At 41.4% G+C, this 137,236-nt stretch overlaps 1 protein-coding gene across 1 annotated transcript; it reads right to left on the minus strand.

The window, feature by feature from the left end:
• Positions 1-17,458: 17,458 nt before the first annotated feature.
• Positions 17,459-73,535, minus strand: GTPBP1 (GTP binding protein 1). The gene is made up of 12 exons (XM_053689437.1): positions 73,345-73,535; positions 67,094-67,205; positions 46,106-46,286; positions 44,252-44,600; positions 43,874-43,997; positions 25,735-25,849; positions 25,446-25,590; positions 19,261-19,443; positions 18,949-19,084; positions 18,413-18,591; positions 17,777-17,953; positions 17,459-17,575 (listed from the first exon to the last, which is right to left on the minus strand). The coding sequence occupies exons 1-12, from the start codon at positions 73,501-73,503 to the stop codon at positions 17,459-17,461; spliced, it is 1,977 nt and encodes a 658-aa protein (XP_053545412.1). The 5' UTR covers positions 73,504-73,535.
• Between the last annotated feature and the right edge of the window lie 63,701 nt (positions 73,536-137,236).

Genomic DNA, 137,236 nt, shown 5'->3' on the forward strand with positions numbered 1-137,236 from the left:
TGCTGTCTTGGTAGCAGTGGCAGGTTTCTTGGCCTGCTTTCCCTTGTTCCAGCCTTGCATTGGTCTCCAGGCTGGCTTGGCTTGAGAAGTATTACCCTCTTGCTTAGAGGACGTAGCACTTGGGGCTGGTCCGTTTCTACGAAAGGGACGAAAATTAGGTTTATTTTTGGCCTTGAAAGACCTATCCTGAGGAAGGGCGTGGCCCTTACCCCCAGTGATATCAGAGATAATCTCTTTCAAGTCAGGGCCAAACAGCGTTTTTCCCTTGAAAGGAATGTTAAGTAGTTTGTTCTTGGAAGACGCATCCGCTGACCAAGATTTCAACCAAAGCGCTCTGCGCGCCACAATAGCAAACCCAGAATTTTTCGCCGCTAACCTAGCCAATTGCAAAGTGGCGTCTAGGGTGAAAGAATTGGCCAATTTGAGAGCACGGATTCTGTCCATAATCTCCTCATAAGGAGGAGAATCACTATCGATCGCCTTTACTAGCTCATCGAACCAGAAACACGCGGCTGTAGTGACAGGGACAATGCATGAAATTGGTTGTAGAAGGTAACCTTGCTGAACAAACATCTTTTTAAGCAAACCTTCTAATTTTTTATCCATAGGATCTTTGAAAGCACAACTATCTTCTATGGGTATAGTGGTGCGTTTGTTTAAAGTAGAAACCGCTCCCTCGACCTTGGGGACTGTCTGCCATAAGTCCTTTCTGGGGTCGACCATAGGAAACAATTTTTTAAATATGGGGGGAGGGACGAAAGGTATACCGGGCCTTTCCCATTCTTTATTTACAATGTCCGCCACCCGCTTGGGTATAGGAAAAGCTTCTGGGAGCCCCGGGACCTCTAGGAACTTGTCCATTTTACATAGTTTCTCTGGGATGATCAAATTCTCACAATCATCCAGAGTGGATAATACCTCCTTAAGCAGAGCGCGGAGATGTTCCAACTTAAATTTAAATGTAATCACATCGGGTTCAGCTTGTTGAGAAATTTTCCCTGAATCTGAAATTTCTCCCTCAGACAAAACCTCCCTGGCCCCCTCAGACTGGTGTAGGGGCATTTCAGAACCATTATCATCAGCGTCCCCATGCTCTTCAGTATCTAAAACAGAGCAGTCGCGCTTGCGCTGATAAGTGGGCATTTTGGCTAAAATGTTTTTGATAGAATTATCCATTACAGCCGTTAATTGTTGCATAGTAAGGAGTATTGGCGCGCTAGATGTACTAGGGGCCTCCTGAGTGGGCAAGACTGGTGTAGACGAAGGAGGGAATGATGCAGTACCATGCTTACTCCCCTCACTTGAGGAATCATCTTGGGCATCATTTTCAGTGTCACATAAATCACATCTATTTAAATGAGAAGGAACCTTGGCTTCCCCACATTCAGAACACAGTCTATCTGGTAGTTCAGACATGTTAAACAGGCATAAACTTGATAACAAAGTACAAAAAACGTTTTAAAATAAAACCGTTACTGTCACTTTAAATTTTAAACTGAACACACTTTATTACTGCAATTGCGAAAAAGTATGAAGGAATTGTTCAAAATTCACCAAAATTTCACAACAGTGTCTTAAAGCCTTAAAAGTATTGCACACCAAATTTGGAAGCTTTAACCCTTAAAATAACGGAACCGGAGCCGTTTTTATCTTTAACCCCTTTACAGTCCCTGGTATCTGCTTTGCTGAGACCCAACCAAGCCCAAAGGGGAATACGATACCAAATGACGCCTTCAGAAAGTCTTTTCTATGTATCAGAGCTCCTCACACATGCGACTGCATGTCATGCTTCTCAAAAACAAGTGCGCAATACCGGCGCGAAAATGAGGCTCTGCCTATGATTAGGGAAAGCCCCTAGAGAATAAGGTGTCTAAAACAGTGCCTGCCGATATTATTTTACAAAAATACCCAGATTAAATGATTCCTCAAGGCTAAATATGTGTATATATGAATCGATTTAGCCCAGAAAATGTCTACAGTCTTAATAAGCCCTTGTGAAGCCCTTATTTACTGTCTGAATAAAAATGGCTTACCGGATCCCATAGGGAAAATGACAGCTTCCAGCATTACATCGTCTTGTTAGAATGTGTCATACCTCAAGCAGCAAAAGAGTGCTCACTGTTCCCCCAACTGAAGTTAATTCCTCTCAACAGTCCTGTGTGGAACAGCCATGGATCTTAGTAACGGTTGCTAAAATCATTTTCCTCTTACAAACAGAAATCTTCATCTCTTTTCTGTTTCAGAGTAAATAGTACATACCAGCACTATTTTAAAATAACAAACTCTTGATTGAATAAAAAAACTACAGTTAAACACTAAAAAACTCTAAGCCATCTCCGTGGAGATGTTGCCTGTACAACGGCAAAGAGAATGACTGGGGTAGGCGGAGCCTAGGAGGGATCATGTGACCAGCTTTGCTGGGCTCTTTGCCATTTCCTGTTGGGGAAGAGAATATCCCACAAGTAAGGATGACGCCGTGGACCGGACACACCTATGTTGGAGAAATCGAATTCGATTTTTATCCACCCTGCATGAAGCGAACCTTAATTAGCAAATTAGTTCCCAATTTTGTGAGAATCTTCAGGTGGTCAAATTTACTGAAAAAAAATAGGGGGGTTGAGAGGGCACAAAAATAAGTGGGGAAAACTTGGGCTCTATTCTCAAGGTAACAAATACCTAGGTATGTACCTGCATCACTTCATATTAGCACTTTAAGTGTGACCAGCGTCTGACATTACATAACTATAGTTAGCATCAGTATGTGACTGGGGCATTTGTACATTTGCGCTGCACACACACAAAAGGTGTTGCTGACACTGATTGATTTTACAAAATTCATAATTTCGAAAAAGGAAATTTATGCTTACCTGATAAATTTGTTTCTTTTTAGATCCGATGAGTCCAGAGACTTCATCCTTACTTGTGGGATATCGCCTCCTGGTCAGCAGGAGGAGGCTAAGAGCACCACAGCAGAGCTGTATATATAGCTCCTCCCTTCCCTCCCACTCCAGTCATTCGACCGAAGTAAGGAAGAGAAAGGAAAAGCCAAGGTGTAGAGGTGACTGAAGTTTAACAAAAATAAAGACCTGTCTCAAAACAGGGTGGGCCGTGGAATCATCGTATCTAAAAAGAAACAAATTTATCAGGTAAGCATAAAATTCCTTTTCTTTTTAAAGATATGATGCGTCCACGGATTTCATCCTTACCTGTGGGATACAATACCAAAGCTACAGTACACGGATGAAACGGGAGGGACAAGGCAGGGAACCTAAACGGAAGGCACCACTGCTTGAAGAACCTTTCTCCCAAAAACAGCCTCAGCCGAGGCAAAAGAACCAAATTTGAAAATTTTTGAAAAAGTGTGAAGAGAAGACCAAGTTGCAGCTTAGCAAATCTGTTCAACAGAAGCATCAGTTTTGAAGGCCCATGAGGAAGCAACGGCCTTAGTGGAATGAGCCGTAATTCCTGCAGGAGGTTGCTGTCCAGCAGTCACATATGCAAAATGGATGATACTCTTCAGCCACAAAAAAAAAAAGAGGTAGCCGTAGCTTTATGACCCCTACGTTTCCCAGAAAAAAACCACAAACAAAGAAGATGATTGACGAAAATCCTTAGAAGCTCTCAAGTAGAACTGTAAAGTACGGACTACATAAAAATTATGTAGCCGACGTTCCTTCTGAGAAGAAGGATTAGGACACAAGGATGGAACAATAATTTCCCGATTAATGTTCCTGTCCGAAACAACCTTAGGAAGAAAACCAGGTTTAGTACGCAACACCACCTTATCCGCATGGAAAATAAGATAAGGAGAATTATATGGTAATGCTGAAGCTCTGATATACTCTGCGAGCAGAAGAAATAGCAACCAGAAAAAAAACTTTCCAAGATAACTTAATATCTATGGAATGCATAGGTTCAAACAGAACCCCTGGAAGAACTCTAAGAACTAAATTTAAACTCCAAGCAGGAGCAATTGGTCTAAATACAGGCCTGATTCTAGTCAGAGCCTGACAAAAAGATTGAACATCTGCCAGACGCTTGTGTAACAAAATAGATAAAGCAGAAATCTGTCCCTTTAAGGAACTTGCTGATAATCCCTTCTCCAATCCTTCTTGGAGAAAAGACAATCCAGGGAATCCTAACCCTACTCCATGAGTAGCCCATGGATACACACCAAGATAGATATTTACACCAGATCTTATGGTAAAATTTCCTAGTAACAGGCTTACGTGCCTAAATTAAAATACCTATGACCAAATGAGAAAAACCTCGATAAAATTAAGCGTTCAATCTCCAAGCAGTCAGCTGCAGAGAAACTAGATTCGTATGATGGAAGGAACCCTGAATGAGAAGGTCTCTCCTCAATGGGAGCTTCCACTGTGGCTGAGACGACATGTCCACCAGATCGGCATACCAAATCCTGTGAGGCCACGCAGGGGGATCCCTGGACCCGTATCTCGGAAGCTTGGCAATCTGACGAGATGCCATGAGATCCAACTCCGGCCTGCCCCAATCTGAGAATCAGGTCGGAAAATACTTCCAAATGGAGATCCCATTGTCCTGGAAGAAATGTCTGTCTGCTCAGAAAGTTTGCTTCCCAGTGTTCCACCTCTGGGATGTAGATCGCCGACAGATGGCAAGAGTGAGACTCCGTCCACTGTATTATCTTGGCTACTACTATCATCGCTAAGGAACTCCTCGTTCCTCCCTGATTGATGTAAGCTACTGTCGTTATGTTGTCCAACTGGAATCTGATAAATTGGGCCGAAGCCAACTGAAGCCAAGCCCGGAGCGCATTGAATATAGCTCTCAACTCTAGCATATTGATGGGAAGGAGAGACTCTGCCTGAGTCCATACACCCTGAGCCAAAAAATTCCAGACTGCTCCCCATCCCAACAGGCTGGCATCTGTTGTCACTATCACCCATGAGGGTCTGCGGAATGAGGTCCCCTGGGATAGATGATCCAGCGACAACCACCAGAGAAGAGTCCCTTGTCGCCTGATCTAAATTTATTAGAGGAGACAAATCTGAATAATTTCCATTCCACTGCCTGAGCATACTTAGTTGCAGAAGTCTGAGGTGAAACCGAGCAAATGGTATGATAACCATAGCACCATAGCCGCCACCAACAATTCAAGCACCTCCATGCAGGGAGCCACTGACGGCTGAAGAGTTGAGTGAAGGCTCGATATGTATTCTAGAATCTTCAATTTTCTGGCCTTTGCCAGAAAATTCTCATGGATATAGATTTGATGAGTTCCCAAGAATCATACCCTTGCCTTCGGAATTAAAGAAGTCGTTTCCATAACTACCTTCCACCCGTGAGTCCTCAGGAAGGATAGAACAATTCGGTATGGAATATGGATTGCAGACAAAAATGACGCCTAGATTAGATATCGTCCAGATAAGGCGCCACCGCAATGCCCCGCGGTCTCAGAACCGCTAGCAGAGACCCCAGAACCTTTTTGATCGGGGACATGTTCCTCATGCTGTCCTTGCTTCAACAGCAGGCTAAGTGGATCCCATTTTTTTCTTTTTTTTTCTCTTTTTGTTTAAATCAAGATAGCATCTCCATCAAGCCAGGTTCCGACAAGGCCTCCTTGCAAAGAAGTGTTACACTTAGAACCTACATCTGAATCGAAAGTCTTCAACCATAAGGCTCAAAGAGCTGAAACAGAAAAACCTGAAACCTACGCTCTCAGCGTAAGAACTTCAAGGTAAGAACTTGAAAGAAAGGAACTTAGCCAATTGGCAGCCTTAATCCTATCCTGGATTTTATACAGGAGAGTGTATGACTTAAAAGTATCAGACAACGCATCAAACCAAAATGCCGCCCACTAAGGACGGAGGAAAATACACAGTTGTATGCCACTAAACCTTGGTGTACATCCGTTTCCCAATCTTTGTGATAATCCTTGAGATCTAACTAGTCTCAAACAAAGGACAGTAGTTCTCTTAGCTAGATACGGAACTACTCCTTACACCCTAGGTAATGTCTGCTCCTTTAGCTAAATCTGTTATGGGAAACATCACTATTATAGGGAATACGGACTTTCCATTCCGTATAACTCACAGGACATATTAGGATAGATTACTCCTTTGCTAAGGTGAAAACATAATTTATGCTTACCTGATAAATTCCTTTCTTCTGTAGTGTGATCAGTCCACGGGTCATCATTACTTCTGGGATATTACTCCTCCCCAACAGGAAGTGCAAGAGGATTCACCCAGCAGAGCTGCATATAGCTCCTCCCCTCTACGTCACTCCCAGTCATTCGACCAAGGACCAACGAGAAAGGAAAAGCCAAGGGTGAAGTGGTGACTGGAGTATAAATTAAACAATATTTACCTGCCTTAAAAACAGGGCGGGCCGTGGACTGATCACACTACAGAAGAAAGGAATTTATCAGGTAAGCATAAATTATGTTTTCTTCTGTTAAGTGTGATCAGTCCACGGGTCATCATTACTTCTGGGATACCAATACCAAAGCAAAAGTACACGGATGACGGGAGGGATAGGCAGGCTCTTTATACAGAAGGAACCACTGCCTGAAGAACCTTTCTCCCAAAAATAGCCTACGATGAAGCAAAAGTGTCAAATTTGTAAAATTTGTAAAAAGTATGAAGCGAAGACCAAGTTGCAGCCTTGCAAATCTGTTCAACAGAGGCCTCATTCTTGAAGGCCCAAGTGGAAGCCACAGCTCTAGTAGAATGAGCTGTAATTCTTTCAGGAGGCTGCTGTCCAGCAGTCTCATAAGCTAAACGAATTATGCTACGAAGCCAAAAAGAAAGAGAGGTAGCGGAAGCTTTTTGACCTCTCCTCTGCCCAGAGTAAATGACAAACAGAGAAGACGTTTGTCGAAATTCCTTAGTTGCCTGTAAGTAAAATTTTAGAGCACGGACTACATCCAGGTTGTGCAGTAGACGTTCCTTCTTTGAAGAAGGATTTGGGCATAAAGAAGGAACAACAATCTCTTGATTGATATTCCTGTTAGTAACTACCTTAGGTAAGAACCCAGGTTTAGTACGCAGGACTACCTTATCCGAATGAAAAATCAAATAAGGAGAATCACAATGTAAGGCTGATAATTCAGAGACTCTTCGAGCCGAGGAAATAGCCATTAAAAATAGAACTTTCCAAGATAACAACTTTATATCAATGGAATGAAGGGGTTCAAACGGAACGCCCTGTAAAACATTAAGAACAAGGTTTAAACTCCATGGTGGAGCAACAGTTTTAAACACAGGCTTAATCCTGGCCAAAGCCTGACAAAAAGCCTGGACGTCAGGAACTTCTGACAGACGTTTGTGTAACAGAATGGACAGAGCTGAGATCTGTCCCTTTAATGAACTAGCAGATAAACCCTTTTCTAAACCTTCTTGTAGAAAAGACAATATCCTAGGAATCCTAACCTTACTCCAAGAGTAACCTTTGGATTCACACCAATATAGGTATTTACGCCATATCTTATGGTAAATCTTTCTGGTAACAGGTTTCCTAGCCTGTATTAAGGTATCAATAACTGACTCAGAAAACCCACGTCTTGATAAAATCAAGCGTTCAATTTCCAAGCAGTCAGCTTCAGAGAAGTTAGATTTTGATGTTTGAAGGGACCCTGTATCAGAAGGTCCTGTTTCAGAGGTAGAGACCAAGGTGGACAGGATGACATGTCCACCAGGTCTGCATACCAAGTCCTGCGTGGCCACGCAGGTGCTATTAGAATCACTGATGCTCTCTCTTGTTTGATTCTGGCAATCAATCGAGGAAGCAACGGGAAGGGTGGAAACACGTAAGCCATCCTGAAGTCCCAAGGTGCTGTCAGAGCATCTATCAGGACTGCTCCTGGATCCCTGGATCTGGACCCGTAACGAGGAAGCTTGGCGTTCTGTCGAGACGCCATGAGATCTATCTCTGGTTTGCCCCAACGTCGAAGTATTTGGGCAAAGACCTCCGGATGAAGTTCCCACTCCCCCGGATGAAAAGTCTGACGACTTAAGAAATCCGCCTCCCAGTTCTCCACTCCCGGGATGTGGATTGCTGACAGGTGGCAAGAGTGAGACTCTGCCCAGCAAATTATCTTTGATACTTCCATCATAGCTAGGGAGCTTCTTGTCCCTCCCTGATGGTTGATGTAAGCTACAGTCGTGATGTTGTCCGACTGAAACCTGATGAACCCCCGAGTTGTCAACTGGGGCCAAGCCAGGAGGGCATTGAGAACTGCTCTCAATTCCAGAATGTTTATTGGCAGGAGACTCTCCTCCTGACTCCATTGTCCCTGAGCCTTCAGAGAATTCCAGACGGCACCCCAACCTAGAAGGCTGGCGTCTGTTGTTACAATTGTCCAGTCTGGTCTGCTGAATGGCATCCCCCTGGACAGATGTGGCCGAGAAAGCCACCATAGAAGAGAATTTCTGGTCTCTTGATCCAGATTCAGAGAAGGGGATAAGTCTGAGTAATCCCCATTCCACTGACTTAGCATGCACAGTTGCAGTGGTCTGAGGTGTAAGCGTGCAAAGGGTACTATGTCCATTGCCGCTACCATTAAGCCGATTACCTCCATGCATTGAGCCACTGACGGGTGTTGAATGGAATGAAGGGTGCGGCAAGCACTTTGAAGTCTTGTTAGCCTGTCCTCTGTCAGGTAAATCTTCATTTCTACAGAATCTATAAGAGTCCCCAGGAAGGGAACTCTTGTGAGTGGAACGAGTGAACTTTTCTTTTCGTTCACCTTCCATCCATGTGACCTTAGAAATGCCAGCACTAACTCTGTATGAGACTTGGCAGTTTGAAAGCTTGAAGCTTGTATCAGAATGTCGTCTAGGTATGGAGCTACCGAGATTCCCCGCGGTCTTAGTACCGCCAGAAGAGCACCCAGAACCTTTGTGAAGATTCTTGGAGCTGTAGCCAATCCGAATGGAAGAGCCACAAACTGGTAATGCCTGTCTAGGAAGGCAAACCTTAGGTACCGATAATGATCTTTGTGAATCGGTATGTGAAGGTAAGCATCTTTTAAATCTACAGTGGTCATGTACTGACCCTCTTGGATCATAGGTAAAATTGTCCGAATAGTCTCCATCTTGAACGATGGAACTCTTAGGAATTTGTTTAGGATCTTTAAGTCCAGGATTGGTCTGAAAGTTCCCTCTTTTTTGGGAACCACAAACAGATTTGAGTAAAACCCCTGTCCCTGTTCCGATCGTGGAACTGGATGGATTACTCCCATTAACAAGAGCTCTTGTACGCAGCGTAGAAACGCCTCTTTCTTTGTCTGGATTGTTGACAATCTTGACAGATGAAATCTCTCTCTTGGAGGAGAGTATTTGAAGTCCAGAAGGTATCCCTGAGATATTATCTCTAGCGCCCAGGGATCCTGAACATCTCTTGCCCAAGCCTGGGCGAAGAGAGAAAGTCTGCCCCCCACTAGATCCGATCCCGGATCGGGGGCCCTCAATTCATGCTGTTTTAGGGGCAGCAGCAGGTTTCCTAGTCTGCTTGCCCTTGTTCCAGGACTGGTTAGGTTTCCAGCCTTGTCTGTAGCGAGCAACAGCTCCTTCCTGTTTTGGTGCAGAGGAAGTTGATGCTGCTCCTGCTTTGAAATTACGAAAGGAACGAAAATTAGACTGTCTAGTCTTGGCTTTGTCCTGAGGCAGGGCATGGCCTTTACCTCCTGTAATGTCAGCGATAATCTCTTTCAACCCGGGCCCGAATAAGGTCTGCCCTTTGAAAGGTATATTAAGCAATTTAGACTTAGAAGTAACATCAGCTGACCAGGATTTTAGCCACAGCGCCCTGCGTGCCTGAATGGCGAATCCTGAATTCTTCGCCGTAAGTTTAGTAAGATGTACTACGGCCTCCGAAATGAATGAATTAGCTAGTTTAAGGACTCTAAGCCTGTCCGTAATGTCGTCCAGAGTAGCTGAACCAATGTTCTCTTCCAGAGACTCAATCCAGAATGCCGCTGCAGCCGTGATCGGCGCAATGCATGCAAGGGGTTGCAATATAAAACCTTGTTGAACAAACATTTTCTTAAGGTAACCCTCTAATTTTTTATCCATTGGATCTGAAAAAGCACAGCTATCCTCCACCGGGATAGTGGTACGCTTAGCTAAGGTAGAAACTGCTCCCTCCACCTTAGGGACCGTTTGCCATAAGTCCCTTGTGGTGGCGTCTATTGGAAACATTTTTCTAAATATCAGAGGGGGTGAGAACGGCACACCGGGTCTATCCCACTGCTTAGTAACAATTTCAGTAAGTCTCTTAGGTATAGGAAAAACCTCAGTACTCGTCGGTACCGCAAAATATTTATCCAACCTAGACATTTTCTCTGGTATTGCAACTGTGTTACAATCATTCAGAGCCGCTAACACCTCCCCTAGTAATACACGGAGGTTTTCCAGTTTAAATTTAAAATTTGAAATATCTGAATCCAGTCTGTTTGGATCAGAACCGTCACCCACAGAATGAAGTTCTCCGTCCTCATGTTCTGCCACCTGTGACGCAGTGTCTGACATGGCCCTAATATTATCAGCGCACTCTGTTCTCACCCCAGAGTGATCACGCTTACCTCTTAGTTCTGGTAATTTAGCCAAAACCTCAGTCATAACAGTAGCCATATCCTGTAATGTGATTTGTAATGGCCGCCCAGATGTACTCGGCGCTACAATATCACGCACCTCCCTCTGAGCGGGAGATGTAGGTACTGACACGTGAGGCGAGTTAGTCGGCATAACTCTCCCCTCGTTGTTTGGTGAAATTTGTTCAATTTGTACAGATTGACTTTTATTTAAAGTAGCATCAATACAGTTAGTACATAAATTTCTATTGGGCTCCACTTTGGCATTGCAACAAATGACACAGGTATCATCCTCTGAATCAGACATGTTTAACACACTAGCAAATAAACTTGTAACTTGGAAATACAATTCAATTAGAATATTAAAACGTACTGTGCCTTTAAGAAGCACAGAAGATCTATGACAGTTGAAAATTAATAAATTGAAACAGTTATAGCCTCAATCCTTGTAAATAACACAACTTTAGCAAAGGTTTAATCCCATTAGCAAAGATAACAAATTCTGAAAGCAGGAAACAAATTACAGAATAAACGTTTTTTATCTCAGTCAAACTATAATTCTCACAGCTCTGCTGAGAGAAATTACCTCCCTCAAAATAAGTTTTGAAGACCCCTGAGCTCTGTAGAGATGAACCGGATCATGCAGGGAATACAATGAGTTGCTGACTGAAATATTTGATGCGTAGTAAAAGCGCCAAAAAACGTCCCCTCCCCCTCACACACAGCAGTGAGGGAGAACAGAAACTGTCAGAAAACAGATTAAGCAACTGCCAAGTGGAAAAATAGTGCCCAAACATTTATTCACTCAGTACCTCAGTAAATGAAAACGATTTTACATTCCAGCAAAAACGTTAAACATAATCTCTAGTTATTAAACAGCTTTATGTATTTCTTACAGTGTAATTCTAGTGAAGTACCATTCCCCAGAATACTGAAGTGTAAAGTATACATACATGACATGATATCGGTATGGCAGGATTTTCTCATCAATTCCATTGTCAGAAAATAAAAACTGCTACATACCTCTATGCAGATTCATCTGCCCGCTGTCCCCTGATCTGAAGTTTACCTCTCCTCAGATGGCCGAGAAACAGCAATATGATCTTAACTACTCCGGCTAAAATCATAACAAAAACTCTGGTAGATTCTTCTTCAAACTCTGCCAGAGAGATAATAACACACTCCGGTGCTATTTTAAAATAACAAACTTTTGATTGAAGATATAAAACTAAGTATAATCACCATAGTCCTCTCACACATCCTATCTAGTCGTTGGGTGCAAGAGAATGACTGGGAGTGACGTAGAGGGGAGGAGCTATATGCAGCTCTGCTGGGTGAATCCTCTTGCACTTCCTGTTGGGGAGGAGTAATATCCCAGAAGTAATGATGACCCGTGGACTGATCACACTTAACAGAAGAAAATAATTCCTCTAGCAAGGTTAGTTTCCACATGGGAAACCCTAGAATGCATGATATGCAAAGCAAGACTCCGGACGGAGTAAAAGCGGAAACGCAGGGCATTGCATGTGTGCCCAGACATTTTGTGAACACTATAGGTTTGTGCATAAGGTGATCATTGTCAACATACTCCCAAACAGCAAACGCCATAAAAGAAGTCCAGAAAAAAATTTTAAAAAAAATTTGTGTAACGTTTTAATAAAAAATTAATACAAAAACGTTACTGTCACTTTAAATCCACTTATTTCGGTTTCAGAAATTATCCAAGTATCATGTTAACCTTGCTGATAATAGACGTTGCCCTATACATTAAAGCAATCCTGTCTTGTGTACACAGTCCCTATGCAAATTGCAAGGAACCGCAGAGCACTGCATGTGGGTAAAAAAAAATAAAATAATTATTTTATGTGTGCACTTGTTCCATCTTAAGTACAAAGCTGCATTATACTGTAACCAGAACCCCACAAAAAACGGTAGTGTCTCTTTAAATTAAAAAAGAACATTTTTATGCACCTTTGATCCATTCAAATTCATAATGGATAAAGCAACACAGACCTCTGAAACACCCAGAACCAAATTATCAAATAAAACGCTACTGTCTCTTAAAATGTGTAGAGATACCTCACATTTGTACTAATAATAGTAGATAGGTCAACAGATGGTGTAGGGCCTCTTACAACACATATTGTTTAATTAAAGCCCGGGTGGTACTGTGCCTTTAAATATTAAACAGTGCTTTATCGTTACAACATGAATGCAACAGTTGTCCCTTTTTGTCAGCCAACGTAAGACTGACCAACAAACAGCAGGCAACGCACCCCCCAAACTTTTATTCACATTTGACTGAAACTGTCATAACATCATGAATAGACTCGTCCCAGAGAGCACATTGGAATTCACAACATTTGCCGGAACTAAACAAAAAAGATGCGCAAACAGTCTTTAGAGTGACGTAGCCTAGCCTAGCTCCGCCCATCGTGGGCGTATCAACCTGGTACTCCCGGGCAGCAAATTTAAGAAATAATTGAGCCATCTGCATAGCATTACACTCCATAGCTCCGCCCCTCGTGGGCGTATCAAGTAGTAACTCCCGGGCGGCTAAATAATAAGATGGAACCGTTGGACAGAAAATCCCCACCATAGTCCCACAAAAAACATAGCTCCCGATCGACTAAAAGTAAAACAGTTATCGGGTAGAAGTAAAACAGTTCTCGGGAGTGGAGAGTAAACACGACCAAGATTCAGGGAATAATGAGTGCCCCTCTTACAGTTGTTTTTCAGAAAACAAAAGCTGTCTCCCAGTCTGCCTATTTGTATGATACAATTGACGGGAGTAAAATAACACTGCTTGCTCTCCAGTGTATGTATATCCCATCACAATAAGAGCCCTTCATTGTCTCAGCCCTTCACATATGAGAATGTATGTAATGTAGTGCTCACTTTCTTCTGAGAGAATGTGTCCCCAGAAATAATAAAGTTAGCACTTACCTTGAACGCTGTGCGACAGCATGGCAGTCCAGCAGGTTTTGAGAGGTCCTCTCCCTCTCATGGCCCTGTGGACTAAGATCAGACTGAGTTAAAAGTGCTTAGGCTATCTGGATTAGGGCAGCAAATATGTATAGGAGGCGCAGTGAGAATTATGTCCCACCAGTTCCTATTGCTTTAAAGCCACCAAATGCTCTACTGTAGAGACTAATCAGGTCTAGGCTACACCCTAGAACAAAGTAGCACTCACTGGCACTAGTTTAAAAATAATAAACTCTTGATTGAAGAATCTAATCTAACACCTCACTTTACTTCTTCCTATCACTAACACAGGCAAAGAGAATGACTGGGGTGGGAGGGAAGGGAGGAGCTATATATACAGCTCTGCTGTGGTGCTCTTTGCCTCCTCCTGCTGACCAGGAGGCGATATCCCACAAGTAAGGAAGAAATCCGTGGACTCATCGTATCTTTAAAAAGAAATGGTTCAATTCCCAGTGATATAACCGTATTCATCCAGGTTTCTTACAGAAAGTGAATGCACAGAACACCTATGCGCTTAAATCATTCTACCTCTGACACACTGACAGAGGGTTCTATCCTACAGCGCGCGCATAGTCACACACACTGCCAGTGGGATATATCCTACAGCGCAGTCTCACACACTGCCAGTGGGATATATCCTACAGCGCAGTCTCACACACTGCCAGTGGGATATATCCTACAGCGCTCTCTCACACACTGCCAGTGGGATATATCCTACAGCGCTCTCTCACACTGCCAGTGGGATATATCCTACAGTGCAGTCTCTCACACTGCCAATTAAACACAGAGGGATATATCCTACAGCGGCAGTCTCACACTTCCAGTGGATATCCTACAGTGCAGTCTCTCACACTGCCAGTTACACAGATGGATATATCCTACAGCGCAGTCGCTCACACTGCCAGTTACACACAGAGGGATATATCCTACAGCGGCAGTCTCACACTTCCAGTGGGATATATCCTACAGTGCAGTCTCTCACACTGCCAGTTACACACAGAGGGATATATCCTACAGCGCACACAGTCACACACACACACTGGCAACGGGATATATCTTACAGAGCAGTCTCTCACACTGCCAGTTACACACAGAGGGATATATCCTACAGTGCAGTCTCTCACACTGCCAGTTACACACAGAGGGATAGATCCTGCAGTGCACACAGGTACACACACACACACACACTGGCAACAGGATATATCTTACAGAGCAGTCTCTCACACTGCCAGTTACACACAGTCAGAGGGATATATCCTACAGTGCAATCTCTCACACTGCCAGTTACACACAGAGGGATATATCCTACAGTGCAGTCTCTCACACTGCCAGTTACACACCGAGGGATATATCCTACAGTGCAGTCTCTCACACTGCCAGTTACACACCGAGGGATATATCCTACAGTGCAGTCTCTCACACTGCCAGTTACACACCGAGGGATATATCCTACAGTGCAGTCTCTCACACTGCCAGTTACACACCGAGGGATATATCCTACAGTGCAGTCTCTCACACTGCCAGTTACACACCGAGGGATATATCCTACAGTGCAGTCTCTCACACTGCCAGTTACACACCGAGGGATATATCCTACAGTGCAGTCTCTCACACTGCCAGTTACACAGCGAGGGATATATCCTACAGTGCAGTCTCTCACACTGCCAGTTACACACCGAGGGATATATCCTACAGTGCAGTCTCTCACACTGCCAGTTACACACCGAGGGATATATCCTACAGTGCAGTCTCTCACACTGCCAGTTACACACCGAGGGATATATCCTACAGTGCAGTCTCTCACACTGCCAGTTACACACCGAGGGATATATACAACAGTGCAGTCTCTCACACTGCCAGTTACACACCGAGGGATATATCCTACAGTGCAGTCTCTCACACTGCCAGTTACACACAGAGGGATATATCCTACAGTGCAGTCTCTCACACTGCCAGTTACACACAGAGGGATATATCCTACAGTGCAGTCTCTCACACTGCCAGTTACACACAGAGGGATATATCCTACAGTGCAGTCTCTCACACTGCCAGTTACACACCGAGGGATATATACACAACAGTGCAGTCTCTCACACTGCCAGTTACACACCGAGGGACATATCCCACAGTGCAGTCTCTCACACTACCAGTTACACACAGAGGGATATATACTACAGCGCACCGTATATCCTACAGAATACAGTTGCACAGTACCTTTAATGGTTAAAATAAGGCCGACAGATGGCCGGAAAAAATAAGAGTGTCATTGAGTGTAAATGAGACTATCGCCTGAGACAGTATTTGTAGTGATCAACAAAAATAGAAAACTAAGGAATATGTAAATCTTTATTACAAACTCAACATTGAAAAACTCAACATTGAAAAGTATGAATAAACTTTCTCAATAAGGATTTATACAGGCTCATCATGTACACTACAAGCAACACCCACAAAAGATACACCCCACCCTCTGTTGTACCCACACTGGCTATATCATTGCTCCCCCACAGAGCCCTTTGATTGCTTTCATGTGAGAGGGACAGTTGACATCCTCAAACTTGGCCCTCCAGAGGTTTTGGAACTACATTTCCCATGATGCTCAGGCAGCATATCAGCTGGCTGAGCATCATGGGAAATGTGGTTCCAAAACCTCTGGAAGGCCAAGTTTGAGGATATCTGGTTTAAAGGTTGACTAGAGTGGATTTAAAGGGACAGTAAACACCAGAATTTTTGTTTTTTAACAAGTTAGATAATCCCTTTATTACCCATTCCCCAGATTTGCATAACCAATACAGTTATAATAATACTTGTTTTACCTCTGTAATTACCTCATATCTAAGCCTCTGCAAACTGCCCCCTTATATCAGTTCTTTTGACCGACTTGCATTTTTAGCCAATCAGTGCTGACTCCTAGGAGCTTTACATGCCTGAGCTCAATGTTATCTATATGAAACACATGAACTAACGCCCTCTAGTGGTGAAAAACTGTCAAAATGCTTTCAAATTAGAAGCGGCCTTCAAGGTCTAAGAAATTAGCTTATGAACCTCCTAGGATTAGCTTTCAACTAAGAATACCAAGAGAACAAAGCAAATTTGGTAATAAAAGTAAATTGGAAAAGTGTTTAAAATTACATGCTCTATTTGAATCATGAAAGTTTTTTTTACTTGACTGTCCCTTTAAACTACAGCTTGTTAACCCTTTCTTATCTAAATTATGTAGAACAGTGGTCAGCAGCAGAGGCGCATAGAGATATGCCATTAATTCACCTGCTTGCCAACTTCATGTTAAACTGATTATACTCTCAAGCATCAAGCACATGGGTCTGTGCTGTGTTTAATTACAGGAAACCTAACTTCATATTTCCCATATTCAGTTCCGTTAATGTAAGGACTACCTTACAATCTGCATATTGTCACAACAGAGCATGTGGAAGTTGACCGATTTGATGCCACAAGGGTCTCTGAAGGATCAGTATCCATTTAGATGAGGACCTAGTTAGTGGCTGAGATCATGTGTTGTCACTATGGGACAGGACGGCTCAGTCTTGAGTGGCATCTACACATTTCACACCATTCTCTCTACACATTTGTATCACACACACATCTAGGAACACTGCAGGATTGTGCACCAGATAAAGGGGCAGTGTACTGTAAAATGGGTTTCTCCTTAATGTGTTTCCAAAGACTTGTTATACCAGCTGCAGAGTTAGTATAGGAAATTGTTCATCTATGTTTATTTTTGTATATGAAATAGCGGTTTCTAATAACCACAACGGCTGAGCTTGTATCTATCTTATCTGTCTATTTACATAAAGTCCTCTTTATCTTTATTACTCTTTACTCACAGGCCAACACTTAGAGAGGACAATGGAAAATTAAAATGTTAGTACCTCTCTGTCACAAATTATCATTGGAAGTGCAATTTTTATCTAAACCTTCACGTCTAGGTGGTTTTTTGTAAACAGCACTATGTACAGAAATTTTCATTGCAGGTGGGGATACAAAAAGCAAAACCTGCCATTTCAAATGATAAAATAAAAGTAAATGAGCAATTTGTTAACAATTTACTACAACTCAGCAGGTAAAATGGATTATTGATAACACATTAAAAGGGGAGAAACAAATGACCGTACAAAACCCAGCAGCTGAGAACCAGCCTAAAACACAAAATGACAGCTCTCACTAGTATTACTCCTTTTACAACTGGCCACTCACCTGTGGTTGCAAAATGCTTGTCCCTGGTGTTACTCCTGCAGCCGCTGTGGGTGAAGCATCATCCATTGGTGTTGCACTATGCTCATCCTTCTTGGTAAGTGGGCCTTTTTTTGTTGACTGCATCTTTACTTGCTGCGGCTTGGAGTTCATGGGCAAGTTGTTTGTGCTTTGTAACAACTGGAAACAAACACAAAACATCTTAATTCAGCACACACTATATATAACAAAAAGATCCCTTGTACTCACATCAATGCATTTATGTTGTCACCTAAGATGGCCACACACAGGAAACCTGGATATGGGTAGAGTTCAATGCATTTCAAACCAACATTAATGAGAATAATGATCTGGTTGATCATTTTGCATGTGTCCTGTTCATTCTGAAGATGACATTGCAGATCGCAGCATGTTCTGCCTTGGGGATACCAACTACAAGTAGACCGCACATTCGCTGTCCGTGTCATTTAGACTGGCTAGTTTACCCTTGCTTAGGAAAATACATATGTGCCACACTTAGTCTGTTTCAGGTACTTCCACTAAATGGGTATCTGAGCTATGTACCCTGCGGGCCAATACATTGCTTTCTCCAGGCTTCTGTCCTTGAGCACACTGACAGCGATTGGCTTCCCAGCTCACCTTAGTGATGGTTCCCACAGCTTTAGTGCGACCCTCTCGGAAGACCAGCCTCTGGTCAATGTGCAGGTACTCTGGTGTTTTGATGAAACGAAAGTGAACAGTGGCCTTGTCCCCAGTGCGCAGACAGTCTTTGCTCATGCTCAGAATGGTGGCAGTCTGCCGGATGCTGCCGCAGTGCACTGCAAGAGGAAACAGAATGATAGTTGCGCAGGGCAAGAAAAACAAGGCTGAAACCAGAACCCAAGTTGCAGTCCCAAAGCTGTGCAAACTAAAAATAAGAGGCACAGAACAAAAATAATCTATACAGAGATAACCGATCCAAGATTTTTTTTTTAAATTATTATTATTTAAAACAAACACTAATTATTATTAATGTACAATTAGACACCTTTAATGACTTCAACTAATCTTTAAATTAGATTAACATTAAAAAAAAAATTTGGTTTAAAGTGGAAGAATTGTTTCTCCACCAACAAGACCACATTACTTCTAGGTTTACTAAAAAAACAGAAAAGATGAGCGGATGAGATTCGTACCCATGGCCTGGTATCTAGGGCTGATAGTTGTCGGATGATGCAGCACCAGAATCTCTGCCTCAAACTCCCAGGACGCCTGCGGATTGAGGCGCGGGGACACCATCACCATACCCTTCCTGATCGAGGAACGTTTAATCTTGGAGACATAAGAATACAGAATCAGGGAATTGTGGAAACAAACTGAAGTAAACAGACACATACAAAGCCTAATCAAGCCTAAAGATATGTCACAAGGGAGAGTTACTGGGATAGAATAATAAAATCCTTAAATTTGCTTTGACAGAAAAGGTAAATCTAGTACAGCCGTCTTACCTTCTTCAGTGCAAAGGAAGCAGTCTGGCCACCGCGCACCTCCTTGACTGGCATTCGCTTGCGGTGAATGGATTTGACTGCAATGGAAGTAAAGCTGCCCAGCGGATCTGGCCCCAGGAGGAGTAAGTCATTTAGCTTTATCAGCCCTCGCAGGGTTGTACCAGAGACTACAGTACCCACACCCTGCAGAAATTGAACAATGAGGACTGTGGAGATGAGCAAATCTGAAGTGTGGGAGATGTTAAAAAACAGAATTTATGTTTACCTGATAAATTTCTTTCTCCAACGGTGTGTCCGGTCCACGGCGTCATCCTTACTTGTGGGATATTCTCTTCCCCAACAGGAAATGGCAAAGAGCCCAGCAAAGCTGGTCACATGATCCCTCCTAGGCTCCGCCTACCCCAGTCATTCGACCGACGTTAAGGAGGAATATTTGCATAGGAGAAACCATATGGTACCGTGGTGACTGTAGTTAAAGAAAATAAAATATCAGACCTGATTAAAAAAACCAGGGCGGGCCGTGGACCGGACACACCGTTGGAGAAAGAAATTTATCAGGTAAACATAAATTCTGTTTTCTCCAACATAGGTGTGTCCGGTCCACGGCGTCATCCTTACTTGTGGGAACCAATACCAAAGCTTTAGGACACGGATGAAGGGAGGGCGCAAATCAGGTCACCTAAATGGAAGGCACCACGGCTTGCAAAACCTTTCTCCCAAAAATAGCCTCAGAAGAAGCAAAAGTATCAAACTTGTAAAATTTGGTAAAAGTGTGCAGTGAAGACCAAGTCGCTGCCCTACATATCTGATCAACAGAAGCCTCGTTCTTGAAGGCCCATGTGGAAGCCACAGCCCTAGTGGAATGAGCTGTGATTCTTTCGGGAGGCTGCCGTCCGGCAGTCTCGTAAGCCAATCTGATGATGCTTTTAATCCAAAAAGAGAGAGAGGTAGAAGTTGCTTTTTGACCTCTCCTTTTACCTGAATAAACAACAAACAAGGAAGATGTTTGTCTAAAATCCTTTGTAGCATCTAAATAGAATTTTAGAGCGCGAACAACATCCAAATTGTGCAACAAACGTTCCTTCTTTGAAACTGGTTTTGGACACAGAGAAGGTACGATAATCTCCTGGTTAATGTTTTTGTTAGAAACAACTTTTGGAAGAAAACCAGGTTTAGTACGTAAAACCACCTTATCTGCATGGAACACCAGATAAGGAGGAGAACACTGCAGAGCAGATAATTCTGAGACTCTTCTAGCAGAAGAAATCGCAACTAAAAACAAAACTTTCCAAGATAATAACTTAATATCAACGGAATGTAAGGGTTCAAACGGAACCCCCTGAAGAACTGAAAGAACTAAATTGAGACTCCAAGGAGGAGTCAAAGGTTTGTAAACAGGCTTGATTCTAACCAGAGCCTGAACAAAGGCTTGAACATCTGGCACAGCTGCCAGCTTTTTGTGAAGTAATACCGACAAGGCAGAAATCTGTCCCTTCAGGGAACTTGCAGATAATCCTTTTTCCAATCCTTCTTGAAGGAAGGATAGAATCCTAGGAATCTTAACCTTGTCCCAAGGGAATCCTTTAGATTCACACCAACAGATATATTTTTTCCAAATTTTGTGGTAAATCTTTCTAGTCACAGGCTTTCTGGCCTGAACAAGAGTATCGATAACAGAATCTGAGAATCCTCGCTTCGATAAAATCAAGCGTTCAATCTCCAAGCAGTCAGCTGGAGTGAAACCAGATTCGGATGTTCGAACGGACCCTGAACAAGAAGGTCTCGTCTCAAAGGTAGCTTCCAAGGTGGAGCCGATGACATATTCACCAGATCTGCATACCAAGTCCTGCGTGGCCACGCAGGAGCTATCAAGATCACCGACGCCCTCTCCTGCTTGATCCTGGCTATCAGCCTGGGGATGAGAGGAAATGGCGGGAACACATAAGCTAGTTTGAAGGTCCAAGGTGCTACTAGTGCATCCACTAGAGCCGCCTTGGGATCCCTGGATCTGGCCCCATAGCAAGGAACTTTGAAGTTCTGACGAGAGGCCATCAGATCCATGTCTGGAATGCCCCACAGGTGAGTGACTTGGGCAAAGATTTCCGGATGGAGTTCCCACTCCCCCGGATGCAATGTCTGCCGACTCAGAAAATCCGCTTCCCAATTTTCCACTCCTGGGATGTGGATAGCAGACAGGTGGCAGGAGTGAGACTCCGCCCAAAGAATAATTTTGGTTACTTCTTCCATCGCTAGGGAACTCCTTGTTCCCCCCTGATGGTTGATGTACGCAACAGTCGTCATGTTGTCTGATTGAAACCGTATGAACCTGGTCCTCGCAAGCTGGGGCCAGGCCTGGAGAGCATTGAATATCGCTCTCAGTTCCAGAATATTTATCGGTAGAAGAGATTCTTCCCGAGACCAAAGACCCTGAGCTTTCAGGGATCCCCAGACCGCGCCCCAGCCTATCAGACTGGCGTCGGTCGTGACAATGACCCACTCTGGTCTGTGGAACATCATCCCTTGAGACAGATTGTCCAGGGACAGCCACCAACGGAGTGAGTCTCTGGTCCTCTGATTTACTTGTATCTTCGGAGACAAGTCTGTATAGTCCCCATTCCACTGACTGAGCATGCACAGTTGTAATGGTCTTAGATGAATGCGCGCAAAAGGAACTATGTCCATCGCCGCCACCATCAACCCGATCACTTCCATGCACTGAGCTATGGAAGGAAGAGGAACGGAATGAAGTATCCGACAAGAGTCCAGAAGCTTTGTTTTTCTGGCCTCTGTTAGAAAGATCCTCATTTCTAAGGAGTCTATAATTGTTCCCAAGAAGGGAACCCTTGTTGACGGGGATAGAGAACTCTTTTCCACGTTCACTTTCCAGCCGTGAGATCTGAGAAAGGCCAGGACAATGTCCGTGTGAGCCTTTGCTTGAGGAAGGGACGACGCTTGAATCAGAATGTCGTCCAGGTAAGGTACTACTGCAATGCCCCTTGGTCTTAGCACCGCTAGAAGGGACCCTAGTACCTTCGTGAAAATCCTTGGAGCAGTGGCTAATCCGAAAGGAAGCGCCACGAACTGGTAATGTTTGTCCAGGAATGCAAACCTTAGGAACCGATGATGTTCCTTGTGGATAGGAATATGTAGATACGCATCCTTTAAATCCACCGTGGTCATGAATTGACCTTCCTGGATGGAAGGAAGGATAGTTCGAATGGTTTCCATCTTGAACGATGGGACCTTGAGAAATTTGTTTAAGATCTTGAGATCTAGGATTGGTCTGAACGTTCCCTCTTTTTTGGGAACTATGAACAGATTGGAGTAGAACCCCATCCCTTGTTCTCTTAATGGAACAGGATGAATCACTCCCATTTTTAACAGGTCTTCTACACAATGTAAGAACGCCTGTCTTTTTAAGTGGTCTGAAGACAACTGCGACCTGTGGAACCTCCCCCTTGGGGGAAGTCCCTTGAATTCCAGAAGATAACCCTGGGAGACTATTTCTAGCGCCCAAGGATCCAGAACATCTCTTGCCCAAGCCTGAGCGAAGAGAGAGAGTCTGCCCCCCACCAGATCCGGTCCCGGATCGGGGGCCAATATTTCATGCTGTCTTGGTAGCAGTGGCAGGTTTCTTGGCCTGCTTTCCCTTGTTCCAGCCTTGCATTGGTCTCCAAGCTGGCTTGGCCTGAGAAGTATTACCCTCTTGCTTAGAGGACGTAGCACCTTGGGCTGGTCCGTTTTTACGAAAGGGACGAAAATTAGGTCTATTTTTTGCCTTGAAAGGCCGATCCTGAGGAAGGGCGTGGCCCTTACCCCCAGTGATATCAGAGATAATCTCTTTCAAGTCAGGACCAAACAACGTTTTCCCCTTGAAAGGAATGTTTAGTAGCTTGTTCTTGGAAGACGCATCAGCCGACCAAGATTTCAACCAAAGCGCTCTGCGCGCCACAATAGCAAACCCAGAGTTCTTAGCCGCTAACTTAGCCAATTGCAAAGAGGCGTCTAGAGTGAAAGAATTAGCCAATTTGAGAGCATTGATTCTGTCCATAATCTCCTCATAAGGAGGAGAGTCACTATCGAGCACCTTAAGCAGTTCATCAAACCAGAAATATGCGGCAGTAGTGACAGGGACAATGCATGAAATGGGTTGTAGAAGGTAACCCTGCTGAACAAACATCTTTTTAAGCAAACCTTCTAATTTTTTATCCATAGGATCTTTGAAAGCACAACTATCCTCTATGGGAATAGTGGTGCGTTTGTTTAAAGTAGAAACCGCTCCCTCGACCTTGGGGACTGACTGCCATAAGTCCTTTCTGGGGTCGACCATAGGAAACAATTTTTTAAATATGGGGGGAGGGACGAAAGGAATACCGGGCCTTTCCCATTCTTTATTAACAATGTCCGCCACCCGCTTGGGTATAGGAAAAGCTTCTGGGAGCCCCGGCACCTCTAGGAACTTGTCCATTTTACATAGTTTCTCTGGGATGACTAAATTTTCACAATCATCCAGAGTGGATAATACCTCCTTAAGCAAAATGCGGAGATGTTCCAATTTAAATTTAAATGTAATCACATCAGATTCAGCCTGCTGAGAAATGTTCCCTAAATCAGTAATTTCTCCCTCAGACAAAACCTCCCTGGCCCCCTCAGATTGGGTTAGGGGCCCTTCAGAGATATTAATATCAGCGTCGTCATGCTCTTCAGTAACTAAAACAGAGCAGCCACGCTTACGCTGACAAGGGTTCATTTTGGCTAAAATGTTTTTGACAGAATTATCCATTACAGCCGTTAATTGTTGCATAGTAAGGAGTATTGGCGCGCTAGATGTACTAGGGGCCTCCTGAGTGGGCAAGACTCGTGTAGACGAAGGAGGGAATGATGCAGTACCATGCTTACTCCCCTCACTTGAGGAATCATCTTGGGCATCATTGTCATTATCACATAAATCACATTTATTTAAATGAATAGGAATTCTGGCTTCCCCACATTCAGAACACAGTCTATCTGGTAGTTCAGACATGTTAAACAGGCATAAACTTGATCAGAAAGTACAAAAAACGTTTTAAAATAAAACCGTTACTGTCACTTTAAATTTTAAACTGAACACACTTTATTACTGCAATTGCGAAAAAACATGAAGGAATTGTTCAAAATTCACCAAATTTTCACCACAGCGTCTTAAAGCCTTGAAAATATTGCACACCAATTTTGGAAGCTTTAACCCTTAAAATAACGGAACCGGAGCCGTTTTAAGCTTTAAACCCCTTTACAGTCCCTGGTATCTGCTTTGCTGAGACCCAACCAAACCCAAAGGGGAATACGATACCAAATGACGCCTTCAGAAGTCTTTTATAAGTATCAGAGCTCCTCTCACATGCGACTGCATGCCATGCCTCTCAAAAACAAGTGCGCAACACCGGCGCGAAAATGAGACTCTGCCTATGCTTTGGGAAAGCCCCTAAAGAATAAGGTGTCTAAAACAGTGCCTGCCGATATTATTATATCAAAATACCCAGATAAAATGATTCCTCAAGGCTAAATATGTGTTAATAATCAATCGATTTAGCCCAGAAAAAGTCTACAGTTTAAATAAGCCCTTGTGAAGCCCTTATTTACAATCGTAATAAACATGGCTTACCGGATCCCATGGGGAAAATGACAGCTTCCAGCATTACATCGTCTTGTTAGAATGTGTCATACCTCAAGCAGCAAGGGACTGCAAACTGTTCCCCCAACTGAAGTTAATTGCTCTCAACAGTCCTGTGTGGAACAGCCATGGATTTTAGTTACGGTTGCTAAAATCATTTTCCTCATACAAACAGAATTCTTCATCTCTTTTCTGTTTCTGAGTAAATAGTACGTACCAGCACTATTTGAAAATAACAAACTCTTGATTGAATAATGAAAAACTACAGTTAAACACTAAAAAACTCTAAGCCATCTCCGTGGAGATGTTGCCTGTACAACGGCAAAGAGAATGACTGGGGTAGGCGGAGCCTAGGAGGGATCATGTGACCAGCTTTGCTGGGCTCTTTGCCATTTCCTGTTGGGGAAGAGAATATCCCACAAGTAAGGATGACGCCGTGGACCGGACACACCTATGTTGGAGAAATGAGGATGGCATGACCCGCCCCCCCCCCCCCCAGTATTAAAATACCCATATCCGAAAACCAATTACTTACCGGTACAGAGTAAGTGTCATCTATCTGAAACTCTGCTGGTTCCTCCTCCCGAGAGCTGCTGCGCGGGGACAGAAGATTCAGGAACATCTTAAGAAGCTCCAGATTATCTCCTGTTACATTTGAGATCTGGAAGATGGGACACATCCTATGAGAAAAGCAGTGATATTAGCAAGGGTCATACAGAACAGCTGCACACATGGTTTAGCACTCACATAGGACAACAGTATGTTTTGTTTGTAAAAAGTATCAATAGATAAAATATCCAGTTGTGATCAAGACGGATTTCTACCTCTCAGAACTGAAGTTGGAAGCAGTGACAATGACATCGTCCTTGTTCTGGACCAAGACTGGGATCTTTCTACAGCCCGGGGACTTGAGAAGCCTTTGGAGCAGTTTCAGCGTCTCTGCAGAGGACAATGTGAGTTTTACAGTTAGAGCCCAAACCCTGAGCATGTGCTTATATAACGAAAACAAAATGACTAAAGGGACATTAAATAGTAAATAAATGCTAGATATGATGTATTACAGCAAAGATTAGCCTGAGAATTTTATGGAGATGTATTTAAACAAATCAGATTATTCATTTAAAGTGAAAGTAAATCCTAGCGTTTTACAAACGATAGGATTTACCGTACTTCATGTAGAAAACAGAATTTATGCTTACCTGATAAATTACTTTCTCCAACGGTGTGTCCGGTCCACGGCGTCATCCTTACTTGTGGGAATATCTCTTCCCCAACAGGAAATGGCAGAGTCCCAGCAAAGCTGGCCATATAGTCCCACCTAGGCTCCGCCCACCCCAGTCATTCGACCGACGGACAGGAGGAAAAATATAGGAGAAACCATATGGTACCGTGGTGACTGTAGTTAGAGAAAATAATTCATCAGACCTGATTAAAAAACCAGGGCGGGCCGTGGACCGGACACACCGTTGGAGAAAGTAATTTATCAGGTAAGCATGAATTCTGTTTTCTCCAACATTGGTGTGTCCGGTCCACGGCGTCATCCTTACTTGTGGGAACCAATACCAAAGCTTTAGGACACGGATGAAGGGAGGGAGCAAATCAGGTTACCTAAACGGAAGGCACCACGGCTTGCAAAACCTTTCTCCCAAAAATAGCCTCCGAAGAAGCAAAAGTATCAAATTTGTAAAATTTGGCAAAAGTGTGCAGTGAAGACCAAGTCGCTGCCTTACATATCTGATCAACAGAAGCCTCGTTCTTGAAGGCCCATGTGGAAGCCACAGCCCTAGTGGAGCGAGCTGTGATTCTTTCAGGAGGCTGCCGTCCGGCAGTCTCGTAAGCCAATCGGATGATGCTTTTAAGCCAAAAGGAAAGAGAGGTAGAAGTCGCTTTTTGACCTCTCCTTTTACCAGAATAAACAACAAACAAGGAAGAAGTTTGTCTGAAATCTTTTGTAGCCTCTAAATAGAATTTTAGAGCACGGACTACGTCCAAATTGTGTAACAAACGTTCCTTCTTTGAAACTGGATTCGGACACAAAGAAGGTACAACTATCTCCTGGTTAATATTTTTGTTAGAAACAACCTTTGGAAGAAACATAGAAACATAGATATTGACGGCAGATAAGAGCCATAGGCCCAGCAAGTCTGCCCCACCTTACCTAACAGTATAAACTTATCTAGTTCGTAGGATAGCCCTATGCTTGTCCCATGCATTTTTAAAGTCCCCCACAGTGTTTGTTGCTACTACCTCTTGAGGAAGTTTATTCCATAAATCAATCACTCTTTCTGTAAAGAAGTGCTTCCTCAAATTACTCCTGAATCTACTACCCTTTAGCTTGAGCTCATGACCCCTTGTTCTTGAATTTTCCATTTTATGTAAAATACCCACAGCCTCAGTTTTACTAAACCCTTTAATGTACTTGAAAGTTGCTATCATATCACCTCTTTCCCTTCTCTCCTCTAAGCTATACATATTTAGGTCATTGAGCCTATCCTGGTAAGTTTTATTTTTTAGACCATGTACCATTTTGGTAGCCCTCCTTTGCACAGATTCAAGTTTGTTAATATCCTTCTGAAGATATGGCCTCCAGAACTGCACACAATACTCAAGATGAGGCCTAACTAATGATCTATAAAGTGGCATAAGAACCTTACTATTTCTGCTGCAAATACCTCTACCAATACATCCAAGCATTCTGCTAGCCTTACTCGCTGCCTTACTACATTGTTTACTAAGTTTTAAATCATCTGAAATAATAATTCCCAAGTCCTGTTCCTCGTCTGTAACAGTCAGTAAAGTGTCATTGAGTCTGTAATTAACATTTGGATTTTTCTTCCCTAAATGCATTATTTTACACTTTGCTGTGTTAAACTTTAGATCCCAGTCGTTTGTCCAATCCTCCAATTGTTGTATATCACTTCTCATTTTGTCTACCCCCCCTGGAACATCCACTCTGTTGCAAATTTTTGTATCATCTGCAAAGAGACATACTTTCCCCTGTAGCCCTTTGCTGATATCGCAGATAAATATGTTAAACAAAACAGGCCCCAGAACTGACCCCTGAGGAACACCACTAGTAACAGCCCCCTCTGCTGAATGAACTCCATTTACTAAGACACTTTGTTTTCTGTCCTTAAGCCAGCATTCCACCCAGTTCACAATTTTTGAATCTAGACCAAGGAGATATAGTTTGTGAATAAGTTTATTGTGTGGGACGGTGTCAAATGCTTTGCTGAAATCTAGATATGCTACATCAACTGCTCCTCCCTTGTCTAATACTTTTGTTACATAATCAAAGAAGTCAATTAGATTAGTCTGACATGATCTCCCTGAAGTAAAACCATGCTGATTTTGGTCCTCTAAATTGTTTGTCTTTATGTAAGTCATAATTCTTTCCTTTAAGAGGCTTTCCATTAATTTCCCTACTACTGAAGTTAAACTAACTGGCCTGTAGTTGCCAGATTCTTCTCTACTGCCCTTTTTATGAAGAGGTATTACATTTGCTATTCTCCAATCATCTGGGACAGCTCCTGTTAATAGTGACTGATTAAACAGATCAGTTAATGGGACAGTTAGCACTGAACGAAGTTCTTTTAAAACCCTTGGATGAATATTATCAGGACCCACTGCCTTTGTAACATTTATTTTTGATAATGCTAACAAAACCTCATCCTCTGTAAAAAAAGATTACTGTTAAGCTTGTTTCTATTTTGCATAGCATCCCTTAATGTAGACATTGTATCTTCACAATCTTTAGTGAAAACAGAACAGAAGTAATCATTGAGACAGTCTGCAATCTGCTTATCTCCTTCTATTATTCTACCATCAACTGATTTCAATTTTACTATTCCTACCTTTTTTTTTTTTTTTTTTTTTCTCTTCTTTCACTGATATATCTAAAGAATGTTTTGTCCCCATGTTTTACTGACTGTGCTATCTTCTCTTCTGCATCAGCTTTAACCTTCCTAATTAACTGCTTAGCGAGCTGTGATTCTTTCAGGAGGCTGCCGTCCGGCAGTCTCGTAAGCCAATCGGATGATGCTTTTAAGCCAAAAGGAAAGAGAGGTAGAAGTCGCTTTTTGACCTCTCCTTTTACCAGAATAAACAACAAACAAGGAAGAAGTTTGTCTGAAATCTTTTGTAGCCTCTAAATAGAATTTTAGAGCACGGACTACGTCCAAATTGTGTAACAAACGTTCCTTCTTTGAAACTGGATTCGGACACAAAGAAGGTACAACTATCTCCTGGTTAATATTTTTGTTAGAAACAACCTTTGGAAGAAAACCAGGCTTAGTACGCAAAACCACCATATCTGCATGGAACACCAGATAGGGCGGAGAACACTGCAGAGCAGATAACTCTGAAACTCTTCTAGCAGAAGAAATAGCAACCAAAAACAAAACTTTCCAAGATAACAACTTAATATCTATGGAATGTAGAGGTTCAAACAGAACCCCTTGAAGAACTGAAAGAACTAGATTTAAACTCCAGGGAGGAGTCAAAGGTCTGTAAACAGGCTTGATCCTAACCAGAGCCTGAACAAATGCTTGAACATCTGGCATAGCTGCCAGTCGTTTGTGTAGTAAGACAGATAAAGCAGAAATCTGTCCCTTTAGAGAACTCGCAGATAATCCTTTATCCAAACCTTCTTGCAGAAAGGAAAGAATCTTAGGAATTTTTACCTTATTCCAAGGGAATCCCTTGGATTCACACCAGCAGATATATTTTTTCCATATTTTATGGTAAATCTTTCTAGTTACCGGTTTTCTGGCCTGAACCAGAGTATCAATCACCGAATCTGAAAACCCACGCTTTGATAGAATCAAGCGTTCAATCTCCAAGCCGTCAGCTGGAGGGAGACCAGATTTGGATGTTCGAATGGACCCTGAACAAGAAGGTCCTGTCTCAAAGGTAGCTTCCATGGTGGAACCGATGACATATTCACCAGGTCTGCATACCAAGTCCTGCGTGGCCACGCAGGAGCTATCAAGATCACCGAGACCCTCTCCTGTTTGATCCTGGCTACCAGCCTGGGAATGAGAGGAAACGGTGGAAACACATAAGCTAGGTTGAAGGTCCAAGGTGCTACTAGTGCATCCACTAGAGTCGCCTTGGGATCCCTGGATCTGGACCCGTAGCAGGGAACCTTGAAGTTCTGACGAGACGCCATCAGATCCATGTCTGGAATGCCCCATAATTGAGTCAACTGGGCAAAAATCTCCGGGTGGAGTTCCCACTCCCCCGGATGGAATGTCTGACGACTCAAATAATCCGCTTCCCAGTTTTCCACACCTGGGATGTGGATCGCAGATAGATGGCAGGAGTGATTCTCTGCCCATTGTATTATTTTGGTTACTGCTTTCATCGCCAGGGAACTCCTTGTTCCCCCCTGATGATTGATATACGCAACAGTCGTCATGTTGTCCGATTGGAATCTTATGAATCTGGCCTTTGCAAGCTGAGGCCAAGCCCTGAGAGCATTGAATATCGCTCTTAGTTCCAGAATGTTTATCGGGAGAAGAGACTCTTCCCGAGACCATAGTCCCTGAGCTTTCAGGGATTCCCAGACCGCACCCCAGCCCACTAGACTGGCGTCGGTCGTGACAATGACCCACTCTGGTCTGCGGAAGCTCAATCCCTGGGATAGGTGGTCCAGGGATATCCACCAACGGAGTGAATCTCTGGTCTTCTGATCTACTTGAATCACTGGAGACAAGTCTGTATAGTCCCCATTCCACTGTTTCAGCATGCACAGTTGTAATGGTCTTAGATGAATTCGCGCAAAAGGAACTATGTCCATTGCTGCAACCATCAACCCTACTACTTCCATACACTGAGCTATGGAAGGACGTGGAACAGAATGAAGAACTTGACAAGCGCTTAGAAGTTTTGACTTTCTGACATCTGTCAGAAAGATCCTCATTTCTAAGGAATCTATTATTGTTCCCAGGAAAGGAACTCTTGTTGACGGAGACAGAGAACTTTTTTCTATGTTCACCTTCCATCCGTGAGATCTGAGAAAGGCCAGAACGATGTCTGTATGAGCCTTTGCTTTTGAAAGGGACGACGCTTGTATTAGTATGTCGTCCAAGTATGGTACTACTGCAATGCCCCTCGGTCTTAGAACCGCTAGAAGGGACCCGAGTACCTTTGTGAAAATCCTTGGAGCAGTGGCTAATCCGAATGGGAGGGCCACAAACTGGTAATGTTTGTCCAGAAAGGCGAACCTTAGGAACTGATGATGTTCTTTGTGGATAGGAATATGTAGGTACGCATCCTTTAGATCCACGGTAGTCATAAATTGACCTTCCTGGATAGTGGGTAGAATCGTTCGAATGGTTTCCATTTTGAATGATGGTACCCTGAGAAATTTGTTTAGGATCTTTAAATCCAGAATTGGTCTGAAGGTTCCCTCCTTTTTTGGGAACTACGAACAGATTTGAGTAAAATCCCATTCCTTGTTCCGTCATTGGAACTGGGTGTATCACTCCCATCTTTAGCAGGTCTTCTACACAATGTAAGAACGCCTGTCTCTTTATTTGGTTTGAGGATAAGTGAGACATGTGGAACCTTCCCCTTGGGGGTAGTTCCTTGAATTCCAGAAGATAACCCTGAGAAACTATTTCTAGCGTCCAGGGATCCTGAACATCTCTTGCCCAAGCCTGAGCAAAGAGAGAGAGTCTGCCCCCCACTAGATCCGGTCCCGGATCGGGGGCTACTCCTTCATGCTGTTTTGTTAGCGGTAGCAGGCTTCTTGGTCTGCTTACCCTTGTTCCAGCCTTGCATCGGTTTCCAGGCTGGTTTGGACTGAGGCATTACCCTCTTGCTTAGAGGATGCAGAATTAGAGGCCGGTCCGTTCCTGAAATTACGAAAGGAACGAAAATTAGACTTATTCTTGGCCTTGAAAGGCCTATCTTGTGGGAGGGCGTGGCCCTTTCCCCCAGTGATGTCTGAGATAATCTCTTTCAATTCTGGTCCAAAGAGAGTTTTACCCTTGAAGGGGATGTTAAGCAATTTTGTCTTGGATGAAACATCCGCTGACCAAGACTTTAGCCAAAGCGCTCTGCGCGCCACAATTGCAAACCCTGAATTTTTCGCCGCTAATCTAGCTAATTGCAAAGCGGCATCTAAAATAAAAGAGTTAGCCAACTTAAGTGCGTGAACTCTGTCCATAACCTCCTCATATGGAGTCTCTACTGAGCGACTTTTCTAGTTCCTCGAACCAGAACCACGCTGCTGTAGTGACAGGAACAATGCACAAAATGGGTTGTAGAAGGTAACCTTGCTGTACAAAAATCTTTTTAAGCAAACCTTCCAATTTTTTATCCATAGGATCTTGGAAAGTACAACTATCTTCGATAGGAATAGTAGTGCGCTTGTTTAGAGTAGAAACTGCCCCCACGACCTTAGGGACTGTCTGCCATAAGTCCTTTCTGGGGTCGACCATAGGAAATAATTTCTTAAATATAGGGGGGGGGAACAAAAGGTATGCCGGGCTTCTCCCACTCCTTATTCACTATGTCCGCCACCCACTTGGGTATAGGAAAAGCGTCGGGGTGCACTGGAACCTCTAGGAACTTGTCCATCTTGCATAATTTTTCTGGAATGACCAAGTTGTCACAATCATGCAGAGTAGATAACACCTCCTTAAGCAGTGCGCGGAGATGTTCTAATTTAAATTTAAAAGTCACAACATCAGGTTCAGCCTGTTGAGAAATTTTTCCTGAATCTGAAATTTCCCCATCTGACAAAACCTCCCTCATGGCCCCTTCAGATTGGTGTGAGGGTATGACAGAACAATTATCATCAGCGCCCTCCTGCTCTTCAGTGTTTAAAACAGAGCAATCGCGCTTTCTCTGATATGGAGTTATCCATTACAGCCGTCAATTGTTGCATGGTAATAAGCATTGGCACGCTAGAAGTACTAGGGGCCTCCTGCGTGGGCAAAACTGGCGTAGACACAGAAGGAGATGATGTAGAACCATGTCTACTCCCTTCATCTGAGGAATCATCTTGGGCAATTTCATTATTTGTGGCAGTACTGTCCTGTTTGTTTGGACGCTATGGCACAATTATCACACAATTTTGAAGGGGGAGACACATTGGCTTTCATACATATAGAACATAGCTTATCTGAAGGCACAGACATGTTAAACAGGCTTAAACTGGTCAATAAAGCACAAAAACCGTTTTAAAACAAAACCGTTACTGTCTCTTTAAATTTTAAACAGAGCACACTTTATTACTGAATATGTGAAAAACATAATTTATGCTTACCTGATAAATTCCTTTCTCCTGTAGTGTAGTCAGTCCACGGGTCATCCATTACTTATGGAATATATCTCTTCCTAACAGGAAACTGCAAGAGAATTACCCAGCAGAGCTGCTATATAGCTCCTCCCCTCACATATCATACTCAGTCATTCGACCAAAGCAGACGAGAAAGGAGGAACCATAGGGTACAGTGGTGACTGGAGTTTAATTAAAATTTAGACCTGCCGTAAAAACAGGGCGGGCCGTGGACTGACTACACTACAGGAGAAAGGAATTTATCAGGTAAGCATAAATTATGTTTTCTCCTGTTAAGTGTAGTCAGTCCACGGGTCATCCATTACTTATGGAATACCAATACCAAAGCTAAAGTACACGGATGAAGGGAGGGACAAGGCAGGAACATTAAACAGAAGGAACCACTGCCTGAAGTACCTTTCTCCCAAAAATAGCCTCAGACGAAGCAAGTGTGTCAAATTTGTAAAATTTTGAAAAAGTGTGAAGCGAAGACCAAGTCGCAGCCTTGCAAATCTGTTCAACAGAGGCCTCATTTTTAAAGGCCCAGGTGGAAGCCACAGCTCTAGTAGAATGAGCTGTAATCCTTTCAGGAGGCTGCTGTCCAGCAGTCTCATAGGCTAAGCGTATTATGCTACGAAGCCAAAAAGAGAGAGAGGTAGCCGAAGCCTTTTTGACCTCTCCTCTGTCCAGAGTAAACGACAAACAGGGAAGAAGTTTGACGAAAATCCTTAGTTGCCTGCAAATAGAATTTCAGGGCACGGACTACGTCCAGATTATGCAAAAGTTGTTCCTTCTTTGAAGAAGGGTTAGGACACAGAGATGGAACAACAATCTCTTGATTGATATTCCTGTTAATAACTACCTTAGGTAAGAACCCAGGCTTAATACGCAGGACTACCTTGTCTGAATGAAAAATCAGATAAGGAGAATCACAATGTAAGGCAGATAACTCAGAGACTCTTCGAGCCGAGGAAATAGCCATCAAAAACAGAACTTTCCAAGATAACAGCTTGATATCAATGGAATGAAGGGGTTCAAATGGAACGCCTTGAAGAACATTAAGAACTAAGTTTAAGCTCCACGGCGGAGCAACAGACTTAAACACAGGCTTAATCCTAGTTAAAGCCTGACAGAAAGCCTGAACGTCTGGAACTTCAGCCAGACGTTTGTGTAGAAGAATAGACAGAGCAGAAATCTGTCCCTTTAACGAACTAATAGATAAGCCCTTTTCTAAACCCTCTTGTAGAAAGGACAATATCCTAGGAATCCTAACCTTACTCCATGAGTAACTCTTGGATTCGCACCAATGTAAATATTTACGCCATATCTTATGGTAAATTTTTCTGGTAACAGGCTTCCTAGCCTGTATTAAGGTATCAATAACCGACTCCGAGAAGCCACGCTTTGATAGAATCAAGCGTTCAATCTCCATGCAGTCAGCCTCAGAGAAATTAGATTTGGATGTTTGAAAGGACCCTGAATTAGAAGGTCCTGTCTCAGAGGCAGAGACCACGGTGGACAGGACGACATGTCCACTAGGTCTGCATACCAGGTCCTGCGTGGCCACGCAGGCGCTATCAGAATCACCGAAGCTCTCTCCTGTTTGATCTTGGCAATCAAACGAGGAAGCATCGGGAATGGTGGAAACACATAAGCCATGTTGAAGACCCAAGGTGCTGTCAGAGCATCTATCAGCACCGCTCCCGGGTCCCTGGATCCGTAACAAGGAAGCTTGGCGTTCTGACGAGACGCCATGAGATCCAGATCTGGTTTGCCCCAACGACGAATCAGTTGAGCAAAGACCTCCGGATGAAGCTCCCACTCCCCCGGATGAAAAGTCTGGCGACTTAGAAAATCCGCCTCCCAGTTCTCCACGCCTGGGATGTAGATCGCTGACAGGTGGCAAGAGTGAGACTCTGCCCAGCGAATTATCTTTGAGACTTCCAACATCGCTAGGGAACTTCTGGTTCCCCCTTGATGGTTGATGTAAGCCACAGTCGTGATGTTGTCCGACTGAAATCTGATGAACCTCAGAGTTGCTAACTGAGGCCAAGCTAGGAGAGCATTGAATATTGCTCTTAACTCCAGAATATTTATTGGGAGGAGTTTCTCCTCCTGAGTCCATAATCCCTGAGTTTTCAGGGAATTCCAGACTGCTCCCCAGCCTAGAAGGCTGGAGTCTGTTGTTACAATCGTCCAATCTGGCCTGCGAAAGGTCATCCCCTTGGACAGATGTGGCCGAGAAAGCCACCATAGAAGAGAATCTCTGGTCTCTTGATCCAGATTTAGTAGGGGGGACAAATCTGAGTAATCCCCGTTCCACTGACTTAGCATGCACAATTGCAGCGGTCTGAGATGCAGGCGCGCAAATGGTACTATGTCCATTGCCGCTACCATTAAGCCGATTACTTCCATGCACTGAGCTACTGACGGGTGTGGAATGGAGTGAAGGACACGGCAAGCATTTAGAAGTTTTAATAACCTGGTCTCTGTCAGGTAAATTTTCATCTCTACAGAATCTATAAGAGTCCCTAGAAAGGGAACTCTTGTAAGTGGTAATAGAGAACTCTTTTCCACGTTCACCTTCCACCCATGCGACCTCAGAAATGCCAGAACTATCTCTGTATGAGACTTGGCAGTTTGAAAACTTGACGCTTGTATCAGAATGTCGTCTAGGTACGGAGTCACCGCTATGCCTCGCGGTCTTAGTACCGCCAGAAGTGATCCTAGAATTTTTGTAAAGATTCTTGGAGCCGTACCTAATCCGAAGGGAAGAGCTACAAACTGGTAATGCCTGTCTAGGAAGGCAAATCTCAGATACCGGTAATGGTCCTTGTGAATCGGTATGTGAAGGTAGGCATCCTTTAGATCCACTGTGGTCATGTACTGACCCTCTTGGATTATGGGAAGGATGGTTCGAATAGTTTCCATTTTGAATAATGGAACTCTTAGAAATTTGTTTAGGATTTTTAAGTCCAAGATTGGCCTGAAGGTTCCCTCTTTCTTGGGAACCACAAATAGGTTTGAATAGAATCCCTGCCCGTGTTCCGTCCGCGGAACTGGGTGGATTACCCCCATTAGTAAGAGGTCTTGTACACAGCGTAGAAACGCCTCTTTCTTTATTTGGTTTGCTGATAACCTTGAAAGATGAAATCTCCCCCGTGGAGGAGAAGTTTTGAAGTCCAGGAGATATCCCTGAGATATGATCTCCAACGCCCAGGGATCCTGGACATCTCTTGCCCAAGCCTGGGCTAAGAGAGAAAGTCTGCCCCCCACTAGATCCGTTTCCGGATAGGGGGCCCTCTCTTCATGCTGTTTTGGGGGCAGCAGCAGGTTTCTTGGCCTGCTTGCCCCTGTTCCAGGACTGGTTAACTTTCCAGCCCTGTCTGTAACGAGCAACAGCTCCTTCCTGTTTTGGAGCGGAGGAAGTTGATGCTGCTCCTGCCTTGAAGTTACTTAAGGCACGAAAATTAGACTGTTTGGCCTTTGATTTGGCCCTGTCCTGAGGTAGAGCATGGCCCTTACCTCCCGTAATGTCAGCAATAATTTCTTCCAAGCCGGGCCCGAATAAGGTCTGCCCTTTGAAAGGAATATTAAGCAATTTAGATTTAGAAGTCACGTCAGATGACCAGGATTTAAGCCATAGCGCTCTGCGCGCTTGGATGGCGAATCCGGAGTTCTTAGCCGTAAGTTTGGTTAAATGCACAACGGCATCAGAAACAAATGCGTTAGCTAGCTTAAGTGTCTTAAGCTTGTTGATTATTTCATCCAATGGAGCTGAGCGAATGGCCTCTTCCAGAGACTCAAACCAGAATGCTGCCGCAGCAGTGACAGGCGCAATGCATGCGAGGGGCTGTAAAATAAAACCTTGTTGAACAAACATTTTCTTAAGGTAACCCTCTAATTTTTTATCCATTGGATCTGAAAAGGCACAACTATCCTCCACCGGGATAGTGGTACGCTTAGCTAAAGTAGAAACTGCTCCCTCCACCTTAGGGACCGTCTGCCATAAGTCTCGTGTGGTGGCGTCAATAGGAAACATTTTCCTAAATATGGGAGGAGGGGTAAAAGGCACACCCGGTCTATCCCACTCCTTGCTAATAATCTCTGTAAGCCTTTTTGGTATAGGAAATACGTCAGTACACACCGGTACCGCATAGTATCTATCCAACCTACATAATTTCTCTGGAATTGCAACCGTGTTACAATCATTCAGAGCCGCTAATACCTCCCCTAGCAATGTGCGGAGGTTCTCAAGCTTAAATTTAAAATTGGAAATCTCTGAATCCAGTCTCCCTGGATCAGATCCGTCACCCACAGAATGAAGCTCTCCGTCCTCACGTTCTGCAAACTGTGACGCAGTATCTGACATGGCTCTCATCTCATCCGCGCGCTCTATCCTTAACCCAGAGCTATCGCGCTTGCCTCTTAATTCTGGCAACTTAGATAATACTTCTGTCATAACAGTAGCCATGTCTTGCTAAGTGATTTGTAAGGGCCTCCCTGATGTACTTGGTGCCACAAAATCACGCACCTCCTGAGCGGGAGGCGAAGGTACTGACACGTGAGGAGAGTTAGTCGGCATAACTTCCCCCTCGTCGTCTGGTGATAATTTCTTTACATGTAAAGATTGACTTTTATTTAAAGTAGCATCAATGCAATTAGTACACAAATTTCTATTGGGCTCCACATTGGCCTTTAAACATAGTGAACAAAGAGATTCATCTGAGTCAGACATGTTTAAACAAACTAGCAATGAGACTAGCAAACTTGGAAATACTTTTCAAAATTAATTTACAAGCAATATAAAAAAACGTTACTGTGCCTTTAAGAAGCACAGAAAAACTGACACAGTTGAAATAACAATGACCAAAATAGTTATAGCAACCAAATTTTCACAGTAAATGTATTAAGTTAGCAAAGGATTGCACCCACCAGCAAATGGATGATTAACCCCTTAGTACCCAAAAACGGATAACAATTATATAATTAACGTTTTTCTCACAGTCAAATACACTGTCACAGGACTGCTGTGCCTGATTACCTCCCTCAAAATGGATTTTGAGGACCCCTGAGCTCTCTAGAGACGATCTGGATCATGGAGGATGAAGTAGACAGATTGTGACTGAATTTTTACTGCGCAAAAAAGCGCTAAAATAGGCCCCTCCCACTCATATTACAACAGTGGGGAAGCTCAGAAACTGTTTCTATGCAGAAAACAAAAATGGCCATGTGGTAAAAATCATGCCCTAATAAGTTTTATCACCAAGTACCTCACAAAAACGATTAACAAGCCAGTAAACGTTTTAAACATACATTTGAAAGTTATGTATTATTATTAATAAGCCTGCTACCAGTCGTTTTTACTGCAGTTAAGGCTCATACATTATTTCAGTATTAACAGTATTTTTAGAGTCAATTCCATTCCTTAGAAAAATACATTCAGTGTACACACACATCAGCCTGATACCAGTCGCTATCACTGCATTTAAGGCTGAACTTACTTTACAATGGTATCAGCAGTATTTTCTCAGTCAATTCCATTCCTCAGAAAATAAATTACTGCACATACCTCATTTGTTGCAGGGGAGCCCTGCATGCTATTCCCCTTCTCTGAAGTTACCTCACTCCTCAGATGAGAAACAGCCAGTGGATCTTAGTTACGTCTGCTAAGACCATAGAAAAAAACCCAGGCAGATTCTTCTTCTAATGCTGCCTGAATATAAACAGCACACTCCGGTGCCATTTAAAAATAACAAACTTTTGATTGTAGAAATAAACTAAGTTAAAAAACACCACAGATCTCTCACAGCTTCCTTTTTAGTTAGGCTGCAAGAGAATGACTGAGTATGATATGTGATGGGAGGAGCTATATAGCAGCTCTGCTGGGTAATTCTCTTGCAGTTTCCTGTTAGGAAGAGATATATTCCATAAGTAATGGATGACCCGTGGACTGACTACACTTAACAGGAGAAATATATGAAGGAATTGTTCAAAATTTACCAAAATTTCACCACAGTGTCTTAAAGCATTAAAAGTATTGCACACCAATTCAGAGCTTTAACCCTTAAAATAACGAAACCGGAGCCAGTTACAGATTTAACCCCTATACAGTCCCAGCTACAGCCTTTGCTGTGACTTTACCAAGCCCAGAGGGGAATACGATACCAAATGACGTCTTCTAGGAACTTTTCCAACTACTTTCAGGTCCTCACACATGCATCTGCATGTCTTGCACTCAAAAACAACTGCGCAGTAATGGCGCGAAAATGAGGCTCAGCCTACAACTGGGAAGGCCCTTCCTGACTGGAAAAGGTGTCTAACATAGTGCCTGACGTTAAAAAACGTTCCCCAAGTTTATAAGTGTGAATTATCAGCATAAACATGTATAAAATGTCCAAATAAAGCAATCGATTTAGCCCATAAAAGTGTCTACCAGTTTTATAGCCCATATTAAGCCCTTTATTCTGTTTGAGACTAAGAAAATGGCTTACCGGTCCCCATGAGGGGAAATGACAGCCTTCTAGCATTACACAGTCTTGTTAGAAATATGGCTAGTCATACCTTAAGCAGAAAAGTCTGCTAACTGTTTCCCCCAACTGAAGTTACTTCATCTCAACAGTCCTATGTGGAAACAGCAATCGATTTTAGTTACTGTCTGCTAAAATCATCTTCCTCTCACAAACAGAACTCTTCATCTTTTTCTGTTTCAGAGTAAATAGTACATACCAGCACTATTTTAAAATAAACTCTTGATAGTAGAATAAAAAAAAACTACAACTAAACACCACATACTCTTAACCATCTCCGTGGAGATGTTGCCTGTGCAACGGCAAAGAGAATGACTGGGGTGGGCGGAGCCTAGGAGGGACTATATGGCCAGCTTTGCTGGGACTCTTTGCCATTTCCTGTTGGGGAAGAGATATTCCCACAAGTAAGGATGACGCCGTGGACCGGACACACCAATGTTGGAGAAAGCTCCTTTATTTGATTCAATCGATCACCGTTTTTACCTTGTACAGTAGCCCACGGCAAAAAAAAAAAAAAAAATTGGCTAAGAGGTTAAAGGACCAGTCAACACAGATTTGCATAATCAACAAATGCAAGATAACAAGACAATGCAATAGCACTTAGTCTAACTTCAAATGAGTAGTAGATTTTTTTATAACAGATTTCAAAGTTATGAATATTTCCACTCCCCTTGTACCATGTGATAGCAATCAGCCAATCACAAATGCATATACGTATAGTCTGTGAATTCTTGCACATGCTCAGTAGGATCTGGTGACTCAAAAACTGTAAATATAAAAGACTGTGCACATTTTTTTAATGGAAGTAAATTGGAAAGTTGTTTAAAATTACATGCTGTATCTGAATCATAAAAATGTAATTTAACCAGAGTGTCCCTTTAACATTTTCCCCTCTTAGCCCATAGCCGTGCGGTAAATCCGGCTTGGCACCCATGGGTGCCAAGCCGGATTTACCGCACGGCTATGGGCTAAGAGGTGAAAACGTCACCTAAGCTAAAAAAAATTTTTGCCGTGGGTTCCTGTACAAGGTAAAAACGGCGATCGATTGAATCAAATAAAGGAGCTTTCTACATGAAGTATCATACTTCATGAATGAAAGTCCCCTTTATTTGTTTCAATAGTAAATCCTAGCATTTGTAAAACGCTAGGATTTACTTTCACTTTAAATATTTAAAAAAAAAAAAAAAAGTCACGTTGAAATCAGGTTTTCCTAATCTAATCTGCTGAGAACAATCAGGGATAGAACAATCGGGGATAGGAAGTGGAAAGTTATACGCAAAATAACCCTAGACAATGCTGCTTTTTATGAGTGTGCATAATAGTATGGTAGCGGGCACAGGAGTGTGCATAATAGTCTGGTAGCAGGCACAGAAGCGTGCATAATAGTCTGGTAGCAGGCACAGAAGCGTGCATAATAGTCTGGTAGCAGGCACAGAAGCGTGCATAATAGTCTGGTAGCAGGCACAGAAGCGTGCATAATAGTCTGGTAGCAGGCACAGGAGCGTGCTCAGTCACAAAATACTTTGTCAAGGTAAAATGCAGTTTCTTTGAAACGTGCACCATATATTTTCATCCTGCTCACATGTATAGTAGCTAGCTGCTAGCCATGTTTGTAACACAGTATATGAGTACTAAGTACAATGCATTTTCAGCAGAAGTTATGTGAGTAAAACTGCAAATGGTGAGGTAAGAATGGTATATATGACAGACTACATTTTAAGAATAAATCTGCTGTCAGACAACAAAAAGAAGAGGTGCCTCGGTGCAGTAACTTCAATGAACAGTCTAATGTGAGGTCAGAAGATTCTACTCACTTGTGAGAAAGTACTCATATCAGTGTTAACAGACAGGACCCTCAGAGCTGCCCTGCAAGCTCACCACCAGCCACAGATACTCCACCGCAAGAAGACGTGTATTAAAGTGATTTTTAGAATTGAAGCCCAGCATCTAAAAATACTATTAAAAACAGTAGCACTTTAATTCATTAAACTTTACAAACACGCTTTTTTTTTTATATTTACCTTTTTTGTTAGGGTAAACAGACCACCGATCCTCCTCCTGTATTTTGCAGATCAACGACGAATCTGGGCTTACCCCAATCATTACGTGCCCCCATTGGTGTCCAGCACTTGGGGCACGCAACAATTGGAGAAAGACTGATTAGTCATTAATATGCAAAATACAGTCGGAGAAGCAGCGGGCAGTCTGTTTACCCTAACAAACCGGTATTAAAATAAAAATAAAAAGCGAGTTTGTAAAGTTTAATGAATTAAAGTGCCCTTGTTTTGTTTTTTAAATATAGGGCTTTAATTCTTTAAACTTTATAATCACTTTAAACACCTGATACCTATGTCCAAACTGCCACCAATACTCAGCCTGCTGAAACAGTGTGTAACTGAGAAACACTTTGCTTTGAAGATTTTATGAATGAATTTTTAACTTTTTTATACACTCCTATGGTTTTGTTGTTACCACCTACAGTGCTTTGGCCACTTTAATATTTTACTCTTGAGTAGTGGTGGCAGTTTGGACATAGGTATCCGGTGATGTACAGTTAATCCACGTCTTCTTGCAGTGAAGTATCTGTGGCTAGTGGTGAGCTTGCAGGGCAGCGCTGACGTCCTGTCTCTTAACACAAAGCTAAGTACTTTCTCACAAGTGAGTAGAATCTTTTGACCTCACATTAGACTCTTAATTTAAAGGGACATGAAACCCAATTTTTTCCTTTCATGATTTAGAAAGAGCATGCCATTTTAAACAACTTTCTAATTGACTTCTATTATCTGATTTGATTCATTCTCTTGATATCCTTTGCAGAAAAGCATATCTAGATAGGCCCAGTAGTTGCTGCACATAGATTCCCCATGTAATTGGCTCACCCTTGTGCATAGCTATTTCTTCATCATCGGATTTCTAAAGAATTAAGCAAATTAGATAATAGAAGTAAATTGGAATGTTGCTTAAAATTGTATTCTCTATCTGAATCATGAAAGAAAAATCTTGGGTTTAGTGTCCCTTTAAGTTACTGCACCATGAGGCGCCTCCTCTTTTTTGTTGTCTTGTAGATGTCTGCAGTCACCTATTGTCTAGGAGAGCAGCCTTTGATGGAGTGAAACTATTCTCCAGAAGCTCTATTATCCATTCTGGGGCTTTTTGATCTATACATATATTTTTATTTTCTATTAGAGTGCAATTCATTGACTATAGGTTATGGACCTGACTGTTGATTTGTAGTTGGCGCCCCCTTGTGTTTTGTTTGATAATCTGTTGTCAGATTGTTAGAGGGAACTGGAGAAGAAGAATTGGCTTTTATTCAGCTCAGCTCTGTGTTCACTGTGATGTCACTCAAAATCCCTGCACAGGCGCAGGGACTGATCAAGGGAGCGAGACAAAGCTATTCTCTACGGGGTAAGCTTGAAGTGCTCATAGAAAAACTTACATGGGGTAGTGGAAAGTATAAAAACGCTGGCAATAAAAAAAAAATTGTGAAGGTTAAACACATAAGGAAGCTCAATTACAATCTTAAAGCCACACTTGTATTAACAAAAGATTATTTTTTTTCCCCCAATCAAAATATTTGAGTAAACTGCCCCTTTAACTTTAAAATTGCTACACTCAACACAACAAATTGTTTGCTCACTTTAGCTGTCCCTGATTGTACACAGCAGAATAGGTTGGATAGGGGAAACCCAGGTTTTAACACAGAGTGCATTACTTTATAGAGTTAGAAGTTAAAAACAGAAAAGGGGACAAAATGAAAGAGTATATTGCAGGCTTTATTATGCTACATATTAACACTTTATATTACAAGGACATGTATAATACAATATAACCAGTTTGTTTAATTTGCAGGAAACAAGATATTTCTGTAGAAGACCCAGACAGAATGTATGAAATTAAGGTTATGATGATGGTTATGCATTTGCTTTCTGCTTTACATGAATAGGATTAATACATTTATATATGGAAAAATCTCACTGTAGTTTACTAGTCAGGGGTTGACAGACACTAGCCCAGAGTCAAAGAGTGTTGTGTGTATATGACTTGATATTTAGAACAGAAGATTTCATACAGTATCGGGTCTTAAATTTTAGCCACTTTCAAAAAAAGGGGAAGAAGAGAAAAAATGCTGATGCTAGTCACCTTGTAATATGTTAGCCGGGCACATGTCTATCTTTGTCACTACCACAAAAACTGGGACATTGAGAGCCAGCGCCAACCCCAGGTGTTCCTTTGTCATGCCCACTATACCAGCGTTACTGCCCACCTGCAAGGGAAGGGTAGAAGTTGATACAAGAGCAGATACCAGTTTATCTTCCAGTTAGGTTAGAGATATTTATATAGATACAATTTGCTCTATCTGTAGGACACCGGTATCTACCCACTTCAATAACTATATTAATTCGATACAATCAATAACCACAATCTAAGTGAGAAGTTCCCTAAAGATTTTCAAAACTTTCTTTGGTCTACGACTAATGTGAGGAATGTTTATCTTGCAGGTAGAATGTACAGCCTCACCATGAGCATACAGAAGTCGGGTAAGTGGCCCGTCATTCCAAACACTGTGGTTTTCAGGTACTTCTCGTGTCCAGCCAGGTCGATAAAGGTGATTATCTTTGAGGACTTTTCACATATCTTGGTCCACTCCAGGCTTCCCCCATGACTGTCTGGTTTGTTTACAACGTGCCCATGGCTGTCAAAGCCCAGAATGTCATTGCCCACACTGCTGGTACGACCCGATTCAATCTCGTGCTTGTGGCGAAAGAGCTTTTGCCGTGCAAAACCACGCCCATTGTCCAGTTCACCATGTGTTAGTACACCCAGGAGGGTGCTCTTTCCAGCGTCCACATTACCGACTACCGCCACTCTGTAGAAATAAAAATAATGAAGCAAACTTACTTCTAGATCCGTGCAAGAGGGTGAAAAATATGAGAGAGTCAAAAAAAGGGGGGGTGGGGAATAAAAAAGAAATATGATGCTTTCGAGGTGGTGAGAGTCCACAAGTTCATTACTTCTGGGATGCAACTCCTGGCCACTTGCAGGAGACAAAGATTTCCAATACTCTAAGAGTATTCTATCCCTCCCTTCTGAACCTTGCATGGACCTGAAAAATTAATGAACAAACTAGAGCATTGCCTAAAATCACTTGAAAAATGGAGATAAAAACTTTAAGGCTCAAACATCTCTTCTTTGTTCTCTTGATATCTTTAATTGAAAAGGAATCTAAGCTTAGGAGCCGGCCCATTTTTGGTTCAGCACCCTGAGTAGCTCTTTGTGATTGGCGGGTAACCCAGAGTGCTGAAACAAAAATGGGTGGACTCCTAATCTTAGATCTTTGCTTTTTCAAATAAAGATACCAATAGAACAAAGAAAATTTGACAATAGTCAAAGTAAATTAGAAAGTTGCTTAAAATTGCTGCTTTTTCTGAATCATAAAAGAAAAAAATGTGGGTTTCATATCCCTTTAAGAAATCTCTTGACAACCCAACAGGAAGAGCCTATTGGATAGGTCCCTGCAACACCTGTGGCAGGATTGTAACATCTATATCACTACCTGATAAACCAAACTGCCCTCTGTCTTTCTGAAGCAACTCTTTTAGGGAAACAAATGGGCCTGAAATCAGTCTAAGTACCCCCCTCTCAACGAAGAATCTTAAAGGGATGTGAAACCAAAACATTTTTCTCTTTCATTCAGGCAGAGAACACAATTTTAAAAAGTTTCCAATTTACTTCTATTATCAAATTTGCTTCATTCTCACGTTATTCTTTGTCGAAGAGATACCTAGGTAGGTAGTGTGCAAATGCGTGAAGCACTACATGACAGGAACTAATGCTGCCATCTAGTGCTTTTGCTAATGTATAAGATTGTTGCAGAATTGCTGCCATACAGTGCTGCAGACACGTGCACACTTCTGAGCTTACATCCCTGCTTTTCAACAAAGGATAACTAGAAAATTGAATAGAAGTAAATTGGAAATTGTTTAAATTTGTATTCTCTATCTAAATCATGAAAGAAAAATTTGGGGGTTGTGTCCCTTTAAGAGCACCTTAAATCTTACCCACCTCCTGAGAGGCAAAGATTAAACTGGCTAATCAGTGAGGTGGGAGGGGTAGAATACCCTTAGAGTTTTGGGAATCTTTGCCTCCTCTTAGTGGCCAGTAATTGAATTCCAGAAGTAGTGAACTTGTTATGAAAGAAATGTGATATTTTATACATTCACACCAACAGGTACAATTGCCAGGGACCATATTTTATGACTATTAAACAAAAGGATTAGAGACTGAGCTGCCTCTAAGCCTGTGCAGTATTTACAACTGAGGGAAATAGGATTATGCGGTGAATACCAAGACCAGAGTGACATTCGCTCTCACCTGACTTCCAGGAAGTCGTTATCTCCGACGCGCTTGCGCACAAGATAGTCCCGCACTTTGCCACCAGCTTCCTGGTGCTCTCGCAGCTGGATCATGTCTGCACCAATCTGCTCCGCCATGCTGGTAACCGTAGCCACAGAGGCTTCCATGTCTGGCTCGTTCAGTCCATACTCAGTGCCATCTGTGTAGCAGGAAACAGGAGACTTACTACTTAACCAAAATATTAGAAAGAAAAACTTCTTTGAATATAGACAAAGTTACTAAACGCAAGACATTAAAAAAGGGACATTTTTCTCTCTCATGGTTCAGACATAGCATACAATTTTACACATCTTTAAAATGTACTACTATTAGCAAATTTGCTTCATTCTCTTGGTATCCTTTGTTAAAGGTGTAGCAATGCACTACTGGGAGCTTACTGAGCACATGTGGTGAGCCATTAAGACATGTGAAGCCACTAAGCAGCTAGCTCACAGTAGTGTTATGCTGCCCCTGAGCCTACTTAGGTATGCTTTTCAACATAGGGTAAGGAAAGAACAAAGCAAATTTATTAGAAGTAAATTGGAAAGTTGTTTCAAATTGCTGCGATATCTGAATCATGAAAGTTTAATTTTGACTTTAATAAAATAAGTGTCACGTGAAGCATTTAAGGGACAGACTAGACCCAATACTTATTCTTTATTGTTACCCACCAGACAAGCATCTTGCACATATATAAGCTTGTAAGGAGTGCATGACACGTTTAAATAACAGTTTGTTAGCAGCTCCGCCCACAGCTTTCTTCTTGTCCAGACCAGAGAACAGTAGGTTTTTTTTGTTTAACAAAAGTACAAAACCAGTACTGCAAAATAGGTTTCAATTGAAATGTGAACAGTTTCCACTAAACTTTGTATTTGTTGTGGTGTGTAAATGCTGCTCTTTTATATACATAAGTACAATGTCCCTTTTAAAGGTATAACATATAAACAATTACTTAGAGGAACATAAAGGGGCACGATACTCAAAAAAACAACAATTCTGTCTAAAATAATATTTCAAAGTGTATTAGAGCATTATTTGAAAATGGATGGTCATGTGCTGCTCGCACCAATATATTTCTGTGGGAGATGTCCCTGTCAGCCAGCAATTAGTAGAATACCAGAGTTTCACACAATCACGCACTTCATGCAACACTTTTTTCCAAACAAGTAAATATGGTTCAACTGCTGCCATTATATATGCATGACAGAAAAAAAAACTAATATGCCCCGTTAAAGCAATACAAATTGTTAGTTAAAAGTGATGTGGTATTCAGAGATCTGGAGCCAATATGCCATCCAGCTGTGATCTCACATTTATATGCAGATGTATGTCAGCTGGTACCCAGATATCTGCAGACGAACACTTGAAGAGACATCTCTCACTTTGTGGTTTAACTACAGCATTTAAAAAGCCAGCACAGCAGAACTCATGATAATTTACTAACCACCCCCCTGCCTACAAACAAGTGTACCGGGAAGGTTGTGAGCAGGGCCTCTGGGTGGTCATTTACCGGCACTCCGCCTACAACTCCTAACCTATGCACTATACACTCTGAAAGGAAAGAAAAATAACCGCAGCCATTTGCACATATTTAGCACTCAAGACTGTGCATAAACAAGTTAACATTTAGGGATTGGTGCCAATGACGAACAGCAAGGTTGGCTCACTTCCAGGGTGACCTCAGTGACGTCCTTAGCAAAGCATTTGCTGAAGTTTGCTTTTCTACAAGCGCTGCACATGGAATAATAAAGTGCACAAAAAGCCTTGATCCTTGTTATCACACCCTGACAGCAGCTGCAGTGTTAACCCGTCAGCAAGTCGGCCCCACATGGCACCACAGATTAGAAGGCACAGCCTAGCGGTTCAGCTACATACACTGCATATAAGGCCCAGGTCACCTCATTATCAAGGTTTATTAACACCTATATTGCCAGAGCAAAGTAAAACCACTTAAAGGGCCATGATACCCAAATGTTGAAACACTTTAAAGTGATGCAGCATAGTTGTAAAAAGCGGACTAGAATATATCACCTGAACATCTCTGTAAAAAAGAAAGATATTTACCTCAAAAATTCCTCAGTAGCCACATCCCATTGTAAAGGACTTCTAAGCAGCAAATCAGTATGTCCATCCCGGGACAGCGGAAGGAGCAAGCTTTCGTGCACACTCATCTTATTTCCCTATTCAGTATAAGGAAGTTTACAATGAAATCTCATGAGAGTTAAGTGAAAGCTCATGAGATCACAGTAAAAGAGTTCATGACCTCAGCACTGCTGATGCTGATTGGCTGCTGTTCATTTTTTATTTTATTTTTTTACCTGCAGCCGAGTATAACTTTTTACACAGAACTTACTCTGGTGAGCTGAGGAAATTGTGAGGTAAAATATATTTTTACATAAAGATGCTCAGGTGATATTTTCATGTCAGCTTTGTAGTTATACTGCATCAGTTTCAAGTGATTTAGCATATGAGTATTATGTACCTTTAATAGACCAACAGTATTAAACAGTTGAAATGTTAAAAAGTTAAATGTATATTTTTTTAGCCTAAGGAAACAAAAAGTTGAAAATTTGCAGTAATAAGTGAGAATTTTAAAGGAACGTTCTGACGTACAAATGACACATTTTAATTGCTTAGAGCAGGTCATTATTGTATTATGGATGCAGGATAATTGGAGTTGAAGGGATAAACAGCATTAGGCAATTAAAATGTTTATTTACAGTTAAAATAATGAAAGTATATTGCAAAGTGTTTTGTCATCTTTTCCTGTATTTTAAAGGGATATTCCAGCCAAAATTGGAAACCACATGTAGGTGCATTTCGATATTGAACAGAAGCAATTTTGTAATATACATGTATTAGCAAAAATGCTTCTAATAAAAGCTATAGCTGTTTCAAAAGTGTATTTAAGTATGCACCGTGCACCAGCACTTTAAACACAGCACTTGCTAGGAAAGCCTAAGGTACTTGTAACATCTGGTAATGACTCAATTTGTTAACTACTGACATAATACAAGCCCCAGTAATGATCTGAGCAGCTGCAATATTTAAAATGTGGGTGCAGTGACAATATCTAGCTATGCTTCACATTCAGAGAAAAATGCCAACACTAAAACAGTGATACAGGTATATTGCAAATAAGTTTCTATTCAAAGATGTAATTAATCTATGTGCATTAAAATTTTCACTGCAATGTCCCTTTAACTCTAAAAAATGTTTGTTTTCTAAACTCCACTGAGTTTCTATAAAGTAATGGGAGTGGCCATATTTTAGTTTAAAGGGACAGTATACACTCATTTTCATATACAGGAGGAAAGCCACGGCGTGCGGCTACACTAATCCAGAACACACAAGGAAAAAGTAAATTTATGCTTACCTGATAAATTAATTTCTTCTATGGTACGACGAGTCCACGGATTCATCCTTTACTTGTGGGATATTATCCTCCTGCTAACAGGAAGTGGCAAAGAGCACCACAGCAGAGCTGTCTATATAGCTCCTCCCTTAGCTCCACTCCCCAGTCATTCAACCGAAGGTACAGGAAGAAAAAGGAGAAACTACAAGGTGCAGAGGTGACTGCAGTTAAAAATAAAAAAATATAATCTGTCTTGAAATGACAGGGAGGGCTGTGGACTCGTCATACATAGAAGAAATTAATTTATCAGGTAAGCATTAATTTACTTTTCTTCTATAAGGTACAACGAGTCCACGGATTCATCCTTTACTTGTGGGATACAATACCAAAGCTACAGGACACAGATGAACGGGAGGGACAAGACAGATGGTTAAACAGAAGGCACCACTGCTTGAAGAACTTTTCTCCCAAAAATAGTCTCCGAAGAAGCAAAAGTATCAAAGTTGTAAAATTTGGAAAAGATATGAAGCGAAGACCAAGTCGCAGCCTTACAAATCTGTTCAACAGAAGCATCATTTTTAAAAGCCCATGTGGAAGCCACCGCTCTAGTAGAGTGAGCTGTAATCCTTTCAGGAGGCTGCTGTCCAGCAGTCTCGTATGCCAAACGGATGATGCTTTTCAGCCAAAAAGAAAGAGGTAGCCGTAGCTTTTTGACCTCTATGTCTTCCAGAATAGACAACAAAGAAGATGTTTGACGGAAATCCTTGGTTGCTTGCAAGTAAAACTTCAAAGCACGAACCACGTCCAAGTTGTGCAACAGACGCTCCTTCTTAGAGGAAGGATTAGGACACAGAGAAGGAACAACAATTTCCTGATTGATATTCCTATTAGTAACAACCTTAGGAAGGAATCCAGGTTTGGTACGCAAAACCACCTTAGCATGGAAAACAAGATAAGGCGAGTCGCATTGCAACGCAGATAGTTCAGAAACTCTTCGAGCCAAAGAGATAGCAACTAAAAACAGAACTTTCCAAGATAGAAGCTTAATATCTATGGAATGCATAGGTTCAAACAGAACCCCTTGAAGAACTTTAAGAACTAAATTCAGACTCCATGGCAGAGCAACAGGTTTAAACACAGGCTTGATTCTAACAAAGCCTGACAGAACGACTGAACGTCAGGAACATCTGCCAGACGCTTGTGCAGTAGAATTGATAAAGCAGATATCTGTCCCTTTAAGGAACTAGCCGATAGCCCCTTCTCCAATCCTTCTTGGAGAAAGCACAAAATCCTAGGAATCCTGATCTTACTCCATGAGTAGCCTTTGGATTCGCACCAATAAAGATATTTACGCCATATCTTATGATAAATTTTCCTAGTGACAGGCTTTCGAGCCTGAATCAAGGTATCTATGACCGACTCAGAGAAACCCCGCTTGGATAAAATCAAACGTTCAATCTCCAAGCAGTCAGCCGCAGAGAAACTAGATATGGATGCTGGAACGGACCTTGAATCAGAAGGTCCTGTCTCAGTGGCAGAGTCCATGGTGGAAGAGATGACATGTCCACCAGGTCTGCATACCAAGTCTTGCGTGGCCAGGCAGGTGCTATCAAAATCACTGAAGCTCTCTCCTGTTTAATACTGGCAATCAAACGAGGAAGGAGAGGAAATGGTGGAAACACATAAGCCAGGTTGAATGACCAGGGTACTGCTAGAGCATCTATCAGTACTGCCTGAGGATCCCTTGACCTGGACCCGTAACAAGGAAGTTTGGCGTTCTGACAAGACGCCATCAGATCCAATTCTGGTGTGCCCCTTTGCTGAATCAATTGTGCAAACACCTCTGGATGGAGTTCCCACTCCCCCGGATGAAAAGTCTGACGACTTAGAAAATCTGCTTCCCAGTTCTCCACTCCTGGGATATAGACTGCTGATAGATGGCAAGAGTGAGTCTCTGCCCATCTAATTATTTTGGTAACCTCTCATCGCTAGAGAACTCTTTGTTCCCCCCTGATGATTGATATATGCTACAGTCGTAATATTGTCCAACTGGAATCTTATAAATCTGGCCGAAGCCAGTTGAGGCCACGCCTGAAGCGCATTGAATATCGCTCTCAGTTCTAGAATATTTATCGGGAGTAGAGCCTCCTCCTGAGTCCACAAACCCTATGCTTTCAGGGAATTCCAGACTGCACCCCCGCCCAAAAGGCTGGCGTCCGTCGTCACTATGACCCATGCTGGCCTGCGGAAACACATTCCCTGGGACAGATGATCCTGTGACAACCACCAAAGAAGAGAGTCTCTGGTCTCTTGATCCAGATTTATCTGGGGAGATAAATCTGCATAATCCCCATTCCACTGTGACCATGTATAGTTGCAGTGGTCTGAGATGCAAGCGAGCAAACGGAACTATGTCCATTGCCGCTACCATTAGTCCGATTAGCTCAATACACTGAGCCACTGACGGCCTAGGAATGGAATGAAGAGCTCGGCAGGTGGTTAAAATCTTTGATTTCCTGACCTCCGTCAGAAAAATTTTCATGTCCACCTAATCTATCAGAGTTCCCAGGAATGGAACTCTTGTGAGAGGGAGAAGTGAACTCTTTTTTACATTCACGTTCCACCCGTGAAAAAGCCAACACGATGTCCGTGTGAGATTTGGCTAGTTGGTAAGTCGACGCCTGAATTAAGATATCGTCCAGATAAGGCGCCACTGCTATGCCCCGCGGCCTTAGAACCGCCAGAAGGGACCCTAGCACCTTTGTGAAAATTCTGGGAGCTGTGGCCAAACCGAAGGGAAGAGCCACAAACTGGTAATGCTTATCCAGAAAGGCGAACCTGAGGAACTGGCGATGATCTTTGTGGACAGGGATGTGTAGATACGCATCCTTTAAGTCCACGGCGGTCATATATTGACCCTCCTGGATCATTGGTAAAATAGTCCGAATGGTCTCCATCTTGAAGGATGGAACTCTGAGGAATTTGTTTAGGATCTTGAAATCTAAAATTGGTCTGAAGGTTCCCTCTTTTTTGGGAACCACAAACAGATTGGAGTAGAACCCCTGCCCCTGTTCCGTTTTCGGAAATGGGCAGATCACTCCCATGGTATATAGGTCTTCTACACAGCGTAAGAACGCCTCTCTTTTTGTCTGGTTTACAGACAATTGAGCAAGATGGAATCTCCCCCTTGGAGAATCTTTGAAATCTAGAAGATACCCCTAGGTTACGATTTCCCCTTCATGCTGTCTTGGTGGCAGCAGCGGGCTTCTTGGCCTGTTTACCTTTGTTCCAAGTCTGGTTAGGTCTCCAGACTGACTTGGATTGAGCAAAATTCCCCTCTTGCTTTGCAGCAGGGGAAAAGGTAGAGGAACCACCTTTGAAATTCCGAAAGGAACGAAAATTATTTTGTTTGGTCCTCATCTTATTTGTCTTATCCTGAGGAAGGGCATGGCCTTTCCCTCCAGTGATGTCTTAAATGATCTCGTTCAGTTCAGGCCCGAATAGGGTCTTACCCTTGAAAGGGATGGCTAAAAGCTTAGATTTTGATGACACATCAGCAGACCTCGACACGCTAAAATGGCAAAACCTGAATTCTTTGCTGCTAATTTAGCCAGTTGAAAAGCGGCATCTGTAATGAAATAATTAGCTAGCTTGAGAGCCCTAATTCTATCCAGAATATCATCTAATGGGGTCTCAACCTGAAGAGCATCCTCCAGAGCCTCGAACCAAAAAGCAGCTGCAGTAGTTACGGGAACAATGCACGCTATAGGTTGGAAAAGAAAACCCTGATGAACAAATTTTCTTTAGGAGACCCTCTAATTTTTTATCCATAGGATCTTTGAAAGCACAACTGTCCTCAATAGGTATATAGTTGTACTCTTAGCCAGGGTAGAAATAGCTCCCTCCACCTTATGGACCGTCTGCCACGAGTCCCGCATGGTATCTGATATGGGAAACATTTTCTTAAAAGTAGGAGGGGGAGCGAACGGAATACCTGGTCTATCCCACTCCTTAGTAACAATGTCCGAAATCCTCTTAGGGACCGGAAAAACATCAGTGTAAGCAGGAACCTCTAGAAATCTGTCAATTTTACACAATTTCTCTGGAACTACAATAGGGTCACAATCATCCAGAGTCGCTAAAACCTCCCTGAGCAATAAGCGGAGGTGTTCTAATTTAAATTTAAAAGCCGTCATATCTGAGTCTGTCTGAGGGAGAGATTTCTGATTCTGGAAAGATTTTCCCTCAGACAGCAAATCCCTCACCCCCAACTCAGAACATTGTGAGGGTACATCGGATATGGCTAATAAAGCGTCAGAGGGCTCAGAATTTGTTCTCACACCAGACCTACTGCGCTTCCCCTGCAACCCAGGCAGCTTAGATAAAACCTCTGAGGGTAGTATTCATAACTGCGGCCATATCTTGCAGGGTGAAAGAATTAGACGCACTAGAAGTACTTGGCGTCGCTTGTGCGGGCGTTAATGGTTGTGACACTTGGGGAGCATTAGATGGCATAACCTGATTCCCTTCTGACTGAGAATCATCCTGCGACATACTTTTAGTAGCTAAAATATGTTCTTTGCAATTTATTGACCTTTCAGTGCATGAGGGACACATTCTAAGTGGGGGTTCCACAATGGCTTCTAAACATATTGAACAATGACTTTCCTCAATGTCAGACATGTTGAACAGGCTAGTAATGACTACAAACAAGCATGAAAACACTGAATTTAGTGAAAAAAAACAACAATCTTAAAAAACGGTACTGCGCCTTTAAGAGAAAAAAAAGCATACACTTTCTGCAAAACTGCTTTAAAATGCATCAAATTTTTCATAGCAGACTCAATATGTGTAGTTAAGGTTGCCCCACAAGAAAATGTAACATTTAACCCTTTATTGTGCAAACCGGATTGAATTAAGGCCTAAATCCGGAAATACCACCCCCAGCACCTTGCCACAGCCCTGCTGTGGCGCCTACCTGCCCTCAGGGATTGTAAATATGGGGTTAAAGCTTCGATTTGGCCCAAAACATCCACAAGGGCCCTCAGGAGTTGGAGCTTGCTGAGTGTCAACCATTTTTTTAAATTAGCCCCTTATGCAAGCTTAGTAATGCCTTTCTATAGCTCTTAGGGTTACTGCTTACCCTTACCCTCATGGGGATACTGTCAGCCTTTCTGAAATACACAGTCTCTCCAGAAAAAAATTACTGAACATACCTCACTGCTATATAGCATGAAAACGTTCCTCACACTGAAGTTTCCTGTACTCCTCAGCCTCTGTGGGAACAGCACTGGATCTTAGTTACAAATGCTAAGATCATCATCCTCCAGGCAGAAGTCTTCATCCATCTGCTGCCTGAGAGTAAATAGTACACACCGGTACCATTTAAAACAAAAAACTCTTGCTTGAAGAAATTAAAAACGAATATTTTATCACCTCTTTCACTTTACCCTTACTAGTACTTAGAGTAGGCAAAGAGAATGACTGGGGGTGGAGCTAAGGGAGGAGCTATATAGACAGCTCTGCTGTGGTGCTCTTTGCCACTTCCTGTTAGCAGGAGGATAATATCCCACAAGTAAAGGATGAATCCGTGGACTTGTCGTACCTTACAGAAGAAAAGGGATCATCTAATGGGAGGCAGGTTATACCGGAATGCCGTAAGCCAGGGAGATCAGCCCCAAAAACAAATGCCACAAAGAAAAATAGTTTTATATCAACTTATGATAATGTTTATCAGATAGATTTTTATGCAAACTGAAAGACTACATTTGTGGTGTATTTACTAACCTGTAATTTATGCAAAAGCCAATATGTTGGTAAAATGTCCCGTGAGGTCAGAACCAGGTTTGGTGAACACACCAGGGATGTAAAAAGCTACTTCATAGACTCTGCAGTTGTCAATCATTTAAACTACTACCATTTTAGTCATTTAGCTGACATGACTATACAAATTATAGATAGAGCAAAACTCCCCCCTAGGGGCGGCAATAAATATAAAATCCTAGATAAGAAAGAATTATACTGGATTTTAAAATTAAATACTAGAGTGCCTATAGGCATGAATAAAGAGTGTGACAAACTATTTCATTGACAACGAGTTATTTATAAACACACAATTTTGCAATATAGTCTCTATCCATTTATAGATTTGTGGGATCCATTAGCATTTTTATAAGCATTACCAAGGGGAATCTGATGTTGATCACCAGATTGAACATAGATCACATATATTAAACTCAGATGCTGAATCTGTATTTAAATAGGTTTTGCACTAGCTTATTTTTATGAATGACCTTTGAGCGCCCTTGCTAGTTAGCATATGTATATATATATATATATATATATATATATATATATATATATATATATATATATATATATATATATATATATATATATATATATATATATATATATAATTTCTTTAGTCTTAGCCTTACCTGATACTTGGTAACATCTTATATTGTGTATCTTTCGAAGATGAGAATTATTTAGAATTTGTGTACAGTGTTCTTTATTCTAAATCTCATTTGTCCTAGGTTTAATTTTATTGTATAATGTAAAAAAAAAAAAAAAAGAAAAAGAAGAAGAAACAGGGCGCAACCCCTCATACACGTCAGAGGGAATCTCTACGAAACGTGTAAGGCCACACCCACCGTTCGTACGTCACCACGCTACCCGTTACAGCTCTCGCAAGGTGCCGGCTTTATACTTACGAGACAGCTGATACTTGGTAGTTCGTTGGATGAACTGTTTTTAAACTTACTGGTTTTAATCAGTAACTTTGTGGCGCTGAGAACTCAACTTGTGGGGACTTTTGGAGGACCAGGGCAAATAAAGGATCCGTGAGTACTGTGAATCAAATACACGTGTTGATACAGATCGTAACACCGGATATATTCATTTGCTGGAACATTTTCATTGAATCCTTGAGACCTTTGTTGTTCCCCAGTGCCTTTACCATACCTCATATTGTTTGAGGTTATATCTTGTGAGTGTGCATTTGCGAGTTGACTTAATAAATTTAATGTTGTATCAAATGTATTACACTTAGAGGGGTTGCGCCCTGTTTCTTATTTTTTTTACATTTTGCAGCTGATCCGGTTTCCAGAACCGTGTATGATTGGTGGCAGCAACCCCCAGAAACACCTGTGCTTTATCAGATTTATTGAGACAGCATATCCTTTTATAGGATATATCCTTTTTCAAGAATTATATACTGTTCATTTTACATTTAACTGAATACAAAGAAATTATGTTTTTAGTTCTTTAAAGTCTGGGGCGCTTTTATTATTTTGTGTGTGTTTAATTTTATTGTATGTATAAGTATATCTTCTGTTTTAACTTGTTTTTGGTGTGGGAAGGGTTAACACATATATATATATATATATATACATATAATATATATATACATATAATATATATATACATATAATATATATATACATATAATATATATATACATATAATATATATATACATATAATATATATATACATATATAATATATATATATATATATATATATATATATATATATATATATATATATATGGTGTAATTGTTCACTAGCACTTAAGCCTATGATTAAGCGCCACTAGGGGGCGCAAAACGCGTCAGGCCGTTTGTCCCTTTTTGACTGTCTGCCATAATTTTGGTGTTTATTGCTTCCTTATATTTCACTGGATGCTAATAAAAAGGTATTTTTTTGTTTTTTACACCCCGAGTAGTGCCTGCCTATCTTTCTTTTCTCTTGCAAGGTGTATCCAGTCCACGGATTCATCCTTTACTTGTGGGATATTCTCATTACCTACAGGAAGTGGCAAAGAGAGCACACAGCAGAGCTGTCCATATAGCTCCCCCTCTAGCTCCACCCCCCAGTCATTCTCTTTGCCGGCTCTAAGCACTAGGGTCTCTCTACGGGAGGGTAAAGTGAATGTGGTGTTATTATTGTAGTTTTTATTATCTTCAATCAAAAGTTTGTTATTTTAAATGGTACCGGTTTGTACTATTTACTCTCTAGCAGAAAAGTGATGAAGATTTCTGCTGAGAGGAAAATGATTTTAGCATGTTGTAACTAAAATCCACTGCTGTTCCCACACAGGACTGAGGAGTACCAGAAAACTTCAGTTGGGGGGGAACAGTTTGCAGGGTAATCTGCAATGAGGTATGTTCAGTCATTTATTTCTAGACAAGATAATGCTAGAAGAGACTGACAATATCCCCATGAGGGGAGGGTAAGCTATGTTCACAGACTTGGTAAGGAATTGAATGCTTACATAACAGGGCTAATTATGCTGGTTGACACCGATTCAGGGCAATCGATTGTTTATTTAAGAAAAATATCGTTTGTAGACACTTTGAAAGTCCTTTTGGGGTTCTTTCTGGGGTTATTTCCCATATGGCTGGTTTTTATTCACTTAAGAGTGATTTACTAGGCCTCACAGCTCCGGAGTAGAGTGGGAGGGGCCTAATTTCGCGCCTCAGATGCGCAGTTAGAATTGCAGAGAAGTTCATGCTGCTTCACGTGGAGGGTCCTGCTGCTGTTTGAGGGCCTTATAGAAGCTATATTCCTCCAAATCTGATCCCTAAGGGCAGGTAGGGCCACAGCAAGGCTGTGGAAAGGTACTGTACTATTTTTTTAACCGGGTGTTGGCTTTAGGCTGCTCCGGTTTGGGCATTAAGGGGTTAATCGTTTTGAAACTTGTGGTGCAATCTTATTAAGGCTTTAGGTACATACCGTGAACATTTCAGGAGAATTGCTGCATTTTTCACTGTTTTGTAAAATTGTGTGCTCTTTTTATCTCTTAAAGGCACAGTAACTTTTTTCAAATTGTGTTTTTTATTTGATTAAAGTGATTTCCAAGCCTGCTTGTGTATATTACTAGTCTATTAAACATGTCTGACACTAAGGAAAATCCTTGTTCAATGTGTTTAGAAGCCATGGTGGAACCCCCTCTCAGAATGTGTCCCACTTGTACCGATATGTCTATACACTTTAAAGATCATATTGTTGCACTTAAGAATGTGGCCCAAGATGATTCTCAGACTGAAGGTAACGAGGGTAGAACGTCTGCCTCTCCCCAAGTGTCACAACCAGTTACGCCCGCGCAAGCGACGCCTAGTACCTCTAGTGCGTCTAACCCTTTTACATTACAAGACTTAGCGGCAGTCATGGATAATTCTCTTACAGCCTTCTTATCTAAACTACCAGTATTACCCGCAAAGCGCGATAGCTCCGTTTTAAGAACAGATTATGAGCATTCTGACGCTTTGGTAGCCGTATTCGATATACCCTCACAACGCTCTGAAGTGGGAGCGAGGGATTTGATGTCTGAGGGAGAAGTCTCTGATTCAGGAAGGGTTCCTCCTCAGACAGATTCAGATACATTGGCTTTTAAATTTAAACTAGAACACCTCCGCATTTTGCTTAGGGAGGTATTAGCTACTCTGGATGACTGCGACCCTTTAGTGATCCCAGAGAAATTGTGTGAAATGGACAAGTACCTAGAGGTCCCTGTTTACACGGATACGTTTCCGGTCCCTAAGAGGATTGCGGATATTGTTACTAGGGAGTGGGATAGACCAGGGGTTCCCTTTGCTCCCCCTCCTGTTTTGAAGAAAATGTTCCCCATACCTGACTCTGTGCGGGACTCGTGGCAGACGGTCCCTAAGGTGGAGAGGGCTGTTTCCACACTTGCTAAACGCACAACCATACCAATTGAAGACAGTTGTGCTTTTAAAGACCCTATAAATAAGAAGTTAGAGGGTTTACTTAAAAAAAAATTTGTTCAACAAGGTTTTCTTCTCCAACCTATTGCCTGCATTATTCCTGTAACTACTGCAGCTGCTTTCTGGTTTGAGGCGCTGGAAGACTCGCTCCAGACGGAGACCTCATATGAGGAAATTATGTATAGAATTAAGGCTCTAAAGCTAGCTAATTCTTTTATCACTGACGCCGCTTTCCAAATAGCTAAGTTAGCGGCAAAAAATTCAGGTTTCGCCATTTTGGCGCGCAGGGCGATATGGCTAAAGTCCTGGTCGGCCGATGTGTTGTCTAAATCCAAGCTTTTGAACATTCAATTCAGGCCCGAAGAGGGTCTTTCCTTTGAAAGGAATGAGATTATTTCAGATATCACCGGGGGAAAAGGCCATGCTCTCCCTCAGGACAAGCCCTTTAAGACAAAGAACAAAGCTAATTTTCGTTCCTTTCGCAATTTCAGGAACGGCCCCGCTTCATCCTCTCCGGCTGCAAAGCAAGAATGTAACGCTTCACAGCCCAAGGCAACCTGGAAACCTTACCAGGGCTGGAATAAGGGTAAATAGGCCAAAAAGCCTGCAGCTGCCACCAAGACAGCATTTCATGTCGTAGCCCCCGATCCGGGACCGGATCTAGTAGGGGGCAGACTCTCTCTCTTCGCTCAGGCCTGGGCAAGAGATGTACACGAACATTGGGCATTAAAGATTGTAGCCCAGGGATACCTTTTAGAATTCAAGAACTCTCCTCCAAGGGGAAGGTTCCACATTTCTCGTCTGTCTACAGATCAGACAAAGAAAGAGGCGTTTCTACGCTGTGTAGAAGATCTACATACAATGGGAGTGATCCACTCAGTTCCAATTGCAGAACAAGGACTGGGGTTTTACTCAAACCTGTGTTTGTGGTTCCCAAAAAAGAAGGAACTTTCAGACCAATCCTGGATCTCAAAATTCTAAACAAATTCCTCAGAGTCCCATCATTCAAGATGGAGACCATTCGGACAATCTTACTAATGATCCGGGAGGGTCAATATATGACTACCGTGGATCTAAAGGATGCATATCTGCATATTCCTATCCACAAAGATCATCACCAGTTTCTCAGGTTCGCCTTTCTGGACAAGCATTATCAGTTTGTGGCTCTTCCTTTCGGGTTGGCCACTGCTCCCAGAAATTTCACAAAGGTGCTAGGGTCCCTCCTGGCGGTTCTAAGACCGCAGGGCATAGCAGTGGCGCCTTACCTAGACGACATCTTAATTCAGGCGTCGACTTTCCAAAGAACCAAGTCTCACACAGAGATCGTATTGGCCTTTCTGAGGTCTCACGGGTGGAAGGTGAACATCAAAAAGAGTTCTCTCTCCCCCCTCACAAGAGTTCCATTCCTAGGAACACTGATAGACTCGGTAGAAATGAAAATATTTCTGACGGAGGTCAGAAAGTTAAAACTGTTAACTACTTGCCGAGCTCTTCATTCCATTCCTCGGCCATCTGTAGCTCAGTGCATGGAGACAATCGGACTAATGGTAGCGGCAATGGTCATAGTCCCTTTTGCTCGGATTCACCTCAGACCACTGCAACTATGCATGCTCAAAAAGTGGAATGGGGATTATGCAGATTTGTCTCCTCAAATTCAGTTGGACCAGGAGACCAGAGATTCTCTTCTCTGGTGGTTGTCTCAAGATCACCTGTCTCAGGGAATATGTTTCCGCAGGCCAGAGTGGATCATTGTAACGACCAACGCCAGTCTGTTAGGCTGGGGTGCGGTCTGGGACTCCCTGAAAGCTCAGGGCTTATGGTCTCGGGAAGAAACTCTTCTCCCGATAAACATTCTGGAACTGAGGGCGATATTCAACGCTCTTCAGGCATGGCCTCAACTAGCGGCGGCCAAATTCATCAGATTTCAGTTGGACAACATCACGACTGTAGCTTACGTCAATCATCGGGGGGAACAAAGAGTTCCCTAGCAATGACAGAAGTAACCAAAATAATCAGGTGGGCGGAGGATCACTCCTGCCATCTCTCAGCAATTCACATCCCAGGAGTAGACAACTGGGAGGCGGATTTTCTAAGTCGTCAGACTTTTCACCCAGGGGAGTGGGAACTCCACCTGGAGGTATTTGCCCAGCTGACTCAGCTTTGGGGCAGTCCAGAGTTGGATCTGATGGCGTCCCGTCAGAACACCAAACTTCCTCTCTACGGGTCCAGGTCCCGGGATTCCAAGGCGGTATTGATAGATGCTCTAGCAGCGCCTTGGTCCTTCAATCTGGCTTATGTTTTTCCACCGTTTCCTCTCCTCCCGCGTCTGGTTGCCAGAATCAAGCAGGAGAAGGCTTCGGTGATTCTGATAACGCCTGCGTGGCCACGCAGGACTTGGTATGCAGACCTAGTGGACATGTCATCTGTTCCACCATGGACATTGCCAATGAGGCAGGATCTTCTGATACAGGGTCCGTTCAAGCATCCAAATTTAGTTTCTCTACGTCTGACTGCTTGGAGATTGAACGCTTAATTCTATCAAAGCGTGGGTTCTCTGAGTCAGTTATAGATACTCTGATTCAGGCTAGAAAGCCTGTCACCAGGAAAATCTACCATAAGATATGGCGGAAATATCTTTGTTGGTGTGAATCCAAGGGTTACTCATGGAGTAAGATTAGGATTCCCAGGATATTGTCCTTTCTCCAAGAAGGATTGGAGAAAGGATTGTCAGCTAGTTCCTTAAAAGGACAAATATCTGCTTTGTCTATCCTATTACACAAGCGTCTGGCAGAGGTACCAGACATTCAAGCGTTTGCTCAGGCTTTAGTCAGATCAAGCCTGTCTATAAACCCGTGGCTCCGCCATGGAGTTTGAATCTAGTTCTTTCAGTTCTTCAAGGGGTTCCGTTTGAACCTTTACATTCCATAGACATTAAGTTATCTTGGAAAGTTTTGTTTTTGATAGCTATCTCTTCTGCTCGAAGAGTTTCAGAATTATCTGCCTTACAGTGTGATTCACCTTACCTGATGTTCCACGCAGATAAGGTAGTTTTGCGTACCAAGCCTGGTTTTCTTCCTAAAGTTGTTTCTAACAAGAATATTAACCAGGAAATAGTTGTTCCTTCTCTGTGTCCTAATCCATCTTTGAAGGAGGAACGTCTATTACACAATCTTGATGTAGTTCGTGCTTTAAAGTTCTATTTACAAGCAACTAAGGATTTCAGACAAACATCTTCCTTGTTTGTTATCTATTCTGGTAAGAGGAGAGGTCAGAAAGCAACTGCTACCTCTCTTTCCTTTTGGCTGAAAAGCATCATCCGTTTGGCCTATGAGACTGCTGGCCAGCAGCCTCCTGAAAGAATTACTGCTCATTCTACCAGAGCAGTGGCTTCCAGATGGGCTTTCAAAAATGAGGCTTCTGTTGAACAGATTTGTAAGGCAACGACTTGGTCTTCACTGCATACTTTTGCCAAATTTTACAAATTCGATACTTTTGCTTCTTCTGAGGCTATTTTTGGGAGAAAGGTTTTGCAAGCAGTGGTGCCTTCCGTTTAAGGTACCTGTCTTGTTCCCTCCCTTCATCCGTGTCCTAAAGCTTTGGTATTGGTATCCCACAAGTAAAGGATGAATCCGTGGACTGGATACACCTTGCAAGAGAAAACAGAATTTATGCTTACCTGATAAATTACTTTCTCTTGCGGTGTATCCAGTCCACGGCTCGCCCTGGCATTTAAGTCAGGTAAAAAATTTTTGGTTTAAACTACAGTCACCACTGCACCCTATGGTTTCTCCTTTTTCTTCCTAACCTTTGGTCGAATGACTGGGGGGGGGGGGAGCTATATGGACAGCTCTACTGTGTGCTCTCTTTGCCACTTCCTGTAGGGAATGAGAATATCCCACAAGTAAAGGATGAATCCGTGGACTAGATACACCGCAAGAGAAAGTAATTTATCAGGTAAGCATAAATTCTGTTTTTGACTCTCATATATCTGCAAGTAATAGACACTACTATAAAGAATAAGATGCAGATACTGATATAGAAATCCTGTATAAAACAGTTTAAAAACTTACTTAGAAGCTCAGTTTTAGATCTGTTGAAAAAGGTAGCTGTAAGTGGCAAATAAGACACTCCCCCCTCCCCCTTCTTTTGCATATGAAAAGACCCTTTACACAATCAGGAGCAAGCTGGAGTAGGTAGCTGACGGTATTCTCATAAAACTTTGGGGCTTGGTTAGGAGTCTGAAGACTAGAGCAATGTTATTTAAAAATAAGCAAAACTATACATTTAAAAAACAAAACAAAAACATTATGGGTTATATAAATAGATCTACAAAACATTTAAAGAAAAAAAATGTGTATAATGTCCCTTCAAAGGTACAGAATACTCCAGAAATATTATTCCCCAGTTTTGCATAACCAACAGTACACTGTTATATTAATACACGTTTTGCCTCTGTGATTAGCTTCTATCTGAGCCTCTTCCGACTGCTCCTTATCTCAGCGCTTTTGACAGACTTGCATTTTAGCCAATCAGTGCTGACTCAAATAACTCCACGGGCATGAGCACAATGTTATCCATATGATACACATGACCTAGCACTGTTTCGCTGCGTCAAAATGCACTGAGATAAGCAACTTTCCAATTTACTTTCATTAACAAAATGTGCAGTCTTTCTATATTTACACATTTTGAGTCACCAGCTACTGAGCATGTGCAAGAATTCACAGTATATACGTATATGCATTTGTGATTGGCTGATGGCTATCACATGATACAGGAGGAGTGGTGGAAATAGACATAACAGAAAATAAAATCTACTATTCTTAAGTTTAGACTAAGAACTATTGCATTGTCTTTATCAAGCTTTGTTGATTATGCAAATCTATTATATTTTCTGGTTGTTTAAAGGGACATAATACTCATATGCTAAATCACTTGAAACTGATGCAGTATAACTGTAAAAAGCTGACAGGAAAATATCACCTGAGCAGCTCTATGTAAAAAAGGAAGATATTTTACCTCACAATCTCCTCAGCTCAGCAGAGTAAGTTCTGTGTAAAAAGTTATACTCAACTGCTCCCAGCTGCAGGTAAAAAAAATGAAGAAATGAACAGCAGCCAATCAGCATCAGCAGTGCTGAGGTCATGAACTTTTACTGTGATCTCATGAGATTTGACTTGACTCATGAGATTTCATTGTAAACTTCCTTTAACTGATTGGTGAAATAAGATGAGTGCACAATGCTCATCCCTTCAGATGTCCCAGGACAGACACACTAAAATGCTGCTTAGAAATCCTTTACAATGGGAGGTGGCTACTGAGGAACTTTTGAGGTAAAATATCTTTCTTTTTTACATAGAGATGTTCAGGAGATATTTTCTAGTCAGCTTTTTACAGCTATGCTGCATCATTTTCAAGTGTTTAAACATTTGGGTATTATGGCCCTTTAATACAATATAATTGCAAACAAATACACCTATATATTATTCTAAGGCTAATCTTTGCTTTGTCTACCATTTAACCTTTAGTTCAATACGTAGGTTAAAATGCATCTAGGGGCCACAGGCATTGCAACTCAAGTCGTTAATTAGGGTTAGTAATGGAAATTACTCACTTTTTGGTGCCCCTTTAATGGTTACGGATTAAAAATTTACGAAGTAATCCGTGCTTCGCATTGCCTAAGAGTCAAAATTTAAAGGGACACTGAACCCAAATTTTTTCTTTCGTGATTCAGATAGAGCATGAAATTAAGCAACTTTCTAATTTACTCCTATTATCAAATTTTCTTCATTCTCTTGGTATCTTTATTTGAAATGCAAGAATGTAAGTTTAGATGCCGGCCCATTTTTGGTGAACAAACTGGGTTGTTCTTGTTTATTGGTGGATGAATTTATCCACCAATCAGCAAGTGCTGTCAATGGATTCTGAAACAAAAAAAATGCTTAGATGCCTTCTTTTTCAAATAAAGATAGCAAGAGAACAAAGAAAAATTGATAATAGGAGTAAACTAGAAAGTTGTTTAAAATTGCATTCTCTATCTGAATCACAAAAGAAAAAAAATTGGGTTGTGTCCCTTTAAAAAAAGAAAAGCATGTATCTGTGGCAGATAAGATTTTGGATTCTTCTACACATAAGTAATTATTTACTGGCCCTTAGAAGTGGCACAGAATGGTCAGGCAACTACGCTGGTGAATGAAGCTGCTGCTATGTGACACCAGCACAGACTGGTCAGGTAACTACACTGGTGAATTTTGCTATGTGACACCAGCACAGACTGGTCAGGTAACTACGCTGGTGAATGAAGCTGTTGCTATGTGACACCAGCACAGACTGGTCAGGTAACTACGCTGGTGAATGAAGCTGTTGCTATGTGACACCAGCACAGACTGGTCAGGTAACTACGCTGGTGAATGAAGCTGTTGCTATGTGACACCAGTACAGAAAGGTCAGGTAACTACGCTGGTGAATGAAGCTGTTGCTATGTGACACCAGCACAGACTGGTCAGGTAACTACGCTGATGAATGAAGCTGTTGCTCTGTGAAACCAGCACAGACTGGTCAGGTAACTACGCTGGTGAATTTTGCTATGTGACACCAGCACAGACTGGTCAGATAACTACACTGGTGAATGAAGCTGTTGCTGTGTGACACCAGCACAGACTGGTCAGGTAACTACGCTGGTGAATGAAGCTGTTGCTCTGTGAAACCAATACAGACTGGTCAGGTAACTACGCTTGTGAATGAAGCTGTTGCTATGTGACACCAGCACAGACTGGTCAGGTAACTATGCTGGTGAATGAAGCTGTTGCTATGTGACACCAGCACAGACTGGTCAGGTAACTATGCTGGTGAATGAAGCTGTTGCTATGTGACACCAGCACAGACTGGTCAGGTAACTACACTGGTGAATGAAGCTGTTGCTATGTGACACCAGCACAGACTGGTCAGGTAACTACGCTGGTGAATGAAGCTGTTGCTCTGTGAAACCAGCACAGACTGGTCAGGTAACTATGCTGGTGAATTTTGCTATGTGACACCAGCACAGACTGGTCAGGTAACTACGCTGGTGAATGAAGCGGTTGCTCTGTGAAACCAATACAGACTGGTCAGGTAACTACGCTGGTGAATGAAGCTGTTGCTGTGTGACACCAGCACAGACTGGTCAGGTAACTACGCTGGTGAATTTTGCTATGTGACACCAGCACAGACTGGTCAGGTAACTATGCTGGTGAATTTTGCTATGTGACACCAGCACAGACTGGTCAGGTAACTACGCTGGTGAATTTTGCTATGTGACACCAGCACAGACTGGTCAGATAACTACACTGGTGAATGAAGCTGTTGCTGTGTGACACCAGCACAGACTGGTCAGATAACTAGATAACTACACTGGTGAATGAAGCTGTTGCTCTGTGAAACCAATACAGACTGGTCAGGTAACTACGCTGGTGAATGAAGCTGTTGCTATGTGACACCAGCACAGACTGGTCAGGTAACAATGCTGGTGAATGAAGCTGTTGCTATGTGACACCAGCACAGACTGGTCAGGTAACTACACTGGTGAATGAAGCTGTTGCTATGTGACACCAGCACAGACTGGTCAGGTAACTGGTGAATGAAGCTGTTGCTATGTGACACCAGCACAGACTGGTCAGGTAACTGGTGAATGAAGCTGTTGCTATGTGACACCAGCACAGACTGGTCAGGTAACTGGTGAATGAAGCTGTTGCTATGTGACACCAGCACAGACTGGTCAGGTAACTACGCTGGTGAATGAAGCTGTTGCTATGTGACACCATAAAAGTCTCAGATGCGAGGACAGGAGGGTGGAGCAGCAGCACTGACAAACTAAGTTCTACATATAAATAATGAGATTTTACCAGATCCTTGTCCAATAACATAGATTGTCTCCCCGCGCCCCTCGTCCATCCGGTCGCGCAGCTGGTGCAAGAGGCTGTCATACTGCTCCGCACTGGGGCTCACCAACACGTGCTGCAAACACACAATGACAAAATGGGCATATCAGAGGGAAGGTTTTACTCAGTGTGAAATGTCCTCTCGTCATACAAATGCACCGGTTACTGATGAAGCGAGTCAGTCACTTGTACATAAAAGGTACAAACTATTATAGCTACTGAAAAAAAGCTTTAAAAGGACGTTGAAAACATAAAAATAATTCAGATAGAGCATTCAATGTAAAAAACAATATTACAATTTACTTATTTTATCAAATTTCCTTTGTTGAAACTCAGCTCCTTTGCATGAGAGCATACTGAGGTAGGCTTAGAAGTGTGCATGAGTTGAGCATTTTTTTGATTGTCTCTTGGCTTCCTTTATAAAAGCTTGGCACCTTTCCATTAGATCAAACTAAGGTAGGCTCAGGAGCATGCATGTGATGGACACAGGAACACTCCTAAGCCTACCTCAGTATGCGATCATGGAAAGGTGACAAGTTTCAACATAGGAGACCAAGAGACAACAAAAAATAAATAAATTGAAGAGCCAGTTGCACAAAAGGGAGGGGGAAAAAATAATAATATTTAATGAACATGAAACTCAAAATTTCTCTTTCATGATGCAGAGCAGCAACTTGTACACAACGTTCCAGTTTGCTTTTAATATCACATTTGCTTCATTCTCTTGGTATCCTTTGTTTGGTAAGCTAATGAAGAGGCATGTGTCAGCCACCAATCTGCAGCTAGCTCCCAGTAATGCATTGCTGCTTGTGTCTTCCTAGGTATATTTTTCAACAAAAAAGGGCACCAAAAGAACAAAGCAAGTCTGATAAAAGTATATTGGAAAGTTGTTTAAAATGACTGCTCTATCTTACTCAGGAGAGTTCAGTTTTGACTATACTGTCCCTTTAAGACTTATTATTTATAAATGTGACATTGTCTGTGAAGACCTGAAACAGGACACTATCTGTACTGCCAGACCAGGGGTTAATACAACATAGTAACAAGCTCAAACACTTCCCTATTGCAGTGTGACAAGGGTGACTCATTGTCTGATCAGAGGATACTCCCCAGGCCTCAGCACAAGTACAGCAGGATTATTGTTAGAACTGTCAGGAAGTAAACATTGCCAACCGTAGAATCAGGTACACAGGCAGCTCACAACCAGCAGACAGATTAGGCCGACTCTAGTATTGCACGGGGGGGGGGGGGGGTGACTGTACTTGTGATGGTGCACAACTGATTAAAACAGGTTTCTAATCATTTAGAGAACTTGTCAGCTGCAGAGTCAGTGCAGGATTAGCCAAGGACAAGTCAGCATCATATGACCCAGGTACCACAGGCCTAACATCAGTTTGTAGACAGCAAGGAACGTACAGGGTATATGGATCTCTGCAGCTCAATAACAAAGCATTGCTTGTGAATATTAACTTGATTGTCTAACTATAACATCATGCACTAGAGAGCTACTGCCCAGTAGTCAGTCTTATCTGTAGGAGAATGTACCAGAGCTTTAAAGTGCTATAAAACAGGTTGAGATATGTGCATATCCTAAAATGGATAATTAATTTAAAATAGTTTGCATTAAAAAAAAAATTGTTTAAAAATTGCTGGCAAATATTTTAAAATAATTTTCAGTAATAAGCAAAATGAATTACATAGCTAAGCTGCCTAGAACAGCTAACTCCACCCCCCTTATCAGTGTTTAGACACAGGCATTGTATTTCAACTGAGTTCCCAGCTTCTAGGCAGCTCCAGCAGATAATCCCTATTCATTTGTGTATTTTACCAAAACAACAATAAACAGATACAGCCATAAAAGGAATTGTGTGTGTGTGTGTGTGTGTGGGGGGGGGGGGGTAATTAAAGTAATTAAAAGTACATATATTTTGTCTCTATCCCAATTTATTTTATGTCCCTTTAACCTTTTAATGCCGTTATGCTGTTGTATTCCGTCACAACGGCACTGGGCTTTAAAGCCGTTATGACTGAATACAACGTCATCGCAAATGGCTGTCCTGAAGCCTACTAGGCTTGCAGGATTTGATCGCGGTCTGGAGGGCGTTCCTAGTGTCTTAGGGACGCCCTCCAGACCCGATCACATAATTGAAATCTCGCAATCTTTTGAACAATTTCAATTTAACCCGGTCATGAAAGGGTTAATGAATCTGGGGTGCGCTACTCTGAGTACAAAGTGTTTACCCTTCTACTGCTATAGCTACCTCCATAGGCTTGTGGTAGTCATGTGAGCAAACCGTTGTAATAGGGGCTGATCTGCTACAAACCCCTCTCCTGGCTGGGCTGCAAATTATTAGGATCCTTATGGCAGGGCAAAGGTTAATGAGCCTGGAAGTGTCTTCATGATTTAGTAAACAGTTTGGGACAGAGATTGATTAACCCAGCTCCTAACTTTCTGTATTTTTACTATTGAACCCTTATATATTCTATGGCTCCTTTATTAAAGGGAATAAGTATAAAAATAAAATGATCTATGAATGAACAATTTTACGTAAGCAGTAGTGCAATAGTGTGTGTTTAGCAGCTGTATAGGCTCAGTTCCAAAGCAGCAATGATTTACTCTTGTGAGCCAATGGCAAGAGGCATAGTTGTAGCATCAGCTAGTTCCCAGTAGTGATTGATGCTGCTCAACCTATGCTATTCAACTAAGAACACCAAAAGAAAAAAAAGAAAACTTGAGAATAGAAGTAAATTGGAATGTTTTGTTTTTTGTTTTTTTAAATTACTGCTCTGACTCAAGAAACTTCAGTTTTGACTTTACTGACCCCTTAAAGAAAGCAAGACAGAAACGCACACAGACATACAGAATATATATATATATATATATATATATATATATATATATATATATATATATATATATATATATATATATATATATATATATATATATACATACACATACACACACACACAGTATATAGATCAGTGGGGCGGCCCTGAGCCTAAGCTTGCAGAACAAGTGTGAGACAGAGCGGTTATGTTTATTGGGAGACAATACAGATATTTACAGCCGTCAGTGCTCACAAATGCAGTAAAACTTGTGCTTGTTGTTACCGGCGCATTTCATCAGCCCAAAGCTCATTATGCAACTAAATGACAATAAAGCCACAGCACGCCCACATATTACCTGCTCTTACATCAGACAAACCGGCCTGCTTAGGGAGGTCTGCTCTGTTTCTCTTAGATTTCCTCCCATGTTGTGCCCCAGACATCTACCTAGGTATCTCTTCAACAAAGAACATGGAGACAAAGCAAATCTCATAATAGAAGTCAATTGGAAAGTTGTTTTTTGTTTTCAATTGTGTTTTTTCTGAATCACAAAAGAAAATGATGGGGTTTCAGATCCTTTTAAATTATAGGAAAAGGGGTCAACAAAATTATAAAAAGTATATTGCAAAGTTTTACTGCACATAAAACACTTTATATTACAGTATCAGGGTGTTTGTATCCATATAAAGAGGCCATTTGTGCAGTGCCTATCAGAAAGAGCTACTAAACAATGCTGTGCCCATCTCTGGCAGTCAACAGGTTAACTTGGACTTTCAAGAGACTAATAAAAGCTTTTGTTGCTTTAATCTCAGTATAAACCCTGTACGTATTATGTACAAACTTTGTGCGTTATAATACAGTTACAAACACTGCTTATTACGTACAAACCTTGCGCACTACGATAAGGTTACGCACAAACCTTGCGCATTACAGTACAGTTACGTACAAACCCTGCTTATCATGCACAAAGATTGCGCATTACAGTACTGTTACATACAAACCCTGCTTATTACGCACAAACCTTGCGCATTACAGTACAGTTACGTACAAACCTTGCGCATTACAGTACAGTTACGTACAAACCCTGCTTATTACGCACAAAGATTGCGCATTACAGTACAGTTACGTTCAAACCCTGCTTTTTACGCACAAACCTTGCACATTACAGTACTGTTACATACAAACCCTGCTTATTACATACAAACCTTGTGCATTACGGTAAGGTTATGTACAAACCATGCACATTACAGTAGAATTCTGTACAAACCTTGCACATTAAGGTAAGGTTACGTACAAACCATGAGCATAACATTAGTTATGTATAAACCCTGCTTATTACGTACAAACCTTGCGCATTACGGTATGGTTATGTAGAAACCATGTGCATTACAGTAGTGTTACATACAAACACTGATTACGTACAAACCTTGCGCATTACGGTATGGTTATGTAGAAACCATGTGCATTACAGTAGTGTTACATACAAACACTGATTACGTACAAACCTTGCGCATTACGGTATGGTTATGTAGAAACCATGTGCATTACAGTAGTGTTACATACAAACACTGATTACGTACAAACCTTGCGCATTACGGTATGGTTATGTAGAAACCATGTGCATTACAGTAGTGTTACATACAAACACTGATTACGTACAAACCTTGCGCATTATGGTAAGGTTACGTACAAACCATGCGCATTACAGTACAATTCCTTACAAACACTGTTTATTAAGTACAAACCTTGCACATTCTGGTAAGGTTACTTACAAACCATGAGCATTATAGTATAGTTGCGTACCAAAACTACTTATTACATACAAACCTTGCACATTACAGTTACGTACATTTGCGCATTACGGTACGTTACGTACAAACCTTGCGCATTACGGTACGTTACGTACAAACCTTGCGCATTACGGTACGTTACGTACAAACCTTGCGCATTACGGTACGTTACGTACAAACCTTGCGCATTACGGTACGTTACGTACAAACCTTGCGCATTACGGTACGTTACGTACAAACCTTGCGCATTACGGTACGTTACGTACAAACCTTGCGCATTACGGTACGTTACGTACAAACCTTGCGCATTACGGTACTTTACGTACAAACCTTGCGCATTACGGTACTTTACGTACAAACCTTGCGCATTACGGTACGGTACGTACAAACCTTGCGCATTACGGTACGTACAAACCTTGCGCATTACGGTACGTACAAACCTTGCGCATTACGGTACGTTACGTACAAACCTTGCGCATTACGGTACGTTACGTACAAACCTTGCGCATTACGGTACGTTACGTACAAGCCCTGCGCATTACGGTACGTTACGTACAAGCCCTGCGCATTACGGTACGTTACGTACAAGCCCTGCTCATTATGTACAAATCTTGTGCATTACAGTAAGGTTACGTACAAAACCTTGCGCATTACGGTACGTTACATACAAGCCCTGCGTATTATGTAAAAATGTTGTGCATTACAGTACGGTTACGTACAAACCTTGCCCATTACGTAAAAACCTTGCGCATTACGGTACGTTACATACAAGCCCTGCGTATTATGTACAAATCTTGTGCATTACAGTACGGTTACGTACAAACCTTGCCCATTACGTAAAAACCTTGCGCATTACAGTACATTACGTACAAACCTTGCGCATTACAGTACATTACGTACAAGCCCTGCGTATTATGTACAAATCTTGTGCATTATAGTACGGTTACGTACAAACCTTGCCCATTACGTACAAACCTTGTGCATTACAGTACGGTTACATACAAACCTTGCGCATTACGTACAAACCTTGGTTTGCGCATTACGTACAAACCTTGCGCATTACGGTACGGTACGTACAAGCCCTGCTTATTATGTACAAACCTTGCCCATTACGTACAAACCTTGTGCATTACAGTAGTTACGTACAAACCCAGCGCACTATGGTACAGTTTATATAAAATTCCAACGTTTCATGTGCACACATCTTGCATATTATCTCAGCCTCATCACCACAGGATGACAGTTTTACAACTAAACATCTGTGAGGTGCTAATAAGCATCTGATGAAATATAAACACTACTAGGCTCATTAACCCTTCTCCTGCCAATGGGGTGATCACTGAATGACGGCCAAGCAGAGAGAGGGTTAAGGTGACGTACATTTTTACCCTAATTACTTACTATGAAGTTGATATGCGACGTTAAATTAGTACAGCTGATAATTAACCCCAGGTTTGCTAAGCAGTGAGGAACAAGTAAACTTCAGCAGTCATAGGGTTATTATTATTATCACGTGACCCAGCAAGGCTAAAGCCAGGGACCCCCAGCTGTGACAGGCCCGGATCCCTTAAGTGACACGTCCACCGGCCACCTTACCTTGCTGGTCAGGTCTATGTCGGGCTCTCCGTTCATCAGAGGCTCTCCGTCCTGACTACAGTCCGAGTCATCGGCCTCAGGTTCCGGGGAGAACATAGAAGCCGGTACCGGAGAGTCACACAGGTTCCGCTCCATCTGTGACGAGGATGGAGACGCCATCTTGTCTCCGCCGCCTGCCTTCCTGCAGCTCATTAGCATATTCTACCTGTCAACTTGGCCTTCTCTATTTCCATTGGCTGCTTTCTTCAGTTCTATATATAGACGCGTAGGTGACACGCCCCCATTGCTCATGAATATTAATAGAGAGCTCTGTCTCTTGACAACTAGAGTAAATAAAGTTCACGCGGCTCATAAATAATTAAAGTCTCTAAGATTAAAGCCCCACCTCTTCACCTGCAGCTCAACCAATCATACTATCTGACTGACTCATGAATAATGCATAGTAGTAATGAGTTGAGGTGCCCAGTTTTCATGCTGCAGGTGGGCTCCGAGTCCAAAAAAAAGCGGGAAAGGAAGTGAGATGAGGCGCACACTGTGTCTGACTGAGGGACATACTGAGGAATGCCCATACTTCCTCAGGGGCTGTATCTATATGTTCCCAGACTTATAAAGGATATTATATATATATATATATATATATATATATATATATATATATATATATATATATATATATATATATATACATATATATATATATATATACACATACATACATATATATATCTCTGCCTCTGAGTTTGTAATATAAAATGTTGATTGGCGTAGTCATGTTAGTCCAGAGATTTAGATATAAAAATAACAAGAGTATTGCATTGAGCAATGATACTTATTTATTGGACTAACTATACATTTATAAGATGACAAGCTTTCGGAAGAGTTCCTTCCTTTATCAAGTCTGAAGCAATACTGACCAATTCAATGGAATTTACAGATTGTATCTTAAAACACAGAATAGCTAAGAAGACAGAAAGTGCAGGGAGAGGAGGAGGTGTCGTAAAAATCATGAGGGGGGCTTAGGTAACAGGCTAGGGTTGCCACCTTTTGCCCAGAAAATTCCTGAACACTGTTTAAGGGGGCGTGGCTTCTCGCAGCCTCAAATTCTTTATGAAATCAATATATATTACATATATGTATTTATCCATCTATAATCTTATAGACTTCACTGTTTGATGTGACCTGTGTGACACATAATGGCAATGGCACCATGGTATATTATTTCTTCTATCTAAGGGCCATTGACATTAATATTGCAAATATGAAGCATAGGGTAAGTAGTTTATAGACTGCAGTGTAACAATTACATAGAGATCAGGAGGTGTATACAGTCACGATGCCACACTCCATATATAATCCTCAGGGTAGTTAGTCTACAGTCTAGCAGAGGTCAGTATGGCGCTGTTGGCATCACTAACGCAGGACACCCTGCACACATTTACATGTATGATACCTCAAGCTGAAGAGATGAAGGTGGCATCTCTCACCAACAGCTGCAGCATGAGTCCTGTCTGTGTGCAGCCTGCAGGATGTGACGACTCCGTTCCTCGACCGGCCTCTTCCCCCCCTCCCACTGTCCCTCTTCTCCTCCAGACTCCACCTACCTGTTTTCCCAGGGCTAAGCGCTCCTCTGGCCAGCTAGTTTTTTTGAAAGTCTGTGCTCACTGCTGCTAAGTTGCTGCGCCAGGGGAACGCTTAGCCGGGGCATTTGAGGCTAGTTCCCGGACATGGGACACAGAGCCTCAGAACGGGACTGTCCCGGTGATACCAAGGCGGGTGGCAACCCTATAACAGGCAGACAGTGTCCTATAAGCCCCTCTCATGATTTTTACGACACGGCGACACCTCCTCCTCTCCCTGCACTTTCTGTCTTCTTAGCTATTCTGTGTTTTAAGATACAATCTGTAAATTCCATTGAATTGGTCAGTATTGCTTCAGACTTGAAAAAGGAAGGAACTCTTCCGAAAGCTTGTCATCTTATAAATGTATAGTTAGTCCAATAAAAAAGTATAATTGCTCAATGCAATACTCTTGTTGTTTTGATAATATAAAATGCTTAGAGGGAGTTGTTACCCTTATGTTAAAGTGATGGTAAATTTCCGAATATAATAATGTTGCAATAAAAAATATAACAGTTTGCAAATAAAATCATCTAATTATTTTTTTAATAATTGTATTTATAATCCTAATTGGTATTGTCTGCTCCTCCGCCCCCCTTCATTTTCTCTTTTGGCTGTGATGTATAGCGCAGTCCCACCCACTCTCTACATAGACTTTCTAAGGGCTTTAACCCCTTAATGACCACAGCACTTTTCCATTTTCTGTCCGTTTGGGACCAGGGCTATTTTTACATTTCTGCGTGTTTGTGTTTAGCTGTAATTTTCCTCTTACTCATTTACTGTACCCACACATATTATAAACCGTTTATATACTCATTACTGTACCCACACCTATTATATTATATACCGTTTTTCTTGCCATTAAATGGACTTTCTAAAGATAACATTATTTTCATCATCATATAATTTACAATAAAAAAAATTATGAAATATGAGGAAATATATGGGGGAAAAAACTCACTTTTTCTAACTTTGACCCCCAAAATCTGTTACACATCTACAACCAGCAAAAAACACCAAAGCTTAATAGTTTCTAAATTTTGTCCTGAGTTTAGAAATACCCAATGTTTACATGTTCTTTGCTTTTTTTGCAAGTTATAGGGCCATAAATACAAGTAGCACTTTGCTATTTCCAAACCACTTTTTTTCAAAATTAGCGCTAGTTACATTGGGACACTGATATCTGTCAGGAATCCCTGAATAACCCTTCACATGTATATATTTTTTTTAGAAGACATCCCAAAGTATTGATCTAGACCCATTTTGGTATATTTCATGCCACCATTTCACCGCCAAATGCCATCAAATAAAAAAAATGTTCACTTTTTCACAATTTTTTTCACAAACTTTAGGTTTCTCACTGAAATTATTTACAAACAACTTGTGCAATTATGGCACAAATGGTTGTAAATGCTTCTCCGGGATCACCTTTGTTCAGATATAGCAGGCATTTATGGCTTTGGCTTTGCTTTTTGGCAATTAGAAGGCCACTAAATGCCGCTGCGCACCACACGTGTATTAAGCCCATCAGTGAAGGGGTTAATTAGGGAGCATGTAGGGAGCTTGTAGGGTTAATTTAAGCTTTAGTGTAGTAGACAACCCCAAATATTGATCTAGGCCCATTTTGGTATATTTCATGCCACCATTTCACCGCCAAAAGCGATCAAATAAAAAAAATTGTTCACTTTTTCACAAACTTTTTCACAAACTTTAGGTTTCTCACTGAAATTATTTACAAACAACTTGTGCAATTATGGCACACATGGTTGTAAGTGCCATATATGGCTTTGGCATTGCTTTTTGGTAATTAGAAGGCCGAAACGTGTATTATTTCTAGCAATGAAGGGGTTAATTAGGTCGCTTGTAGGGAGCTTGCAGGGTTAATTTTAGCTTTAGTGTAGAGATCAGCCTCCCACCTGACACATCACACCCCCTGATCCCTCCCAAACAGTTCTCTTTCCTCCCCCACCCCACAATTGTCTCCGCCATCTTAAAGTGAAGGTAAACTTACCATGTTTGAGATCCACAGTAATATTTTTCTCCAAAAAACAATATAAGTTTCATTCATCGTTTTTTATAAATTTCCCTCTAAACAAAGTTATAGCTGTAATACATATATTTATTTTCATCACCTAAATCAGCCCGTATTTTTTATTTATTTTTTCTCCCTAGGTCACGTTATTTATATAGCCTATTGAAATCCTGGCCGTTAGGCGTCCGTTGAACTACATCACCCGCCCACATCTTAGCCTGCGCATGCTCAAGAATTTTTTTAATAATGAAATTTGTGTCTGGAGCGCGCTCCCATTTGGAGCATGCGCATTGTATGGCTTAGGCAAGAAACAGCATCTGCTGTCACGGACGGCTCCAAAAATACTAAAAAGTTTTTTCGTTCACAAAAAACATAGTACTCAATGAACACATTATTGTTACTCATTGTGTACTATGTTTCTAGCGCATTGGAGACACCGGTACCGCCGTGAAGCGCATGCGTGGTAGATTGAGGAACCGCCGATTTGCACATGCACATTAGAGTATCTTTGTGACCGCACATTAGAGATACGTATAGAGCGGGTGGGACCGCTCTATACATCACATAACAGCAATATGGGAAGTAAAGGATGGGAGGAGTTTGCCCTGTAACGGTAGGAACAAACATAATGAATAAAAGTCAAATTTTTTCAAACAAAACATAATTTATGTAAGAACTTACCTGATAAATTCATTTCTTTCATATTAGCAAGAGTCCATGAGCTAGTGACGTATGGGATATACATTCCTACCAGGAGGGGCAAAGTTTCCCAAACCTCAAAATGCCTATAAATACACCCCTCACCACACCCACAAATCAGTTTAACGCATAGCCAAGAAGTGGGGTGATAAGAAAAAAGTGCGAAAGCATAAAAAATAAGGAATTGGAATAATTGTGCTTTATACAAAAAAATCATAACCACCACAAAAAGGGTGGGCCTCATGGACTCTTGCTAATATGAAAGAAATGAATTTATCAGGTAAGTTCTTACATAAATTATGTTTTCTTTCATGTAATTAGCAAGAGTCCATGAGCTAGTGACGTATGGGATAATGACTACCCAAGATGTGGATCTTCCACGCAAGAGTCACTAGAGAGGGAGGGATAAAATAAAGACAGCCAATTCCGCTGAAAATAATCCACACCCAAAATAAAGTTTAAATCTTATAATGAAAAAACCTGAAATTATAAGCAGAAGAATCAAACTGAAACAGCTGCCTGAAGTACTTTTCTACCAAAAACTGCTTCAGAAGAAGAAAACACATCAAAATGGTAGAATTTAGTAAAAGTATGCAAAGAAGACCAAGTTGCTGCTTTGCAAATCTGATCAACCGAAGCTTCATTCCTAAACGCCCAGGAAGTAGAAACTGACCTAGTAGAATGAGCTGTAATCCTTTGAGGCGGAGTTTTACCCGACTCGACATAAGCATGATGAATTAAAGATTTCAACCAAGATGCCAAAGAAATGGCAGAGGCCTTCTGACCTTTCCTAGAACCGGAAAAGATAACAAATAGACTAGAAGTCTTTCGGAAATTCTTAGTAGCTTCAACATAATATTTCAAAGCTCTAACTACATCCAAAGAATGCAATGATCTCTCCTTAGAATTCTTAGGATTAGGACATAATGAAGGAACCACAATTTCTCTACTAATGTTGTTAGAATTCACAACCTTAGTTAAAAATTTAAAAGAAGTTCGCAACACCGCCTTATCCTGATGAAAAATCAGAAAAGGAGACTCACAAGAAAGAGCAGATAATTCAGAAACTCTTCTAGCAGAAGAGATGGCCAAAAGAAACAAAACTTTCCAAGAAAGTAATTTAATGTCCAATGAATGCATAGGTTCAAACGGAGGAGCTTGAAGAGCCCCCAGAACCAAATTCAAACTCCAAGGAGGAGAAATTGACTTAATGACAGGTTTTATATGAACCAAAGCTTGTACAAAACAATGAATATCAGGAAGATTAGCAATCTTTCTGTGAAAAAGAACAGAAAGAGCAGAGATTTGTCCTTTCAAGGAACTTGTAGACAAACCTTTATCCAAACCATCCTGAAGAAACTGTAAAATTCTCGGAATTCTAAAAGAATGCCAGGAAAAATGATGAGAAAGACACCAAGAAATGTAAGTCTTCCAGACTCTATAATATATCTTCCTAGATACAGATTTACGAGCCTATAACATAGTAATAATCACAGAGTCAGAGAAACCTATTTGACTAAGAATCAAGCATTCAATCTCCATACCTTTAAATTTAAGGATTTGAGATCCTGATGGAAAAAAGGACCTTGCGACAGAAGGTCTGGTCTTAACGGAAGAGTCCAAGGTTGGCAAGAGGCCATCCGGACAAGATCCGCATACCAAAACCTGTGAGGCCATGCTGGAGCCACCAGCAGAACAAACGAGCATTCCTTCAGAATCTTGGAGATTACTCTTGGAAGAAGAACTAGAGGCGGAAAGATATAGGCAGGATGATACTTCCAAGGAAGTGACAATGCATCCACTGCTTCCGCTTGAGGAACCCTGGATCTGGACAGATACCTGGGAAGTTTCTTGTTTAGATGAGAAGCCATCAGATCTATTTCTGGCAGTCCCCACATTTGAACAATCTGAAGAAATACCTCTGGGTGAAGAGACCATTCGCCCGGATGTAACGTTTGGCGACTGAGATAATCCGCTTCCCAATTGTCTATACCTGGGATATGAACCGCAGAAACTAGACAGGAGCTGGATTCCGCCCATACCAGTATTTGAGATACTTCTTTCATAGCCAGAGGACTGTGAGTCCCTCCTTGATGATTGATGTATGCCACAGTTGTGACATTGTCTGTCTGAAAACAAATGAACGATTCTCTCTTTAGAAGAGGCCATGACTGAAGAGCTCTGAAAATTGCACGGAGTTCCAAAATATTGATTGGTAATCTCACCTCCTGAGATTCCCAAACCCCTTGTGCTGTCAGAGACCCCCAAACAGCTCCCCAACCTGTCAGACTTGCATCTGTTGAAATTACAGTCCAGGTCGGAAGAACAAAAGAAGCCCCCTGAACTAAACAATGGTGATCTGTCCACCACGTCAGAGAGTGTCGTACAATCGGTTTTAAAGATATTAATTGAGATATCTTTGTGTAATCCCTGCAACACTGGTTCAGCATACAGAGCTGAAGAGGTCACATGTGAAAACGAGCAAAGGGGATCGCGTCCGATGCAGCAGTCATAAGACCTAGAATTTCCATGCATAAGGCTACCGAAGGGAATGATTGTGATTGAAGGTTTCGACAAGCTGAGATCAATTTTAGATGTCTCTTGTCTGTCAGAGACAGAGTCATGGACGCTGAATCTATCTGGAAACCTAAAAAGGTTACCCTTGTCTGAGGAATCAATTAACTTTTCGGTAAATTGATCCTCCAACCATGATCTTGAAGAAACAACACAAGTCGATTCGTATGAGATTCTGCTAAATGTGAAGACTGAGCAAGTACCAAGATATCGTCCAAATAAGGAAATACCACAATACCCTGTTCTCTGATTACAGACAGAAGGGCACCGAGAACCTTTGTAAAAATTCTTGGAGCTGTTGCTAGGCCAAACGGCAGAGCCACAAACTGGTAATGCTTGTCTAGGAAAGAGAATCTCAGAAACTGATAGTGATCTGGATGAATCGGAATATGCAGATATGCATCCTGTAAATCTATTGTGGACATATAATGCCCTTGCTGAACAAAAGGCAGGATAGTCCTTATAGTTACCATTTTGAATGTTGGTATCCTTACATAATGATTCAATATTTTTAGATCCAGAACTGGTCTGAAGGAATTCTCCTTCTTTGTTACAATGAAGAGATTTGAATAAAACCCCAGCCCCTGTTCCAGAACTGGAACTGGCATAATTACTCCAGCCAACTCTAGATCTGAAACACATTTCAGAAATGCTTGAGCCTTCACTGGATTTACTGGGACACGGGAAAGAAAAAATCTCTTTGCAGGAGGCCTTATCTTGAAGCCAATTCTGTACCCTTCTGAAACAATGTTTTGAATCCAAAGATTGTGAATTGAATTGATCCAAATTTCTTTGAAAAATCGTAATCTGCCCCCTACCAGCTGGGCTGGAATGAGGGCCGCACCTTTATGTGGACTTGGGAGCTGGCTTTGGTTTTCTAAAAGGCTTGGATTTATTCCAAACTGTAGATGGTTTCCAAACTGATACCGCTCCTGTGGGTGAAGGATCAGGCTTTTGTTCCTTATTGTGACGAAAGGAACGAAAACGATTATTAGACCTAAATTTACCTTTAGATTTTTTATCCTGTGGTAAAAAAGTTCCTTTCCCTCCAGTAACAGTTGAGATAATAGAATCCAACTGAGAACCAAATAATTTATTACCCTGGAAAGAAAGGGAAAGCAAAGTTGACTTAGAAGACATATCCGCATTCCAAGTTTTAAGCCATAAAGCTCTTCTAGCTAAAATAGCTAGAGACATATACCTGACATCAACTCTAATGATATCAAAGATGGCATCACAAATAAAGTTATTAGCATGTTGAAGAAGATTAACAATGCTATGAGAATTATGATCTGTTACTTGTTGCGCTAAAGCTTCTAACCAAAAAGTTGAAGCTGCAGCAACATCCGCTAAAGATATAGCAGGTCAAAGAAGATTACCTGAACATAAGTAAGCTTTTCTTAGAAAGGATTTAATCTTCCTATCTAAAGGATCCTTAAAGGAAGTACTATCTGCCGTAGGAATAGTAGTACGTTTAGCAAGAGTAGAGACAGCCCCATCAACTTTAGGGATTTTGTCCCAAAATTCTAATCTGTCAGATGGCACAGGATATAATTGCTTAAAACGTTTAGAAGGAGTAAATGAATTACCCAAATTATTCCATTCCCTGGAGATTACTTCAGAAATAGCATCAGGGACAGGAAAAAACGTCTGGAATAACTACAGGAGATTTAAAAACCTTATTTAAACGTTTAGATTTAGTATCAAGAGGACCAGAATCCTCTATTTCTAATGCAATTAAAACTTCTTTAAGTAAAGAACGAATAAATTCCATTTTGAATAAATATGAAGATTTATCAGCATCAACCTCTGAGACAGAATCCTCTGAACCAGAGGAACCATTATCAGAATCAGAATGATGATGTTCATTTAAAAATTCATCTGAAAAATGAGAAGTTTTAAAAGACCTTTTACGTTTACTAGAAGGAGGAATAACAGACATAGCCTTCTTAATGGATTTAGAAACAAAATCTCTTATGTTAACAGGAACACTGTGAGTATTAGATGTTGACGGAACAGCAACAGGTAATGTAACTTTACTAAAGGAAATATTATCTGCATTAACAAGTTTGTCATGACATTCAATACAAACAACAGCTGGAGGAACAGCTACCAAAAGTTTACAGCAGATACACTTAACTTTGGTAGATCCAGCACAAGGCAGCGTTTTTCCAGAAGTATCTTCTGACTCAGTGTCAATCTGGGACATCTTGCAATATGTAATAGAAAAAACAACATATAAAGCAAAATTGATCAAATTCCTTAAATGACAGTTTCAGGAATGGGAAAAAATGCCAGTGAACAAGCTTCTAGCAACCAGAAGCAATAAATAATGAGACTTAAATAATGTGGAGACAATAGTGACAACCATATTTTTTAGCGCCAAAAAAGACGCCACATCCGGAACGCCGACACTTTTGGCGCAAAAAAACGTCAAAAATGACGCAACTTCCGGCAACACGTATGACGCCGGAAACTGAAAAAAAAATTTGCGCCAAAAAAGTCAGCGCCAAGAATGACGCAATAAAATGAAGCATTTTCAGCCCCGCGAGCCTAACAGCCCACAGGGAAAAAGTCAAATTTTAAGGTAAGAAAAAAATGATTTATTCATATGCATTATCACAAATATGAAACTGACTGTCTGAAATAAGGAACGTTGAACATCCTGAGTCAAGGGAAATAAATGTTTGAATACATATATTTAGAACTTTATATAAAAGTGCCCAACCATAGCTTAGAGTGTCACAGAAAATAAGACTTACTTACCCCAGGACACTCATCTACAAGTAGTAGAAAGCCAAACCAGTACTGAAACGAGAATCAGTAGAGGAAATGGTATATATAAGAGTATATCGTCGATCTGAAAAGGGAGGTAAGAGATGAATCTCAAATAGGCAATACTCTTCTCACATCCCTCTGACATTCACTGCACACTGAGAGGAAAACCGGGCTCCAACCTGCTGCGGAACGCATATCAACGTAGAATCTAGCACAAACTTACTTCACCACCTCCATAGGAGGCAAAGTTTGTAAAACTGATTTGTGGGTGTGGTGAGGGGTGTATTTATAGGCATTTTGAGGTTTGGAAAACTTTGCCCCTCCTGGTAGGAATGTATATCCCATACGTCACTAGCTCATGGACTCTTGCTAATTACATGAAAGAAATGATAATTTTTTTTTAGCGATCATAGTAAACTTATTATATAGCATTGATGAATTCTAGGGGTATTAACTTTACCTTCACTTTAAGTACTGTCAGAAAGTCTGCCAGTACTAAAATAAAAGTTTTTTGTTGTTTTTTTTAATAATAATTCTGCTGTGTAGGATCCCCCCCTAGCCCCCAACCTCCCTGACCCCCCAACAGCTCTCTACCCCCCCCCCCCACCCCCTCTGCCTTATTGTGTGCACTATATTGGGTACTGGCAGCTGTCTGCCAGTACCCAGTTTGAAATCAAATATGTTTTATTTTTAATTAAAAAAAAACAAAAAACTATTTTCTGTAGTGTAGCTGCCCCCCTTCAACACCCAACCCCCCACCCTCTTCCAGATTGCTTAATATTTTTTACTGTGAAATGAAAGTAATCCAGCACCAGCTACAAACCCAGGGTAGAGGGTTCTCCTTTGGAGTGACTGCCACACTCACCAGCAATAGAGTATGAAGAAGAAAAACAAGGGTAACTCCTCTTGCTAAAAATCCCAAAATTTTATTTGAACAGGATCAGACACAGAACACCACAACGTTTCGGGGTCAGTACCCCTTAGTCATGTGATGTGTCTGATCCTGTTCAAATAAAATTTTGGGATTTTTAGCAAGATGAGTTACCCTTGTTTTTCTTCTTAATATTTTTTACTCTCACCCTCTCTCCCACCAAGTCCCACCTTGTCCCTCCTTATACTTGTTCCATGGTGTAGGGCCACAGAGTGTCTCTCTCTGCATCGAACTGCTAAAAACTGTTATTGCAGGATGCCTCAATATCAAGGCATCACTGCAATAACAGGAAAGTGCCTGGAAGCGATCAGGATCGATTCCACCACTTTCAAAGACCAACGACGTACAGGGTATGTCCTCGGTCGTTAACTGTATTTTTTTGGAAAACGTACCCTGCACGTCGTCGGTCATTAAGGGGTTAAAGGGACACTGAACCCAAATTTTTTCTTTAGTGATTTAGATAGAGCATGCAATTTTAAGCAACTTTACTCGAATTATCAATTTTTCTTCGTTCTCTTGCTATCTTTATTTGAAAAAGAAGGCATCAAAGCTAAGGAGCCAGACAATTTTTGGTTCAGACCCTGAACAGCACTTGTTTATTGGTGGGTGAATTTATCCACCAATCAGCAAGAACAACCCAGGTTGTTCAACAAAAATGGGCCTGCATCTAAACTTACTTTCTTGCTTTTTAAATAAAGATACCAAGAGAATGAAGAAAATTTGATAATAGGAGTAAATTAAAACGTTGCTTAAAATTGCATGTTCTATCTGAATCACAAAAGAAAACATTTGGGTTCAGTGTCCCTTTAAGGGGCCTGAACTTCAAAATTGTCAAATGACACACATGTTGATTGGATGTTCACTGGAGTTGTCATAAAAAAAAAGTTCATCCAAGTGGGCCGGCATAACATTGCAATAGAAGCATTACTATATGAACTAATTTAACCCTTTCACAGAGGGATTAAAATAAAAAAAGGTGAACAAATACTTTTTAATGGTAAAGATTAAATGTAAGGCATTTGATTAGTTAAGGTTTACAATCACTTTAAGTCATATGACAGTGTTAACACAACGTTAACTTACACCTACATGAAAAGTGCGACTGCATGCACTGCCCCAAATATTTAAATGGAAACTAGACTTGTGCATGGCCAAAAAATTTGTTTCGGATCGATTCGGATGTTTTCAAATTTCGGTTCGGATCAATTCGAATTCGGAAAATTTTGATTGAATTCGTTTCCGATTCATATCAATTCGGCTGGATTCGGTTCGGTTTGATTCGGAAATTCGGAATTTCGTTATGTGTTAGGTGGGATGTGCTGTGTATTAGACTAGTATTATGTACTGTATATTAGGTGTAACCCATAGCAGAGTGATATAACCTAATATACTGTACAATACTAGTGTAATCCATGGCCATCTGAATCTACCGAATAAATCCGAACAAATTCGGATTTATTTGGTAGATTCTGTACTACCGTAATTCGGAAATTCGAATTGATCCGAATCTCAGAATTTAACAAATTCATCTGAATTTCGATTAGGAACGAATCGAAACGCACATGTCTAATGGAAACCTGGTACTAAAATTGAGCCACAAACCACTTTTAGCTGTTAGCAAATTTGGTAACTTCCAGTTCTATTTTTAAGAACTGAATTGAAATAAGTTTTTTACGAATATTTGTCTGCTGCACTATTCCGTATTCAGACCTAGATTTGGAGTTTGGCGTTAGCCGTGAAAACCAGCGTTAGAGGCTCCTAACGCTGGTTTTAGGCTACCGCCGGTATTTGGAGTCACTCAAAATAGGGTCTAACGCTCACTTTTCATCCGCGACTTTTCCATATCGCAGATCCCCTTACGTAAATTGCGTATCCTATCTTTTCAATGGGATCTTTCTAACTCCGGTATTTAGAGTCGTTTCTGAAGTGAGCGTTAGACATCTAACGACAAAACTCCAGCCGCAGGAAAAAAGTCAGTAGTTAAGAGCTTTCTGGGCTAACGCCGGTTTATAAAGCTCTTAACTACTGTGCTCTAAAGTACACTAACACCCATAAACTACCTATGCACCCCTAAACCGAGGTCCCCCCACATCGCTGACACTCGAATAATTTTTTTTAACCCCTAATCTGCCGACCGCCACCTACGTTATCCTTATGTACCCCTAATCTGCTGCCCCTAACACCGCCGACCCCTGTATTATATTTATTAACCCCTAACCTGCCCCCCACAACGTCGCCTCCACCTACCTACACGTATTAACCCCTAATCTGCCGACCGCAAAGCGCCGCCACCTACGTTATCCTTATGTACCCCTAATCTGCTGCCCCTAACACCGCCGACCCCTATATTATATTTATTAACCCCTAATCTGCCCCCTTCAACGTCGCCTCCACCTGCCTACACTTATTAACCCCTAATCTGCCGACCGGACCTGAGCGCTACTATAATAAAGTTATTAACCCCTAATCCGCCTCACTAACCCTATAATAAATAGTATTAACCCCTAATCTGCCCTCCCTAACATCACCGACACCTAACTTCAATTATTAACCCCTAATCTGCCGACCGGAGCTCACCGCTATTCTAATAAATGTATTAACCCCTAAAGCTAAGTCTAACCCTAACACTAACACCCCCCTAAGTTAAATATAATTTAAATCTAACGAAATTAATTAACTCTTATTAAATAAATTATTCCTATTTAAAGCTAAATACTTACCTGTAAAATAAATCCTAATATAGCTACAATATAAATTATAATTATATTATAGCTATTTTAGGATTAATATTTATTTTACAGGTAACTTTGTATTTATTTTAACCAGGTACAATAGCTATTAAATAGTTAAGAACTATTTAATAGCTAAAATAGTTAAAATAATTACAAATTTACCTGTAAAAGAAATCCTAACCTAAGTTACAATTAAACCTAACACTATACTATCAATAAATTAATTAAATACAATTCCTACAAATAAATACAATTAAATAAACTTGCTAAAGTACAAAAAATAAAAAAGAACTAAGTTACAAAAAATAAAAAAATATTTACAAACATAAGAAAAATATTACAACAATTTTAAACTAATTACACCTACTCTAAGCCCCCTAATAAAATAACAAAGACCCCCAAAATAACAAAATGCCCTACCCTATTCTAAATAACTAAAGTTCAAAGCTCTTTTACCTTACCAGCCCTGAACAGGGCCCTTTGCGGGGCATGCCCCAAGAAGTTCAGCTCTTTTGCCTGTAAAAAAAACCATACAATACCCAAGCCCCCCAACATTACAACCCACCACCCACATACCCCTAATCTAACCCAAACCCCCCTTAAATAAACCTAACACTAAGCCCCTGAAGATCTTCCTACCTTGTCTTCACCTCACCGGGTTCAACGATCTGTCCAGAAGAGCTCCTCCGATGTCCTGATCCAAGCCCAAGCGGGGGGCTGAAGAGGTCCATGATCCGGCTGAAGTCTTCATCCAAGCGGGAGCTGAAGAGGTCCATGATCCGGATGAAGTCTTCATCCAAGCGGGAGCTGAAGAGGTCCATGATCCGGATGAAGTCTTCTATCAACGGCATCTTCAATCTTCTTTCTTCCGGATCCATCTTGCAGACCTCCGACGCGGAACATCCTGCTGGCCCGACGGACTAACGACGAATGACGGTTCCTTTAAGGGACGTCATCCAAGATGGCGTCCCTCGAATTCCGATTGGCTGATAGGATCCAATCAGCCAATCAGATTGAGCTCGCATTCTATTGGCTGTTCCGATCAGCCAATAGAATGCGAGCTCAATCTGATTGGCTGATTGGATCAGCCAATCGGATTGAACTTGATTCTGATTGGCTGATTCCATCAGCCAATCGGAATATTCCTACCTTAATTCCGATTGGCTGATAGAATCCTATCAGCCAATCGGAATTCGAGGGACGCCAAGTTTATTTAATTGTATTTATTTGTAGGAATTGTATTTAATTAATTTATTGATAGTGTAGTGTTAGGTTAATTGTAGGTAATTGTAGGTAGTTTATTTAATTAATTTATTGATAGTATAGTGTTAGGTTTAATTGTAACTTAGGTTAGAATTTCTTTTACAGGTAAATTTGTAATTATTTTAACTATTTTAGCTATTAAATAGTTCTTAACTATTTAATAGCTATTGTACCTGGTTAAAATAAATACAAAGTTACCTGTAAAATAAATATTAATCCTAAAATAGCTATAATATAATTATAATTTATATTGTAGCTATATTAGGATTTATTTTACAGGTAAGTATTTAGCTTTAAATAGGAATAATTTATTTAATAAGAGTTAATTAATTTTGTTAGATTTAAATTATATTTAACTTAGGGGGGTGTTAGTGTTAGGGTTAGACTTAGCTTTAGGGGTTAATACATTTATTAGAATAGCGGTGAGCTCCGGTCGGCAGATTAGGGGTTAATAATTGAAGTTAGGTGTCGGCGATGTTAGGGAGGGCAGATCAGGGGTTAATACTATTTATTATAGGGTTAGTGAGGCGGATTAGGGGTTAATAACTTTATTATAGTAGCGCTCAGGTCCGGTCGGCAGATTAGGGGTTAATAAGTGTAGGCAGGTGGAGGCGACGTTGAGGGGGGCAGATTAGGGGTTAATAAATATAATATAGGGGTCGGCGATGTTAGGGCAGCAGATTAGGGGTACATAAGGATAATGTAAGTAGCGGCGGTTTACGGAGCGGCAGATTAGGGGTTAATAATAATATGCAGGGGTCAGCGATAGCGGGGGCGGCAGATTAGGGGTTAATAAGTGTAAGGTTAGGGGTGTTTAGACTCGGGGTACATGTTAAAGTGTTAGGTGCAGACGGCCAGAAAAAAGCTGGCGTTAGTTTTTCGGGTCGTTACCGACAAAACTCCAAATCTAGCCGTCAGTTTTTTAAACGAAACAAATACTGAATATTCATGCAAGTTTTACATTTGTTTTCATTAAACAAATATAAATGTCCCTGTGCTACACGTGAAAAAGTTTACCTGTAGTGTTATATACTTACCTTTAGGTAAGTGTAGTGTGCTGTGGAGCCACACTAATCCCGATCCTTCTTCACAGAGGCCAGGGCCACGCTAATAGAAGGTTTAACGCGCGCTAAGCCTCTGTCAAGAAGGGTCTGGAAAAGCGTGGCCCTCCAGCATGGTATACATAAGTATTTTTAATAATGACGAAAAGGTCCGCTACAAGGAAAGCACATACAACTTTATTGAAAGTCTAAGTAAAGCCCAGGTACATACAAGCTCCCTGACGAAGTGCCTCCGGGCAGGAAACGCGTCCGACGTTTCATTCTTTGTGCTCCCTCCCGAGCTTGTATGTACCTGGGCTTTACTTAGACTTTCAAATAAGTCGGCTTTTATTTGCAAATATTGCGGTTGTATGTGCTTTCCTTGTAGCGGACCTTTTCGTCATTATTCAGGATTCCTTTTCAAGAGACTGAGGAGTGTCTCTACTTCCGACTACAAGGAGCCTCGTTACCACCCACGTAGAGACATATGACGGACTTAAGGTAATCTTTTGAATATATAAAGATACCGATTGATGAAGCATTTAACCATCCACATTATACACATTTCAAGTCAGTGTTTTTATGTTCTCTACCAATAGGTGGATTAGAGTGTGTGTTTTTTTTTTTTTTATATACATGAAAGTTTGCACTTACATCGTTACATTGTTTGGAGCATTACTTAAATCTGAACTATATTTACAGGATACTTTGTATTCAAGTGCAAAACAATCATAGTGTGTCTGAGTGCGACTAACAGAGCATCCATAAGTATTTTTAACCTCTAAGGTAATTTAAAGGAAACAATAATGACACATTTTGTTAGTATTTATTTGTTTTCTTTAAATTTCGTTCAGATATTCGTTTTATAAAAACAAAAACAAATAAGAATCGGCTAGATTACGAGTTTTGCGGTAAGGTAAAAAAGCAGCGTTAACAGGTCCTAACGCTGCTTTATCACTACCGCTGCTATTACGAGTCTTGCAGGTTTAGGGGCCCCGCACACTTTTTTGGCCTTACCGCAAACCGACTTATGTAAACTTCGTAAACCCTTTTTTTATGGGACTTCCATAGCGCTGGTATTACGAGTCTGTCCTGGGAGGCCAAAAAGTGAGCGGTACAGCCTCTACCTCTAAGATCCGTAACGCATTCTAAAGTCAGTAGTTATGAGTTTTACACTACAACGCTGTAGCATAAAACTCATAACTAAAGTGTTACAAAGTACACTAACACCCATAAACTACCTATTAACCCATAAACCGAGGCCCTCCCGCATCGCAAACACTATAATAAAAATTTTAACCCCTAATCTGCCGCTCCGGACATCGCCGCCACTATAATAAACATATTAACCACTAAACCTCCGCACTCCCGCATCGCAAACACTAGTTAAATAATATTAACCCCTAATATTCCGCCCCTAACATCGCCGCCACCTACATTATACTTATTAACCCCTAATCTGCCGTCCCTAACATCGCCGCAACCTACATTATATTTATTAACCCCTAATCTGCTGCCCCCAGCATCGCCGACACCTACATTATACTTATTAACCCCTAATATGCCACCCCCAATGTTGCCGCAACCTACCTACACTTATTAACCCCTAATCTGCCGCCCCCAACGTCGCCGCCACTATATTAAATTTATTAATCCCTAAACCTAAGTCTAACCCTAACCCCCCTAACTTAAATATAATTTAAATGAATCTAAATAAAATTACTATCATTAACTAAATTATTCCTATTTAAAACTAACTACTTGCCTATAAAATAATCCATAACGGCTAGATTTGGAGTTTTGTCGGTAACGACCCGAAAAGCTAACGCTGACTTTTTTCTGGCCGCACCATAAAAATAACTCTGTTATTGAGAGTCCACATAAAGGCTGCGTTAGGCTCCAAAAAAGGAGCGTAGAGCATATTTAACGCAGCTTCAACGCTCGATACCAGAGTTGCTTACGGACGCGGCCAGCCTCAAAAACGTGCTTGTGCACGATTCTCCCATAGGAAACAATGGGGCTGTTTGAGCTGAAAAAAAACCTAACACCTGCAAAAAAGACGCGTTCAGCTCCTAACGCAGCCCCATTGTTTGCTATGCGGAAACACTTCCTACGTCTGCACCTAACACTCTAACATGTACCCCGAGTCTAAACACCCCTAACCTTACACTTATTAACCCCTAATCTGCCGCCCCCGCTATCGCTGACCCCTGCATATTATTATTAACCTCTAATCTGCCGCTCCGTAACCGCCGCTACTTACATTATCCCTATGTACCCCTAATCTGCTGCCCTAACATCGCCGACCCCTATATTATATTTATTAACCCCTAATCTGCCCCCCACAATGTCGCCTCCACCTGCCTACACTTATTGACCCCTAATCTGCCGAGCGGACCTGAGCGCTACTATAATAAAGTTATTAACCCCTAATCCGCCTCACTAACCCTATAATAAATAGTATTAACCCCTAATCTGCCCTCCCTAACATCGCCGACACCTAACTTCAATTATTAACCCCTAATCTGCCGACTGGAGCTCACCACTATTCTAATAAATGTATTAACCCCTAAAGCTAAGTCTAACCCTAACACTAACACCCCCCTAAATTAAATATAATTTACATCTAACGAAATTAATTATCTCTTATTAAATAAATTATTCCTATTTAAAGCTAAATACTTACCTGTAAAATAAATCCTAATATAGCTACACTATAAATTATAATTATATTATAGCTATTTTAGGATTAATATTTATTTTACAGGTAACTTTGTAATTATTTTAACCAGGTACAATAGCTATTAAATAGTTAAGAACTATTTAATAGTTACCTAGTTAAAATAATAACAAAATTACCTGTAAAATAAATCCCAACCTAAGTTACAATTAAACCTAACACTACAATATCATTAAATTAATTAAATAAAATATCTACAATTACCTACAATTAAACCTAACACTACACTATCAATACATTAATTAAATACAATATCTACAAATAACTACAATGAAATAAACTAACTAAAGTACAAAAAATAAAAAAGAACTAAGTTACAAAAAATAAAAAAATATTTACAAACATAAGGAAAATCTTACAACAATTTTAAACTAATTACACCTACTCTAAGCCCCCTAATAAAATAACAAAGACCCCCAAAATAAAAAATGCCCTACCCTATTCTAAATTACTAAAGTTCAAAGCTCTTTTACCTTACCAGCCCTGAACAGGGCCCTTTGCGGGGCATGCCCCAAGAAGTTCAGCTCTTTTGCCTGTAAAAAAAAACATACAATACCCCCCCCCCAACATTACATCCCACCACCCACATACCCCTAATCTAACCCAAACCCCCCTTAAATAAACCTAACACTAAGCCCCTGAAGATCTTCCTACCTTGTCTTCACCTCACCGGGTATCACACCGATCCGTCCTGGCTCCGATATCTTCATCCAACCCAAGCGGGGGCTAGACATCCACTGAAGAAGTCCAGAAGAGGCTCCAAAGTCTTCATCCTATCCGGGAAGAAGAGTAGATCCGGACCGGCAACCATCATCTTCCAAGCGGCATCTTCTATCTTCATCCGATGAGGACCGGCTCCATCCTGAAGACCTCCACCGCGGACCCATCTTCATCCGGCGACGTCCAACTGAAGAATGACGGTTCATTTAAGGGACGTCATCCAAGATGGCGTCCCTCGAATTCAGATTGGCTGATAGGATTCTATCAGCCAATCGGAATTAAGGTAGGAATATTCTGATTGGCTGATGGAATCAGCCAATCAGAATCAAGTTCAATCCGATTGGCTGATCCAATCAGCCAATCAGATTGAGCTCGCATTCTATTGGCTGTTCCGATCAGCCAATAGAATGCGAGCTCAATCTGATTGGCTGATTGGATCAGCCAATCGGATTGATCTTGATTCTGATTGGCTGATTCCATCAGCCAATCAGAATATTCCTACCTTAATTCCGATTGGCTGATAGAATCCTATCAGCCAATCGGAATTCGAGGGACGCCATCTTGGATGACATCCCTTAAAGGAACCGTCATTCTTCAGTTGGACGTCGTCGGATGAAGATGGGTCCGCGGTGGAGGTCTTCAGGATGGAGCCGGTCCTCATCGGATGAAGATAGAAGATGCCGCTTGGAAGATGATGGTTGCCGGTCCGGATCTACTCTTCTTCCCGGATAGGATGAAGACTTTGGAGCCTCTTCTGGACCTCTTCAGCCGCCGGAAGATGGATCGCCAGCCCCCGCTTGGGTTGGATGAAGATTTTGGAGCCAGGACGGATCGGTGAACCTGGTATGGTGAAGACAAGGTAGGATGATCTTCAGGGGCTTAGTGTTAGGTTTATTTAAGGGGGGTTTGGGTTAGATTAGGGGTATGTGGGTGGTGGGTTGTAATGTTGGGGGGGGTATTGTATGGTTTTTTTTTACAGGCAAAAGAGCTGAACTTCTTGGGGCATGCCCCGCAAAGGGCCCTGTTCAGGGCTGGTAAGGTAAAAGAGCTTTGAACTTTAGTAATTTAGAATAGGGTAGGGCATTTTTTTATTTTGGGGGGCTTAGAGTAGGTGTAATTAGTTTAAAATTGTTGTAATATTTTTCTTATGTTTGTAAATATTTTTTTATTTTTTGTAACTTAGTTCTTTTTTATTTTTTGTACTTTAGTTAGTTTATTTCATTGTAGTTATTTGTAGGTATTGTATTTAATTTATTTATTGATAGTGTAGTGTTAGGTTTAATTGTAGGTAATTGTAGGTATTTTATTTAATTAATTTATTGATAGTGTAGTGTTAGGTTTAATTGTAACTTAGGTTAGGATTTATTTTACAGGTAAATTTGTAATTATTTTAACTATTTTAGCTATTAAATAGTTCTTAACTATTTAATAGCTATTGTACCTGGTTAAAATAATTACAAAGTTACCTGTAAAATAAATATAAATCCTAAAATAGCTATAATATAATTATAATTTATGTTGTAGCTATATTAGGATTTATTTTACCGGTAAGTATTTAGCTTTAAATAGGAATAATTTATTTAATAAGAGTTAATTAATTTCGTTAGATTAAAATTATATTTAATTTAGGGGGGGTGTTAGTGTTAGGGTTAGACTTAGCTTTAGGGGTTAATACATTTATTAGAATAGCGGCGAGATTCGGTCGGCAGATTAGGGGTTAATAATTGAAGTTAGGTGTCGGCGATGTTAGGGAGGGCAGGTTAGGGGTTAATAAATATAATATAGGGGTCGGCGGTGTTAGGGGCAGCAGATTAGGGGTACATAGCTATAATGTAGCTGGCGGCTCTTTGCGGTCGGCAGATTAGGGGTTAATTATTGTAGGTAGGTGGCGGCGACGTTGTGGGGGGCAGGTTAGGGGTTAATAAATATAATATAGGGGTCGGCGATGTTAGGGCAGCAGATTAGGGGTACATAGGGATAATGTAGCTGGCGGCGGCGTGCGGACGGCAGATTAGGGGTTAATAAGTGTAGGTAGCTGGCGGCGACGTTGTGGGGGGCAGATTAGGGGTTAATAAATATAATATAGGGGTCGGCGGTGTTAGGGGCAGCAGATTAGGGGTACATAAGGATAACGTAGGTGGCGGTCGGCAGATTAGGGGTTAAAAAAATGTAATCGAGTTGCGGCGATGTGGGGGGACCTCGGTTTAGGGGTACATAGGTAGTTTATGGGTGTTAGTGTACTTTAGGGCACAGTAGTTAAGAGCTTTATGAACCGGCGTTAGGCCAGAAAGCTCTTAACTACTGACTTTTTTCTGCGGCTGGAGTTTTGTTGTTAGATTTCTAACGCTCACTTCAGACACGACTCTAAATACCGGAGTTAGAAAAATCCCATTGAAAAGATAGGATACGCAATTGACGTAAGGGGATCTGCGGTATGGAAAAGTCGCGGCTGAAAAGTGAGCGTTAGACCCTTTTTTGAGTGACTCCAAATACCGGAGGTAGCCTAAAACCAGCGTTAGGAGCCTCTAACGCTGGTTTTCACGGCTACCGCCCAACTCTAAATCTAGCCGTTAGTTAGCTACAATATAACTGTTTATTTTACAGGCAAGTTTGTATTTATTTTAACTAGGTAGAATAGTTACTAAATAGTTATTAACTATTTACTAACTACCTAGCTAAAATAAATACAAATTTACCTGTAAAATAAAACCTAACCTTAGTTACACTAACACCTAACACTACACTACAATTAAATAAATTACCTACATTAAATATAATTAAATAAATTAAATTAGCTAAATTACAAAAAAAACACTAAATTACAGATAATAAAAACAAAAAATACAAAAAAACCCTAACAGTAAAACCCACCACTCACACAACCAACCCCCCAAATAAAATACTAACTAAAAAAACCTAAGCTCCCCATTGCCCTGAAAAGGGCATTTGGATGGGCATTGCCCTTAAAAGGGCATTTAGCTCTATTGCCGGCCCAAAACCCTAACCTAAAAAATAAACCCACCCAATACACCCTTAAAAAAATCCTAGCACTAACCCCTGAAGATTCACTTACCAGGAGAAGTCTTAATCCAAGCGGCAAGATGTCCTCAACAAAGCCGACAGAAGTGGTCCTCCAGATGGGCAGAAGTGGTCCTCCAGACGGGCTGAAGTCTTCATCCAGACGGCATCTTCTATCTTCATCCTTCCGGCGCAGAGCGGGTCCATCTTCAAGACATCCGACGTGGAGCATCCTCTTCCAACGAAGTCTTCTTGCTGAATGAATATCTCTTTAAAGGGACAGTCTACAACAGAATTTTTATTGTTTTAAGAGATAGATAATCCCTTTATTACCCATTCCCCAGTTTTGCATAACCAACACTGTTATAATAATATACTTTGAACCTTTGTGATTATCTTGTATCTAAGCCTCTGCAAACTGCCCCTTTTTTCAGTTCTTTTGACAGACTTGCAGTCTAGCCAATCAGTGCCTGGTCCCAGATTACTTCACGTGCACAAGCACAGTGTTATCTATATGAAATATGTGAACTAACACCCTCTAGTTGTGAAAAACTGTTAAAATGCAATCTGAAAGAGGTGGGCTTCATGGTCTAAGAAATTAGCATATGAACCTCCTAGGTTAAGCTTTCAACTAAGAATACCAAAATAACAAAGCAAAATTGGTGATAAAAGTAAATTGGAAAATTGTTTAAAATTACATGCTCTATCTGAATCATGAAAGTTTATTTTGGCCTAGACTGTCCCTTTAAGTGACGTCATCCAAGATGGCGTCCCTTAGATTCCGATTGGCTGATAGAATTCTATCAGCCAATCGGAATTAAGGTAGAAAAAATCATTTTGGCTGATTGGATCAGCCAATAGGATTGAACTTCAATCCTATTGGCTGATCCAATCAGCCAATAGGATTGAGCTCGCATTCTATTGGCTGTTCCAATCAGCCAGTAGGATTTTTTTGTCAGGGTTTTTTTCCTGTCTTGTTTGCCATGTGCTGCTGGCAGCCATTTTACTCACCTCTCTTGCTGACTCTGGTGCATACTGTGTGATGCTGCTCATTTCCTGCACTTCCTTTTATGGCCAGACTGGTGCAGTCTCAGAATTGTGATGTCATCACTTATTATATAAAGGGCCTCTGTTCAGTATGCTTTGCCCTTGCGTTGTCTCAGATATGTTTGTAAGAGCTCCTGTGTATTACCTGGCTGTCTGACGTCCCTCCTGGTTCCTGATCCCTGGCTTGTTCCTGACTCTGCTGTTCTCCTTGTTCCTGATTCCGTCTCGTCTGACTACGCGCTTTGGATCCTGACTCGGCTCGTCTGACTATTCGCTTTGGCTCCTGACTCGGCTCGTCTGACTACCAGCTCTGGTTTTGATTCCTAGCTTGTTATTTGACTTGTGGACTTTTTATTATTTTTTGCTATTAATAAAGGTGTGATTATTTTTGCACTTCTCATCTCAGTCTGATTCCTGGCACCCTGACATTTTTCTACCTTAATTACGATTGGCTGATAGAATTCGGAATCTAAGGGACGCCATCTTGGATGATGTCACTTAAAGAGATATTCATTCAGCAAGAAGACTTTTTTGGAAGAGGATGCTCAGCGGCGCTGGAAGGATGAAGATAGAAGATGCCGTCTGGATGAAGACTTCTGCTCGTCTGGAGGACCACTTCTGCCCGTCTGGAGGACCACTTCTGCCGGCTTCGTTGAGGACATCTTGCCGCTTAGATGAAGACTTCTCCCGGTAAGTGAATCTTCGGGAGTTAGTGTTAGGATTTTTTTAAGGGTATATTGGGTGGGTTTATTTTTTAGGTTAGGGCTTAGGGCCTGCAATAGAGCTAAATGCCATTTTAAGGGCAATGCCCATCCAAATGCCCTTTTCAGGGCAATGGGGAGATTAGGTTTTTTTAGTTAGTATTTTATTTGGGGGGTTGGTTGTGTGGGTGGTGGATTTTACTGTTGGGGGGGTGTTTGTATGCCCCACAAAAGGCCCTTTTAAGGGCTATTGATAGTTTAGTTTAGGCTAGGGTTTTTTTATTTTGGGGGGCTTTTTTTTTTTGATAGTTTTATTAAATTAGGTGTAATTAGTTTAAAGATCTGTAATTTGTTTTTTATTTTCTGTAATTTAGTGGGTTTTTTTTTGTGATTTAGCTAATTTAATTTAATTTATTTAATGTAGGTAATTTATTTAATTGTAATGTAGTGTTAGTGTAACTTAGGTTAGGTTTTATTTTACAGGTAAATTTGTATTTATTTTAGCTAGGTAGTTAGTAAATAGTTAATAACTATTTAATAACTATTCTACCTAGTTAAAATAAATACAAACTTGCCTGTAAAATAAAAATTAACCCTAAGATAGCTACAATATAACTATTAGTTATATTGTATCTAGCTTAGGGTTTATTGTATAGGTAAGTATTTAGTTTTATATAGGAATAATTTAGTTAATGATAGTAATTTTATTTAGATTTATTTAAATTATATTTAAGTTAGGGGGTGTTAGGGTTAGACTTAGGTTTAGGGGTTAATAAATTTAATATAGTGGTGGCGACGTTGGGGGTGGAAGATTAGGGGTTAATAAGTGTAGGTAGGTTGCAGCGACATTGGGGGCGGCAGATTAGGGTTTAATAAATATAATGTTGGTGTCAGCGATGTTGGGGGCAGCAGATTAGGGTTAATAAGTATAATGTAGGTGGCGGTGATGTCGGGAGCGGCAGATTAGGGGTTAATAAGTATAATGTAGGTGGCGACGATGTCCAGAGTGGCAGATTAGGGGTTATTAAGTATAATGTAGGTGTCAGCGATGTTGGGGGCGGCAGATTAGGGGTTAATAAGTGTAAGGTTAGAGGTGTTTAGACTCGGGGTTCATGTTAGGGTGTTAGGTGTAAACATAAAATGTGTTTCCCCATAGGAATCAATGGGGCTGTGTTATGGAGCTTTACACTGCTTTATTGCAGGTGTTAGACTTTTTCTCAGCCGGCTCTCCCCATTGATGTCTATGGGGAAATCGTGCACGAGCAAGTACGACCAGCTCACCGCTGACTTAAGCAGCGCTGGTATTGGAGTGCGGTATGGAGCTCAATTTCTCTACGCTCACTTCTTGTCTTTTAACGCCGGGTTTATAAAAACCTGTAATCCCAGCGCTGTAGGAAAGTGAGCGGTGAGAAAAAACTGCACATTAGCACCGCACAGCTCATAACGCAAAATTTGTAATCTGGCCGAGTGTTTCTTTAACAAATTTGCATTTGTAACTAAATGGATGCACATACCTAATATTTTATGTCAAAATTACATTATCTGCATGTTGGTGAAAAAAAACAGCAGCCAAATCAGCATCATCAGTTCTGCGTCACACTAACACTACTGTGATCTTGTGAGATTTTATAGTGATCTTCCTTAAACTGAGGGAAATAACGTGAGTGTATTGCACAGCGTCTTAATTGGCTGCTTAAAGTCCCTGTACAATAGGAGGTGGCTTCTGAGGTTATATGTCTATGTTATATTTTATAGTCTGCTTTTTACAGGCTTGCTGCATCAATGTCACGTTATTCTGCATTTGGGTAACACGTCCGCCATTTAACTCCTTCATAACCAGAAATTTCAGAGAAAAACTTGACAAAGTACAGAATCATTTTTAGCATTTTTGCTGTCATTTTTTTTTTTATTTGATTATGAAAACTATATATATTTATAAAGTAGACAACCCAAAGTATTGATCTAGGCTCATTTTGGTATATTTGATGACACTATTTGGCCGCCAGATACAATCATATATATACAGGGCTTTTTTTGTGGGGGTACTTACCCCCACCTCTGACAACTCATAAGAGATAATATTTGTAATCATTGTGCAAGAGGGGGCTTCCAAATACATCAAACATTGTAAATAATCTTGTCCCAATGCTTTTGTCAAAGTTACTGAGAGGAATATATCAATCAATGAGTGCCGGCACCTTGTTTTTGAGTACTGGTACCTTATATATACAGTGCTTTTTTGTAAAAGAAAACATTCCCGGTACTCAAAAAAAGGAATCTGTATTCATTGATTATTGATTGATATATTCTGCTCAGTAACCAGTGGGTGGAGATGTCTCCAGGAACAACGAAAACACCTAACTGAAGAGGAAGCAATGAGAGACACAGACATCCCAAATTGGGGTCATATCATAAAATGCAGGATGGTTGGAATCTGCTGCATGTCAGAGTGCCCAGAGGCCAAAGTATAACCAGCTAATCGGTGTGCAGAGCTGGTATGGCAGACACATAAAGGGAAGAGGAAAGAACTAGATAAACAGTAGAACAGAGCTGCAACAATGGACCCAAGCTTTAAAATGCAGCAAGACAGAAAGATCCACCATGCTCAGTAGTGCATAGCTCTCAACATTATCTGGCTGGTGTCTGGGACTGGGAGGCTAGCAGTGAAGTCTTGGTGGTCCTAGGGAGTGTTGCGGGTATAGCTAAAGAGATCCAGGAGACTAGGCGCCAGCGAGAAATTGAATCCATTATCCGAATGGTTGTACATCCGGTGACCTCACAGAGACGGTGACCAATCAGATCATGCAAGATAGGCTCCAGAAAGTTCTGTTCTAATCAGAGCCTCGGGCACCGCAACCACCTCTGGGAACCTAACCATGGGTCCCACCCCCCACAACGTGCTTTTAAAGGTTCTTGGACAGACCGGACTGTTATCCGATGGACATTAGTCTGTACGTTTATTATCCGTCGCACACGCATTCTGTCCGAGAACCTTTAAAAGCACATTATAGGGGGGGTGGGACCCATGGTCAGGTTCCCAGCGGTGGTTGCGGCGCCCGAGGCTCTGATAAGAACAGAACTCTCTGGAGCGTATCTGCCCTTGGCCGTTATTGCATGATCTGATTGGTCTGTGTCTCTGTGAAGTCACCGGATGCACAACCAATCGGATAAGGGATTAAATTTCTCGCTAGCGCCTCGTTCCAGGAATGTGGCCAGACATTTCTAGCAGGTATAAAGTGTCCCCCTGCCATTTATAGTGACGGACAAATGGCTGATGGGACAAGAACTCCCTGTAACGTGCAGGATGGCCAGGGGCTCAGGTATTGCAGTGTAGAACATGCGTAGTAATAGAGTGGCACACTTCACTTGCTCTATAAACAAAATTCAGTGCATGGGAGATAGTATTCAGCCAATCAGGGTATAATGAGTGCTTATACAAGGATATGTATGTATTTTATTTTATCTAGTTCACACATAAATACACATAGAAATGCTGATGGCAAATATCCTACTTTTTTTTTTTGTTTTAAATAGGTTTTTATTGAAAAATTCTCAAATTACAAGACAGCAATGCAGAACATTGATATAACAGTAAAGACAAAATACAAGACATGTTTGGCAGTCAGATAATAACAGTGTGTCAAATTACATATTTTACAAGGTCTATGTTTCATTTACGACTAGAGTTAGTATACTCTTCCCAGATAAACCTTATCAAGTGGTAGGCTTCTAATTGATGCAATATAAAATAATGGTATTTTTCGAGAGATATTGCCAACGTTTCTGAAGAGACCCAGTCTTCTATTGAGGGTATAATCGTGTTTTTCCAAAACCTAGGTATTAGCTGTCTGGCGCAATTTAACATTACGGTAAGTAACTTGGATCTAAGTCTACATGTCAACTTGGTAGGTTTACCAAACAGGCATGTTAGTGGGTCATCAGGAATTTCAATATGTAACACCTTGGTAACTTCTGTTATAATAAGTTTCCAATAGTGATTAATCATAGGGCACGTCCACCATATATGATATGCTGTGCCTATTTGTCCACACCCTCTCCAACAGTTATTTGTAGACTTTGGGAAAATCTGTGCTAATCTGTGTGGGGTATAGTACCATCTACTTAATATTTTCATGTTTGTTTCTTTAAAATTTATAGAAGAAGCCGAAGATGACATTTGTGCAATAATTTTCAACCAGTCCTTTTCTATAATTTTTATTCCCATTTCTTCCTCCCATTTTTGGGTATATGATGGCAAGTTACGTGAATGGTATTGTAAGATAAATTGATATGATTTGGATAGATTAACTCTAATATCATCTTTTTGGTAGCATAAATTTTCAAAAGGTGTTAGGTTTCTATTTATCTTACTCTTTTCAGGGTATGTTGTGATGAGGTGGCTTAATTGGAGATATTTGTACCAAGGGACAAAATGGGATATACCTGCTTCTTGCAGTTCTGTTTTTGGGCGTAGTTTACCTTCAGATAGGACTTTGTAATAAGGGAGTGACGTGTGTATTGTGCTAAATTTATCCTGGCCACAAGTCTGTCGGGGGAAGAAAGATTTTGTTGGTTAAGATTGAGGTTAATGGGGATGGAATAGAAGCTATGGCTGGAATTTTTCTTATCAACTTTTCCCAGATTCTAAGTGTTTCTTTAGGTGTGCTAGGTATATTTTTGTGTTTTTGTGGTTTAATATTAGACCAGCACAAACTTCCAAGGTTATAGGATTTAGACAAGTGGTGTTCTAGCCCAACCCATTCCTTATCCTCCCCATGTTTACACCAATTGATGATCCTAACTAGATGAGTTGCATATCTGTAATACTCCATATTGGGTACTCCCAGGCCTCCTCTGTCTTTTGACATATACATGGTTTTCATGGATATTCTAGCCATATGTTTGGCCTATATGTGTTTTCTGTAAGGACTGTAGGTAGTTATCAGGTAGTGGGATAGGTAATGCTTGGAAAATATATAAAATCTTTGGAAGTATTGTCATTTTTATCGAATTGATACGCCCCAGCCATGACAATGGTTTTTGTTCCCAGCTCGTTATATCTTGCTTGATGTTTTGTAGTAGTGGGGTATAATTTAGTGAGTATAACATGTCTTTATTTCCAGAAAGCTGTATGCCCAGATATTTGATAGATTTGGGTTGATGTTGATATCTGTATTTCTGTTGTATGTTGTGTCTAACCGTGTCTGAGTTATATAAACTGAGAAAGGCAAATATCCTACTTTTATCTGCTTAACAGACATTATCGTTAGACACTTGGGCTAAAGATGACGGCTAGACACTATTTTTAGAATCCTGCCATTAGTAAGAATAATAAAAGGAAGATTTACACAGGAAAGTGAGGGGTCTTGTGGACAGTGGTCTACTGGTGTTTGGTAGGTGGAACCATGTTGAGTTGGACAAGGATTGTCATGGGTAGGGTTGGGCATAGCTGGGGCAGTCTCCATATATTTGCCCTGACAGGAGGAAGTGCAGGAGGGACAACGGGCATACATCTCAACCCATGACAATCCAGCAAGATCTGGGGCAGTTAAGGTTTAGAGTGTTGATGGATGCCCCATGCCTGCCAATAATATAAACATTGATAATTTAACAACAAATATAGATAAGTGATTTTACTTACAGGGACATAATACCCATAAATAACTTGAAAGTGATGCAACATGACTGCAGAAAGCTGACTCAAAATAATATTTCCTCAACTCACATGAGGCACGCTCCCTTGCAAGTCCCGGGACAAGCAGATGTCAAATCGAATGGGAACCCATGGGAACGGAGTTCCTGCACTATTTTTGCAGTTGGAACTAAGTTCCTCCTGGAAAGAGAACCGGAACACTTAAGTAAACACTGCTGATACTGGTGTGAGGAGCTGGAGTACAGTCTGGTTAGAGGGATAGTGAGATCCTCTAGTAATGGGCAGTAACACTTCCTACAATACACTAAATGAGAGCCTGTCAGTGGTCCTGCTGTGTGATCACCCTGCACTGTGAGGAACACATGGTGCTTACAATTCTGTGTGCCTTGCTCTTGGGTTATTTAGTTCCCCTCAGCAGAAAAAGGAGCTATCCTGCATCACTTTCAAGTGTTTAAACATTTGGGTATCATGGCCCTTTAAGAAAATGGCACTGAAAATCACTTTCTTACTAAAATTTACTTCTGAAGTTTATGGTCTTTACTTTTTGTTGTGAAGAAACAGATAAGAGTGAGGACACCTAATATAGAAATTTAGATAGAAAATATACTGCTCTAACCCTAGATAGACAGTTGTTCCTCCAAACAGATGACAAAAATGAAATTAGGTGAAACAGGTTAGGGGATCTGTTATGAACTTATAGATAAATAGTGCAAAATATAGTGCAAAATATGAATACAGTTTCAAAAAATAGGTTTGTGGTGTATAGTGAAAATATAAATTTGATGTGATAAAATAATATATAAGAGGATAAAAATCCTAAAAAATCCAGACACTTATGTAAATATGATGTATAAGTGTACAAATATTCCTCTCAATAAATTTAAAATAAATTAAACAGAAATTGGTTAGAAGGATATCCTAAGACTTGATTAATATCACTAGAAGTGATATGGGGAATAGATAAATATAATGGTAAGGAATAAAAAGTATAACACAATAGTAAAATTGGTACATATTCTGCTATCTATAAGCAGATGTATAAACTAAGGGAAATGTTCATTTAATTTAAACTAGATGCTTAATATATGTATTTTGATGTACTATTGTTCTCTAAAATGTATACATGCAAAATATCTAGGTAAATAAAAAGCAGCTTTGCAAACATATGAATTAAATATGTGTTAACAGATAAGAAATGAGAAAAATATATAGTAAGGATATAAATTTAATACCGGTTTAATAGCGGTTATTAGGCACACAGATCACTAACACCACTAACGTCAAGTACAGAGATTCAGCGAAATAATTTCATCAAATGGATATCTGCTATTACTAATAGTGTTCGCAATATAACCAATCTTTTACCTACTATAAAGGCTGGACATTTTCGACCAATCAGGTACCTTATACTACTCTACCATCGGCTGATTAAAAACATACGTGATCCGGAAGGATTTCTTCCCTGCACATTACCCAACTCTAAATGTGAGTACAAGTCAGCGTGTAGCTGTAGCTATAAAATACATTGTGTAAAGCACTGTGATGTTAATTTGTATCTAAACAAAGTACCATGTCAATAGGGGACGTTTTAAAACTCTTTTTTCACACATTGTTGGACTTATTTGAACTTTATTTTTATCGCATCCACTGCAGTGAGATTATTATTGTATTGAATACAACTTAAATTTTTTGGTATATGAGCTCTATAACGTTTATTTGCAATCGTATTTGTCACGGATATCAGATGGCTAAGGCAACCCCCTACCCCCCTACAACCTCACCCCTGTTGTTTTTTTAGTGGTTTTGGGCTCCTCAGAGCAACCACCATCTCTGGAAGCTGTTTGTTTGCTTTGTGTTGGCTTGTTTTTGTGTTCAGAGAAAAGTTGCTGCATGACCAGGAAAACCCTCCTAGGCTGGCCGGGCTCCTGGAACTCACGGTCGGCCGCCTTACAACGGACACTCGGTCGGCCACAGGAAAGCAGAACACCCGCTAACTTTAACCCAGGTCGCTCCAGCAACCATGTGCCCCAGAGCTCCGCTCTTTTTGGGATTAGTAGCCCCCGGGGAGTACAAGGGGTGGGGGAATTGCAGGAGGGGAGCTCCTTTGGGAACCGGGGGTTTTGGACACCCCTAACCCCATAACTTCATCGGACTGTAACTCCGGTCCCCAGTAACGCCGCTCGACCGGGATCACCCCGAAACCGCCACCCATATGTATTGGGATTATGTGGGACTGTGGCTCCTATGGAGGTGCCGGGCTGTCTGGAGGGGCGGGAATGGTGGGAAAATAGAGGGATTGTCCAGGGTCTTATCAAGATGAGCTGACTGTATAAAAGGAGTGTGTGTTTTCAATAAAATCAGTTCCTGTGTAACCTGAATGCTAGTGTGTCTAGTTATTTGGGTGAGCTCCAGCTAAAATCACTATCCTGAGCTACATAGCAGCCTGTTCAAGGCAGAGGAAGGACGCGCTGGAAGAGCTACCTAGTCTAGTCTGGGAGTCTACCCTGAGTACTGGTGCTGTCAGGCATCAGGGGTGACTGTCTACAGGCTGTGGGCACTTGCCAGCTGCAAGATGCAGTCGGCAGGGAGGAAGCAGGACCCCTTTTGGCGGAGCCGGGGCTATCCGTCACATTGGCTGGCAGCGGTGGGATCTGCTTCTTTTACAAGGTTCCTGCTGACAGAGGAGATGTACCACAGTAGCCGGTAAATATGGAGGCAGAGTTCCTAGGGAGAGTACAAAAGATGTTGACTGGAACAAAGGATCCTTTTTCGGAACAGGACGTTCTGACATGGAGGAACCTTGCCCTCCGAGACCTTTGGTGGGAGACTCTGCAACAGGAGCAGGAAAATGGAAAGGTCCTCCCCACGAATGACACGAGATTCCAGGTACGGTGGACCGTGAGACTGCCTTTCCTGGGAGAACAGCCAAAGAAGGAATGGATAGCTGTTCTACATAGACTGATCCAGCAAGAGATGTGGGTGGAGGACGGCTATCGAGCCCTCCAATGGCTCGCTATGCAAGCGCAGCCATGGCTGGAGGAAGGATCCCCCACAGAGGGCTTTTGCTTTGGCGGCCAGAGGACCCACAGTTTGGGAGCGAGACAGACCAGGGTCTGGAGGATATATCTGGGCTCCAAGAGGAACTGCTGGATCTCTTGGAGGAGACCTGGCTGCTGGACGATCTGGATTTTATAATTGACCAGGAAGAGGCACTGGTCAAGGAATACAAGAGGCTGCTGGATCTCGCTAAGCAGCGTGCCAGGGGCATACAGATCTGGGGAGCAGCCCTCTGGGATTCATGGAGCTCGACTGTGGAGGAGTGACAGCAAAGAGAAAGGGAACCAGGGCTGCTGGATCCTGATCAGCAGTCTGGCTCTGAGCTTATAGACTTGGACAAGGGAGTCACCCCAGCAGAAGTGCTGACAACAGGGCAGAGAGCCGCCGGCCTCTTCCCAGCACCTGTAACAGCTCCAGGAAACCTGGGAGCGGAAGTAAGTGTCCTCCCTCCCCTTACAGAGAACCCCTTGCAGGTAGAGATGGATATCAATAACTCTCCCCAGCAGCAGAACCCCTTCCCGGGAGTGGAGACAGTCGGTCTCTCTCCCCAGCGGCAGAGCCAGGAGCTGGGAGAGGAGACAGTTGGTCTCTCTCCCCAGCGGCAGAGCCATCCCCTGGGAGTGGAGGTAGTCGTCCTCCCTCCCCGTAAACAGAACCCCTTCCTGGGAGAGGAGACAGTCGGTCTCTCTCCCCAGCGGCAGAGCCAGGAGCCGGGAGAGGAGACAGTCTGTCTCTCTCCCCAGCGGCAGAGCCATCCCCTGGGAACGGAGGTAATCGTCCTCCTTCCCCTTACAGAGAAGTCCTTGCAGGGAGAGACGGGTATCGATATCTCTCCCCAACGGCCGAACCCCTTCCTGGGAGAGGAGACAGTCAGTCTCCCTCCCCAGCGGCAGAGCCAGGAGCCGGGAGAGAAGACAGTCGGTCTCTCTCCCCAACGGCAGAGCCATCCCCTGGGAGTGGAGGTAGTCGCCCTCCCTCCCCGTAAACAGAACCCCTTCCCGGGACAGGAGACAGTCGGTCTGTCTCCCCAGCGGCAGAGCCAGGAGCCGGGAGAGGAGACAGTCGGTCTCTCTCCCTAGTGGCAGAGCCAGGAGCCGGGAGAGGAGACAGTCGGTCTCTCTCCCCAGCGGCAGAGCCATCCCCAGGGAGTGGAGGTAGTCGTCCTCCCTCCCCGTAAACAGAACCCCTTCCTGGGAGAGGAGACAGTCGGTCTCTCTCCCCAGCGACAGAGCCAGGAGCCGGGAGAGGAGACAGTCGGCCTCTCTCCCCTGCGGCAGAGCCATCTCCCGGGAGTGGAGGTAGTCGTCCTCCCTCCCCGTAAACAGAACCCCTTCCTGGGAGAGGAGACAGTCGGTCTCTCTCCCCAGTGGCAGAGCCATCCCCTGGGAGCAGAGGTAGTCGTCCTCCTTCCCCGTAAACAGAACCCCTTCCTGGGAGAGGAGACAGTCGGTCTCTCTCCTCAGTGGCAGAGCCAGGAGCCGGGAGAGGAGACGGTCGGTCTCTCTCCCCAGCGGCAGATCCATCCCCTGGGAGCGGAGGTAGTCATCCTCCCTCCCCTTACAGAGAAGCCCTTGCAGGGAGAGACGGGTATCGATATCTCTCCCCAGTGGCCGAATCCCTTTCTGGGAGAGGAGACAGTCGGTCTCTCTCCCCAGAGGCAGCACAGTTTCCCATGAAGCGGAGGTAGCAGACCTCCCTCCCCAGCAGTAGATCTCCTTCTCGGGAGAGGAGACAGACAGTCTCTCCCCTCAGTAGCTTGGCAGGGTCTATACCCTTTTCTTGTCCTGGAGTATATCTCACAGGGGGCAGGCCAGGGGGTACCCGCTCATGCGGTTGGTGCCACAAGTTTGGGCACCCGAGATTTCCCTGCACCACCAAGGAGCAACTTCCACCAACAGTCTGGGGTGGGTATACAGCCGGGAAATCAGTACTGGCTTTGTTTGTGGGTGGGTCAGCTGGTACTCAACAGAGTGTCACAGAGGGAAACATTTTGGCCATGGAACTTAAGGACACTGGAACTTGTGGAACTGCAATTGTTTGGGAGCCGGCCTTAGCAAACTTGTTTGGGACTTTGCATTTTGTGACTATCCCTGCGCCCAGGGTATAAACGCCAGCAGAAACCACCCCAGGATGCCCCAAGCACAGGAGAGATGGGATAACCTCTCTCAGAAACCGAGAAGTGGAGGGCCACTGTCGGACAGCCCCAGGCCCTCCCTCCCCGTAAACAGAACCCCATCCCGGGACAGAGACAGTCGGTCTCTCTCCCCAGCGGCAGAGCCAGGAGGCGGGAGAGGAGACAGTCGGTCTCTCTCCCTAGCGGCAAAGCCAGGAGCCGGGAGAGGAGACAGTCGGTCTCTCTCCCCAGCGGCAGAGCCATCCCCTGGGAGTGGAGGTAGTCGTCCTCCCTCCCCGTAAACAGAACCCCTTCCTGGGAGAGGAGACAGTCGGTCTCTCTCCCCAGCGACAGAGCCAGGAGCCGGGAGAGGAGACAGTCGGTCTCTCTCCCCAGCGGCAGAGCCAGGAGCCGGGAGAGGAGACAGTCGGTCTCTCTCCCCTGCGGCAGAGCCATCTCCCGGGAGTGGAGGTAGTCATCCTCCCTCCCCGTAAACAGAACCCCTTCCTGGGAGAGGAGACAGTCGGTCTCTCTCCCCAGCGGCAGAGCCAGGAGCTGGGAGAGGAGACAGTCGGTCTCTCTCCCCAGTGGCAGAGCCATCCCCTGGGAGCGGAGGTAGTCGTCCTCCCTCCCCGTAAACAGAACCCCTTCCTGGGAGAGGAGACAGTCGGTCTCTCTCCCCAGTGGCAGAGCCATCCCCTGGGAGCGGAGGTAGTCGTCCTCCCTCCCCGTAAACAGAACCCCTTCCTGGGAGAGGAGACAGTCGGTCTCTCTCCCCAGCGGCAGAGCCATCCCCTGGGAGTGGAGGTAGTTGTCCTCCCTCCCCGTAAACAGAACCCCTTCCTGGGAGAGGAGACAGTCGGTCTCTCTCCCCAGCGACAGAGCCAGGAGCCGGGAGAGGAGACAGTCGGTCTCTCTCCCCAGCGGCAGAGCCAGGAGCCGGGAGAGGAGACAGTCGGTCTCTCTCCCCTGCGGCAGAGCCATCTCCCGGGAGTGGAGGTAGTCGTCCTCCCTCCCCGTAAACAGAACCCCTTCCTGGGAGAGGAGACAGTCGGTCTCTCTCCCCAGCGGCAGAGCCAGGAGCTGGGAGAGGAGACAGTCGGTCTCTCTCCCCAGTGGCAGAGCCATCCCCTGGGAGCGGAGGTAGTCGTCCTCCCTCCCCGTAAACAGAACCCCTTCCTGGGAGAGGAGACAGTCGGTCTCTCTCCCCAGTGGCAGAGCCAGGAGCCGGGAGAGGAGACGGTCGGTCTCTCTCCCCAGCGGCAGAGCCATCCCCTGGGAGCGGAGGTAGTCGTCCTCCCTCCCCTTACAGAGAAGCCCTTGCAGGGAGAGACGGGTATCGATATCTCTCCCCAGTGGCCGAATCCCTTTCTGGGAGAGGAGACAGTCGGTCTCTCTCCCCAGAGGCAGCACAGTTTCCCATGAAGCGGAGGTAGCAGACCTCCCTCCCCAGCAGTAGATCTCCTTCTCAGGAGAGGAGACAGACAGTCTCTCCCCTCAGTAGCTTGGCAGGGTCTATACCCTTTTCTTGTCCTGGAGTATATCTCACAGGGGGCAGGCAAGGGGGGTACCCGCTCATGCGGTTGGTGCCACAAGTTTGGGCACCCGAGATTTCCCTGCACCACCAAGGAGCAACTTCCACCAACAGTCTGGGGTGGGTATACAGCCGGGAAACCGGTACTGGCTTTGTTTGTGGGTGGGTCAGCTGGTACTCAACAGAGTGTCACAGAGGGAAACATTTTGGCCATGGAACTTAAGGACACTGGAACTTGCGGAACTGCAATTGTTTGGGAGCCGGCCTTAGCAAACTTGTTTGGGACTTTGCATTTTGTGACTATCCCTGCGCCCAGGGTATAAACGCCAGCAGAAACCACCCCAGGATGCCCCAAGCACAGGAGAGAAGGGATAACCTCTCTCAGAAACCGAGAAGTGGAGGGTCACTGTCGGACAGCCTCAGGCCGACCCGTTAAGGGTCTAGCCGGGTCTGCCAAACTGGAGGGGGGGAGATGTCACGGATATCAGACGGCTAAGGCAACCCCCTACCCCCCTACAACCTCACCCCTGTTGTTTCTCAGTGGTTTTGGGCTCCTCAGAGCAACCACCATCTCTGGAAGCGGTTTGTTTGCTTTGTGTTGGCTTGTTTTTGTGTTCAGAGAAAAGTTAGTGCATGACCAGGAAAACCCTCCTAGGCTGGCCGGGCTCCTGGAACTCCCGGTCGGCCACCTTACAACGGACACCCGCCTAACCCCTCTCAGGCTGCCCAGGCTCCTGGAACTCCCGGTCGGCCACAGGAAAGAAGAACACCCGCTAACTTTAACCCAGGTCGCTCCAGCAACCATGTGCCTCAGAGCTCCGCTCTTTTTGGGATTAGTAGCCCCCGGGGAGTACAAGGGGTGGGGGAATTGCAGGAGGGGAGCTCCTTTGGGAACCGGTGGTTTTGGACACCCCTAACCCCATAACTTCATCGGACTGTAACTCCGGTTCCCAGTAACGAATCATGCTGATTTTTGTACTGTGAAATCTGGGAGCTTTACAATGACACCCTGGAAGTGCCGCCGCTCCACCGAGATCACCCCCCGAAACCACCACCCATATGTATTGGGATTATGTGGGACTGTGGCTCCTATGGAGGTGCCGGGCTGTCTGGAGGGGCGGGAACGGTGGGAAAATAGTGGGATTGTCCAGGGTCTTATAAAGATGAGCTGACTGTATAAAAGGAGTGTATGTTTACAATAAAATCAGTTTCTGTGTAACCTGAATGCTAGTGTGTCTAGTTATTTGGGTGAGCTGCAGCTAAAATCACTATCCTGAGCTACATAGCAGCCTGTTCCAGGCAGAGGAAGGACACGCTGGAAGAGCTACCTAGTCTGGGTAGCTGGAGTCTGCCACAGGGTGGGACCCTGAGTACTGGTGCTGTCAGGCATCAGATCAGGGGTGACTGTCTACAGGCTGTGGTCACTTGCCAGCTACAAGCTGCAGTCGGCAGGGAGGAAGCAGGACCCCTTTTGGCGGAGCCGGGGCTATCCGTCACAGTATTATTATATTATTTTATTGGTATTAAATTTATATCCTTACTATATATTTTTCTCATTTCTTATCTGTTAACACATATTTAATTCATATGTTTGCAAAGCTGCTTTTTATTTACCTAGATATTTTGAATGTATACATTTTAGAGAACAATAGTACATCAAAACATATATTAAGCATCTAGTTTAAATTAAATGAACATTTCCCTTAGTTTATACATCTGCTTATAGATAGCGGAATATGTACCAATTTTACTATTGTGTTATACTTTTGATTCCTTACCATTATATTTATCTATTCCCCATATCACTTCTAGTGATATTAATCAAGTCTTAGGATATCCTTCTAACCAATTTCTGTTTAATTTATTTTAAATTTATTGAGAGGAATATTTGTACACTTATACATCATATTTACATAAGTGTTTGGATTTTTTAGGATTTTATCCTCTTATATATAATTTTATCACATCAAATTTATATTTTCACTGTACACCACAAACCTATTTTTTGAAACTGTATTCATATTTTGCACTATTTATCTATACGTTCATAACAGCTCCCCTAACCTTTACTTTTTGTTGCTAATGCACAGAAAAATATGTTTTCGTATCAGTGGCTGCTTTACCAACTAATGATAACTGTCAGGTCTTTAGACTTGGCTTAAAGGGACATAAAACCAATTTTAAACAACTTTTTTGATTTACTTCTATTATCATATTTTCTTTGTTTTCTTGTTATCCTTATTTGAAAAGCAGGAAGGTAAGTTCAGCATTGTGCACGTGACTGCAGCACTATATGGCAGAAGTTTTGCAACAATGTTATACATTACCAGAAGCACTAGATGACAGCAGTTATATAATAATGGTATACATTAGCGAGAGCACTAGATGGCAGCAGTTATATAATAATGTTATACATTAGCAAGAGCACTAGATGGCAGCAGTTTTATAATAATGTTATACATTACCAAGAGCACTAGACAGCAGCAGTTATATAACAATGTTATACATTAGCAAGAGCACTAGATGGCAGCAGTTTTATAACAATGTTATACATTAGCAAGAGCACTAGATGGCAGCAGTTTTATAACAATGTTATACATTAGCAAGAGCACTAGATGGCAGCAGTTATATAACAATGTTATACATTAGCAAGAGCACTAGATGGCAGCAGTTTTATAACAATGTTACACATTAGCAAGAGATCTAGATGGCAGCAGTTTTATAATAATGTTATACATTAGCAAGAGCACTAGATGGCAGCAGTTTTATAACAATGTTATACATTAGCAAGAGCACTAGATGGCAGCAGTTTTATAACAATGTTATACATTAGCAGGAGCACTAGATGGCAGCAGTTTTATAACAATGTTATACATTAGCAAGAGATCTAGATGGCAGCAGTTTTATAATAATGTTAAACATTAGCAAGAGCACTAGATGGCAGCAGTTTTATAACAATGTTATACATTAGCAAGAGCACTAGATGGCAGCAGTTTTATAACAATGTTATACATTAGCAAGAGCACTAGATGGCAGCAGTATTATAATAATGATATACATTAGCAAGAGCACTATATGGCAGCAGTTATATAACAATGTTATACATTAGCAAGAGCACTAGATGGCAGCAGTTTTATAACAATGCTATACATTAGCAAGAGCACTAGATGGCAGCAGTATTATAATAATGTTATACATTAGCAAGAGCACTAGATGGCAGCAGTTATATAACAATGTTATCCATTAGCAAGAGCACTAGATGGCAGCAGTTTTATAACAATGTTATACATTAGCAAGAGATCTAGATGGCAGCAGTTTTATAATAATGTTATACATTAGCAAGAGCACTAGATGGCAGCAGTTTTTTTAACAATGTTATACATTAGCAAGAGCAGTAGATGGCAGCAGTTTTATAACAATGTTATACATTAGCAAGAGCACTAGATGGCAGCAGTATTATAATAATGTTATACATTAGCAAGAGCCCTAGATGACAGCAGTTATATAACAATGTTATACATTAGCAAGAGCACTAGATGGCAGCAGTTTTATAACAATGTTATACATTAGCAAGAGCACTAGATGGCAGCAGTTATATAACAATGTTATACATTAGCAAGAGCACTAGATGGCAGCAGTTTTATAACAATGTTATACATTAGCAAGAGATCTAGATGGCAGCAGTTTTATAATAATGTTATACATTAGCAAGAGCACTAGATAGCAGCAGTTTTATAACAATGTTATACATTAGCAAGAGCACTAGATGGCAGCAGTTTTTATAATAATGTTATACATTAGCAAGAGCACTAGATGGCAGCAGTTTTATAATAATGTTATACATTAGCAAGAGCACTAGATGGCAGCAGTTATGTAATAATATTATACATTAGCAAGAGCACTAGATGACATCAGTTTTATAACAATGTTATACATTAGCAAGAGCACTAGATGGCAGCAGTTTTATTATAATGTTATACATTAGCAGGAGCACTAGATGGCAGCAGTTATGTAATAATATTATACATTAGCAAAAGCACTAGATGGCATCAGTTTTATAACAATGTTATACATTAGCAGAAGCACTAGATGGCAGCAGTTATATAATAATGTTATGCATTAGCAGGAGCACTAGATGGCAGCAGTTTTATAATAATGTTATACATTAGCAAGAGCACTAGATGACATCAGTTTTATAACAATGTTATACATTAGCAGAAGCACTAGATGGCAGCAGTTATATAATAATGTTATGCATTAGCAGGAGCACTAGATGGCAGCAGTTTTATAATAATGTTATACATTAGCAAGAGCACAAGATGGCAGCAGTTATGTAACTATGTTATACATTAGCAAGAGCACTAGATGGCAGCAGTTTTATAACAATGTTATACATTAGCAAGAGCACTAGATGGCAGCAGTTTTATAACAATGTTATACATTAGCAGGAGCACTAGATGGCAGCAGTTTTATAACAATGTTATACATTAGCAAGAGATCTAGATGGCAGCAGTTTTATAATAATGTTATACATTAGCAAGAGCACTAGATGGCAGCAGTTTTATAACAATGTTATACATTAGCAAGAGCACTATATGGCAGCAGTTATATAACAATGTTATACATTAGCAAGAGCACTAGATGGCAGCAGTTTTATAACAATGTTATACATTAGCAAGAGCACTAGATGGCAGCAGTATTATAATAATGTTATACATTAGCAAGAGCACTAGATGGCAGCAGTTATATAACAATGTTATCCATTAGCAAGAGCACTAGATGGCAGCAGTTTTATAACAATGTTATACATTAGCAAGAGCACTAGATGGCAGCAGTTATATAACAATGTTATACATTAGCAAGAGCACTAGATGGCAGCAGTTTTATAACAATGTTATACATTAGCAAGAGATCTAGATGGCAGCAGTTTTATAATAATGTTATACATTAGCAAGAGCACTAGATGGCAGCAGTTTTATAACAATGTTATACATTAGCAAGAGCAGTAGATGGCAGCAGTTTTATAACAATGTTATACATTAGCAAGAGCACTAGATGGCGGCAGTATTATAATAATGTTATACATTAGCAAGAGCACTAGATGACAGCAGTTATATAACAATGTTATACATTAGCAAGAGCACTAGATGGCAGCAGTTTTATAACAATGTTATACATTAGCAAGAGCACTAGATGGCAGCAGTTATATAACAATGTTATACATTAGCAAGAGCACTAGATGGCAGCAGTTTTATAACAATGTTATACATTAGCAAGAGATCTAGATGGCAGCAGTTTTATAATAATGTTATACATTAGCAAGAGCACTAGATGGCAGCAGTTTTATAACAATGTTATACATTAGCAAGAGCACTAGATGGCAGCAGTTTTTATAATAATGTTATACATTAGCAAGAGCACTAGATGGCAGCAGTTTTATAATAATGTTATACATTAGCAAGAGCACTAGATGGCAGCAGTTATGTAATAATATTATACATTAGCAAGAGCACTAGATGACATCAGTTTTATAACAATGTTATACATTAGCAAGAGCACTAGATGGCAGCAGTTTTATTATAATGTTATACATTAGCAGGAGCACTAGATGGCAGCAGTTATGTAATAATATTATACATTAGCAAGAGCACTAGATGGCATCAGTTTTATAACAATGTTATACATTAGCAGAAGCACTAGATGGCAGCAGTTATATAATAATGTTATGCATTAGCAGGAGCACTAGATGGCAGCAGTTTTATAATAATGTTATACATTAGCAAGAGCACTAGATGACATCAGTTTTATAACAATGTTATACATTAGCAGAAGCACTAGATGGCAGCAGTTATATAATAATGTTATGCATTAGCAGGAGCACTAGATGGCAGCAGTTTTATAATAATGTTATACATTAGCAAGAGCACTAGATGGCAACAGTTTTATAACAATGTTATTCATTAGCAAGAGCACTAGATGGCAGTAGTTTTATAACAATGTTATACATTAGCAGGAGCACTAGATGACATCAGTTTTATAATAATGCTATACATTAGCAGGAGCACTAGATGGCAGCAGTTTTATAACAATGTTATACATTAGCAAGAGCACTAGATGGCAGCAGTTTTATAACAATGTTATACATTAGCAAGAGCACTAGATGGCAGCAGTTTTTATAACAATGTTATACATTAGCAGGAGCAATAGATGGCAGCAGTTTTATATCAATGTTATACATTAGCAAGAGCACTAGATGGCAGCAGTTTTATAACAATGTTATACATTAGCAGGAGCACTAGATGGCAGCAGTTTTATATCAATGTTATACATTAGCAAGAGCACTAGATGGCAGCAGTTATATAATAATGTTATGCATTAGCAGGAGCACTAGATGGCAGCAGTTTTATAATAATGTTATACATTAGCAAGAGCACTAGATGGCAACAGTTTTATAACAATGTTATTCATTAGCAAGAGCACTAGATGGCAGTAGTTTTATAACAGTGTTATACATTAGCAGGAGCACTAGATGACATCAGTTTTATAATAATGCTATACATTAGCAGGAGCACTAGATGGCAGCAGTTTTATAACAATGTTATACATTAGCAAGAGCACTAGATGGCAGCAGTTTTATAACAATGTTATACATTAGCAAGAGCACTAGATGGCAGCAGTTTTTATAACAATGTTATACATTAGCAGGAGCAATAGATGGCAGCAGTTTTATATCAATGTTATACATTAGCAAGAGCACTAGATGGCAGCAGTTTTATAACAATGTTATACATTAGCAGGAGCACTAGATGGCAGCAGTTTTATATCAATGTTATACATTAGCAAGAGCACTAGATGGCAGCAGTTATATAATAATGTTATACATTAGCGAGAGCACTAGATGGCAGCAGTTTTATAACAATGTTATAAATTAGCTGGAGCATTGGATGGCATCAGTTATATAATAATGTTATACATTAGCAAGAGCACTAGATGGCAGCAGTTATGTAATAATATTATACATTAGCAAGAGCACTAGATGGCAGGAGTTTTATAATAATGTTATACATTAGCAGAAGCACTAGATGGCAGCAGTTATATAATAATGTTATACATTAGCGAGAGCACTGGATGGTAGCAGTTTTATAACAATGTTATACATTAGCAAGAGCACTAGATGGCAGCAGTTTTATATCAATGTTATACATTAGCAAGAGCACTAGACAGCAGCAGTTTTTATAACAATGTTATACATTAGCAAGAGCACTAGATGGCAGCAGTTTTATAACAATGTTATACATTAGCAAGAGCACTAGATGGCAGCAGTTATATAACAATGTTATACATTAGCAAGAGCACTAGATGGCAGCAGTTTTATAACAATGTTATACATTATCAAGAGCACTAGATGGCAGCAGTTTTATAATAATGTTATACATTAGCAAGAGCACTAGATGGCAGCAGTTTTATAACAATGTTATACATTAGCAAGAGCACTAGATGGCAGCAGTTTTTATAATAATGTTATACATTAGCAAGAGCACTAGATGGCAGCAGTTTTATAATAATGTTATACATTAGCAAGAGCACTAGATGGCAGCAGCTATGTAATAATATTATACATTAGCAAGAGCACTAGATGACATCAGTTTTATAACAATGTTATACATTAGCAGAAGCACTAGATGGCAGCAGTTATATAATAATGTTATACATTAGCGAGAGCACTAGATGGCAGCAGTTTTATAACAATGTTATGCATTAGCAGGAGCACTAGATTGCAGCAGTTTGATAATAATGTTATACATTAGCAAGAGCACTAGATGGCAGCAGTTTTATAATAATGTTATACATTAGCAAGAGCACTAGATGGCAGCAGTTTTTATAACAATGTTATACATTAGCAAGAGCACTAGATGGCAGACGTTTTATAACAATGTTATACATTAGCAAGAGCACTAGATGGCAGTAGTTTTATAACAATGTTATACATTAGCAGGATCACTAGATGACATCAGTTTTATAATAATGCTATACATTAGCAGGAGCACTAGATGGCAGCAATTTTATAACAATGTTATACATTAGCAAGAGCACTAGATGGCAGCAGTTTTATAACAATGTTATACATTAGCAAGAGCACTAGATGGCAGCAGTTTTTATAACAATGTTATACATTAGCAGGAGCACTAGATGGCAGCAGTTTTATATCAATGTTATACATTAGCAAGAGCACTAGATGGCAGCAGTTTTATAACAATGTTATACATTAGCGAGAGCACTAGATGGTAGCAGTTTTATATCAATGTTATACATTAGCAAGAGCACTAGATGGCAGCAGTTTTATAATAATGTTATACATTAGCAGGAGCACTAGATGGCAGCAGTTTTATATCAATGTTATACATTAGCAAGAGCACTAGATGGCAGCAGTTATATAATAATGTTATTCATTAGCGAGAGCACTAGATGGCCGCAGTTTTATAATAATGTTATACATTAGCAAGAGCACTAGAAGGCAGCAATTTTATATCAATGTTATACATTAGCAGGAGCACTAGATGGCAGCAGTTTTATATCAATGTTATACATTAGCAAGAGCACTAGATGGCAGCAGTTTTATAATAATGTTATACATTAGCAGGAGCACTAGATGGCAGCAGTTTTATATCAATGTTATACATTAGCAAGAGCACTAGATGGCAGCAGTTATATAATAATGTTATACATTAGCGAGAGCACTAGATGGCAGCAGTTTTATAATAATGTTATACATTAGCAAGAGCACTAGAGGCAGCAGTTATATAATAATGTTATACATTAGCAAGAGCACTAGATGGCAGCAGTTATATAATAATGTTATACATTAGCAAGAGCACTAGATGGCAGCAGTTATATAATGTTATACATTAGCAAGAGCACTAGATGGCAGCAGGTTTATAATAATCTTATACATTACCAAGGGCACTAGATGGAAGCAGTTTATAATAATGTTATACATTAGCAGGAGCACTAAATGACAGCAGTTTTATAACAATGTTATACATTAGCAAGAGCACTAGATGGCAGCAGTTTTATAACAATGTTATACATTAGTAAGAGCACTAGATGGCCACAGTTTTATAATAATGTTATACATTAGCAAGAGCACTAGATGGCAGCAGTTCTATAATAATGTTATACATTAGCAAGAGCACTAGATGGCAGCAGTTTTTATAACAATGTTATACATTAGCAAGAGCACTAGATGGCAGTAGTTTTATAAAAATGTTATACATTAGCAGGAGCACTAGATGGCAGCAGTTATATAATAATGTTATACATTAGCAAGAGCACTAGATGGCAGCAGTTTTATAACAATGTTATACATTAGCAAGAGCACTAGATGGCAGCAGTATTATAATAATGTTATACATTAGCAGCAGCACTAGATGGCAGAACTGTTTCCTGTCATGTAGTGCTTCAGGCACGTGCACGCTACCACTCTCATATAACACACACTGACCACACTCTCATACACTCACCACGCTCTCGTATAACACACACTCACCACGCTCTCATATAACACATACTCACCACGCTCTCATATAACACACACTCACCACGCTCTCATATAACACACACTCACAACGCTCTCATATAACACACACTCACCACGCTCTCATATAACACACACATTTATATTACACACACTCTCATATAACACACACTCGCCAAACTCTCATATAACACACACTCACCACGCTCTCATATAACACACACATTTATATAACACACACACACTCTCATATAACACACACGCACCACACTCTCATATAACACACACTCACCATGCTCTCATATAACACACACACACTCATATAACACATACTCACCACACTTTCATATAACACACACTCACCACGCTCTCATATAACACACACATTTATATAAAACACACACACTCTCCTATAACACACACTCACCACACTCTCATATAACACACACTCACCACACTCTCATATAACACACACATTTATATAACACACACAAACTCTCATATAACACACACTCACCACACTCTCATATAACACACACTCACCACGCTCTCATATAACACACACATTTATATAACACACACAAACTCTCATATAACACACACTCACCACACTCTCATATAACACACACTCACCATGCTCTCATATAACACACACATTTATATAACACACACACACTCTCATATAACACACACTCACCACGCTCTCATTTAACACACACATTTATATAACACACACACACTCTCATATAACACACACTCACCACACTCTCATATAACACACACTCACCACGCTCTCATATAACACACATATTTATATAACACACACACACTCTCATATAACACACACTCACCACACTCTCATATAACACACACATTTATATAACACACACAAATTCTCATATAACACACACTTACCACACTCTCATATAACACACACTCACCATGCTCTCATATAACACACACATTTATATAACACACACACACTCTCATATAACACACACTCACCACACTCTCATATAACACACACATTTATATAAAACACACACACTCTCATATAACACACACTCACCACACTCTCATATAACACACTCACCACACTCATATAACACACACTCACCACGCTCTCATATAACACACACATTTATATAACGCACACACACTCTCATATAACACACACTCACCACGCTCTCATATAACACACACATTTATATAACACACACTCTCATATAACACACACTCACCACACTCTCATATAACACACACTCACCACACTCTCATATAACACACACATTTATATAACACACACTTACCACACTCTCATATAACACACACTCACCATGCTCTCATATAGCACACACATTTATATAACACCACACACTCTCATATAACACACACTCACCACGCTCTCATATAACACACACATTTATATAAAACACACACACTCTCATATAACACACACTCACCACACTCTCATATAACACACACTCACCACACTCTCATATAACACACACATTTATATAACACACACAAATTCTCATATAACACACACTCACCACACTCTCATATAACACACACTCACCATGCTCTCATATAACACACACATTTATATAACGCACACACACTCTCATATAACACACACTCACCACACTCTCATATAACACACATTCACCACTCTCTCACATAACACACACATTTATAGAACACACACACACTCTTATATAACACACACTCTCATACAAACACTCTCATACAACACACATACACTTTCATACAACACACACACTCATATAACACACACACTCTCATATAACACACACACAAATATAACACACACTCTCATATAACACACACACTCTCATATAACACACACTCTCATATAACACACACATGCACCACACACACTCTCATGTCACACACACATTTATAGAACACACACACTCTCATTTAACACACACTCTAATACAACACACACTCTCATACAACACACATACACTTTCATACAACACACACACTTATATAACACACACTCATACACTTTCATACAACACACACACTCTCATGCAACACACACACACTCATATAACACACACTCATACACTTTCATACAACACACACACACTCTCATGCAACACACACACAATCTCATGCAACACACACACACACTTTCATACAACACACACACACACACACACACTGTCATGCAACACACACACTCTCATATAACACACACACACACACACACTCATATAACACAAACACACACTCATATAACACACACACACTCTCATATAACACACACACACTCATATAACACACACACACTATCATATAACACACACACACTCATATAACACACATACACTCATATAAGGCACACACACCCGTTTAAAACACACACACACACACACATCCATACACTTTCATACAACACACACACTCTCGTGCAATACACACACTCATATAACACACACACACACTTTCATACAACACACACACACTGTCATGCAACACACACACACTCATATAACGCACACACACACTCATACACCTTCATACAACACACACACACTCTCATGCAACACACACACATTCATGCAACACACACACTCATACAACACACACACTTTCATACAACACACACACTCTCATATAACACACATACTCATATAACACACATACACTCTCATGCAACACACACACTCTCATATAACGCACACACACTCATATAACACACACACTCATACACTTTCATACAACACACACACACACTCTCATATAACACACACACACACACACTCTCATGCAAGACACACACACACACATATAACACACACACATTATCATATAACACACACACTCATATAACACACATACACTCTCATGCAACACACACACTCTCATATAATGCACACACACTCATATAACACACACTCATACACTTTCAAACAACACACACACACTCATGCAACACACACACACTATCATATAACACACACACTCTCATATAACACACACACTCATATAACACACCTCCACTTTCATACAACACACACACACTTTCATACAACACACACTCATGCAACACACACACTCTCATATAACACACACACTATAATATAACACACACACACATACTCTCATACAAAACACACTCTCGTATAACAAAAACACTCTCATACAACACATTCACACACCACACATACTCTCATACAACACACACACACTCTCATATAACACACACACCCTTATATAACACACACATATACACTCTCATACAACACACGCACTTTCATGTAACACACACTCTCATATAACAAAAACACTCTCATACAACACATTCACACACAACACATACTCTCATACAACACACACACACTCTCATATAACACACACACCCTTATATAACACACACATATACACTCTCATACAACACACGCACTTTCATGTAACACACACTCTCATATAACAAAAACACTCTCATACAACACATTCACACACAACACATACTCTCATACAACACACACACACACTCTCCTATAACACACACATACACTCTCATACAACACACACACTTTCATATAACACACTCTTGTATAACAAAATTACTCTAATACAACACATTCACACACAACACATACTCTCATATAACACACACACACACTCATATAACACACACACACACTCTCATATATCATACACACACTCATATAACACACACACACACACACTATCATATAACACACACACACACTCATATAACACACATACACTCATATAAGGCACACACACCCGTTTAAAACACACACACATCCATACACTTTGATACAACACACACACTCTTGTGCAATACACACACTCATATAACACACACACACACTGTCATGCAACACACACACACACTCATATAACACACACTCATACACCTTCATACAACACACACACACTCTCATGCAACACACACACACTCATGCAACACACACACTCATACAACACACACACTTTCATACAACACACACACTGTCATGCAACACACACACACTCTCATATAACGCACACACACTCATATAACACACACACTCATTCACTTTCATATAACACACACACACACACTCATGCAACACACACACTCATATAACACACACACACTCTCATGCAAGACACACACACACACACACACACACACATATAACAAACACACTCTCATATAACACACACACATTATCATATAACACACACACACACTCATATAACACACATACACTCTCATGCAACACACACACTCTCATATAACGCACACACACTCATATAACACACACACACACTCATACACTTTCATACAACACACACACACACTCATGCAACACACACACACTCTCATATAACACACACGCACTCATATAACACACACACACTCTCATGCAACACACACACTCTCATATAACACACACACTCATATAACACACCTCCACTTTCATACAACACACACACTTTCATACAACACACACACACACACTCATGCAACACACACACTCTCATATAACACACACACTATAATATAACACACACACACATACTCTCATACAAAACACACTCTCGTATAACAAAAACACTCTCATACAACACATTCACACACCACGCATACTCTCATACAACACACACACACTCTCATATAACACACACACTCATATAACACACACACCCTTATATAACACACACATATACACTCTCATACAACACACGCACTTTCATATAACACACACTCTCATATAACAAAAACACTCTCATACTACACATTCACACACAACACATACTCTCATACAACACACACACACTCTCCTATAACACACACATACACTCTCATACAACACACACACTTTCATATAACACACTCTCGTATAACAAAAATACTCTGATACAACACATTCACACACAACACATACTCTCATACAACACACACACACACACTCTCCTATAACACACACATACACTCTCATACAACACACACACTCTCGTATAACAAAAATACTCTGATACAACACATTCACACACCATACATACTCTCAAATAACACACACACTTTCATATAACACACTCTCGTATAACAAAAACTCTCTGGTACAACACATTCACACACCATACATACTCTCATACAACACACACTCTCATATAACACACACACTCTCATACAACACACACACTCTCATACAACACACACACTCTCATATAACACACACACAAGTCGCAACCCAGTAAACATGGTGTTGCGACCCAGTAATGGGTCCCGACCCATGGTTTGAAGAACCCTGACCTAAACAATAACCTCAATGTATTCTACTAGGAACAGCTATTATGTATAGTGTAAGTTGGGAAGACCTACAGTATATATTAATGTTATTATTGCAAGACCAGCAGCCACTGAGTCACATGGAAGTGAGGTGGCCGTCAGCTTGTCCCCTGTATGTCACTGAGGTAATTTTATCATAAATAATGGTGCAGATCCTCGTTAATGTGTTTGCAATGACGTGTTATACCAGCTGCATAGTATAGAATGTATGAGAAATTACTTCTTTATATATCATTTTGTATGTGACATAGATGGTTTTGTTATTTGAAATCACAACAGATTAGAATGGGTTGAGCTTGCAGAGAAATCAGATTTCCTTATTTTATCACTTTATGTACACATACATGCTTCTTTATGTTATCTCTGTCTGTATACCAATACTTAGAGAAATTGAAAATAAACATTATGGCCGCGATCCGATATACGGCGCAGTTTTCGGCGCAAGCGAGGGAACCCGCGCCGCCCGTAATTTCACCTTGCACATCTGGATATTACATATAACCCGCCGGCAGTTTCTAAAGTGCCGTAAGTCGGATAAACTAGCGATGTCCAGAAATAAGCGTAACTACAAATTTCTGGAGTCGCCAGTGACTTACGGCACTTTAGAAACTGCCTGCGCCTAAGAAAACTAACTAAAATGTTAAATCTCCCGTAACTGTCTAACCTGCCTCCCAAAAATAAGCCCAACACCTATACCCCTATATATGCAATCCCTCCTCTCACTCCTAATAATAAATGTATTAACCCCTAAACTGCCATAGCCCACAACGCAATACATCTATTAAAGTATTAACCCCTAAACCGCCATAGCCCACAACGCAATACACCTATTAAAGTATTAACCCCTAAACCGCCATAGCCCACATAGCCTATTAAATCTATTAACCCCTAATCTGTCGCCGCCAACGTCGCCGCCACTATAATAAAGTTATTAACCCATAAACCTAAGTCTAACCCTAACCCTAACACCCCCTAACTTAATTATTATTTAAATAAATCTAAATAATATGACCACTGTATTATTAACTAAAGTATTCATATTTAAAACTAAATACTTAACTATAAAATAAACCCTAAGATAGCTACAATATAATTAATAATTATATTCTAGCTATTTTATGATTTATTTTTATTTTACAGGCAACTTTGTATTTATTTTAACTAGGTACAATAGTTATCAAATAGTTAATAACTATTTAATAGCTACCTAGTTAAAATAATTACAAAATTACCTGTAAATTAAATCCTAACCTAAGTTACAAATACACCTAACACTACACTATCAATAAATTAATTACATAAATTAACTACAATTATCTAAAATTAAATACAATTAAATAAACTAAAATATAGTACAAAAACAAACAAACACTAAATTACAAAAAAATAATAAAAAATTACAAGAAGTTTAAACTAATTACACCTAATCTAAGCCCCCTAAAAAAATAAAAAAGCCCCCCAAAATAATAAAATGCCCTACCCTATACTAAATTACAAAATAGCCCTTAAAATGGCCTTTTGCGGGGCATTGCCCCAAAGTAATTAGCTCTTTTACCTGTAAAAAAAAGAACAATCCCCCCCCCAACATTACAACGCACCACCCACACACCCCTACTCTAAAACCCACCCAATCCCCCCTTAAAAAACTAACACTACCCCATTGAAGATCACCCTACCTTGAGCCGTCTTCACCCAGCCGGGCCGAAGTCTTCATCCGATGGGGCAGAAGAGGACATCCAGACCGGCAGAAGTCTTCATCCTATCCGGGCAGAAGAGGACATCCGGACTGGCAGATGTCTTCATCCAAGCAGCATCTTCTATCTTCATCCATCCGACGAGGAACGGCTCCATCTTGAAGACCTCGGGCGCGGAGCATCCTTCCAGGCCGACGACTAACGATGAATGAATATTCCTTTAAATGACGTCATCCAAGATGGCGTCCCTCGAATTCCGATTGGCTGATAGGATTCTATCAGCCAATCGGAATTAAGGTAGGAAAAATCCGATTGGTTAATTTAATCAGCCAATCGGATTGAAGTTCAATCCGATTGGCTGATTGGATCAGCCAATAGAATGCGAGGTCAATTCTATTGGCTGATCCAATCAGCCAATCGGGTTGAACTTCAATCCGATTGGCTGATTAAATCAACCAATCGGATTTTTCCTACCTTAATTCCGATTGGCTGATAGAATCCTATCAGCCAATCGGAATTCGAGAGACGCCATTTAAAGGAATATTCATTCATCATTAGTCGTTGGCCTGGAAGGATGCTCTGCACCGGAGGTCTTCAAGATGAAGCCGTTCCTCGTCGGATGGATGAAGATAGAAGATGCCGCTTGGATGAAGATGTCTGCCGGTCCGGATGTCCTCTTCTGCCCGGATAGGATGAAGACTTCTGCCAGTCTGGATGTCCTCTTCGACCCCATCGGATGAAGACTTCGGCCCGGCTGGGTGAAGACGGCTCAAGGTAGGGTGATCTTCAATGGGGTAGTGTTAGGTTTTTTTAAGGGGGGAATCGGGTGGGTTTTAGAGTAGGGGTGTGTGGGTTGTAATGTTGGGGGGGGGATTTTTCTTTTTTTTACAGGTAAAAGAGCTGATTACTTTGGGGCAATGCCCCGCAAAAGGCCCTTTTAAGGGCTATTTTGTAATTTAGTATAGGGTAGGGCATTTTATTATTTTGGGGGGCTTTTTTATTTTATTATGGGGCTTAGATTAGGTGTAATTAGTTTAAACGTCCTGTATTTTTTTTTATTATTTTTTGTAATTTAGTGTTTGTTTTTGTACTATAGTTTAGTTTATTTAATTGTATTTAATTTTAGATAATTGTAGTTAATTTATTTAATTAATTTATTGATAGTGTAGTGTTAGGTGTATTTGTAACTTAGGTTAGGATTTATTTTACTGGTAATTTTGTAATTATTTTAACTAGGTAGCTATTAAATAGTTATTAACTATTTAATAGCTATTGTACCTAGTTAAAGGGACAGTCTACACCAGAATTTTTATTGTTTTAAAAGATAGATAATCCCTTTATTACCCATTCCCCAGTTTTGCATAACCAACACAGTTATAATAATATACTTTTAACCTCTGTGATTATCTTGTATCTAAGCCTCTGCAAACTGCCCCTTTTTTCAGTTCTTTTGACAGACTTGCAATCTAGCCAATCAGTGCCTGCTCCCAGATAACTTCACGTGCACGAGCACAGTGTTATCTATATGAAATACGTGAACTAACACCCTCTAGCGGTGAAAAACTGTTAAAATGAAATCTGAAAAGAGGTGGGCTTCAAGGTCTAAGAAATTAGCATATGAACCTCCTAGGTTAAGCTTTCAACTAAGAATACCAAGAGAACAAAGCAAAATTGGTGATAAATGTAAATTGGAAAATTGTTTAAGATTACCTGCTCTATCTGAATCATGAAAGTTTATTTTGGCCTAGACTGTCCCTTTAAAATAAATACAAAGTTGCCTGTAAAATAAAAATAAATCACAAAATAGCTACAATGTAATTATTAATTATATTGTAGCTACCTTAGGGTTTATTTTATAGGTAAGTATTTAGTTTTAAATAGGAATAATTTAGTTAATAATAGTTATATTATTTAGATTTATTTAAATAATAATTAAGTTAGGGGGGTGTTAGGGTTAGACTTAGGTTTAGGGGTTAATAAATGTAATATAGTGGCGGCGACGTTGGGGGCGGGAGATTAGGGGTTAATAAATTTAATGTAGGTGGCGGCGGTGTAGGGGGGTCAGATTAGGGGTTAATAAATTTAATGTTGTGGCGGCGGTGTAGGGGGGTCAGATTAGGGGTTAATAAATTTAATGTAGGTGGCGGCGGTGTAGGGGTTAAACACTTTATTTAGGTGCGGCGGGGTCCGGGAGCGGCGGTTTACGGGTTAAACACTTTATTAGTTATTGCGGTGGGGGATTGTGGTTGACAGGTAGATAGACATTGCGCATGCGTTAGGTGTTTTTTTTGGAAGGCAGTTTAGGGAGTTACGGTGCTCCCATACTCAGCGCAAGGCCTGCTACGGCTACATTTTATGGTGAGGTGAAAATGGAGTAAGATTTCTCCATTTTCGCCACGTAAGGCCGTGCGCTGGATATTGGATACTGATTTATGACGCGGTCCCATGTTAGCCTATGGGAGTAAGAATTGCGGGCGATGGGTGAAATATACGGGCGTAAGTTGTATGCTACGCCGTATATGTGATACCAAACCCGCGCAAAAACCAGCGTCACCGGCTTTTGCGGGCGACGCTGCATATCGGATGGGGCCCCAAATTGCTTATCTCTCCTACCTCCAACTGGGAGTGCTTCTTCTGCTATCTATGTATACACAGCTTTTCTGTAGCCAATAAAGTATAGAAACTTTCAGTATAGGTAAGGATACCACAGTCAACACCTGCTATTTCAAATGTCAAAATAAAGGTAAACAGGAATTTGTAAACAATTTAATACACTCCAGCAGATAAAATTGATCACTTAAACAAATTAAAGGGGGAGAATGCAGGATAAACTGTCTCTTTTAAAGGGTCATGTAACACATTTTTTTTCCTTTCATTATTCAGATAAAGAATAGAGTTTTAAACAACTTTCTATTTTACTTCTATTATCAAATTTGCTTAATTCTCTTGATATCCTTAGTTAAAGAAGCAGCACTGCACTACTGGGAGCTTGCTGAATACATCACGTGAGCCAGTGACTAGAGGCATATATGTGCAGCCACCAATCAGCAGCAAGCTCCCAGTAGCACTCTGCTGCTCCTGAACATACTTAGTTATGCCTTTCATCAAAGGATACCAAAAAAACAGAATTTATGCTTACCTGATAAATTACTTTCTCTTGTGGTGTATCCAGTCCACGGATTCATCCTTTACTTGTGGGATATTCTCCTTCCCTACAGGAAGTGGCAAAGAGAGCACACAGCAGAGCTGTCCATATAGCTCCCCCTCTAGCTCCACCCCCCCAGTCATTCGACCAAAGGTTAGGAAGAAAGAGGAGAAACCATAGGGTGCAGTGGTACCAAAGCTTTAGGACACGGATGAAGGGAGGGAACAAGACAGGTACCTTAAACGGAAGGCACCACTGCTTGCAAAACCTTTCTCCCAAAATTAGCCTCCGAAGAAGCAATCGAATTTGGAAAATTTGGAAAAAGTATGCAGTGAAGACCAAGTCGCTGCCTTACAAATCTGTTCAACAGAAGCTTAATTTTTAAAAGCCCATGTGGAAGCCACTGCTCTGGTAGAATGAGCAGTAATAGTTTCAGGAGGCTGCTGGCCAGCAGTCTCGTAGGCCAAACGGATGATGCTTTTCAGCCAAAAAGAAAGAGAGGTAGCAGTCGCTTTCTTACCAGAATAGATAACAAACAGGGAAGATGTTTGTCTGAAATCCTTAGTTGCTTGTAAATAGAACTTTAAAGCACGAACTACATCAAGATTGTGTAACAGACGTTCCTTCTTCGCAGAAGGATTAGGACACAAAGAAGGAACAACTATTTCCTGGTTAATATTCTTGTTAGAAACAACTTTAGGAAGAAAACCAGGTTTGGTACGCAAAACTACCTTATCTGCGTGGAACACCAGGTAAGGTGAATCACACTGTAAGGCAGATAATTCTGAGACTCTCCGAGCAGAAGAGATAGCTACCAAAAACAAAACTTTCCAAGATAACAACTTAATATCTATGGAATGTAAAGGTTCAAACGGAACCCCTTGAAGAACTGAAAGAACTAGATTTAGACTCCATGGCGGAGCCACGGGTTTATAAACAGGCTTGATTCTGACTAAAGCCTGTGTAAATGCTTGAACGCCTGGTACCTCTGCCAGACGCTTTTGTAAAAGAATAGACAGAGCAGATATCTGTCCTTTTAAGGAACTAGCTGACAATCCTTTCTCCAATCCTTCTTGGAGGAAAGACAATATCCTGGGAATCCTAATCTTACTCCATGAGTAACCCTTGGATTCACACCAACAAAGATATTTCCGCCATATCTTATGGTAGATTTTCCTGGTGACAGGCTTTCTAGCCTGAATCAGAGTATCTATAACTGACTCAGAGAAACCAAGCTTTGATAGAATTAAGCGTTCAATCTCCAAGCAGTCAGACGCAGAGAAATTAGATTTGGATGCTTGAACGGACCCTGTATTAGAAGATCCTGCCTCATTGGCAGTGTCCATGGTGGGACAGATGACATATCCACTAGGTCTGCATACCAAGTCCTGCATGGCCACGCAGGCGCTATCAGAATCACCGAAGCCTTCTCCTGCTTGATTCTGGCGACCAGACGAGGGAGAAGAGGAAACGGTGGAAAGACATAAGCCAGATTGAAGGACCAAGGCGCTGCTAGAGCATCTATCAATACCGCCTTGGGATCCCGGGACCTGGACCCGTAGAGAGGAAGTTTGGTGTTCTGACGGGACGCCATCAGATCCAACTCTGGAGTGCCCCATAGCTGAGTCAGCTGGGCAAATACCTCCGAGTGGAGTTCCCACTCCCCCGGGTGAAAAGTCTGACGACTTAGAAAATCCGCCTCCCAGTTGTCTACTCCTGGGATGTGAATTGCTGAGAGATGGCAGTAGTGATCCTCCGCCCACCTGATTATTTTGGTTACTTCCGTCATCGCTAGGGAACTCTTTGTTCCCCCCTGATGATTGACGTAAGCTACAGTCGTGATGTTGTCCGACTGAAATCTGATGAATTTGGCCGCAGCTAGTTGAGGCCATGCCTGAAGAGCGTTGAATATCACCCACAGTTCCAAAATGTTTATCGGGAGAAGAGTTTCTTCCCTAGACCATAAGCCCTGAGCTTTCAGGGAGTCCCAGACCGCACCCCAGCCTAACAGACTGGCGTCGGTCGTTACAATGATCCACTCTGGCCTGCGGAAACATATTCCCTGAGACAGGTGATCCTGAGACAACCACCAGAGAAGAGAATCTCTGGTCTCCTGGTCCAACTGAATTTGAGGAGACAAATCTGCATAATCCCCATTCCACTGTTTGAGCATGCATAGTTGCAGTGGTCTGAGGTGTATCCGAGCAAAAGGGACTATGTCCATTGCTGCTACCATTAATCCGATTGTCTCCATGCACTGAGCTACAGATGGCCGGGGAATGGAATGAAGAAATCGGCAAGTAGTTAAGAGTTTTAATTTTCTGACCTCCGTCAGAAATATTTTCATTTCTACCGAGTCTATTAGAGTCCCTAGGAAGGGAACCCTTGTGAGAGGGGAAAGAGAACTCTTTTTGATGTTCACCTTCCACCCATGAGACCTCAGAAAGGCCAATACAATCTCCGTGTGAGACTTGGCTCTTTGGAAAGACGGCGCCTGAATTAAGATGTCGTCTAGGTAAGGCGCCACTGCTATGCCCCGCGGTCTTAGAACTGCCAGGAGGGACCCTAGCACCTTTGTGAAAATTCTGAGAGCAGTGGCTAAGCTGAAGAGAAGAGCCACAAACTGGTAATGCTTGTCCAGAAAAGTGAACCTGAGAAACTGGTGATGATCTTTGTGGATAGGAATGTGTAGGTATGCATCCTTTAGATCCACGGTAGTCATATATTGGCCTTCCTGGATCATTGGTAAGATTGTCTGAATGGTCTCCATTTTGAATGATGGGACTCTGAGGAATCTGTTTAGAATTTTTAGATCCAGGATGGGTCTGAAAGTTCCCTCTTTTTTGGGAACCACAAACAGGTTTGAGTAAAAACCCAACCCTTGTTCCGCAATTGGAACTGGGTGGATCACTCCCATTATAAGAAGATCTTCTACACAGCGTAAGAACGCCTCTTTCTTTGTCTGGTCTGTAGACAGACGAGAAATGTGGAACCTTCCTCTTGGAGGAGAGTCCTTGAATTCTAGAAGATATTCCTGGGATACAATCTCTAATGCCCAAGGATCGTGTACATCTCTTGCCCAGTCCTGAGCGAAGAGAGAGAGTCTGCCCCCTACTAGATCCGGTCCCGGATCGGGGGCTACCCCTTCATGCTGTCTTGGTGGCAGCTGCAGGCTTTTTGGCCTGTTTACCCCTATTCCAGCCCTGGTAAGGTTTCCAGGTTGCCTTGGGCTGTGAAGCGTTACCCTCTTGCTTTGCAGCCGGAGAGGGTGAAGCGGGGCCGCTCCTGAAATTACGAAAGGAACGAAAATTAACTTTGTTCTTTGTCTTAAAGGACTTGTCCTGAGGGAGAGCATGGCCTTTTCCCCCGGTGATTTCTGAAATCATCTCTTTCAATTCAGGCCGAAGAGGGCCTTTCCTTTGAAAGGGATGTTCAAAAGCTTGGATTTAGACGACACATCGGCCGACCAGGACTTTAGCCATAGCACCCTGCGCGCCAAAATGGCGAAACCTGATTTTTTTGCCGCTAACTTAGCTATTTGGAAAGCGGCGTCAGTGATAAAAGAATTAGCTAGCTTTAATTCTATCCATAATTTCCTCATATGAGGTCTCCGTCTGGAGCGAGTCTCCAGCGCCTCAAACCAGAAAGCAGCTGCAGTAGTTACAGGAATAATGCAGGCAATAGGTTGGAGAAGAAAACCTTGTTGAACAAAAATTTTCTTAAGTAAACCCTCTAATTTTTTATCCATAGGGTCTTTAAAAGCACAACTGTCTTCAAATGGTATGGTTGTGCGTTTAGCAAGTGAAGAAACAGCCCCCTCCACCTTAGGGACCGTCTGCCACGAGTCCCGCATGGGGTCAGATATGGGGAACATTTTCTTAAAAACAGGAGGGGGGACAAAGGGGACACCTGGTCTATCCCACTCCCTAGTAACGATATCCGCAATCCTCTTAGGGACCGGAAACGCATCAGTGTAAACAGAGACCTCTAGGTACTTGTCCATTTTACACAATTTCTCTGGGACCACCAAAGGGTCGCAGTCATCCAGAGTAGCTAATACCTCCCTGAGCAAAACGCGGAGGTGTTCTAGCTTAAATTTAAAAGCCAATGTATCTGAATCTTTGACTGAACTAGAGGGGGGTAAACTCCCCTCAGAAAGAATACACAACTAGCACTCCTGAGTTCTATCTCATAGATGTAACCTGAAGGTGTAATTAATTGCAAAAGACTACTGTCCACTGTGGTGAATGTTACTTGCAAATGGGTCAAGATAGAAGCGAAAAAGTTGCAAAAATGCACATTAAAATTTAACTTTTATTGCTACTACGTTAAAATGTACATAAACATATATAAAACACACAATTAAAACTACGAATAGGGGGGATATGGATCAGCGCGTTAGTTGTATAAATAGTAGTAGTAATAGTACATGATACAGGTAATATAGCAAGCTGAATATCCAAATCTCACCAGAGATATTTGTTAAGGTTGCTGCTATATGTGCAACTATACAGCTATTACTCCTAGGTACTTATCAGTATGATTCAACAGCTCAGAGTGAAACTGCGATATTGGTGAGCAAAAACTTGAGGATTGAGTATTACTCGATATATATGTATTTTAAGGATCTATGTAAGTGAAATTGGTAACTTAATGCAGTTGGTCACCACATTAATTAGATTCGGCGGGTATACTGTCTAGCCCCACCGACTAATATTAGAGTTACATCAAATGTCAGTTGGATACAAGTGGTTTAGGTGGGAGCATACAAATGTGAATTGTTAATATCATAGGGTCTGAACAGACCACTCGTATCCACTTGATATTTGGTACATACAACCAATCATAAAACACTGAATGTCAGCACATGAATGTGAGTTGCTAATACGAAAGAACTTAAATAAACCACTTGTATCCAACTGACATTTGATGTAACTCTAATATTAGTCGGTGGGGCTAGACAGTATACCCGCCGAATCTAATTAATGTGGTGACCAACTGCATTAAGTTACCAATTTCACTTACATAGATCCTTAAAATACATATATATCGAGTAATACTCAATCCTCAAGTTTTTGCTCACCAATATCGCAGTTTCACTCTGAGCTGTTGAATCATACTGATAAGTACCTAGGAGTAATAGCTGTATAGTTGCACATATAGCAGCAACCTTAACAAATATCTCTGGTGAGATTTGGATATTCAGCTTGCTATATTACCTGTATCATGTACTATTACTACTACTATTTATACAACTAACGCGCTGATCCATATCCCCCCTATTCGTAGTTTTAATTGTGTGTTTTATATATGTTTATGTACATTTTAACGTAGTAGCAATAAAAGTTAAATTTTAATGTGCATTTTTGCAACTTTTTCGCTTCTATCTTGACCCATTTGCAAGTAACATTCACCACAGTGGACAGTAGTCTTTTGCAATTAATTACACCTTCAGGTAACATCTATGAGATAGAACTCAGGAGTGCTAGTTGTGTATTCTTTCTGAGGGGAGTTTACCCCCCTCTAGTGCAGTCAATGTATCCTCTATAATACACAGCACCAACCCCGAAGCTCCGGTTATAATACCTGAGTATTCTATGATAGGGCAGTAGTTCTCACCCATTTCCTAGTAGTGCCATTGGACCCCCTCTTCTTGTTTTCAAATGTATCTGAATCTGTCTGAGGAGGAACCCTTCCTGAATCAGAGACTTCTCCCTCAGACATCAAATCCCTCGCTCCCACTTCAGAGCGTTGTGAGGGTATATCGGATACAGCTAACAAAGCGTCAGAATGCTCATAATCTGTTTTTAAAACGGAGCTATCAGGCTTTGCAGGTAACACGGGCAGTTTAGATAAGAAAGCTGCAAGAGAATTATCCATGACTGCCGCTAAGTCTTGTAATGTAAAAGGGTTAAACGCACTAGAGGTACTAGGCGTCGCTTGCGCGGGCTTAACTGGTTGTGACACTTGGGGAGAGGCAGACGGGCTACCCTCATTACCTTCAGTCTGAGAATCATCTTGGGCCACATTCTTAAGTGCAACAATATGATCTTTAAAGTGTATAGACATATCAGTACAAGTGGGACACATTCTGAGAGGGGATTCCACCATGGCTTCTAAACACATTGAACAAGGATTTTCCTTAGTGTCAGACATGTTTAACAGACTAGTAGTATACACAAGCAGGCTTGGAAATCACTTTAATCAAATAAAAAACACAATTTGAAAAAACGTTACTGTGCCTTTAAGAGATAAAAAAGGCACACAATTTTGCAAAACAGTGAAAAATGCAGTAATCCTTTTGAAATTTTCACAGTATGTACCTAAAGCCTTAGTAAGATTGCACCACTAGTAGTGAAACGATTAACCCCTTAATGCCCAAACCGGAGCAGCCTAAAGCCAACACCCGGTTAAAATTACTACAGCACCTTGCCACAGCACTGCTGTGGCCCTACCTGCCCTTAGGGACCAGATTTGGGGGAATATAGCTTCCTTTAGGCCCTCAAACAGCAGCAGGACCCTCCATGCAGGACCCTCCATGTGAAACAGCATGAACTTCTATGCAATTCTAACTGCGCATCTGAGGCGCAAAATTAGGCCCCTCCCACTCTACTCTGGAGCTGTGAGGCCTAAGAAATCACTCCAAAGTGAATAAAAAATAGCCATGTGGGTAATAACCCCAGAAAGAACCCAAAAGGACTTTCAAAGTGTCTTACAAACGAGATTTTCTTAAAAAAAACAATCGATTGCCCTGAATTAGTGTCAACCAGCATAATTAGCCCTGTTATGTAAGCATTCAATTCCTTACTAAGTCTCTGAACATAGCTTACCCTCCCCTCATGGGGATATTGTCAGTCTCTTCTAGCATTATCTCAGTCTTGTCTAGAAATAAATGACTGAACATACCTTATTGCAGTTCACCCTGCAAACTGTTCCCCCCAACTGAAGTTTTCTGGTACTCCTCAGTCCTGTGTGGGAACAGCAGTGGATTTTAGTTACAACATGCTAAAATAATTTTCCTCTCAGCAGAAATCTTCATCACTTTTCTGCAAGAGAGTAAATAGTACAAACCGGTACTATTTAAAATAACAAACTTTTGATTGAAGATAATAAAAACTACAATTCTAACACCACATTCACTTTACCCTCCCGAGAGAGACCCTAGTGCTTAGAGCCGGCAAAGAGAATGACTGGGGGGTGGAGCTAGAGGGGGAGCTATATGGACAGCTCTGCTGTGTACTCTCTTTGCCACTTCCTGTAGGGAAGGAGAATATCCCACAAGTAAAGGATGAATCCGTTGACTGGATACACCTTACAAGAGAAAGCAAATTAGATAGAAGTAATTTGGAAAGTTGTTTAAAATTGCTGCTATATCTTACTCAGAAAAGTTTAGTGATAACTATACTGTCCCTTTAAGCCTTGTGTTAGGCTCATTACTTATAAATGTGACATTCATTGTTTGTGAACTTCAACCGAAGACCAGGAACAGGACACTATCAGTACTGTACCCTTTAATTGTAACAAAGTATCTACAGACTGATACAACAGAACGTATGTTGGTCCCACAAACTACAGGATAATAGTTACAGCACTTTATCATTTGCTAGTGACCTATTAATGACAGATGTCTGGTTCTATTCACCCCTGCTGTGCCACACACATATTATATTATGTTTCACCTCTGTCATCCTCCAATGCACCAATACCTTCAGGGGTTGACAGTTACATGAAGCTCAGGAGACAGTCACACAGATTTAGATGATGTCTGTAGGACTAAGAAGTAACAGTGTAGGAGCAAAGACTGTGGGATTTCAAGCTCCGTCTTATTCAGTGGAAGTGAGGATGGGATCTGTTCCTCAGTATGTGGTTAAAGACCTGAGTCCTGTGCATATGGTGCCAGCTCTGCTCCATAAAACGACCAGACAA

Source organism: Bombina bombina, chromosome 7, assembly GCF_027579735.1.
Source record: "Bombina bombina isolate aBomBom1 chromosome 7, aBomBom1.pri, whole genome shotgun sequence".
Classification (NCBI taxonomy): domain Eukaryota; kingdom Metazoa; phylum Chordata; class Amphibia; order Anura; family Bombinatoridae; genus Bombina; species Bombina bombina.

Bases quoted from the DNA above. Each gene is read 5' to 3' on its own strand.
- GTPBP1 (XM_053689437.1), bottom strand. From the start codon at position 73,503: ATGGCGTCTCCATCCTCGTCACAGATGGAGCGGAACCTGTGTGACTCT. The intron at 46,287-67,093 runs GTAAAATCTCAT...CCTGCTACACAG, and splicing joins TGTTATTGGACAAGGATCTG to ATGGCACTGAGTATGGACTG. The intron at 25,591-25,734 runs GTAGAAATCCGT...CTTTTCTCATAG, and splicing joins TCCAACTTCAGTTCTGAGAG to GATGTGTCCCATCTTCCAGA.